This window comes from Pongo abelii, chromosome 10 (genome assembly GCF_028885655.2).
Source record: "Pongo abelii isolate AG06213 chromosome 10, NHGRI_mPonAbe1-v2.0_pri, whole genome shotgun sequence".
NCBI lineage: Eukaryota > Metazoa > Chordata > Mammalia > Primates > Hominidae > Pongo > Pongo abelii.
This window is the reverse complement of record NC_071995.2, coordinates 45,532,828-45,655,586: the sequence shown is the minus strand read 5'-3', so window position 1 is coordinate 45,655,586 and position 122,759 is coordinate 45,532,828. Positions and strand designations below refer to the sequence as shown.

Sequence of the window (122,759 nt, the reverse complement as noted above, 5' to 3'; positions counted from 1 at the left end):
CCATGAATCTGTCCACTGCTGCCCAAGACATACCTACCTAGAGGCTCAGCCAGCAGGGCCTTTGCCTGAACTCCAGGCATCCTGTGCCTGAGCCAGACAAACTGCAAATCGACAAGCCTTGAACAAGTATATGTACACCTAATACAAAGCAGGCAGTGAAAAAATGCAGGAAGGTGATGAGGAATTCAGGAGTCACGGATTTAGTGCCTGAGGACAAAAGGCTGAGATGAACTCTGGGATGTTTTTAGAAAGACAAGATCCATATCCAACCCATTCCCAAAGGGCAACTGTCTGAAACAGCTCTTGACATCCCCTTCTTCTCACCTTCCACAATGGTTGAATTCAGGTTGTCTGCGTCCCTTGCCTAGGCAATTGCAATAGCCTTCTTGGTAGGCTCTCTGATGTTTTATATATATATATGTATATGCATATGTATATAATTTACTATGTGTCTATTATGTGTCAGGTACCACAGTAGGCACTTCTGTATATTATCTCATTTACTCCTCTTAACAAGTCTATAGGCTGAGTTTCATCACCCCCATTTGACAGATGCACCCCCATTTAATAGATGAGGCCTCTGTGGCTCAGAGAAGTGATGTGGTTTGCCTGATGTCACACAGCTGGGGTACAAGCACCATACCATCTCCGACCACTTGCCTTCCCAGCCCCCCTCCACATTCCACTGGTCTAGCGATCTTTTTCTGAAAGCAGAAGCATTCGTATCATTCTGTCTCTTGAAGCCTTCAGTGGCTCCTCACAGGCTCCAGGATCAGACCCAAGCCCCTTATACAACTTGTGAGGCCTCTTCCGCCCTCCTGCTGCCTCCTTGCCACTGACCACACACTTGTAACACAGCAAACTATTTGTAGCTTCCTAAACATGCCGGGACTTTGTGCCCTTGCTCCCTCTGTCCTCTTGGTGTGGGATGTTCTTTCCGCCCTGCCCCACCCCATACCCCGTTTCCTGCGCCTGGAGGGATCCTACACAGCTGCTCGAGCCCAGCCCTGACGTGGCTCTGCCATTTCTGCAAATCCATCTCCCACCAACCCCCAGCATGCACACACACGTACACGCATGCGCACCCACACCCTCCTCTGCCCCTCCAGCCCCCTGCTCCGCGTGAGGGCTGCTGTTGGCGCATCTGGCGTGTCTCCTCTCGGCCTCTCCTCTGGCACCTGTGGCTCATCTACTGTATGATGATTGTCTGTTTACCAGGCCATAGGTCCTGTTAGATGAAACTCTGTGAGGGCAGGATGGTGTCCTTGGGGCCTTGAGAAGAGCCTGGCAGAGAGTAGAAGCTCCGTAAATATTTATTGAATGAATTGAACAGAGTTGAGTGAACAGAGAGCACCCTGGGACAGGGACAATTTCAGTCACTTCCACGCCCCATCTCGTGGCATGTGCCTGGCACCCAGTGCATGTGCAGTTAAGAGTGAATGAATAAGGTCAGAGGAAAAGACAGGACAGGTGGGAGGAGAGTGGTGGGAAGGTTGGCCACAGATTCCAGTACAGGTCTGGACACAGCTCTGTTCCTTCCGCCAGGGGGCGTGGGAGGCCTGGGCCGGGCCTCCAGACTCCAGAAATTCCTTCCTTTCTTAAAACCCACAAGAGGATCCAGGCGCGCCTGTCGTCCCAGCTACTTGGCAGGCTGAGGCAGGAGGATGGCTTGAGCCCAGGAGTTCGAGGCTGCAGTGCACTGTGATCGTACCCACGCATAGCCACTGCGTTTCCTGGCCTGGGCAACACAGCAAAACCCCATCTCTGAAAAACAAAACAAAACAAAAAACAAATCCACAAGAGGTTGGAGGTTGCTTCCCTCCACTGAAGGGATCAGGAGGCAGCCAGGATCAAAGGGAAGGAGCCCACCCAAGGCTGGATTACCCAAAACAGTGGGCTGGGGTTTGGCCTGACCTGCTCTTGCCTGGTGGGACAGGAAGGGATCGGGATGCACCTTGGAACAGGTAGATGCTTGCAGTTGGAGGCTATGACTGGAGCTGTCGGTCTAGAGCCGGGAAAGGGCTCATATTTCTTCATCGTCACATCTGAGAGAACTGAGGCCCAGAGATGTCAAACAACCTGGCATCTCAGCCAAGTACAGGCCTGACAGGGAGAGGCGGGGTCTGCCCACACACCCACCAGCCTATCTCCTGAGGCTTCAGGCCACATAGCTCTGTGGCCACTCTACTGGGCCCAACTGTCCAAACAAGACAGCTGGGTGATTTTTGTCTAAATTAGATGCCACCAAATATTTGTATTATAAAGAGTTTTTCAAGTGTTGTAGTTTTGTCTTTCACTCCCCCCATGAACTGATTTGCAAGGGGACCTGGATTAGCGGTGAGAGTGAGAGAATGGAGCAGGTAGGAGGTGCAGGGAGACGATACAGGCCGAGGGTGCTGGAAAGCTGGAGCATGAGTCTGAATTGCTGTTCCACTGTGGCTGAGCCTGGCCTGCCTGGACATCTTCCTCTGGCCAGTGTCCCTTCTGGGCACTGGGCTGCCATGAGGATCGGCTTTTGGGTGGTGCTGTACACCAGCAGCTGACCTCTTGGGTGCTGTCTCTGCTCCTGCTTTAGCGATCTCTGCTGTAGAGCTTCTGTCTCTGCCCCTGAGTATAGGCTCAGAAGCCCCACTATCCTTCCAGAGCCTGCTCTATGTTACTTCCTCCAGGGAGCACTCCTTGATTCTGACCCTCTGCCGGGGACAATCTCTCCTTTCTTTGAGTTCTCATGTTAAATTTTTTATGCTTCTTTCATGGGGCTTTACCTCTCCACTTGCATGACTGTACAAAAGTGGCATAGCATAGCTGCTAAGATGGATTCAGGACAGACTCCCTGGGCCCAGATCCTGACTCCACTGCTTACTAGTTGTACTGTGGTGTGAGAGTCTCTTGGCTGGGTGCAGTGGCTCACGCCTGTAATCCCAGCACTTTGGGAGGCTGATGTGGGCAGGTCATTTGAACCCAGTGTTCAAGACCAGCCTGAACAACATGGTTAAACTCTGCCTGTACAAAAATAAAACATAAGTAAAAATTAGCCAGGCGTGGTGATGTTCGCCTGTAGTCCCAGCTACTTGGGAGGCTGAGGTGGGAGGATTACCTGAACCCAGGAGGTTGAGGCTGCAATGAGCCATGATTATGCCACTGCACTTCAACCTGGGCAACAGAGTGCAACTCTGTCTTTTTTTCTTTTTTTTTTTTAAAGAGCTTCTTACCTTCTGTGTGCCTCAGTTTCCTCCTCTATAAGATGGGAATAATAAGAGTACCTTTCTTACAGGGCTGATGAGGGTTTTTAATGAATTACTACATATAAAGTGCTTAGGTCAGGACCTTGTACATGGCAAACACCCTTTAAGTGCATGCTATGATTGCCACTGGAGTGTTTGTGTCTGTGCCTAACCTCCTTATTAAGCCTGTAACTTCTTGAGAATGGGGTCAGCCCCTTTTACTTAAGGCAATTTGTGTCCCTTACGGTCCTGGCGCAGGGCCTGTTCATAGCCGGTTCTCGCTGATGGTTTGTGGAATGATGATGAGGCCCAGTGCCCTCTCCCTGCATCTGTGTCCCTGCTGCAAACCCCTGCAGAGCAAGCCTGTCTCCGCGGCTCAGGCCCTTCCTCCCACAGCCTGAGCCCCAGCAATTTTCCCTGGCAGCTCCCACGTTCTGGACTAACTTTAGGGTTGGTTTCCAGCTGTGGTTGGATTTTTCTGTTTGAAAAATATTTTAAGCAGCTGGTGGGGAAGGGGTGGAGAGGTGGGAAAAGAATAATAAATAAACTTGTGAAAGGAAGATTGTCTAAACAGCTAGGAGCTGCCACTGCCAACAGCTTGGTCTCTGGGCCATGCCAAGGACTGGGGAGCTATCAGGTGGTTGGCGGTGGGGACGAGACACTGTGCTGGCTTTGCAGGCCAAGGAGAAAGACTCTCTGCCCCTCACAAGCACTTCTCACGCTTCCTTTCACATTATGCCCTGCGTGAGTTTCCAGGATGCAAGAACTACACGTGGAGAAAGCTAGTTCTGCCGCAGGCGGGATTGAAGTTAGACACTGAAAAGAACTTCTTAGTGTCAGAGCCCATCCCTATAATCCACCTTTATTTCCCCTAAGACCTTGTTTTTCTCCAGAACTCAACTCCTTTTCAGCTCTGGTTATGTAACGCCTCGGCCACTCCCACCTGCCTCCAATGCGCCCCATTCACCTAACAGCACACTTCCCTTTTGCCCTTCCACGGCCCCGTCCTCCAGCGCCCTGGTTTCATCAGCTTCTTCTTTCCTTTCAGCCCGGCTCTACCACCGAGGCCCTCGGGCTTCTTTCTTCACCTCAGCCACCTCCCTCGGTGGGGGCGGGGAGACCTCCTGGACAGAGCGGGCCGTGGCGCAGGTGGACAGCCAGGCCTAGAGGCCCAGGGTCACCCCACACGCAGTCGGAGGAAAGGCTCATGCTGCCCTTGTGCAGTCTGGGGACTGTGAAGACAGAGACCCACAGAAAATCAGTGATGGGAGAGAAACTAAATCAGAGTCAAACAGAAGCTGAGTCAGAGGGACAGGGAGCGAGTCAGATGTGGAGGGAGGGCACTGATGACCACTGGGCAACTCCCTGGCCAAGCCCTCATGGACATTCCTGTGGCCTCCGATGGCAGGGTGGGCTCAGCCCTGAGGGCTGCCCGATGCCCGGGGTCCAGGGCTTGGGTGGGCAGGAGGCCCCGCCTCTGTCCTGGCTTCTGAGAGCTCCCTCCACCTTCACCTTGGGAGATTGCCAAGTCAGTGCGCTGATGAAAGGGCGTGATGGCTGTGCTCAGTGTCAGAGTGTTCCTCAAAGTCTAGGGGAACCCATAGCAGGGGAGGAAGGGCTGGGGATGTTGGGGGTTTGGGGGACTGGGGAAGGCAGGGGTCCTTGTCTGGGGCCAGCAAGGTGGGGTGCCCAGGCCCAAGGAAGGGGCTGTGTTGAAGAGTAGGGGCAGTGGGTAGGTGTGGAAAGGGGCCTGTCTGGGGTCAAGGGAGCTTTGCAGGGGTCAGGACCACCCCGGGCAGGAATTCAAGAGTGGGGAGATGTGCCCGCTGTCCTCAGCAGTCTGCAGGGGAGAGAGACCACGGGAGGGAGGGCTGTTTGGAGTGGACTGACAGCCTCCCAGAAAGTCGTCTGCTCTCCTGGGCACCCCCCAGCAAGGAAAACGACATTGGTCTGAATTTATAACCGGAATCTCTACTCATGAGCTGATCCTTGCCATCCAGCAAACTCAGCCACAGCCCTACCACTCTCTACCTGCTTTCAATTCCCTGGGAAACCAGGCGAAATTTAGAGTCCCAGAGGTTCCTCTGAGGGTATGAAGATGGGAATTTGCACTTCCTAGTACTACTTTTACATTTATACTGAGCAGGAAAATGTCCAAAGTATTTAATTTTTCTTTTCTCATTGTGAAACATAACATACGTATATTAAATATATATGTACGGATTAATAAATAATTATAAATCAAACACCTAGGTTTCCACTGCCTAGGTCAAGACATAGAGTACTGCTAGCACTCTAGAAGCCCTGTGTTCTTCCCTGATCACAAACCCTGCCCCACCCTGAGGGAACTGGGATCCTGATGTTTGTGTCATCATTTCCTTGTTTGTCTTCCAAAGACTATAGAATTTCTCAGATATTATCATCTTTGAGTTTCACAATCACCTTATTATTCCCATTTTACTGATGAGGAAACTGAGGCTCAGGAAGGTTAAATAACTAGTCCAACACTAGAGAAGAAATAAGTGGCAGAACCAGGATCATGTTTTGGATTGGCTGGGTGTTTCCCGGGGTGTTCCTTGGTCAAACTAGAATCCACAGGAAACTCTGGGACAGCCCAGCATTGTAGATAGCACCCCAGTGCCCTAGAGAAGAGGGAGGGCATCTTCACAGCCAGGAGGGGTGCTGCTCACCAGGAATTGTTGACTCTCCTGGCTTTATCAATAGGATCCTGGTTTCTGAGTACCTGGCAAGAAATGGCAAGGCTCCCAGGGAGATGAGTTGGAGGCTGGGGAAGCAAGAGGAGCTGAGCTGACCTGAGATAGGATCAGTGACTTGAGAGAGCCTTGGGCCCTTCCTGACACATGCCAAGGGAACCCAGGATTGTGGGTATGTGCCTGAGCCAAGCGCTACCCAAGTTTTGCCAGATTCACCAGGTGTGCCCTCCTTGGTGGGCCAGGTGTGCTCGGTGTGTGTGTGTGTGCCTGTGTGGGTGTGCATGTGTGTGTGGATGTGGGAGGTGTGCCTGTGTGTGCGCATGTGTGTGTGTGTGTGTATGTGTGTGCATGTGTGCGCATATGTGCGTGTGTGTGCATGTGGGTGTGAATGTGTGTGTGCGTGTGTGTTCATGTGTGTGTGTGCATGTGTACCTGGCATGTCCACATCTATCCACAGACTTGGATTGTTCTGAACCCTTTTCTCTGCCCTCACCTTTTTTCTTTATTATAAGATTGTACATGCTTATTATAAAAATTCATATACAAATGTCTAAATTATCTTAGATATAATTTCTTTTAACTATTCCATATTTATCTTTTTATACTTCTTTCAAGTACATTCAAATATATAGTTATTTACATGATTTAGATACACATATCCAAATGTAGTAGTATTAGGTTTATTTTTAACAAAATGGTATCAGAATCTATATATCATTTTTCACCTTTTTTTCCCACTTAATAAACCTTGGTCATTTTCTCTGCCAGTATCAATGGGTTTATGTCACTTTCAACAGCTGAAGAGTACTCCATTAAACAGATGTATCATCATCTGTTTAGCAGGGTGAACTCATCACTCTGTGCCTAGCTCCCCTAGAGGCTGCGAGAGTAGGGTGCCAGAGGGATGGGGTGAGGACAAGGAGACTAGTCAATGTCAGCCATACCCTGGGAAGCAGCCCAGTCTCAGCTGCCCTTTGACATCTTGCAAATGGATTCCAGAACTCTGCTCCTTCACCACCTCTACAACCCCACCCACCCCCAAGTCCATACCTCCTTCTCCAGTCCTCTGTCTGCTGTCCCCCTGCCCTTCTCCCTCTGACCCTTGACCTCTGTATAGTGCTGCGGGTTTGGGGGTCTCCCGGGTGGGCTCCCTGCTTCCCAGCTCCTGGCCTCTGAGGCTGGCTGATCTCCCAGAACTGGGAGGAACTGGGGCTTGAGGGACCCTGAGTTCAGGAGGCTCTGCCGAGACAGCCTGGCCTGGCCAAGACAGCCACCCAGGCCGACCCAGGGGAGGCGCCATGCTAATGGAGAGGCTGGCACACACTGCCCATGCCCAGATGGCAGTTTCCTGCTTCCCAGAGGGCATGGGGAATGGGGACTGTGCCAGGTAGGCATGGTGCCCCCGCCCCTGCACCAATGTCATGGAAAATGCGAAGCCTTGATCTTTGTTCTTGATTGTTCCTCCGACTTTTACAACTGGAAACTGGCGGTGTCTTTGTTCCCATCGGCTTAGGAAGGAGATGTTGAGGGCTGGGGACAGGAAGCAGCTGAGTCAGCAGCTGGAGGTGTTGAACCGGTTGCTTCCTCAGATCAACCATGACCCCTTCTCTCTCACTCACATGCACTCAGTTTACCCATCAACGGACCGTACTTTAACAGCACCAGTGGGAGTGGGGATGGGAACAGCCTTCACCATCATCCCTGGGCAAGCCATCTCCCCTTGCCCAGGATGGACGGCCGGGCTGTCCACAGCCATGACCCCCCTGCTCCAGATACCTCTGGTTCCTCTAATACCCATGGTGGCAAGCAGTTCGCAGCCCGCCTCCTTCCTCAGGGCAGGTCCGGTGTGTCTGTTTACCTCAGGATCCAATTAGAAATTGATGGTAGGGAAACCACTTTGCCAGGTGGCTCCCTCCTGCTGTGTGGGGCCCAGCCTTCTGGTGCCCCCCTGCTCCCTCATGGCCAGAGTTCATGGAAACTTCTCAGGTCACTGACTCTCACCTTCCTTTCCTCCTCAGGAGGGCGGGCCCAGCCCCGCTCCCTGCAGCCTGGCCCCTCCGTTCCCTGAAGGCCCTGCTGTCCTGGCGCAGTGGGGAGGAGGGTAGGCCTGGGGGCTGGACAGCAGCAGGGCCGGGGTGGTCTAAGCAAGGGGAGACACGCCTCTGCTTCCTGCGACCTTGGCGGTGAGCCTGGGGACAGGGGTGAGGCCAGAGACGGACGGACGCAGGGGCCCGGCCCAAGGCGAGGGAGAACAGCGGCTCTGAGGCAGAAAGGAAGAGGGCGGTGTGTTCACCCGCAGCCCAATCCATCACTCAGCAACTCCTAGAGGCTGGTAGAAAGTTCCTCCGAGGAGCCTGCCATCCAGTCGTGCGTGCAGGTGTGTGGAGGTGAGCAAGTGTGGGGGGTGCGCAGGTGTGAGGGGGTGAGCAGGTGTGCGGGGTGCGCAGGTGTGTGTGGGTGAGCAGGTGTATGGGGGTGCGCAGGTGTGTAGGGGTGCGCAGGTGTGTGTGGGTGCGAAAGTGTGTGGGGGTGCGCAGGTGTGAGGGGGTGCGTAGGTGTGTGTGGGTGCACAGGTGTATGGGGGTGCGCAGGTGTGTAGGGGCGAACAGGTGTATGGGGTGCGCGGGTGTGAGGGGGTGCGCAAGTGTGTGGGGGTGCGCAGGTGTGTGGGGTGCACAGATGTGTGGGGTGCTCAGGTACGCAGTTGTGTGGGGTACGCAGGTGTGTAGCCCGCGCTTTGGGGCCGCAGGAGAGGGAGGTCTGAGAGAGGCTGGCAGTCAAGGCTGCCCCCTCCAGGCGGGAGGGGTGTGGGAGGGGAGCTGGGACCCGCAGCTGGCGCGGTCAGAGAAGGGTGGACGGTGGGCGGAGGGAGGCAGGGCAGCGGCCTTGCTGGATCCCGTGCGCAGGACTTCTCTGCTCGCCGGGGCTGCGAGGCTCGCTTCTGTCTGTGTGTCTGTCTGTCTGTCTGTCCGTCCGGGTGGTGCGCCAGGCTGCAGTCGGAGCAGGCAGTGGCGGTGGGTAGAGGAAATGGGACTTTGCCGGTCTGAGGCTGAGCGCCTGACCTTTTCTTGGCGATGCTCTGCCTCCCAGGAACCATCGCTCCTGGCTGTGGCCAAGCAGGACTGGGAAGAGCCCCCGTGACCCTGCAGGTCAGGCCGCTGCACCCCCTACATCCGATCCACCTCGCTGCCCAAGCGGAACAGGTTATTTTTGTTCCTTCAGATTTTGCCAGTGCCTTTGCACCCCCCTCCGGGAGTTACTCAGTTACCAGTGTTGGTTTTCTATTTCCAGAGCAAAGGCAGGTCCTCCCCTCCGCGGCTTTCTCCACCCGAGCGGGGGCTGGGCCTCTGCCTTCCATCCAAGCCTGGGTCCAGGTCCCACGGCCGCATCTCCCTCGCCTTTGTGGAGGAAGACGGGGGCACCTGAGGGAGAGGGTGCCTCAGCTGTCTTTCATATCTTCCCCTGACCCCTAACCCTACCCTGCTTTCTCCTGGACCATTCCCATCAGCATGCTCTACCTCTCTTCTCCAAAAGTATCCCTCTCCAGGATCCGTCTTTGCCAGTCCATCGCGCTGACCCTTCCACAGCCGCCTCCTCACAAGAGCAGGGCCACTTGCTGCCTCCACTTCCTCCCCCAGCCCCAGCCACTGCTTCACTGCAGCTGTTCATATGAAACTCGGCCTGAGGAGAGCTTCTGTGCCTCCCACGTCCTCTCCCAGCAGCCCGGACTCAGCTGACTCCCCTCCGGAGGCCCTCTCTTCTCCCTTCTGCTTCCCCATGCGGCGTTGTCCTTCTGGTTCCTTCTTGCCTTGTCCGTGATTCCTTCTTGCCTTGTCTGTGATTCCTTCTCAGGCCTCTTGGCAGGTTTCTCTTCAAAGTGACTGGAAAGCTAGTGCCGCGTGGACTTGGTCCTGCCATCCCCTCTGCTGTGTTTCTGTGGTTTAGACACCATCTGTATGGTGGCAAACCCCATTCTTCCTCTGAGTTCTGACCCCCAGAAGCAGTTCCCTTGGACACTTCTGTTGGAGGCCTCGCGGACATTTCAACTTAATGCATCCAGATGACAACCTTGATTTCCCCCTGTCACCCCCAATCTAGCCTGCCTCACCTTTATCTTTCTAGTTGCTGAAGACTGCGGTCTTCGGCGCTGCCTTACCTTTCACATCCAATATACCGTCCAGTCCACCAGATCCCACACAAAATGCACTTGCTTTTCCATCATTCTTCTCAATGGCCACCATGGCCCTGGTTTTTCTAAGCCACCGTCCTCTCTTACCTGGACTCCACAGTGGCCTCATGACTGGCCTGCCTGCTGCCAACCCTCACCTCCTCCATTTCCATCTCCAGGAAGTATGAAGAATTGTCTTTTTGAGAGGATCACGTGAGGCCAGGACTTTGAGACCAGCCTGGGCAACATAGCTTGACCTCACCTATTAAAAAAAAAAAAAATCAGCCAGGTGTGGTGGCATGCACCTGTCATCTCAGCTACTCAGGAGGCTGAGGTGGGTGGATCACTTAAGCCTGGGAGGTCCAGGCTGCAGTGAGCTGAGATTGCACCACTGCAATCCAGCCTGGGTGACAGAGTAAGACCCTCTGTCTCAAACAAACAAACAAACAAACAACCAGAACTGTCTTTTAATAGCATTCAGTTCATGATATCTTTTCTCCTGAAGCTTTCAGTGTGCCCATGCATGTGTGCTGTGTGTGTGCATATGCGCACATGCATGTGTGTGTGTGTTTGGAATGTTACCATAGCCTGTGAGGCCCTGAGTAATTCCGCACTTTTCCCATTTTCCCAGCCTTATCTCATACCCCTTATCCTTGGCCAGGTGCTTAAGTCTTTCAGCTCCCACTAGTCAAACTTCTTTTCCTACCATAGGGCCTAGAAACCCATCCTCCCCCAGCGTGTGCGTGCATGCATACACACACACACACACACACACACACACACACACTGAGCTGGCCCCATTTTCATTCTTCACATCCACCTGAGTGTTGTCTCTGCAGAGTTTTCCTTACTGCCCTGTCCAAACCAGCCCTCCTCTTCTAATTTCTATTTCAGTCCTCTATTTAATTTCTTTTCATAATAGCATGGATTGTACTTTGTAATAATTTTATTTATTTGTTTCTTCACCTTCACCTTTGCTGTTCACTCCAGAATGTAAACTCCACAGGACAGGGGCTACGTCTGATGTTTCCATCATTGTAACCCCAATGCTTAGCAGACGGCTTGGCACTTGGTAGATGTGCAATAAAAATGTGTTGGATGAGTGAATGAATAAATGAATGAATGATCCCAGTTGCTAAGGTCATTTAGGTTCCGGTGGGACTGGAAGACAGGTATGGAGGAATGGAAGACCATGGTTGGTAGAAAGGCACTACCTAGGTAGGCTTTCCAGACTTCGCAAATAAAACTACAAGATGCCCAGTTAAATTTGAATATCAGATAAACAATAGTTTCTTTTAGTATAGGCACATCTGACATTCAAATTTAATTGGGTATCCTATATTTTATCTGGACTAGGTGAGTGAGGACGGTGTGGCGGGAGGGGGTCCAGGCCTGATGGAGTAATGGGACCCAGGGAGTGTGCAGAGCCTTGGGTTCAGGTGGAGCAGTTATGGAACCTAATCTTAGGCAAGAGCAGGGCACGTCATCACAGCGCACCCGTATGGGACACTCCCAGGGTGATCCTTGGCCCAAGAAAGAAACGAGGCAAAGAGGAAGTGCTGAGAGACACTGAGAGCTGGGTGGGGCTTGGGGGAGGTGGGTCCTGGGGTGGGGATGGGGACTGAGATCCTTGCCCTTTGAAGGTGACAGACAGAACCTGTCAGATGCGTCCTTCTCCATGACCTTCTGACTTGCCAAATTTAGCTCAACACATGCTTATTGGATACCATAGAATGAACTGCGCACTGTGCCAGGTACTGAGGGCACAGAGATAAGTGAGACTTATCCCTGCCCTCAAGTGCTCAGTGCTTGAGCACTGGACAACATGATGTGGCCCTGGAGGAAGCCAGACCAGTTCCACTGTCCCCCAGACCAAAGTCGGGTACCCTCCATTACATCCTAAAACAACCCCACAAAGTAGTCATTATTACTGCCATTCCCTAAACAAGGAAATGGGTGCTCAGGTGATTCTGCAACTTAGCAAAGGTTACACAGGAAGTCAGGGATAGAGCTGGGATGCAGTCTCCATTTCTCGTTCCTTGAAGAACTCATCCCAGTTGGAGGGGCACGGTTGTTCAAGCCAGGTCAGGATCTAGTGGGGCTGGAGAAGGTAAGTAGAGAGAGGATTCTCTTGGGCTTGGCAGTGCTGCCCTGCAACAAGGGCAGAGCACAGGCTTCAAGGGCCTCTTTATGCCGGGGCCCAGTGGGGCTGCCTGGACACGCAATAGGGAAGGCCATTAGCACACGTCCACTGGCGTCCTGGTCTTGCCTGCATCTCCCTGTGACATGTGTGACATTGAACATATTGTCTACAGCCCTCACTCCTCTGGAGGCTCTAAACCCTGAGGAACATAAGCAGTGTGAGAGAAGGAGCTGGTGAAATGCTAACCCCAGCAGGTACAGTGGCTTGCACTTGTAATCCCAGCATTTTGAGAGGTCGAGGCAGGAGAATCATTTAATCCCAGGAGTTTGAGACCAGCCTGGGCAATGGAAGGAGACCCTGTCTCAACAAAACATAAAAAAAAAAAAATAGCCAAGCATGTTGGGGAGTGCTGCCTGTAGTCCCAGTTATTTGGGAGGGTAAGGCAGGAGGATTTCTTGAGCCCAGCTGGTTGAGACTGCAGTGAGTCGTTATTGTGCCACTCCACTCCTACCTGGGTGACAGAGCAAGAATCTGTCTCTAAATAAATAAATAAATAAATAAGAAATCCTAACCACATCCTGTTTCCCCAACCCTCAAGAAGCCATTCCTTCTAACTCTGGGGATGTAGCTGGGCTCATGTTCCTTTGCTTGGAAATCTCTTAAACTAGGTTTCGCTTTTAGAGCTCATCCTTGCCCTCCTTCTCCCTCCAGGAAGGCCAGGACCTGGCTCCATTTTTACAGGTGGGCTATCTTGGGCCTCAGAGATCTCTGGGGATGGGGAGGCTATATAGCTCATCTTGCTCCCCCTCCCCACGGTCTTTCATGCCCAAGAAGTAGAAGCTCCTACCTAACTTTGTCCCTCCCAGTGGCATGTGTGGCAAATCACTGTAGCCCAGGTCTCTGAGAATCAAGATGACCTTGGAACTTGCTGTTCAATGGATTCTTTTTCTGTCTTTCCAGTTCCCCATGGCTCTATCTCTTTATTTTCCTTTGCATCATCTCTATGTCATTTCACAATTCATTAATTAATTTTCAAGCAGATGGAGTCTGGGTATAGGGAATCCCCTCCTTGGGGCCCTCATAAGACTGACATGTGGGATTTGCTAGCTCTGGATCCAACACCTAACGAGTGAGTCTAAACATCTACTTTGTGCCTTTTCCCAATAACATTTGATCTAATTCTTAGGGCTGTCCCTGCATGTGCACACACACAGTCACACATACACATACTTGTACATACATATGCTCTCACCCATGCTTGCACACGCATTCACATGTACACACTAGCACAAGGACTGCTGTCTATAACACAAGGTGTTGGTGTGTTGGTGTGTTGGGAAAGGGGCCTCTGTCACTGACAGGGAAAATTCTTCCTCAAGAACTTTGTTGAACAAACACCATGATGGGCCACTTGGGTTGTGGAAGGCAGTCCACGCATGGAGTGGGCTTTGACTGAGACAGAGATAACCAACATAGGAATTTGTGGGTGAGGGTTGGTTAGTTTAGAAGGAGACTGGATGAGGAAGGAGCCGCAACATGGTAGGAGGCTTGAGTCCAAGTAGAAGACAATTCCCCACGGTGGGAATATGTGGAAAGGAAAGAACTGAAAGACTTTTAAGGACAAAGATTCTAATGATCAACATTACTACTGATTCTGTTATGCAGCAAAGAACTGCCCCTCAGTTACTTTCAGCTCTACAGTAGTCCACACACAGTAGACACTGCCTGGCCTTTGTGGTAACATCTTAGAGAAATTAAGAAATATGGGCTGAATTACATGTTTGAATCAATGGAAGTGGAGGTGGAAATGTCCACAAGAGGCAAGACGTTAAAAAAAGAGATAAAATTCCATAGAAGCAGGAACTTAGAGCCAGAAGTGACTGCTGAAAGAAACATAAGCCCAACTCCATTCCCACCTCAAACCTTCCTAGAGATACTAGGATTAGATATCTGGATTTCCCACCAGTTGTGGGATGAATGTCTGAGTACATATCATCTCATTTCAACAAAGCTGAGTTACATGTAAATACACATATTAAATCACATGTGTGTTCACACTCACATGAGCATTACTTTTCTCTTCATAGAGCATGAATGAAGCAGTGATTTGGCAAGTATCAGGTTAATTTTACAAAGGAAAACAGCCAAACCAGAATATTTAGGTTCAAAAATCGCCACTGGCCTGAATGATCTGGTTTGGCCATCTATATTTAGCATGTTAACCAGAAAAGTGCCAAAGTCCTGCACTTGTGCTTGCCAGGTGCACTTTTAATAGGGTGGCCTAAATCCTTGCAGATACATAGATACCTCTCTACACATTATTATTAAGTAGATCTCTCCACATATTATTACATCTAATGTATATTTGTAAGCAACTCCATGATTGTCCTAGATTATCTAGGACTGATCTTTCATACTAGGCTGGTTTTCTGCAGCTACCTATCATGTGACTGACCCTAAAAAGGAGGTCATGCTAGAAAAGGCCATTATTGCTTCTCTTCTTGTTGTTGTTTCATTCTTTATTAATGTGTGCTCAGAAAATGCAATGAAATTTACTATTAGCCTAAATTGTATGTAACTGGCCTGCCAGTTACAGAAAAAAAAAAACACAATCCCAAATAGAAAGCACCAAATATGAAAATAAAGACACAAAGAAATAGGAAGAGGACAGTTACAATGGAAGCTTTTTGAGTCAAAAGAGAGATTTTGGATTTTACCTTCGTGCTGCTAGGGACTTGCTTTGCAAATGTGTCAGTGTCATTATTTGTCCTACGACAGGGTGGGCCTAAGAGCTTTTGAGAATTGCCTTCCAGCTCTAAATAATGCTAAGATGCCCTAAGAGTGTATGACTCAGGCAGATCATCCGGTGCTTATGAGGAGTGGTCTGATATGGTAGAAATAATGCTTCTCAAGCTTTAGTGTGTATGTAAAATGTGAATCGCCAGGGGATCTTGTTGAAATGTAGACTCTGATTCACGAGGTCCAGGTTTGCGATTCCATATTTCAAACAAGCTCCTAGGGTGAGCCAATGCTGCTGGTCTGTGGACTACACATTGAAAAGCAAAGGCATGAAACATATTAGGTCTGGAGTTAGAAGTCCCAGGCCTGTCCCTAGTTTCTTATCTTTGTTGAGCCTCAGTTTCCTCTTTTGCAAAATAAAAAAAAAAAAACCAGTCTTATATACATACTTTCTGGAGGATGTTGTGAGACTCATGGGAGATAACACATTTGAAAGACCTCTACATTGTAAAATGCCTTACAAATGTTTGTTAGGATTGTTCTGAGGTTGCTGGGCTTTGCCTTCAAAGCCTTCTGGTAGCTGGGTGCTGCTGACATGGCGAGTGGGGCTGATGGAGTGATAGCAGCTCACAACCTTGCATCCGTTCCATGGTGCACTCACGTGAAGCTATTTTCCTGGAAGCTGTTATTTACTGAGCCAGATGCTATGTGTCTCTCCCTCCACCCTCTGATTGCTAGTCTGCTTGTGCTCCTGGCCCTGACCCAGAAAGGCCACATGGCTTCCAGCTGTGCTGGGGCATCCAGAATGCATTCCTGTCTCTCCCGGCTTGTGGGCTCTCCCTTCAGCTGACCACACACTCAGGGCTGGCCCTGGGTGGGACTCTGCATTAGGCAGTTTTCCCTGCCAGTTTTTCCCCTCAGGCAGCCAGTGCCCTCATGCCCTCCTGCCCCTGTGCCCTCAGCTCACTCCACCCAACCTGCCCCCATCAAATGCTCATGTCAGGAAATCATCTGATATATGAATTCACATCGAGTTAGCAATGCCTGATAAGGCTTGGGGTGACCTCTCCATAGGCGATGAAGTCAAGATGGCAGTCAGAATCACAAGGGAATGGCTCAGGGATAGGTGCCTGGAAAGGGTCACATTTTTGGAAATTCTAGTCTTCAGTGTCCTGGATCTGTATGCCTTACCATTTTCCATTCCCAGCCAGAAATGCTCAAACTTTGCTGTGTTCCTGATCTTGCTCCTGACTCGTATGAGTGTGTCTGTGAAAGCCAAGATTAACTCCTTTGATTTTGTAGACTGATGTGAGAATCTGGCAGGTCTGACTTTCTTAGCCATAAAGATGCTTGGGCACAGCTACCAAGATTGATCTGCTTCCTGCGTGTGACAGTCATGGCAGCTGAAGCTCATGTGTGGGACGTGTGTGTCCTGGTAATGAACACCCTCCCTGGCAGCTATAACACTACCCCTTCCTTTCTTGTTCAAGTGAATTTCATCTAAGTAAATGAGAATATTATTATAAGGATAAAATTGATTTGCTCTGATTATTATTTTTTAAGTTTTCTTAAACTTTGGTCCTTTTCTTTTTTTTGAGACAGAGTCTCAATCTGTCACCCAAGCTGGAGTTCAGTGGTGAGACCTCAGCTTACTGCAACCTCTGCCTCCTGGGTTCAAGCCTCCTGGGTTCAAGCGATTCTCATGCCTCAGCCTCTCCAGTAGTTGGGATTACAGTCATGTGCCACCATGCCCAGCTAATTCTTTTCTTTGTATTGTTGGTAGAGATGGGGTTTTGCCATGTTGGCCAGGCTGGTCTGGAACTCCTGACCTCAGGTGATCCGCCCACCTCAGCCTCTCAAAGTCCTGGGATTACAGGTGTGAGCCACCACACCCAGCCAACTTTTGTTCTTTTCTTAACGTCAGTAACAAATAGCAGCATTTAATTCTTGACTCTGTTCACTCCAATATCGGAGCCATAGACAACCTACTCAAGAAGGGGATTTGATTCTATACATCAAACCCATTGAATACCTATTATGTACCAGGCTGCCAACCTTTGAAGATACAAAGATAATTAAGACATGGACACCACATCGCCAACAGAAAAGGGAGAGGGGGACTTGTCTCCTATGGACATAATATCCTCTAGGCTTTCATCCTATCAACAGTACCTCTAGGCCAGGCACAGTGGCTCATGCCTATAATCCCAGCACTTTGGGAGGCCAAGGCAGGAGGATTGCTTGAGCACAGGAATTTGAGACCAGCCTAGGCAGCATAGTGAGACCCTGTCTCTACAAAAAATTTAAAAATTAGCCAGATATGGTGGCCTGTGCCTGTGGTCTCAGCTACTCTGGAGGCTGAGGCAGGATCATTGATTGAGCCCAGGAGGTTGAGGCTACAGCAAGCCATGATTACACCACTGCACTCCAGCCTGGGTGACAAAGCAAGATCCTGTCTCAAAAAACAGAACAGAAAAATAGTACCTCTACTTGCCTTTAAAGCTCTTTCTGCCCCTCTTTCATTCTTTTTCCTTCCTAGATAAATCTTGCTTTTTGTTTTTTTTAAAGTTTGTCAGGTTTATTAATTCTCTCAGCTTTCGAGTTTGTCATTATTGTTTCCTGATTCATTAATTTTTGCTTTTTTGTTTCTTTCTACTTTCTTTGAACGTTCTTAGTTTTTGAATTGAATATGTAGCTCACTAACATTCAATCTTATTTTCTAATCATATTTAAAACCATACATTTTCCTATAAAAACTGTTTTCAGCCAGGTGTGGTGGCTCATGCCTGTAATCCTAGCACCTTGGGAGGCCGAGACGGGCGGATCATGTGGTCAGGAGATCCAGATCATCCTGGCTAACACAGTGAAACCCCGTCTCTACTAAAAAATTAGCCGGGCGTGGTGATGCACGCCTGTAGTCCCAGCTACTTGGGAGGCTGAGGCAGGAGAATCACTTGAACCTGGGAGGCAGAGGTTGCAGTGAGCCGAGATCGCACCACCGCACTCCAGCCTGGGTGACAGAGTGAGAGTCCATCTCAAAAAAAAAAAAAAAAAACTATTTTCACTGCCTCCACAAATTTTGATATGTATTGTTTTCATTATTATTTGGTTGTAACAATTTCATAACCATAATTATATTTCTTTGGTTTAAATCATTTAGGGGAGCACTAGAAGTTTTCCAAATAAATATTTTATTTATCTTCTTGAAATTGAATTTTTATTTCACTTTATTATGGTCACAGAACATATAAACTTTTTTGGGCATTTTTTGAGAGGTGCTTTAGGATTTACTTTTATAAATATTTTCTCATGTGTTCTTAAAAAAGTGCGTCTTGTCGATTTTGGGAAGTAAGATTTTATATACGTCTATCAACTCAGGACTTAATAAGTTTTGTTCAAATGATTTCTATTTTTATTCGATTTTTGGTTTCTTAAGCTTCATGTTTCTAAAAATGATGAATAGAAATCTCCTACTCTGTGTATTTGTTAATTTCTCCTTGTAATTGTCTCAATTTTTGCTTAATGTATTTCAAGCCTATATTGCTAAATGCGTGCAGATTTAGTCTTATTATATCTTCCTGATATAATATCTTTAAGTAATGACCTTCTTTATCCCTATAATGCTTGTGAGGTTTTTTTGTTTTGCTTTAGACTCTGTTTGTTCTGATATTAATATTGCTACAGCAAACTTTTTTTAATATCATTTCCCCTAAAAACATTTTTGTGTTGTTACGGATTATGAACAAAATAGATGAACTTCTGAAATCCAGTCTGAGAATCTCCATCCTTTAGCAGATACGTTATATCCAGTAACATTATACACAGTGACTCTCTTAGTTTGCCCAGGTTTTAAGCCAGAAGTATCCAGAGGAACTGAAGATGTCATTGCCATTCCCAGGAAAATGAACATGAATTGTTCTCTCATAGTTCTCCTGAGAGAATTGCCTGGGAATTGTCAAATTCCCTGGCCCTGGAAATGACCTCATCTTGTGCTTATTTTACCTTTCTCTTCTACTTCAAGTGCAGTCATCCAGTCTGCCACCAGCATCTATTAGCCCTAGATGTGTCTCGTGTACCTCTATCCCCCACTGTTTGGCTCACACAATCCAAAGAAGGATTTTTTTTTTTTTTTGAGACAGAGTCTTGCTCCATTGCCCAGGCCGAAGTATAGTGGCACGATCTCGGCTCACTGCAACCTCTGCCTCCTAGGTTCAAGCGATTCTCGTACCTTAGCCTCCCGAGTTGCTGGGATTACAGGCATGCACTGCCATGCCCGGCTAATTTTTGTAATTTTAGTAGAGATGGGGTTTCACTGTGTTGACCAGGCTGGTCTTGAACTCCTGGCCTCAAGTAATCTGCCCACCTTGGCCTCCCAAAGTGTTGGGATTATAGGTGTGAGCCACTGCACACAGCTATAGGAGGATGATTTACTTGGGGTGCCCATGTCCTTCAGCATGTGGGAGGGATGGATAAAGGAGTTGACTCAGTTCAGTAGTCAACACCCCACTGGTTACTGAACCCCACTTAGTTCAGTAAGCAAAAGTGAGCCCTCTTGGCATCTACAAGTCTGAGCCAACCCTTTGCTCTCCAGGCTTTGTCCACCTGAATCTTCCTCCGTCCTCTTCTCCCTGAGTTGCTGTGGTTTCTCCCATCCCATAGTTCCCTCCACAACCCTCCCTCCTTGCACGCACAGGCAAGCATACACACACATATGCAGATTCCTATGCTGGCTTCGGTATAACTGGCTAGGAAGGAATTTGCTTTGAAGAGTCTCATTGGCAGGAATGTCTTTGCTTTTCTTTGAAGTCAGAAAAGCAGACATTTTTGTTTGGGGAGTAGAAGTGGGGAAAGGTGAAGTGTAGGTAGATACCCTGATCAGGTGAGCAAATGGCATGAGTGGGGGAGATTTAAGCAGCACCATAGTTACTCCGTAGTGAGCCCTATGTTTCCTGCCCATAGCAGGGTTGGGTTTAGAGTCTCCAGCTCTCTTCCCATCCAGCCTGAGCTTAGACCTCAGAAGGGTAAGCTTGGGCTTGACTGGGGAGGTGGTATCATTTCTCACATTCCTATCTTAGTGGCTTAGGAGCTTGAAACTGTGGAGGAGGCGTAAGAGTCTGTGGTCTGGGGAAGGTTGAGGCTGAAAGCCCTGAATGATTAGGAGGCAAGGCCCCTGGCGTTTGTGCAGCACCTGAGGAGTCTGCAGGGAGTACAATACAGACACATCAACGGAGGCCCGAGAGACCTTGGGAACACAAGAGCACACACCTGTTGTCAATGCTGTACTACCTGTTGACCCAGCAAGAGCTCTCTTAGGGCCTAATCAGATGCCAGGTGAAGTGCAGGGACCCAGGGAAACAGGAGTGACAGAGCCTGGGTGTGGGAGTGATTTGAAGGGTATGATGAAGGGGACTTTTTAGTATCATTAGGGCCATTGCCATCACCCAATCTCCATTGAACTGGTAGACTCCAAAGACCAGCTCATCAGAGACTCTCCTTGGGACCATGGTTGGTTTCCATTCTTTGAAAGCCTTTCTGTTGGTGAGAAATGATAGAAAGGATCAGATTTACTTGATAACGAGAGGGTTCTCAGAAACTATAACCTGTGCTTAGGAACCAGACAACCCCATTAAAAATATATGTTCACAAATCATTGACTGAAAATGATACCCTGCCACAATTTCTAAACAATGCTCTGTGGCCAATAATCCTAGTTTTCAGTACTCAAGGATAGGGTAAAAGGCAGTACCGGTGTGGGTGGGTGCATCTGTACAGCACATTCCACTGCTTAAGCTAAGAGAGCAAAGCTTCCACATGTGCTGTTACCTGGAGCAGGAGCTCTTTAGCCTTCTCACCTAAAACGGGAACTGAGGCATCTTTTCACTTGGTAACGTCTTCCTTCACTTTGATTCATCCCCAAGCATGCTGTGATATAACCAAGCCACCTAGTACTACCTGGCTAAGGCTGGCCAGGTTGGACAGAACCAGATAAGGATAGCATTCTTGGCCCTGGGAGCAGGGCAACAAGAACTCCAGGCCGGGGGCAGCAGCCCACAGCACAGAGTGGCATGTGTCTTAATTCCAGGATCCTTTTATCCCCCTGGATCTCAGGTTTCCCCCAGGCACCTAGAACACAAACCCAGATCTCCTGATGGACTCTGTGCAGACATCACTCTTGTGTCACCCACTTGCTCGGCTGAGAACCGACTCGAGGTTTGTCTGCAGCATCTTGGAGATGTGGAAGTGCTTTCTGTCCCCCTTGACTTGCCTCGGGCCCTATCTCCTCTGGTGGGGGTGGAAAGGCAAGTTGTCGGGAGCAGAAGGTACATTGAGTTCTCGGAGAGCACCTAGATATCAGTCCCACTCGGAGTAGGCAAACAGAGCTCCGGAAGAAAGCATCTCAGCAGCAGTGTGCGGGTGGGTCCTTTCATCCTCAGCACCCGGCGGTTAGAGTAATTGGCACAATTACTGATTACCACCATGGCAGGTGAGATTGTAATTGGACTTGGGGTGGGGGGGGTGGGGGGGCGGGGGGGCGGGTGGTGGGTGGGCACACCTGAACCTAATGAAGTGGGTTTAGGAAATTGAAAGCTGGCTTGTTGATAGGGAAAGCTCCTGCACCTGGCGCCTCCAGGAGGCGGAATCTGCTCCAGGGAACACCTTGGGGCTTGCAGTTGGGAGTTAGGGCAAGGATGGAGGGGCTGATGGTGGGCAGAGATCCTCAGCTTTCGGTCGCCTGTACACAGTGCTTTGTCTTGCTGACAATGATGCTAATAAACTCTAAGTCACATCTGGCCCTTGGTTTGTCTTTGGACATCAAACCTAGGAGGCTCTGATGATGGCTGCCCATCGTCATTCAGGCCCCAGGCCCCTACCCACCTCTCCTGCCTTTACTAACCGGTCCAGAGGTCTCGCTGCAGGCTTTATGCCAAGCTCAGAGGTCTGAGAGCCCTTGGGAGCCATGGAGAAAGTGGATGGCCTGGGCAATGATGCCTGTGTGTGCGTCTCACCTGTGGTCTCAGGCAGGCTGCAGAGGCCACAGGGCAGCATGGTCTTGGGCTGAGCTCCCCCCTCCCTGCTGGCCACGCTGACCTGGGCCTCCCAATCCCATCTTGGTTCTAGTGTCCCTGTGTTTGGAGACCCAATGAAGATGGTCTGATTGTGAAAGTTTGGGGCCAGACTTCTATTGCGGGGGTTTCTTTGGGCTCAAGAGGGAATTTGGGCCACAGGGTAAACAAGCTGAGTTCCTGGGAAGAAGTGCCCTGAACCAGCTGTTTGAGGTTGAAGGAAAGCTCCCATTGTCCTGGGCCAGGCCACATAGAATCATCTGCAGGAAGCAGAGACTGCACTTTCGCCATAGGATATGTCCCCCTTTTGTGGCTAACACATCCTCTGGCTCTTTATTGAGGACTTCAGTCTGCTTCATCTCTGCCCCCAGTCATAGACCTGGTCCTTAATGTCCCACAGGGCTGGAGAAACTTCACCTCAGTGAGCCCAGTGGCTGGGTCTAGCTCTGGGGTTGAGCAAGAGATGAGAGATAATACGCAACCTTTTAGAGCCAAAAGGTTAAGAGGAGGCAGGGGGTTGTCCAAGTTGGACGAGGAAGCCTCATGGTGTCTGTAGCAGGATTTGGGTCACTGAAGGGCTCCATCTGCCCTAATAGCACTAACTGAAGCTCTTCACCAAAATTAATTTTTAAGTGTCCATGTATGGACTCAACCAAGACCACTTTTGACCTGGTGCCAGGGTCAAAGGTGGTCTTGGTTGAGTCCATATGTGGTCCAGGTCGTGGCAAAGTCAACATCATGGCAAGGCCACTGAGCCTCTTGGTTCCCTTACCTCAGGTTATTCTCTGTTCCTCACTCCCATCTCCCACTCGGATCCATTCTCACCTTTCTCTGTCCTGTTCTGTGTCCCAGGAGGCTGGCTCTCTGGACTACGTCTGGGTTGGTCAGAAACTTTCCTAGGATTCTTCTAAGCCTAAGGAAGATATTTTGAGAAAAGAATGTCCTTATTTAAAGCTGGAAAAAACCCAGTGTGATTCTTGCTGTTCTAGTAAATTTATCAATCCCCTATAATTTTCTTGACCCCAAAGATAACAAGCTGTGCTCGTAAAGAAGGGCTTAACCACATCCTTCCCTTTTGTGATCTCTTTGCTGCCCTTCTCTTTCCAAAACACAGCCTTACAGACTGGGCAGAAATGGTCAGTCCAGCCCACAATTCCAAGCATGGTTTCCCACCACTCTGAACATATACATCCTGAATAGTTCAGACTCCAATCTCTGGGAAGCCCCTAATGTCCCTTAGCCAGAAGCTCCCACAATGACATATGATACCCTTGTTTATTCCTCCAAACCTTCTCCTGTCATGGGAGGTGGCTGTACTCATAGAGCATCCCTGAACTAAAGGGCCAAGATATGAGCTTCGCTGTCACGGGAGCCTTTCCTCTTTCAGATCATTCCTTTTTTGGGTGCCACTGGCAAGGGTATAGCCATAGCAACAGTGCCAGGGTCAAAAGTAGTCTTGATTGAGTTCATACATGGCCCAGGTCATGGCAAAGTCAACATCGTGGCAAAGCCAATGAGCCTCTTGGTTCCCTTACCTCGGGTTATTCTCTGTTCCTCACTCCCACCTCCCACTCGGATCCATTCTCACCTTTCCCTATCCTGTTCTGTGTCCCAGAAGGCTGGCTCTCTGGACTACGCCCCCATGGACTCCCTCACCAAAGGGCTTCAGACAGGGTCCAGCAGGGGAGGCACTTTCAGGGGGTCCGAGGGCCAGAGGAGAGGGAGGCCAAGTATTTCTCCCTCCTTCTCCTTGCTCCAGGGCCAAGTCTCTGTGCAGTGACTGCAGTTCCTGCCAGGCATCCCATTCTCCATGTTTTCAGCTCTCTGTGGGCTCTGGTTGCTATTTCTTTCCTTATCCCTTGGGCCATTGAGATCGAGGTGGTAATGATTTCCTAATATTCCTACAGTCTATTTTCATTCCCTTAACCTTGCCTACACCTCTGTCAATTGACTTTTCTTCAAGGTCTCTTCATTTGACCCCTCTGGGGTGAATTGTGTTTTCTGCTAGGGTCCTGATGGATATGTCTCACCTCCTTCACTTTCCAAACAGCACTTGCTGGGATCCTTGTGTCAGTGCTCAGAGCTTCACTACCATTACTGTCTAAATGAGACATCCAGGCTCTGGTCCACTCCATTCCTCCCATTTGTAGACATTGATTCCACTCTCTCTCCTCATCAGCCAGTCCCTCTGTGGAGAGGAGAGCTGGTGGTGGATGCTGGTGGACTTGGGCAGGAGGACATTTGCCGTGACTGCACAACTGTCTTCCCACCATAGCTATGTCTTGCCACATCAGCACGTAGGGCTCCTGGGGATTCTCTTACCTCAAGAGGAACAGTGCAAAGAGTGAAAGGCAAGATGATACAGGTAGATATAAACAGAAAGGAAAAAAAGAGAAAAGAAAGACAGATGATATTTCCATGCCAGGTAGGAGGTGATGTAGCTTCCAAGGGGAAGGGGAGGTAGAACATGGTGCTCAAGGATAAAGCCCAAACTCCCTGACACACATGAAAATAAATGACTTCCCATTCAGGCTCAAACAGCTTTGCAGACTCTCCATGCCACTCCTTTCCCACTGATATACCTGAAGATACTGAGCCCCTTGTTCTCCCCTAAAGTCTCTGAGTGCTCCATATCATCATGCTCATGCTCTTCCCTCTGAATAGAAAACCGTTTGCATTAGTTTTCTAGTGCCATATAATAAGTACCACAGCCTAATGATAAATAACATCCATGTATTAGTCACTGCTCTGTAGGCCAGAAGTCCAGATGGCCCCTGCTAGGTTATCTGTTTGGAGTCTCATAAGGCCAAAATTCATGTGTCGCCTGGGTAGCCTCTTTCTGGAGGCTCTGGGGAAGAATCTGCTTCCAAGTTCATTCAGGCTGTTGGCAGAATTCAGTTCCAGTGGCTGCAGGACTGAGGTTCCTGTTTCTTGGCTAGCTGTCACTGGGGTCTCTCTCGAGTCTATAAAGCCATCTGCATTGCTTCTCCTGTGGTCCCTCCATCTTCGAGTCAGCAATGGCATATCAAGCCCTTCTCATGCCTCAAGTCTCTCACTTATTCTTCTATCACCAGCCAGATACAATGCCCTGGTTACAGGGCTCATGTGATTAGATCAGACCCACCTGGATAATCTCCATTTACCATATAATCATGGGAGTAAGACCAGGGAGTGAAGGTCATGGGGCCATCCTAAAATCCACTTATCTCACTTTCTCTCCTTAGTTCAAATGTTAACCCCTCCATGACGCCATCTTGGTCTCTTCACTCCAAATCAACAGCTGTCCTAGAGCTTTACTAACTCTTGACTAGACCTCTTATGATGTATTAATGAGGTATTTGAGAGTAGGAACTGTATGTTACTCATCTTTGTATCTTCTATTGCACCAATGCCCATCACTTAGTAGGTATTCAATAAACATCTATTGAAAGAAAGGAAGGAAAGAGGGAAGGAAGGAAGGAAGGAGTCAAGGAAGGAGTCAAGAAAGGAACGGAAGAGGAAGAGGCTACCAAGACATAATGATAAGGACCTGAAAGGTCATCTGGTTTGAAGGGTCACATTTCTGTAAAGATATTGAGGGTACTTGGGGTCAATCCATTTTCTTTCTCTTTCTTTCTTTCTTTCTTTCTTTTTTTTTTTTTTTTGAGACAGAGTCTCTCTTTGTCACTCAGGCTGGAGTGCAATGGTACAGTCTCAGCTCGCTGCAACCTCCACCTCCCGAGTTCAAGCAATTCTCCTGCCTCAGCCTCCCAAGCTGGGATTACAGGCACCCACCACCATGCCTGGCTAATTTTTTGTATTTAGTGGAGACAGGGTTTCACCATGTTGGCCAGGCTGGTCTCGAACTCCTCACCTCAGGTGATTACCCGCCTTGGCCTCCCAAAGTGTTGGGATTACAGGTGTGAGCCACTGTGCCCGGCCTCAGTCCATTTTCTTAAGCTCCTTCCTCCTCCTCCTCCTCCTCCTCCTCTTTCTTCCTCTTCAAACTTGATTTGAAAAAGTTTCAGACTCTGCACTTATTACTCACCACTCCCAGAGGTAGTACTACTCCCAAGAACCAATGTTTTATACCTTTGTTTCCCAGCAAAGTGCATGATCGATTCAAAAGAGCCAATTCAAGAGGTTTGTCCTCAATAGGTAAGCCCAGTGGTCATTCCTTCTCTCGCAGGGCAGATGACAATAGGACAGGCCACAAACGACAAATTCTGGAGGTGTGGGAGTGTTTTCAGTTTCAGACAGATATGAACCAGGCAAGATCCCTGAGTTTAGCACCAAGGTTTTGAGGGGGATGAGAAAAGTCCAACCCTTTTCTATTTGGAAAAATCATACATTTTGATAATAGGTTATTAGATTTCTTGCCTTTATGCCATCAACTGAGGAGTAGGGGCATTGATCCCATTAATACAATCCTTCTCTTTCTTTAGTAATAAGGCATGGCTAGACACATTCCTTCAGATAAGGCAAGTAGCACCAACCCAGTGGCCCAACTGGGCCCCATGTATAGCCCCTCTTGGAGGAGTTCCGAGCTGACCCTTGCTGGTTCTTTTCTCATGTTTCCAGTTTCTGCTTCTTCCTACCCCAGACCCAGGTGCGAAAATGGAGATGGGTGACCTACATAGGGAAGTACCTTCTTTTCATGCATTAACATTTTTTAAAAAGTAATATGTGTATATGGTAAAAAGCCAAATGAAACAGAAAGATAAGATGAAAAGTGAAAATCTCCCTCAACACATCTCTCACCTGACCCAAGTTTCTCTCTCTAAAGCCTGTCAGTGTTGATAGTTTCTTACATCTTTCTCTAAAAAAAAAAAAAATATGGTGCCTGCATTTTAAACTCAATCATAATACCTCCGCAGCTAGTACATGGTTTAATTGGAGCCTTATTTCCGCAAAGATCATGTTCTCTCCTCTGAACTATTAAGCCAATTTAGAAGCATTTAGAAAAACTATTTTTCAAGCAAATTAAAGTATTGAACCTGTTTACAGTTCATCCAAGACAAAGATGAAATGTTATTTTAACTTCCCCAAGATAGCAGCTTCCTCTCCCTCCAGCCCACGAGCCTTTCTCAATTCCCAGTTCACCTTTCTCCTGCCCAGGTAAAAGCAGTTAAGACATTTAAAAAGACATATTTGCAAAGACATATCAGTAACTCCCCCACAGAAGGTAAAGTGGACAAAACAACCTCCTTAGCACGTTCTCAGTCTGTCCTGATTTAAGCCCTTGTTGAGGGTGGTAACTTTTCTGTTTATAAATAAAACTTCAGCAGAAGCAAGTGGGTCTAATGCTAGGTACAACTGGACTGAGAGAGACCTTAATTCAAAGACATATCCTTTTTGAGACAGGGTCTTGCTCTGTTGCCCAGGCTGGTGTACAGTGGTGTGAATACAGCTCACTGCAACCTCTACCCCTTGGGCTCAAGCGATCCTCCCACCTCAGCCTCCTGGGTAGCTGGGACTTCAGGTATGCACCACCATGCCCGGCTAATTTCTGTATTTTTCATAGAGTTAGGGTCCCACTATATTGTCCAGGCTGGTCTCGAACTCCTGAGTTCAAGCAACCCACCTGCCTTGGCCTCCCAAAATCCTGGGGCTACAGGTGTGAGCTACTGTGTCCAGCCTCAGAGACACATCCTAAGAGAGATCTACTCATCTGGATATTGGGGAAATCTTGGGTAAAAGTCTCCATCTACTTATTACTACTTACTTATAGGATCTTTTCCATTCCCACTCTCATTATCTATACATCTTTGCTCTGTTTATAGCCTCATGGGTCCTCCCAACTCTCTAATTCTCTAAACTAGCTCTCAGACAGAATCTAAAATTCATTTAGGTACAAAGTCATGTATAAAACCTAAAGCAGAGTCTCCAAAAGTATGAGCAATGGAAAAATTTCCCACTTGATGCTTCAAGGAATAATTCCAATAGGTTTGGAAAACCCCACATACTATGTCTCTTACTTGAAGAGTTCCAATACAGATTTGCTCATGGAAGACCCTGAGAAGTCCTGTATTGAAGAAATCTACTTGATATTGGTTCATCCATTCATTCAAATATTTATGGAGTTCCTACAGTGTGCTGGGGTTATTCTAGACACTAGACCGATGGCAATAAATGAGATCGACCTAGTTTTTAATTTTAATTGGAAGAGCAGATAATGCACAATTAAAACTCACAGTTTCAAATAGCGATAAAGACTGCCATAAAGAGTGATGTGGTAGCAGTGTTTACCTTAGATGGAGTGGGGAGGAAAGACCCTCTCTGGGATGCGACATTTGAGCAGAAACCTGAACGACGAGGAGGCCATTTATGTGAAGATCTGGGAAGAGCATCCCGGACGACGGGACTGGCATATGCAAAGGTGCTGAAGCTCAAGAAAACTTTTGCATGTTCGGTGAGATCTGAGAGGTAGGAAGGGGCGGAATCAAACAGGACCTCATGGGCTACCGCAAGGTATTTACTTTCTCTATAATAACATTTCCCAATCTTTTTGATCATATAACTTTTTTTTCTGTTATAAAAATATTTATTAACATCCCATAGAGCTAGTATGCTATGGAACACAGTTTGCCAAACCAGGGTCAGCAGTATTATCCCTCTCCAAATGCTCATATCCTCTTGAAGGAATTTGTGTTCTAACAGAGTAAAGCTCTGAAGCCAAATTGCAGACTTCATCTAGCAGACAGGAGAGTATTGTCTTTTTTTTTCTTTTTTGATTTTTTTTAAATTTTGAATCACAAAACATGCCTGGGTGGTCAAAGGTTATTTTAAAACTTTATAAAAGGCTATTTATGTAGATAACTGTTTTTGTAAGTTTTAAATATTTTAATTTCAATCTGCTTCTTGACTATTGGCTTTTTTTATTACATAAGTTCCCTAGTCAGTATGACTGAATGACAGAAAAAGAGGAAGGAGGACAAACAAATTAAGAGTCCTCTGTGTGGGTAAGAGAAGAGCAAGGGAGACTGAGAGTTTTCAGCCATTATCACGGAGTTAAAGATAAAGGCCAGTCATTCCTTATGCTCACTGAAGGACCTAAGTGAATGGGCGTGGGCCTCCTAAAAGGAATTGAAATAAGCAATTGGGAAGACCCTCAGGACTAGCAGAAGAATGTGGGACTGTGAGGAATCACTGAAAAGGGGTATCGAATATTCTGACTCTTCAGCAGCCTTTCAGCACCTGGACGGGCTTCTCATCTGCCTCAGTAGATTTTAGGTTAACTTCCTGGACTCTCATTTTTTATTCAAACCAGTGGAAGTGACAGTATGAGGGTAAGAAATCTGGGTAAAGGACCATTTCAGGCTAGGAAAGTTAACAAGAAATCATTTCACTATGAGGGAGAACTCAGCTCCTGAAGCAAATTCGTAATAATTAAGATTTTAAAAAGTAATAAGTAACGTATTGAGTGCTTTCTATGCTTCAGGCAAACTTCTAAGTGCTTTTTGTGCATTATTTAATGTAATCTTTATGACACCTCTATGAGGTAGAAAAAAATTATCTCTATTATACAGAGGTAAAGTTGGAGATTCAAGTGGCTTAATAACTAGCTCAAGTTCTATAGTTGTTAAATGGCAGGCCTGAGATTTAAACCTAGGTCAGTTTGAGTCCAGAATCATAGATCTTCATTATTACCTTATACTGCCAAAAATGTGGAGGCAAAACATTGATACTTAACTTGTTGAATTTGAAGGTAATGTAGGGAAAAGAAATCTTTTTATCCTAGGTCTGGAAGTAGACTTCTGAACTGAATTTTTTTCTTGTCTTGAGATGAAAAGAACACAAACAGCAGAGCAATAAGAAGACTCGGGTGCTTGTGAGTGGGCAAGATTCCCACGAGAGGAGGCGACCAGGAGTTCACATGAAACACGGAGAGCTTCAGCCTTGGATGACAGGACAGATTTGAAAAGTAGAGCCCGAGGCCTGGGAACCCAGAGAGAGGTCCAGGCATCAGCAAATGCAGTCCGGGTGGGAACACAGCAGAGCAGATCTGATTGTGCAGCCTCTGGAGGAAGCACGAATCTAGGAATGGCCGGGAAGGCCAGAGCACGACAACACAGAGGCCCATGTGGACAATTACCTGGAATAACCAGATAAAAAGTGAAAAGACCTTTAAATAAAAATTTAAAACAATAAATTGAGTGGACTGGATAATCAAGTCAACCTTAGTGAGAAGAAATGGGAAAGGGATACTGCATATTAATTGTTCCCAGTTCACACCTGCCATCAGCTGTCTATATGGCTGGCTCCTCAATATAACATTTATTTAGCAAGTTTGTTATCATTGAATATTGAGTCACACACATGATACACAAACAGGTATACTATGATTGCACACACAGTTAAATATGAGTACGAATACTACAATGAAAACCCATGTACCTAGATTAAGATGCACACCATTACATCAGAAGCGCCCTGCATTTTCTCCTCCAACAGCTCACCATTATCCTAAGCTTTGTGTTAATCATCCTTTTTATACTTTTGCCATCTGTGTGATTGAGTTTTAGACTAGTAAATTTCCTCGGTGTCTTTGAACTTGTACTTATCCAGCCCTAAAACTGTCTATGGTCTCTGGGGATGCATGTGAAGAATAGCAAAATCATGTTTAAGAATATTTGGAAATCATTACTTTCTTATAGCACTGAACACTATTTTGGCTCAGGAGATAATGATATATTTGTATCCCTAAATGCTAGACTCTCTAATCTGGCCTGTTTTAAACATTAAATAAATGAAACCATTCTGTATATAGTCCATCACTTACCTCTTTTCTCAGTTTTATGTTTGTGAGACTCACACATGTGGATATGAGTTGTAGTTATTTCATTTTCTACTGCCATATAGTATTCCATTTTGGAACATGCCACAATTTATCTATTCTTTATTCCATTGATGAATATATTTTTAAGTTTTTTGGCTATTATAAACAATTTTTAAGTGAATGTTTTGCACCTGTCTCTTGGTGCATGTGAACAACAGTTTCTCTGGAGTACATAACTCAGAGTGAAATTGCTGGATTATAAGGTCTGAGCACATTAAACTTCACTAGGTAGAGAGCAGCTGTTCTTTATCGTGGGTCCAACTGACCCACCAGATGAGAGTTACAACTGCCCCACGTCTCTGCTAAAACTTGAGTTGACTGACCTTTCAACTTGGGAGATGTGAAATGATATCTTATTGTGGTTTTAATTTGCATTTCCCTGATTACTAATGAGGACTTTTTCCCCTCATATGTTTACGGACCATTTGTGTTTCCTTTACTGTGAAATGCCTACTCAAATCTTCTGCTCATCTTTTTATGTAATAGTTTACATTTTTATGATTGACTCATAGCCATCCTTTATATATCTTGATATTGATCTGTTGTTGGCTAACCATGCGGCAATTATTTTGTTCCACTCTTTGGCTTGTCTTTTCACTATGTTGTTGTCTTTTTTTTTGAGACGAAGTCTCACTCACTCTGTCACCCAGGCTGGAGTGCAGTGTTGTGGTCACGATCTCAGCTCACTGAAACCTCTGCCTCCCGGTTCAAACGATTCTCCTGCCTCAGCCTTGTGAATAGCTGGGATTTACAGGTGCCTGCTACCATGCCAGGCTTATTTTTGTATTTTTAATAAAGATAGGATTTCACCGTGTTGGCAAGGCTGGTCTCAAACTCCTGACCTCGAGTGATCAGGTCGCCTGCCCAGACCTCCCAAACTCTTGGGATTATAGGTGTGAGCCACTGCACCTGGCCATTGTCTTTTTATAGCAGAGATTCTCCACTGTGACATAGTCAAATTGGTTAGTCTTTTAGTTTACCCCTTTTCTTTCTTGCTTAAGAAATCCCCCTTTTAAAACATACAATAAATTTTCATTTTAGAATAGTTTAAGATTTATAGAAAAGTTGAGGCCATGCCTCAACTGCTGGCTCATGCCTGGAATCCCAGCACTTTGGGAGGCCGAAGTGGGTGGACTGTGTGAGCCCAGGAGTTTGAGATCAGCCTGGGCAACATAGAAAGACACTGTTTCTAAAAAAAAAGAAATGTTGCAAGAGTATGAAAGAGAGTTCTTATATACACTTCACACCTAATTTCCCCTATTGTTAACATCTTACATTATAATGGTGCATTTGTGACAACTAATGACCAAATATTGCTATATGATTATTATCTGAAGTCCCTGCTTTATTTGCATTTATTTAGCTTTCCTGTTTTAGGATCCCATCCAGGACACCACATTACATCAGCCATCATGTCTCCTTTGGCTCCTCTAGACTATGATGGTTTCTCAAACTTCCCAAGTTTTTGATGATCTTGACAGTTTTGAGGAGGACTGGTCAGGTATTTTTTTAGAATGTCCTTCCACTTGGGTTTGTCTGATCTCTTTTTTTCACAGTTACACAGGAAGTATGTGTTTTAGGGAAGAAGACCACAGAGGTAAGCTGTCATTTTCATCATACCCTATCAAAGATATATGCTATTAATATTAACTTATCACCAATAATGTCCACCTTGACCACCTGGCTGAGGTAGTGTTTGCTAGTTCTCCTCACTGTAAAGTTACATTTCTCACCCTTTTCCATACTGTGCTTGTAAAAGGAAATAATAACATGCACACCACACTGAATGAGTAGGGAATAATGCTTCACCTCCTTGAGTGGGTGGTATCTATGTAAGCTATTTGGAATTCTTCTATAGAGGGGATTTATCTAATCTCCCCTACTCATTTACTCATTCAGTCACTAACTGATATTTATTTGTTTATCATGAATATTGATTTATGAAACATGGGTGGTAGAAGCAAGTTTTCACTATTGGAGAGGGAGGTTACAGAAAAGCAAGAAAACAAGGCTAGAATGAACCTTGGAGTTCTGGATGACAGTTAAAAACATTAATATGAACTCATGAACTATGTTGCCCAGGTTGGTCTCAAAATCCTGAGTTCAAACGATCCTTCCACTTTTGCCTCCCAAAGTGCTGGGATTACAGGTATGAGGCACGAAGCACAACCCTTTAACTTTTTCTTTTTTTCTGAGACAGAGTCTCACGCTGTTGTGCAAGCTGTAGTGCAGTGGCATGATTTTGGCTCACTGCAGCCTCAACCTCCCAAGCTCAAGTTATCCTCCCACCTCAGCCTCCCAAGTAGCTGGGACCACAGGCATGCACCACCACACCTGGCTAATTTTTGTATGTTTTATAAAGATGGAGTTTCACCATGTTGCCCAGGCTGGTCTCAAAATCCTGGGCTCAAGTGATCCACCTGCCTCAGCCTCCCAAAGTGCTAGGTTTATAGGCATGGGCCACTGCACCTGGCCCTAACTTTTTAAATAGGATGCTTAACACATTAATTTTGAGCTTTAAAAAAAAATTAATGTAAACATTCGCAACTATAGCACATGGACTCTAAAGCCTGATTTCCTGAGTCCAATTCCTAGCTCTGCTACTTCTAGCTGTGTGACTTCAGTTAGTTTTTTTTTTTTTTTTTTGTGCTTCAGTTTCCTCATTTGTACCTGCCTCAAGGGTTGTTATGAAAATTAAGGCTGGGTGCGGTGGCTCATGCCAGTGGTCCCAGCGCTTTTGGAGGCTTAGGTGGGTGGATCACTTGAGCTCAGAAGCTCAAGACCAGCCTGGGCAACATGGAGAAACTCTGTCCCTACAAAAATACAAAAATTAGCCAGGCATGGTGGCATATGACTGTAGAGGCTGAGGTGGGAAGATCATTTGAGCCCGGGAGATTGAGTTTGCTATGAGCTATGATCACTGCACTCCAGCCCAGGTAACAGAGCGAGACCCCATTTCAAAACAGAAAACTTAAATGAGTAAAACATGTAGAGTACATAAAACAATGTCCGCCACATAGTAAATGCTAAGCAAGTATTAGTATTATACACATCCCTCTAAGTACCATTTTAGTTGCATCCATAAATTTCAATATACAGCATTGTTATTATTATGTTCTGAGTATTTTCTCTTTTACTCTATGGTTTATTCTTCAGAAATACATTTAAAATTTCTGGTTGGAAAAGGTTTTTCCTGAACTCTTTATTATTGACTATTGTGGTGTTCAGTATTTCCAGTTCTCCTCCCTTCCTGGACCTATGAAAGGGTTACTCACTGACCCCTGAAGTTAGTTATGGCTAAGTGACTTACTCTGATCAATTAAATACATACAATTAAATGCTTTTACTGCAGCATGCGATCTTCCATGCTCTTTCCCTTTCCACAGGGATTGGGGAAATACATGTTGACATGCAAGTGCCAGCAGTTCAGACTAGGCTACAACACTGAGACCCAGGTGGAGAGCAGCTGCCCTGGAGGGCTGTCTGCATGTTGAGCAACGTATAAACCTCTGTTGTGTCAATCAAGCTACTCAAGTTTTGATTTTATTACCACAGCATCACCTAGCCTATCCTGTTTGACATTATTTCTTTTTAGGTAAATTGGGGTCTAAGGATACAATCAGGATGAAAGCAATCCTTTAAATTTGTTGAAACTAGCTTTATGGCCGAACCTGTGGCCAATTTTCATAAACATTTACAAACATTCCATTTAGGGTTTGAAAAGAGTATTCTCTAATTGTCGTATGTTATGTTCCTTACATGAATATTAAATCAAGCTTGTTAATTGTCTTTTCTATCCTCATTCATTTTTCGTTCCCTTAATCTGTCACTTCTCTAGAGTTGTGTGTTAAAATCGCTCACTATAATATTGAATTTCTCCTCTTATCACACTGTCACTTTGCCCCATACTTTTAAGACTGTGTTATTAAATGTATACAAATTTAGAATTATTTTAGCTTCCTGGTTAATTGAGTTAATAACATGTATCTGAAATTTTAAAAACCCTATCTTCATTCTTTAATAGAACATTTACTTAATTACAATTTGTTGACATATTTTGATATATTGCTACCACCATCTTAAGTGCTGTGTCCTATTTTTCTATTTTTCTTTAAATATACCTTTATTGACCTCTTTTGTTCTCCTTTACTTGGTTTGAAATTATATAGTCTACATGTGGTTTTTTTTTTTTTTTTTTTGAGACTGAGTCTTGCTTTGTCCCGCAGGCTGGAGTGCAGTGGCATGATCTTGGCTCATTGCAACCTCCACCTCAGTCTCCCAAGTAGTTGGGATTACAGGTGCGCACCACCAAACCTGGCTAATTTTTGTATTTTTTAGTAGAGATGGGGTTTTGCCATATTGGCCAGGCTGGTCTCAAACTCCTGGCCTCAAGTAATCCACCTGCCTCGGCCTCCCAAACTGCTGGGATTATAGGCGTTAGCCATCATGTCTGGCATCTATATCTATTTGTGATTATTTTCCTAGCTATTTTTATATTCATTCTTACCCTAATAAAGTCTGTAATTAATCTATACCTGCACCTGCCTCCTAAACAATACAAAAATTTTAGAATACTTTAACACCAATCTGTACAACCCAGATGATTTTAATATCTATTCTTTTAGTTCTAGCCTTTCCTTACCACACATAAATATTGGTTTGGTAAATGCTAACCAATATTAACTGTTTAAAACAGTAATTATTATTTTTAAGCAGAAGGAAGATGATCTTAGAATAAAGATATTCATCATTGCTTCTTGCATGTCAGATGGCCAATCTAAGATCATTTTCCTTCTGCTTAAATTATTTAAAATTTTCTTTAATAAAAATTCCAAAAATTCTTGAGAATTTTCTTTAATATCTGTTAGTTGTAAATGCTCTCAATTTTTATTAGAACATATTTTTGTTATGCTCTTATTATTGAAATATAGTTGCACTAGATACAAAATTCTAGGTTCACAGTCATTTTCTTTTAGCACCTTGAAGATACTGCTATATCCTTCTCTCATGTGGCCCCATTATTGCTGTCGAGAAGTCAACCATAGTCTATTCACCATTCCTTTGTAGGTGATCTTTCTCCTTAGTAGCTTTGTTTTTTTGAGACGGAGTCTCACTCTCCCACCAGGCTGGAGTGCAGTGGCGTTATCTCGGCTCACTGCAACCTCCGCTTCCCAGGTTCAAGCGATTCTCCTGCCTCAGTCTCCCGAGTAGCTGGGACTACAGGCGCACACCACCATGCCCAGCTAATTTTTGTATTTTTAGTAGAAACGGGGTTTCACCATTTTGGCCAGGATGGCCTCGATCCCTTGACCTTGTGATCCACCCACCTCAGTCTCCCAAAGTGCTGGGATTACAGGCGTGAGCCACCGCGCCTGGCTCTCCTTAGTAGCTTTCAGTCTTCTCTTTTTTCTTTGGTGTTTTGTTTCTCATGATGTTCCTAGATTTGAATTTCTCTTTATTCATTTTGTTGGATTCACTGTGCTTCCTGCAGCTCAAGATTCGTGTTTTCCACAGTTTTGGAAATATCTGAGTTATTGTTTTTTTGAATATTACCTCTTCCCTATTTTTCTATTTCCTTCTAGAACTCTATTTATGAACAATTCAATTTTCTTACTTTCTCCTCTGTACTCCTTAACCTTTCATATTTCCATGGCTTTGTCTTTTTGGTCTACATTCTAGACAATTTTTTTTGCTCTAGCTTCCAGCTTACTATTTTTTTCCTCAGCTATGTCTAATCTGCTGTTTAATCTACCCACTGAGTTTTCAGATTCAACCCTGGCCGGGCACAGTGGCTCACACCTGTAATCCTAGCACTTTGGGAGGCTGAGACAGGCAGATCACAAGATCAGGAGATCGAGACCATCCTGGCTAAATGGTGAAACCCAGTCTCTACTAAAAATACAAAAAAATTAGCCAGGCGTGGTGGTGGGAGCCTGTAGTCCCAGCTACTCGGGAGGCTGAGGCAGGAGAATGGCGTGAACCCAGGAGGTGGAGGTTGCAGTGAGCTGAGATCCCGCCACTGCACTCCAGCCTGGGCGACAGAGCGACCCTCCATCTCAAAAAAATAAAATAAAATAAAAAAAGATTCAACCCTTATTACTTTTTATTTCTAGAAATCCCTTCTGGTTCTTTTCTGAATCTTCTTGGTGATCTATATAGTCTCTTGCTACCTGCCCATTTTTGGAACTTCTCTTTTATTTCCTTAAACCTATTAAAATTAGTTACTTTATATTATATCTGAGAATTTAAATATCTGAATCCTTTGTGGGCTTGTTTCTGCTGACTCTTACTCATTATGCTTTATTTTCATGTGTTTTGTGACTTTGACTGTGAGCTGTAATTATATGTGAAATTTCTTCTGTGTCAAATCTTTGAATACTGGGGTGATGTCCTGCAGAGATTTATTTTTGTATTTATTTTGTAGAGACGGAGTCTCACGTTATTTCCCAGGCTGGTCTTGAACTCCTAGGCTCAAGCAATCCTCCCACCTCAGCCTCCTAAAGTGCTGGAACTACAGGCATGAGCTACTGTGCCTGGCCAGAGAAGATTTATATTTGATTCCACTAGTTATCTGAGTAGTAATAGCCTGGGATCATTTTAAATTACATTTTATGTTTGAGAATTTTTTTTCTTTAATCACATAGCATATAAATTTGGACTGCAAATCCAGATAGACACTAGCTTGTCGTTGTGAATTTTAAGGGGACATTTATTAGTTCTCCAACCATCCAGAATTGCCCAGGCCAGTTTCCCTGCTGTCCTCTTCTTTGTGCGGGTTTATTTCTCATTCTCTTTACACAGAGAGTCCTGGAACCCAGCTTATGCAGATTGATCCCTTGGCTTTATCTCCCATCCCCATGCCCTGCGAAGCCATTAAAGTGAAAGAAAGCTCAAGGTTCCCAGGGTTCTGCAGGAACTCTCCAAGTTAAGGTGAGCTTTTGTCCTGGCTTACCAACCTGTGTTCCTATTTTCGCTTCATTTTGAGTTCTGCAGATTTCTTTCTTTGGTGCCAGCCTGGTGATAAATTTAAGATTTTAGAAAATTATTGCTTCAATTGGGAGGCTCATTCAGGGTGCCTAATCCACTCTATTAGAAATGAAACGTCTTTCTCAAGGCTGAGTTTAAGATGAAGGTAATGCTATCTTGACACATCTTTGTCAGTTGTTCTGGTTCCAACACCACTTGACTCTAAATGCCCTCTACTTAAAGGGCGTATACTGTTTGGGAGAAAGAAACATAGCAATAAATCCTTAATTACTACAGATTAAATGTCAACGGATCATCTAATGCAGTAAGATAATAAGAGATTAGAGGGAGACTACTATTAACCACAAAGCAAGAATTGTATCTCCCCACATTCAGAGCTTTGATAAGGAAGTAAACCAGCTGTAGGCACCAAATCAGCCTCTCTATTGGCCCAGATTGCACTGCTACAATCGAAAGAGTAGAACATATCAGTCCAAAGTTTAAGACTCCTGGAATAGGGGGAAAGATTGGTAAGGGAAAGGTGATGTCAAGACTCTTGATTCTCTAGGGCTTCAGCCCTCAGTATGGCAGAAATGATTGAATTTCTTCAATTGTCTCCAAGAAGCAACAGTGGGAATTTTGACATTGCCTCTGGGATTCACTTGTAATTCCTATCAAGATTAAGCATAAGATTCCTGGGAAGAGGAAAAGAGGACAGGGAACTGGGATATTGTTGAGATTACTTCAAGGATATAGAGAAGAGATTCAGAGGCCAGGCGCGGTGGCTTATGCCTGTAATCCCAGCACTTTGGATGACCAAGGCAAGAGGATCGCTTGAGCTCAGGAGTTTGAGACCAACCTGGGCAACATGGTGAAACTCTGTCTCTACAATTAAATACAAAAAGTTAGCTGAGTGTGGTGATGCACACCTGTAGTCCCAGCTACTCGGGAGGATGAGGTGGGAGGATTGCTTGAGTCTGGGAGGTCGAGGCTGCAGTGAGCCGAGATCACACCACTGTGCTCAGCCTGGCAGACAGAGTGGGACCCTGTCTCGAAAAGAAAGAGAAAAGATTCAGTTATTGTGATGCATTGTTCTAGGTCCAGCATGCTACCCAGAACCTTCATCCTAGCCCTGCCAGGAACCGACAGTGGGTGTTTTCATGGCTGGGCACCGGAACTACTTGTTTAAATGTTCCCTCTCACCCCTCTTCACCTAGGTTTTAGGTTTCACTGCAGGGAAAGGAAGGAAGAATGTCAGGGAAAGTACTGGAAACTGGGATGTTGACCTCTTACCTGAGCAGGTCCAAGTCATAGATTCACTGACCATCAGCTCTCCATGGCCTTTAAGCTCCACCACTCAACAGACGAGGATCCTGGTGGTGAATAAGGAGCACAGGTACAGGAGGTGAACTGGGGAGCAGAGAGAAGATGGAGGAAGGCTCTAAGAGGGAGAACTTGGCTTGTCTGCATAGAGCAGAAGGGTGGGGAGAGGGAGTTAAAAGGGTAAAATGGTCAACTGAGGTGAGGCCCGTGAAGAAGGAATGGAAACCCTCTTCACCACATTCTTTGGCCTCATCACCACATTCTTTCTGGACCTGGTAGTGGCCACTCAGAGTTCTGCCTGCTGAGGTTCCAGGAACCACAACTGAGGGGCAGCTCTCCTGGAGAATAGGGGTTGACGGGAGGTCCATGGTGGTGGCCAAGTGAAGAAGTGAAAGGCTACTCTCCTAATGACCCAAAAGTGGCTACCACACCGTCTCCTGCAGATAGCCATTGCCGGGAGAGCCTGTCCTGTTTATATGTCCGGTTTAATCTGGTCAAAGACCCATGGCATCAGACCCTTGGCAATCCCAGACCCAGAACACCATTTGAATTCTACTGGGAGCCTGTCTTAGATTCTGCTTAAATAAGCCAGGCAGGTCAAAGAATTTATCTTCTCAGGCTTCAGTTTCTTCAGCTGTCCTGAAGAGGATCTTGACCACCAAATAGCGTATGGAGCCCTTGTTACACATACAGCAGTGACTTAGGCACTGGCGGATACAAAGACATGGTGCTCACCCTAAAGGAGCTTCTGATCCAGCTGTCGCTGTGCCATCCATCACCCAGGGGTCATCTTTGCAGGGGGCAGCCCAGCTCCTCATGCTGCCCCTGTGGGGAGGGTCACTCTGAACATCTCTTTCCCCATTCTGTAAAATGAGAGAAATAAAAGTCCTCTCCACATTGTGGAGTCAGTCTCTCGAGAATGCTTCATAGACTAGATTATTTTAAGTGAGCTTTTAGTGGAACTCTCACACACATAGAGAAAAGTGCACAAATGCTAAGTGCAGAACACGGTGGTGAATTATCATAAAGTGAACACACATAGGTGTCCACTACAGGTCAACAAATGGAACATGGTAGAACGTGACCACTGCCATGGAACTCCCCTCCTACTCTCTCCTAGTCATTATCTCCGGCCTCCTTCCCAGAAGTAAGCGCTGTTCTGGCTTCTAACCCCAGAGATTCAGAGACTAGATTTTAAACTGAATAACCTACAAAATAATATGAGTTGGTAGATGCCAAGCAGGGCACCGTCACAGGGCATTGTGATTCTAATTTCCTGAGATCCTCTTTATTCTGGGGCTGCAGATCCACAGCAGATGCTTCTGGGAGCACTTTGGGAAGTTGTGAGGCATTCTCCCAAATAATTTGAGCATCTATCTCAAGAGCCAGAAGGCCAGACTGCAGCTTGGAGAGGTAATCCAGGTCTACGGCATTGTGGATATCAGCATCCTGCCTTCCACGATAATCCACAAATGCCACCTGGGTCTGTTCACACCACCAGGGCATCATCAGGCCCTCCTCATGTCCCTGGTGTGCTCATTAGCTTGCTGCATGGAGCTGCTTAAAGATTTGATGTACCTTTCAGTGGAAGTGGACAATAGAAGTATAGAAGTCTTCACTTGATAGGTGTAGGCTACAGCAAACTGGCCGGCAAACTGGCCAGCAAACTGGCCCTGGTACCAAATAGAAGGACTCCTGCTGCCTGAGAGGGGCCTTCTTAAGAAGGAAGCAGCCTGGACCTTTGCTAACTGCACTGATCCTAGCAGCCTCCCTACATGGCTTTTAAAGTACCAACTGATACTTATAAATAGCTTTCAAAAAGCAATCTGAACACAATCTTTAGCTGAAATAAGACACAATTTTTCTGCAGTACAAACCACATTTCACATATCCTAGAGCCTTCAGTTAACCTTCGTCTTCACCTACAAAAAGGGAATATAAATCCCATGCATAGCCAGGCATGGTGGTCATGCCGGTAATCCCAGGACTTTGGGAGGCTGAGGCAGATGGATTGCTTGAGCCCAGGAGTTCGAAACCAGCCTGTGCAACATAGTGAGACTCTATCTCTCTAAACAACAACAAAAAAAACAACAAGAAAAATGCCATTCACCTCTTGTAATCAAGAGATAAGGCCCACAAAGGACAGAGTTCTTCCTGGATGTGGAATACAGTTGGCATAAAGCACAAAACATTATCTTAAATGCTTTACTCTAAAAATTTCAAATGCCCTGGTGCAAACAGCTCCCGTTGTTGGGTCTGACTCTGTGCCCCCACACAGCAATGGGCAGCCCAGATCTCAGAGGGTTTGCAGACCTCCTGAGATACACAGTAGCTACACCCTTGGCAATTTTTTCCAGTTAATTCTCTTCTAGGTCTTGTGAGATGGATTTGCCTCCCTTCTCCTACTTATCACAAAGAGGAAGTGGCCTATTGGAGGCAATCAGTAAAGGCTTCATGATGCCAATATCTCATAAGACCCCAGGGTCTGGAGGCCACCAGTTCTCTCAGCTGATCAGAGCCGCCCACCTCAAGTCAAGGACCTCCAAGAAATTAGGCTACGTCTAAAATATTTTAGGCAAAGGGCAAAAATAAATTGACTTTGTGTATCAGAGGCAAAGCCATTTTAAGAATAGGTGACAGTATAGCTGATAGACCTACAGATATTTAAAAACATCACAGTCAGGCCAAGCACTCCCTTTCCTTTTACCTCTCATATCCCCTTCTTTTGCTCCCTCCTTCCACCCTAATCAGAGAGATGTGAAGTAATATCTTGTTGAAACTCCAGGGGCCGTGAGAGTTTTAAGGGGCTTTGCTAATTACTACAATGAATAAATATTAACTATTAAGTTAATAAATATTAACTATTAAGTTAATAAATATTAACTATTAAGTTAATATTTATTGAATACTTACTATGCACCAGGGACAGTGCTAAAGGCTTTATATAGGTTATTTTACTTAATCTCAACAACCCCATGAAGTCAACAACTCTATGACTATTTTTATCCCCATTTTGCTGATGGCAAAACTGATGTTCAGAGAGATCAAATAATTTGCCCAAAGTCATTTGACCAATCAGAAGCAGTCCAAGCCCAGCCTCTTTACCACTACACTATAAACTTGACTTGCTGCCCCCACTCTCCCTGTAGTTTAAATCCCTGGAGCCTTGTAGAAATGCGATAGGGAAGGCTGGATGTGGTGGCTCACACCTGTAATCCCAGCACTTTGGGAGGCTGAGGCAGGTGGATCATTTGAGGTCAGAAGTTTGAGACCAGCCTGGCCAACATGGTGAAGCCCATCTCTACTAAAAATACAAAAAAAAAAAATTACCTGGGTGTGGTGGTGCATGCCTGTAATCCCAGCTACTAGGGGAGGCTGAGGCAGGAGAATTGCTTGAACCTGGAGACAGAAGTTGTCGTGAGCCGAGATCATGCCACTGCACTCCAGCCTGGTAAACAGAGTGAGACTCTGTCTCAAAAAAAAAAAAAAAAAAATGTGGACAGGGACATTGTCAGGTACATGGCGATTACGAATCCTATTCATTTATATTTCAAAGGTAGGGGTTATTTCAAACCCAAGTGTAGATAGGCCCAGCTAAAGACCAGGCCCCCAGCCAGACTATACTAAACACAGAAGCTACAACTCCTAGAGGGAGACTTTCCAGAGAGGAAGAGAATGGAATGTGGTGTCTCTGAGCCAGTCTGTCTAGTTCCTGTTCCTAAGATGAATGTTTCCATGAAATGGAAGCCACTCATTACTGTTGATGATGAATCTCACCCTGTGTAGTGTGACTTCAAATGTTAACTCATGATAGTACTTTGAAAATAATATTCATATATGGGATCACAATTTTTTTTTTGCAATAGGGTTTTTAAATTAAAAACATTTAGAGACAACTTCTTGGCTGTTGGACACATGGATGATAACAAAGCAACACACCACCACTATCACACAGTCCAGAGCAAATCCAGCTGGAAGTGGAGGTGGACACCAGAAACAACAGTTTTAACAATGGCAAGATTTTTAATGACATAGGACAATGAGGCAAACACAACCAAAAGGGCAGCCATGCTTGGTAGTAAGTTTGTCCCAGGCCAGAGGCCAAAAGCAAAGGAGAAGGGCTGTCAACAGCCACATCTTTCTGGAGTTGGGGCCCCAGGGGAGAGTTGTTTAACACATTCCTGGGCTGCTTACGGAATGTCCTTCCTGTTCTTCTGGAGAAAAAAGCAGGCATGCCCAAGATTAGGCTTGTGGGGCTTCTGCTCATTGCTATGAAGGAGGTCATTGCCCAATCATCTTCCGTGAAACTTTCCTCTGGGGACGGGGAGCTTCTTTCAAAATAATCAGCTTTTCTCTACTGACCTCTTCAGCTGCAATGTGACACTAACTCCATTTTCACCTGCTCCCAAGATACTGACTCCCATGCCATGGAGCCCCTCCACTTATCTCCAACCCTGGGCTCCTCCACAAGACACTCTTCCCTAGAGAAGCAGAATAAGAATTCCCTAAAGGCATTGGGAATGAGGCTTGCTTCATCTCCCTACAAGAGTACTCATGGTGGTTGCAAAACCCACAGCCATAGTTAATCACAGATGGGAAAGGACCCTGAACCTCTAGTCTATTTTGCTGGTCTCAATGGTTGGGGTTGGGGCTTGGAGAAGAGTCATCATTGTTTGCTTGGATTTGGACAGGAGCCCAGCAAATACCTAGGAGCCTGGGAGACAGTTCTGAGCTGCGTTTTCTTGGAGATGCAGGTGGGAGTTTAAACCTTTCTCTGTTTGGCCTCTAGGCTCTACTTTACCATGCCAGCAGACGCTGTGTGTGGGCCAGCAGGCTGGCAGCCTGGGGCTTGAGGATGTGGGAGCAGGTAGGAAAGACAAATGCCAAAAGCCCCGAGGAAGAAGACATGAGCTGGGCTACTGGGAATGGAGCCCCTGGAGCCAGATGGATTTGGAGTGAATAACTGGTGGTGCCCTACTCTTTCTAGGACAGGCTGAGTCTGTGTGCATTCACTTCTCATGACATTGCACAGGACTCCTTGGAGCTGTTCTGTTCTGTTCTGGAGCAGTCAAGATTTCTGAGACGCCATAGGCATCTTGAGGCTAAAAGAACCCCACAAACCTGGAAAATACTTGTGAGTGGTAATATATCAGTTGAGTAAAGGCCACAAAAGCAAACTTTGGGTGGATACATTCTGCCTCAGTGACCTAACCCTGACCATGCACCCTTGGAGGTAGAATCACCAGAACCATCATGTATCTCCTGCAGGGTTCTGAGGGGGCTATGTGTAAGCCATTGATGGTCTCTCAAATGTATTTCTGTGAATCTCGTGTTCCAGGTTCTAAATGAGGGGGTCCTATGGTGAGAGGGACTTGTTCTGTCATTCAGAAAGGCAAGATTCCATCAACTCCCTGGATGGAGTCTTCTGTCAGTTGGCTACTCAAACAATAAAGTCAGCCTAGCCCATGATCTAGGGCAGGATTTTTTTTTTTTTTTTTTTTTTTTTTTTTTTTTTTTTTGAGACGGGGTCTCACTCTGCCTCCCAGGCCTCAAGCATAGTGGCATGATCATAGTTAACTGCAGCCTTGACCGCCCAGGCTCAAGCGATCCTCCCACTTCAGCCTCTCAAGCAGCTTGGACTACAAGCACACACTACAATGCCTGGATAATTTTAAAATTTTTTGTAGAGATAGGGTCTCACTATGTTGCCCAGGCTGGTCTCAAACTCCTGGCCTCAAAGTAATCCTTCCACCTCAACCTCCTAAAGTACTGGGATTACAGGCCTGAGCCACTGTGTAGGGTAGGATTTTTAATACTGTATTTTGGGTCACAACCCATTAATGGGCTGTGAAATAAATTTGGTGGATCCCGAAAGGAAAGAAAGGAAGGAAGGAAGGTAGGAAAAGAAAGGAAAGGAAGGAAGGAAGGAAAAGAAAAGAAAAGAAGGAAGGAAGGAAGGGAAAAGCAAGGAAAGAAACGAAGGAAGGCAGGAAGGAAGGAAGGAAGAAAGAAAAGGAAGGAAGGAAGAAAGAAAAGAAAGAAAGAAAGAGAAAGAAAGAAAAAGAAAGAAAGGAAGAAAGGAAGGAAGAAAAAGGAATGAAAGAGGGAAGGAGGGAGGGACGAAGGAAGGAAAAGAGGATAGAGAAAATAATAGAAAACATTGTAGAACATCTTTTGTATCAGGAAACATATATATTCCTGAGTAAACTAGGTCACAATAAAAACTTATTTCTTATTATCGGTTGCAGTTAAACATTTGAAAAACACAGTCCTGGGAAGACCCCTTGGTTTGCTTTCATTGCTACAGCTTCTTACATTTATTCATTCTATTTTGACCATCTGGAACATAAATAAGGAGAGTCATCCCTGATCCTTTTTGTCTTAACATGGGTTAGGAGATATAAATGAATTAATCTTTCTGAACTTAATGTGTGTTTTTAAAAAAATCTCTAAAGCAAGGGAACAAACTGAAAAGATGGCCTGATCCCTTCTGTCTTTCTAACTCCACACTCATGTCTCTCAGAATGTTCTCTGGGTGTTTACTGAAGAGAGGCTTCTCTTCAGTCCTACCGTGCTCATAACCATAAAATATTTAAGGGGGAAAAATGGTCCTAAAAAGGGAAAAACAAACAGTTAGATGGGAGTGTTCCAGAGAGAGCTCAAAGGGCACATTTTTACCTGCAGAGCAGCCTTTAGACAGCTCAAAAAACCTCTGTCTATGGGGACAGGGTCTCTGGGAGACTCACAGGGACAAAGTGACCCACTCTAGCTCTGACACCACAGCAAGAAGTTCAGAGAGCATCAGCCAGCCTCGAGGACAGCGGCCAGGCTGCAGAAAAGGAAGCCCAGAGATGAGGACAGGCTGCAGTCCTGTGACCTGACTGTAGCCACAACTGCCCAGGCCATCCCCAGGTACCTGGAGCCTGGCAGAGAGGTCAAGAGATCAGGCCCTGCCTTTCTTTGGAGTCTGTGGAATGAAATGCACAGGAATGAAATGAATGAAATGAAATCCTCAGCCTAGTAACTCTGGAATCTTTCCATCAAAGTCAGATGCACCGGGAAGGGCTCTTTTGTTTCTATATAGATTTTTGAGTCTATAGCACTATAGCAGAGTATCTAGCACACCACCAGACTTGGCTAATATTAACCAAGCAAGTGCTTACTAGATATATCCTGATGTAATTTGGCAGAGACGAGTACTGACAAAAAACAATCTGTACATCCCAATAAAGACCACTACCCATCCCAGGGATGAGTGAGAATATGAGAAATGTTAACTTCAGGGAAAAGAAAAATTAATGTCTTCTGCAGAGGTTCTGGTACATGGTTTATAGAGAAGTCAAGATAGGGGAATTTAAAATTATTAACTCTGTAGTGCAGGAATGGTGCTTGTCATCAAGGCATCAAGAGAACACGGTGTGGGACAGCAACCTCCCTTTCCAGTTGTATACCTGGCTAGGGAGAAGTAGGGTCCAGAGACAATTAGGGATTACAACAGAACACAGGAGAAGTGAATCTCCTATGAACTTGCTTTTATACTTTCACAAAATAACCTTCCTTCTAAGAATAAAACAGGCAAAAAAAATCTATCTTTGTTCAACGTAAATACAAGATGGTTCATTAGCAGGTGCCAAACCATGCAATATAGACAATGCATGCGCTACAAAGCCCAGAGAATTGACAGTTCCTTTCCTGGAGATGTTGGAAAATCCTGATGGAATAGGCAGGACCTGACAGAGGAGAGGGTCTGGAGAGGTGGATGAGAGAGAACAGTTCAGGTATTGGGGGAATATGAGAACATGGTTACAGACAAGGTGATGGGGCTGATGACGGCATGTGCTGGGGACCGTGATGACATCTATAATCTTGCCCATCTGCCAAATGCAGAACCTCTGAGTTCTCCAACTCTGTGAAAAGTGCATGCATGGAAATTTTCTTTTTGTTTTTTAGAGGCAGCATGAAACAGTGGGATGTGCAGAGAGAAGACCTGGGTCCAGTAGCTCTGACACTCCTCAGCTGTAGAAACCTTGACAACTCTGCACATCAGTTATACAATGGAACAGTATTTTTTATTCTTCATGTCTGAAAAGGCTATGATAAAGATCAAGTAAGATATTCCAAAGAAATTTTATACTATAGTGCAGTTTACACACGTGAATTACAAGTACCTTTCCTCCAACAAAAAGCTGTGAAAAAAGACTAACTATCAATTACTACGGAATACTTAGTATGCATCTTCCACCATCTTTTGATAAGGTTTATTTGCAAGATGTCAGGCCAATCAAGCACCACAAAAGTGACTTCTGAGTGCTCAACCTCTTTCAGAGGCACATGAGACTTCCAGAGAATGTCCCAAGATATTGGCGGTTGGAAATTTCCTCTTATGCTTTTCTTCCCACAAGAATCACCGCTAGCTTTCCCACGATGCTTTGGGCAAGGGGATTCTTCCTATTACTTTCATTACAGGTAGAGAATCCATCCATCAAACTGGCAGGACCTCTAAAGGGGCACTTCATCTGCTTCTCAGAATAAATGGTCCATTCCCAAGTTCAGTCAAACGCTGTGCCTCTCTTCTGTCTTTTGTTTAAGTCTTCCCAGAAAGTTTCCATGATACCTCCATAATGAACTGTTTCAGTGCTTAACAAACTTCACTGTTGGAAGGTTCTTCCTTCTGTTTAATCTCAGTCTATTTCTTTTAACCCTATTATTGAGTTGTGAGGGGCTGGTTATGATGTAGTCCAGCATAGCTGTCTCAGAAATGGTTCAGAGACCATTGCACCAGCAGATTTGCTGGGCTCTAGCACTAGTCCTTCATTGATTAGCTGAGTCATGTTGGGCATATCACCTAAATTTTCTATGCCTCAATTTCCCACCCTTTCACCTTGTCCCTCTGAGCCATGGTTTCCTCCTCTGTAGGAGGCGAATAGCAATATCTTCCCTGGCTAAAGGAGGTCATCGACTGCTGGATGATTTTGTGGGCATTTCTATTCCAGAAGATTATGTTGTAACTACTATTTATTTATACTTTCTCCCACTGCACAGTGAGTTCTAAGAAGAGGGAACCCCATCTTTTTCACCTGTCCTCTAGCAGATAGAGCTGTGGCTATCACATAGTCAAGGAAAGCAGAGAATAACTTTAAGCCAAAATTTTCTGTGGTGAATTTTCCGCAGCCATCCACAATTCCAGGTCTCAGGAGGTACTCTTTATCTTTTCCCTTCACGCCGATGCCACAGGGGGGAAGGGGGAACTGGGGACCAGGGACCAGGGAAGCTGAGACTCAGCTCCCTTGGGTGAGATTCGCGACAGGCCGGGAACGTGGTCAGCCGCGGTCGCTGCCAAGGTGATATCGGGTGGGAGCGATGATGTAACTCCGGTTTCCACTTCGGCCCCCCGGGATCTTTTACCCTAATCTGTGGGATCAGGCTGAGCTTCCTGGCGTTCTGCAGCAGTAACAGGATGGCGAACGGAGCCCGGGATTTCCCATTCGTGCGGAGCTAGCCGCCGGTGCCAGTCGGCAGGCGCCCCCCAGCGTCCCGCGGACGACGAAGTCCTGGCCTGGTCAGCCCAGGTGGGGGTGGCGCACCTGGCTCAGGCGTCCGCAGCAGGCTGGGTAGAACCACGGCAGGAAGGGTGGGGGGCTGCATCCCCGATTAACGCAGGCCGAAGCGGGGATCCGCACCTATAATCATTGACAACTCTGTCCCACAGAGGGCAGAAGCGTGCCTTGCCCTATGTGCGACGGTCGATGAAAGTTTCACGAGGTAGTCTCTAAGGCTACAGCGTGGCCTATAGGGTGGTTGATTCCAAGTCAAGATGGTTGCAGCGCCAACGGAGCTGCTGGCAAGAGAGGACTGGACCTGTGGGAGGGGCGGAGGGGCGGGGCGGGGCCTGATCGAGAGGCGGGGCCAGGTGCTGGGCTGTCTCTGCTTGTCAAAAGGCGGCAGCCGAGCCGTGTGCGCCGGGAGCGCGGAACAGCTTGTCCACTCGCCGGCCGGACCAGGTGCGGACCCGGGAGCAGCGGGGAAGGGGGTCTCAGGATAGGGACTCGGGGTCGGGGCGTCGGGGATACCGGGGCCTGAGCGCCCGGGTGCTAGCATTAGAGTCTAAGTCGCAGCGGTAAACTTGGCTACTGAGGTCCGGGCTGTCGTGCCATGAGGCTGGGACACTAAGGGGCACTGAAGTTTGAGAAAGCTGAAGTTCGTGCCAGGCTGGCGAGGGGATCGGCGACATCCTCGGTGCTTAAGCGGCTTAAAGGAGAAATGCTCCGCTAACACAGTGCTCAGCACTTGGGCAACAAGAAGCATTTGTTTCCTTCCTCTGTCGGGGCGCCTTGGCATGGAGTGGAGGAATAAGAAAAGGAGCGATTGGCTGTCGATGGTGCTCAGAACTGCTGGAGTGGAGGGTGTGTAGCCTTATTCATTATCTTACAGGACCCAGGTATGCTCACCTGTGGTGGTGGAGTTGGGTCTTTTAAGTAATTTTTTTTTTTTTTACTTTTCTTTGAACTACCAATGAGTTTAGACCTGATTGGCCCTATTTTTTTCAGGAGAGCCTGTCAATACATGTTCAGAGGAACTCAGGGGCAAGCATTTAAATGAGGAAGGGGCTCAAGGAGTAGTTTCTGTTTGAAAAGTGAGGTGCCCTGGATCTGTGGGTGGTGGTGAGGAAGATTCAGAAGTATCTAGGAGGGAACAGCCTGTGGTCTCCAGGGCCAGTGTACAACTGCCCCTCCTTCTCTTCGCCCAGGGACCAGAGTCTGAGACCTAGCCTGGGCTGGGGGAGCCTTGGGTCTCCAAGCCCAGGCCCTTCTCACAGTTTCTCCTCCTCCTCCTCCTCCTCCTCCTCCTCCTCCTCCTCTTGTTCCTCCTACTCCTCTATGCATGCGGTGAGTGAGTCAGCCTCCTGTCTGGGCTCAGTTGCAGCCAAAGGGGCCAGAGCCCAGGCAAGCAGTTGGGCAGGCATTTTCTGAGCATTGCAGAAGCTCTCCTGGGCAGAGTTCAGCTCTGCTCCAGCTCCCTGCTGGAAGGTGGTCTTCCTCATGGGCAGGGGCTCAGATACCCAACACAGCAGTGCTTATGGAATGGCTATGGGATGATTCTAGCAGGAGGTGACTGTGAAGGGATAGTGGCTTTATGATAAATCTACATTTCATCTTTCTCCTAGGATAAGGAGGTGCATCCCAGCACTGCAGGCTTTTCCAGCGCTTCCTTCCATTTCTGCCTAGTGGTCTCATTAGCGGCCCATCTCTGCTAGTGAAGGGGGTGAGCAAAAGAAATTGAGAAAGTCTGGGGCCAGAGAAGTCATGGTGTTGGCAAAGAAGGCTTTAACCCAGGCTAGGGAGTGAGGGTGATTTGCTGGGGTAGAGATGGATTATCTGAACATTGGAGCCTCAATTCTATGGGCTGAGAGTGCTGTGTGTTGAGAGACCTGCCGTCCCTTCCCTGTCCAAGTGCTGGAGGGAACTGTGAGTCTTTCTGAAACAGTCTCAGGGCTGTCATGCAGCCAGACCAGAAGGTAGTAAAACTGCACATTTCTCCCTGGCTTTTGTTTTGGGTGCTAGAGATCGTTGAACAGAAGTAGCCCTCCCTACAGAGTCCGTGGCCCCCACTCAGTAGCCTCTCTGGACCTATTTGAGAAGAGTCCTGGGAGGCCAATCCAGCTGCGGGGCTGACTCAAACTGCAAAAAGCTGGGGAATTCACAGTCTATGCTCTGGCTGGGTCCCATGGCTTTGGGTTTGGCTGGTCCTGATCAGCTGTATCTTGGACCCTTACCAAGCTAAAGGAGAAACTAGAAAATGGGGTAAGAAAGGAGGGAAAAAAATGACAGTTAGAAAGCCTTCCCAACCCTTTGCTCCTCTTTCGGCAGAGGCCATCAGACTTTGTTTGTATAAACATTATGGAAGGTCGGGTGCTGTTTGGGGTGCCCTGATAATTTGTGTTTATGGTTTCTCAGTATTCTTCCCCTATTTGACCTCAGAACTGATCTCTTTTGTAACTAAGCCCCAGAGGAAGCTCCAAAAGGACCTCCTGGACCCCTACACTCTACCCCCAGAACAGATGGCAGGTGTCCAAAGCCCAGGCTGTGAATGGAGAAAGGCCTGGGGCCGTGTGGGCTACATCAGGTGGCTACTACATCAGGTGGTTATCTAAGACAGGAAATGGAGTTCCCATTGTTTCATTCCTTACCCCACATCCTAAAGAGGCACCGCTGTCCTGGCTGGGATAGGCATCTGGAACCTCTGCTAGAAACTTGCTGTTGCCTATGCAGCAGTCAGGTCCTAGGGGCCAGAGAGCTAGAGACAGGAGGACCACCTAGATGATATTTGGTGTGTTGTTGAATAAAGAATGACAGGGCTCCAGCTTCCATTTGTCCAATTCTGTTTTGGATGCAGGTAGAGGGAAGTGAGGAATTGACCAGATTTGATTAAGAGCCTCTTGTGTGCCCAGCATGACTCCAGGCCCTCTGAGGGATAGCAGGAAGCAGAACCCACCAGACCAGGCCCCTGACTCCAAAACAGTTTGAGCCCCAGGGTGGGCAGCAGTTCTCAGGCTCTCCCTCCACTATTGTCCAGTTCTGAGAGGATCCAGCTGGGCTGAAGCCAACCTGGCTGCCACTCTGGGCCTCCAAGGCCTTGCTTGTTGTTTTGCTTCCCTCTGATTTGTCCCTAACCTTTTCCTGTGTCAGTGCCCTCCTGGATATGCTAGAAAGAGTGCCTGTGTAATGTATCTTGCAAACTGGGATACTTCTGAGAGTGAAACGGGATTCCATGCATGGTTATACCAGGACAATGGTCATAAACCCAAACTCTCCAGGGAAAAATGGAATATTAATCACCCTAGTGATCATCACTCCAAACTCAGCAGAGGTCACAGCAGTGATGAGGGGATGATGAGGTTGGGGGAGGCTTAATGCTTAAGGGAAAACAGGGATAGCTTAATTCTGAGGACAGCCCCCAACACCCTAGCCTGCTCCCTGGTGTTATCAGCCAATTCTCGTCTTTTCCCTGAGGGCAGCACTGCTCCCGGCCACCCTGTCCTGCGACCCATCCCACCACTCGTGTGACTTCCCTTCACCCTTGACTTGTGACTGGCCTCACCTTTGGTTTTCCTGCCCCACCCCAACCTCAGACAGGGACAGGAAGGTCTGCCAACTCCTCTTCAGCTTCCCCTGGGGAAATTGGGGTTCATAGTGGAGCCAAGACTGGGCCTCACGTTTCCTCTTCCCTCTTCCTCTGTATCTGCAGCCTCCTCATTTTGCTCATCCAGCTTCCCAGACCTCTGGGGACCACACTATCCCACAGAAAGTCTGGCTGTAAAGCAGGTAAGCAGCCAGGAAGGCAAGGGTAGGCAAACCTTGCCCACTCTGATAAAGGACATAGGTCACTTGTAATCGGGTTCTGGGGAAATGATAAGCAAAGTGGAGGCCAAAGCCAGGGAGAAGCTGCGTCGCAGGAGACAGAGTCAGTTCCGAAAGACGCTAGAGTTTGCCTCTTTGGTCTGGTCTGATTATTGGGGAAATGGTCCAGGGTGGGGACAGGCTGTTCTTGCTCAATCCAAGTGACAGGCACTGATGGCAGTGCCTGCATCCTGCTGTGGCAACATGTGGAAGAGAAACTGTCCTGCCTTCTGGGTCCTGGATCCTCATGGTCCAGATGCAAAGGGTGGGCTCCCCAGAGGTCCAGCCTGTGGGTGATCGGGCATAGGCATGGAGGGAGCAGAGCTGCCACGATGACCATGTAGTGACTCTCAGTTACTCTTCCAGGAAGGAAGTCATTCTCATTGCCAACAAATGAAAAGGGCAAGTGAAGATCTCTTGGGAAGTCATGTCTTTTAAGTGACTTGTGGGGAAGGGAGGTGGTGAGACCTCCCACCCCAAAGATGGCTGGAGGAGGATGGGGGTGTCTGGTCGGTAAATAGCAGGAGTGGAAGGCAAAAGCAGTCAGTACTCTGTGAGTCGGAATGTGTGTCATGCTTTTGCAAACCTGCCCTGCAGGTCCTGTGCCAAGGAATAGACTAAGCAGTGTTCCCAGAACCAGATGCCATACAAAGTCCTCATTCTGCACAGGGGAGAGTCCTGGTCCTGAGCAGGGTGTGGGCAGCTGCACCCACGGGAAAGTGGAGTCTGGGCAGACTCGATAGTTGGTTCCTGAGAAGCTGCTGGCTCTCACTGGCCTTCTGATGACAACCTGAAGCTTGGAGGTGTTATGCAAGGTGGGACATTCCAGGCACTGTGGAATACCCATGAGGCCCAAGGCTTTGCTGGTGACACATCCAGTGTGTGCCACCTGCTGGTACTGGAGTTGTAGCTTCAGCTATTTACTGAGCACTCACTTGTTAACAGGTGCTGTGCTACGTGCCTCCCAGACCTATCACTAGGTCTTGTGAGGTAGGAACCAGTTATATTCCCTTTACAAATGAGGAAATGGAGTCTCCGTGAGATTAATCAACATGCCAAGCTGTCATAGCCTGTGAGGAGGAAACCCACAACTCCCTCTCAGGTTTTGAGAAGCCCATGCTCTTAACCTGCATGGAACTCTCCCACCTCTGCATTCATGGGATGGCCACAGGGCACTTAGTCCCCTGTCTTGCACATTACAGACCTGCAGTAAATGTTTGTGAGCTGCGGGGTTAGATGTACTAACTAGTTTGAACAAGTTGACCTGAGAACAGGCTTGGACTGCCCAAAGGTTACTCTGGGGACAGTGGCCTCTCAGAAGGAGGCTCCCTCTGCCAGCACTTTTAGATCTTCATGACTCTCTGGCAGTCTCGGGCACCTTACTCAGGTTAAGAACAAGAACCCAAGAGAGGTAGGATTGTGCAGAGAAATTGCATGGAATCAAATATGACTCTAACAGTCTGGAAGGCAAATAGGAAACAATCTTTCAAACAGGCCTCTTTATTGAAAGCCTACTATGTGCTGATTGTCCCATTGGCCAATGGGGAGCTATTCTCACTTTGCCTACCTTTTCCCTCTCCTGGCTATCCCTTAAGGAACTCCTGAACCTGGCCCAGCTGGAAGGAGAAAGGGACTCTAGCTTCCTCTGATAGCCTCATGCCAGGCCCTGTGCAGATTGCTTTGCTTGTCTCCCTCAATCCTCATAGCTTCTCTTTGGGGTAAGTACGGTTATTCTCTCTAGCAGGCATAGTGGGGAAACCAAGGTCTAAAGAGATGCAGTCACCTGCCCAGGGCTGCAGAGTCAGCCTGTAACCACTGCTTCACACGGCTTGCCAGCCCTGGGCCTGGCCATACAAACCACTCTGTCAGAGCCTGGAGACAGAGGTTGCAGGAAGAGAAAATGCTCAGCCTGCCCCACCCCCTGTGGGTCCCAGGGTTCCTTGATAGATGACTAAAATTTTAGGTAGTGCTGTTAGAAGCTAGTGGCTTGGCAGAACAGGAGAAACACAGGGTCTGAGTTAGACTCTTGGGTTCAAATCTTGGCAAGGTCACTTTGTAGCTTGTGACCTTGGGCAAGTTTCTAATCTGTCCAAATCTCAGTGTCCTTACCTGTAAATTGGGTATAGTAATAGCTCCCTTGTAGGACTGTGTGTGGATTAGATGATGTAAGTCAAGTGCCTGGCACACAGTAGGCCCTTGAAAGGCATGTGTATTCAGTAGATATGGGCCAAGAACCTACTGTGTGCCAGGTACTAGTCAAGACACTGGGAATTTAACAGTGGGGAAAAAAGAGACTCTTGCACTTCTTTTCAAAATTTCTAGCCCAGAAGCCTGTCCTTGTGAGAGGCCTGTTTAGAACTCAGGAATGGCTGTCCTGGCACCTGACTAAACTCCGATTTGGCAAATTGGTTTCTCTGTCATTTGTTAGCTGAGGAGCTTGTGAAGGTTACTTAGCTTCTCCACAACTTGGGTTCTTCAATTCCTTTTTGTTCATTTTTAAAAACTGTGATATATCACATACACAAGATTATATGTTTATGTATAGATTAAAGAATCCTATACCCTGTACCTACCACCTAAGTTAAGAGTGGAGCATTCACAGCACCTTAAAAGCCCCCTCTGCCTCTCCCCATTTGCATTCCCCTTCCTTACTCCCCACCCCAAAGTGAATTTCAGTTGTTTCCTTGCTTTTCTTTGTAAGTTATCATCTATGTAGATTTTACAAAACACTATGTTGTTTCATTTTACATGGCTTTGAAGTTCACATACCTGTGTGTTCTCTTTGATGTACTCTTCTTTGAGTCAATGAGTTTTCTGAGGTTCATCCATGTCAATGCACACCACTGCAGTTCATGGGTTTGCACTACTGTGTAGTATTCCATTGGAAAAATACACCACGATTTGTATATCCTCCTCTCACTGATGGACATTTGGGTTGTTTCCAGTTGAGCTATTACAATAGGACAGTACTGCTAGGGGTGTACACATTATACTTGTCTTCTGGTTCATGAGAAACTCACAAGAATTTCTGTAGGGCACATACCTAGGGTTGGAATTGCTGCCTCCCATGGAATTCTATGTTCAGCATTGCTATAGGGTGCCAAACAACTTTCCACAGTGGTTGTCCCAAAAAACACTTCCAGCAGTGGATGAAAGTTTCCATTGTTCTCCATCCTTTTCAACACTTGATATAGGCTTCATTTCTTAAATGAAAAAGTTGTATTAGATGAGTTTCTACAGTTATAATGATTAGCTATAATAGTTGTATTGTTCATGACCTAGGGACCCAATTTCTGGCTCATGTGTGTGCCTGTCTGCTGCACTGTGTACAGGTAAGCACATACATGCCAAAGCCTGACTCTGAGAGCTCTGTGCTGGGCCTCTAAGTACAGTTGCAGCCCTTCCTCTCTGGGCTTCCACCAGCAGTGCTTGAGGGATCCCATGGTTCTACATCCTCCCAAACACTTGGTGGTCTCCTCAGTTCAACCAAAAGCCTGGTGTCAGCAGTGAGCCCATACTATGTGCTCAATTAATACCTGGGGAGGAATATATATTTTCCTTGGGCATCAGTTTTGAGAAAAGGACATGGAAGTATGAGAACCACGAGTTTGCTGGCTAATCAAAGCACACAGGGCTGGGGCAGTGAGGGATTCACGTCTGTCCTGGGCTTCTTGATCATTTAAGGGCTCCAGTGAGATGCGGTGAAGTTTATTAGTCTCTACTGGCCATCTCTTCAGAGTCTGGCCTTGTTCTTTGGCCTTTTGACTTGTTTAACCTGAGAAGCAAGGGGTAGCTGGAGGGTTGGGGTGGAGGGAACAGAGGCGATGCCACAGGGAAAGGAGGCAAATGCCTGTAGAGAATCCCTTTCCCTTTGAAGGTCGAATAGCCTGCTGGGACTACTGGGGAAAAGAGGTGTTAACTACACTCACCATCCTGGTAGCCACATAAACAGCCAGATACTCACCACCCAGCCACCCATGGGACAAAGGAATGTGGCTGGCTGGACAGTTGCATGGGCCACCTCAGCCCTCAACTTTGTAATTACCTATCCAGTCTGTGCCTGTCAGCTCCGGGCAGGCAGGTGCTTCTGCCCTGGGCCTCACCTTGGCTCCCAGGCCTGTGCTGGGATCACAGACAGGGCTCTACCTTCTCCAGCCATCCCTCCACCCCAGCTCCACCCAGTGTCTCTTTCTATACCAACCTTTGACCCTTGTGAGGTTACCATATTATGTAATAGCTGACAATCATAATATCCAATGGTTATTATAACTCACTACGTTCCAGGTACTATGTTCAGTGCTTTTCATGCATTTTCTCATTTATGCCTCTCAATAATCCTGTGAGGCTGGTAAAATTATACCCATTTTATAGAAGAGGAAACCAAGGTTCATAGAGATTAAGAGGCTAAATTCCTTGCCCAAAGACATTAAGCTACTAAATCAGAACCAGAATTTAAATTCAGGCTTAAGTCCAGAATGCATGTTCTCTTCCTTACTTGTGCACTGCCTTTCCTGCAGTGTCCTGGTCATTCCCTCCTCCCCTTCCTGTCTAGGAGGGATGGAAAAAACACAGCAGGTGGTACGAAGGTGAATGGGGCAGTTCCAATCTGGCCAGGGAGAAGCTGGAAAACACCTTCGGGGCAGAGTTCTTTGTTCCAAATGGCTCTGAATTTCCGGACTTCTGCCAGGGGCAGGAAGTGACTTCGGCCCAGCGTCTTTGGCAAGCACACCCATATCTTGGGTGCCATGATGTTAAGAAGTGGGGGAGGGGCTGCCTCAGGTAAAATTCCATTATAATGAACTCCATTTGACGTCTGACCGGCTTTGTTGAAACCAAGTGCACAGCCTGGGAAACTGGAAATGGACTGGAACTAATTCGAGGTTGGGTGTCTTTTAGCAAAGCCCCCCGAAAGGTTTGGAGCCTAGAAGGAGAAGGAGAAAAGAGTCAGACTCACCCCCAGGTCCTCCTGAATGTCAAGCTCCTGCGTGGTCCTGGGCAGGGCTTGTGGGGAGAGCTCTGTGCGTAACTCCACCTGTCAGTGCTGTCATCGTCCATTCCCCCTACTCTACTCCGAGCCCCGAGAACAGATCTGAATCCTGTCTCTGAAGTGCCCCTGCTCCACACAATAACTAACATGTCACAGATATACTCACTAGATGGTTTTGTCTGTAGACCGGGTGCCTGAGCAAGAAAGGAGGGTTGAAGGGCAATTGCTTTGTGTCGTTAAATCATCTTCAAAAACTGGGCTGCAACTCAGATGAATTCTCCTTAGTCATTGCAGTAATTGTGCACAATAATAAGCACTAACATTTACTGAGCAGGTACTACATGCCAGGCACTATGCTGAGCACTTGATGCGATTTTCTCATGGACTCCTCACAGACTATGCAGTAGGTGGTATTATTTTTCTCATTTCACAGGCGAGGAAGCAGAAGCTTAGAGAGTGCATTTCATTAGTTCTTGTTGCACAGCTAGTGGTAGGGAGAATTCAGGGTTGGGCACACCCAGGCCAGCTGCCTCCAGAGCCTGCACTTCTAACCGTGAGCTCTTCTGTCAGTGTGCGCTGGTCAGGGGGCCAGGGCCAGGTGGGTCATGAGTGAGGCTGGAGGGATGCAGACCCCGTGAGATGGACTGGAGAGCACACGCTTGTTGATGGGAGCAGCCCCTCTCGGCCCAGCAGGCTTCCAGCAGGAACTTCAGCCTGGTATGGCCAGATTATCCGACTTTTTCATAGAAAGCTGGACATTCAGATTTTTTTTCAAAAATGTAACCTCTTGATTTCTAAAACATTGACAGCCAATTTAAAAAAAATGAAATGTGTAATCACTGTTGGTGATGGGGGAGGACGGGTGGCAAACAGCACACATCACAGTCAGGTCTGCCCTGCGGGCTCCACTGCGTCCTGTGGTAGTTTTTTTTAACAGGTAAATGTTATAGAGTGGGATGGGAAAAACCCTGTTCTTGTAGAATTCCTTACTAAAGTACTAGAAGGTACCCCTCCCAGCATGTGATAATAGCTTTATAATACAGAGTGTTTCTTCCTTGTGAGTTAGAAAGAAAGCTTTCAGAATAAGATATTCCAAGAATACATTCCCCTCCTTTCCTTTCTCTCCTCCTCCTTCTCTCCCTCCCATACTCTGTCTTCTCAGGAAGGTATTTCCCCATAGGTATTAGAAGAAAAGTTGTGTGAGAAAAATCAAAAGGAAACTAACAGAGGATAGGGTCTTAAGGCAAAAAAAAAAAAAAAAAAAAAAAGGAGAAAGTTTGGGGATGGGCTTGGTAGACAACAAATGAATGGATCATGCTCCATGCAATTGTTCTAGGTGTTTTTTCACAGCCTTCCCCTTTTTACCTGAATTTATTCCTCCTCCTCTCCTATTCTTAAATACCTGGAAAAATAATAGTAATGCAATAGCTAGTATTTTTATAGAGTGTAATTTTAGAGTGTAACAATTTTTATAACACATTTGAAATATTTATCTCAGCTGACACAACAGTCTTATAGAATCTCCTTTTGGAGGCTTGGTAAAGTAGCAGTGTTTTCTCCTTCTTCCTTGCATTCTGTAAGAGTTGTAGCCATGGAGGATGGAAACTCCTGGCTCCCACAGGCCTTCTCTGTCCTGCCGCCCTCATGCCCCATGTGGATCCACAGGTGGAGGCAGGTGTGGCAGGCAGTTAGTCTGAGCCCTTGACTAGGGTCCCACCTCTACAAAATCTGGTGCCAGCAAGAGTGAGGGAGTGGACATGGGAAGGGCCCTAAATGGATAGTGGCTCCAGTTAGTGGCCCAAGGCCAGCCTCCCCCACCCCACCCTGCCTGTCACTCTGAGCTATTGTTCCAAAAGCTGGGCAGAAACTAACTCACTGAGGGAATTATTTTCATCTCTGTTAAACTTCAATCCTGGGCTACTGACCAGCCTAGCTGCAGAATTATTTTTCAGGTCAGGGGGAGTTCTGGAAAAAGTAAGGGCGGGGGAGTGAAGGGAAGCAGTAGCCATCTCACCCAGGGGCGGAGATGGACCACGACCACTGACATCCTCCCTAGGATGCTACCTGTCTGCAGCCCACCTGGAAGCAACTCCAGCTGACCTAGTGGGGCCCAGCCCAGTCAGAGGAAATGGGGTTTCACCCACAAGTCTTTTAATTGAACCTAGTTTCTGAGCTAGTCCATCAGATTCCTTCCTGAGAGATGTTTGCCTCTGCCAGAAAGAGTATTGAGTGCAGGGAGTGGAACTTCTGCCAGCTGGTTCAGAGGTCCGGTGGGCAGCAGGCCTGGCTCAGGGCAGCTTGGGGGCTGCAGACAGCTGACCACCAGGAGGGAAAGAAGTTGCTCCTCTAGGGAAAGAGGTTGTTCCTCTAGGGACCCTGAGTTTAGTTCTTCCTCTGTCCTTGGGCAGCATTTTTGGAAAGTACCCTGTGGTTTAAATCTGTTCTGTCTTTGCCCCCTGGCTACCAAAGAAAAACAAAGAAGAGGGAGATGACCAATGGGTGGGGCTGGGGAAGGGGAATCATAGCTTGGTGAGGATTCAAGGGTTAGAACAGAGACAGCTGTTTCCTATCACTTTGTGGCCCTGGGGAAGAAAACTCCAGACAGATTCTGATATTTGGCCTGAAACGTTGAACCAAGGGGGTTATCTTCCATTATAGCTCTGAGGGTAAGGCAAGGCTTGTGTCATGTTGGCCAGCAGTGAGTTTGGACAGCCAGACTCAGGATATGGACTGGCATGTGCCTATCTGCATATGAGATGCTCCACACACGTCTGTGGTGCGTGTTGTTTGTGAGCATCGTGTATTTTGCCTGATGCCCTTCCTTAGACAAATTCCTGGCAATGAGCAAGTGACTTTGTTGACCAGAGCAGAGTGGGCTGAGTGGGCTGAGTAGACTGGTGGAGGCAGGTTTGGGGATCCTGCGGCTGTGGGCAACTCACCTCTCTCTGTGCCCATCAACCATATCTGACCACCCTGCACAGACTGAGGAATTAAGTAAGGATTGCACTAGTGATATGGCAGCTGAGTCATTCACTAACCTCCCTTCCATCTGCCCTTATTGAATCATTTGTTCTTTCTTTTGATTTTCTCCCACAAAACCTTTTTTTTTTTCTATTCAGCTAGACTGAATTTTTTAGGTCTCTCCTTTACCTCTCCCTTCTAGCTCGACTGCGGATGGTCCTATTCTTCTCAGGGTTAAGGATCTCCCCGAAGGACTGTGGGGGACAGTGGCGTTGTGTGTACCCAGGCTGGGACTTCAGCTGTGCTGCAGAAGAGGCCTGTGCATAGCTAACCTCTCAATGAAACAATGAGAGAGGCTCTGTTGTCACAACCCTCAAGGTGGATTCAGGTTGGAATGGGGATCTGAATGGGGTCTGAAAGTCTTCAGTTTCAATAAATCATGGCAATAATTAAAAATTCCTGATATTCAAGACTCACTGGGTTTAACTTGAAGAAACAGAAAAAAGAGTGGAATGTACTTCCTACAGGCCTTTGACATGAGTGTGGCCAGTTATTATGTCTCTTCCTGGCGCCTTCTCCCTCTCTCCAGCCATATTGAATGAGTTTCTCTGTCCCAAACATGTTCTTTCCCTTTCGTTCTCAGCTTTTGCATGTGCAGTATCCTCTGCCTAGAGTGCTCCTTACTCCTCTTACCACTACCACATTAAACTCCTCTGCTCCTTCCTGTCTCCTTGGAGAGGTTGAGAGGGGACTGCCTCCAAAGAGCCTTCTTTTCTCTTTTCTCACTAAGATGAGGCAGAGGCTCTTGCATGTGCTCCCTCTAGACCTGGCACTTACCTGGATCGTAGGATGTGTCGTACTGAATTGGAGGTTCCTGTTTGTCCCCCATCCCCACCCCCCAACCCACAGTAGACTGTAAGCTCCTAGAGGACAGGGTCTACATCTTGCTCACCACTGTGTCTCTCATTTCCAGTACAGGCCTTTCCATGCGGCTGGCACTTAAACATAGGCAGGGACCCTATCAGAGGTAAGGCAGCAGAGGCAGAATCCATGTCCACCACAGTGTGAGGCCAAGAAGAAATGCTGCCACATCCTATCCCTGGCCCTCCAGGGGTGTCCCCAAGAGGGACCCTACCCAGAAGGATGGCCAGAAGCCTGACCAAACAGCTCTGGAAAAGCTCGTTAGGGGGAAGTCATTCTAATCAGAAACAGAGGAGCGGCCCATGTCACCTTGGGGTGACTGCTGCTGCCCTTGAAAGTGAGTGGGAACCTCCTATGTGGCCCAGGTCCCGAGAAGCTGCGTGAACACGGTACAGGGGAAGTGTCCACCCTCACTAATAACCCAGAAGATGGAGAGGATACGTTTGGACAAATCAGCCGTGTACGGGACCGGAGCTGCCTGGTGGAGAGCTAGACCAGCCCTGCCCATCTCAGAGGACCCTGGGGATCCTTCCCTGATTCTGACACAGGCTTCAGAATCTATCCCAGGATAAGTGAATGGCCTTCCCAGGCCTTCAAGAGCTGGGGCAGCCAGGAGTCCAGGCCCACTGAGCCAGAGCCCACCCCATGTCTAGGTGAAGGGGCATGGCGGGGCCATTCTTCTGCCAGGGCTTCCACAGTTCTCGCTGCCACCTCCTGACTCCAGCCCCTCGGCACCCACCTCAGCCTTCTCCTGAGTTCTGCTTTCTGCTTCAGGTGGTGGTGGGTGGGAGTGGGTGGTGGTGGTGCCGCTGTCCTGGTAACAGACAGAGGGGCATCCTGGAGGTAGTCAAGCTTCAGGTCCCACTAGAGTGAGAACAGATGCAGGTACAGGATCAGCACTTAATGATGGGGAGGTGGGGGACGGAGGTGACACTGGGTGAGAAGGGACAGGAAGGACGATGGCTGTAAGGGTTGGTAATCAGTGACAACTTGGGAGCCACAGGCTTTATGTTTTACATGGAGGAAAAGTCCAGATTTGTAGCTCAGCTTCTCTGATTGTTAGGGGAGAGATTAGAACAACTCATTTCTCCTCACCCCAAGAAGTTTTGAAAGAGTTTTAGAAGCCACAGACAGTGGGTGGGGTGGTCAGTTTTTTTTCCCAGCTCAGGAAAATTGTGGCTTTCTGGGCAATGTTTGTTTGGGGTGGAGCTTTTGGGACTGAGAAGCAGGCATCCTGCCCTTCACAGCACCTCTCTCGGGCCTGAAGCTCTTCTCATTTTCCTGGATTCTCCAGTGATTATACTAAAGCCAGGTACAGTTCCAATAATAATAGTTAACATATAAGGCTTGTGGTGTGCCAGGCACCCTTCTGAGGGCTACTCAGAGATCAGCTTGTTTGATCCCCACACAAGACCTGAGACTCAGGTATTATCATGTCCCTATTTGTAGATGAGGAGACAGGAATGGGCTCTGGGGGCATCTGAACAGTGGCCAGGTGGCCAGGGGCATCAGGCTGGCCCAGGTGGCTGGACAAAGGCAAGGGGTCTGATCCCAAGGATCCCAAATATCTCAGAGCTGGTAGGACCTGGGGTTTGGATACTGACCTTTGACACAATGCGGAAGAGTCTACGTGATTCAGAGATCACATTGGTCCCAGAAGGAACATAAGGAAAATAAGCCTGGCCACCCTGGATAGGGGTAGGTGGTTGGGCCTCAAAGAGGTTTGCCTGAGCAAGAGTGGCTCAGGCCTGGGCAGGCCACTGTCCCCAGGAGCACCCTCCCTGCCCATCACGTCCCTCTGCCCCTCCCTCCTGCACATGTCACACTGACCACATCTGTAGACATCTTGAGTTGTAGCTGTAGATGGGGACCAGTGGCTCCCATTTTCATTTTAGCCATTTTGTCTCCTGCACCCACTCCCTTCATACAATCTAGTCAGAATAGCACTTCTAGGGCACACGTTCTCAGTCCAAGCCGTGGGAAAGCTCCCCTTATCCAAGAGAGTTTAAAGATAGTGACTTGGGTTTTTGTGAGTGTTTTGTTTAGTAAGGACTTGTGGGGAGGAACCGTGCTAAGCCATAACCAGTGAGGAGAAGCAAGACAGCCTGTCTGACCCCAGGAGCCAGTCCTCTGCTCTTCTGCAGTCAGGCCACTGCCTGGGGGCTCTAGTCATTCCAGTGGAAGATGAATGTAACCCGCATGGTGACGTGACAACTGTTTCCTCCCTGACCCCGGAGGAGCTGGCTCTAGAAGGTTGGGATCAATCCTGAATTTAGTTTATGTGTTAGATTTTTATATATATATATATATGTATTATATATTATTATATATTATATATTATATATATTATATATTATATAAATATAATAATATATGCATTATATATATGTATTTTATATATTATATATATATATAAAATACAAAACAATAACTTTTCTGGGGTTTCTCGTGGCAGTTGAAATAGTCCCACATGTGGTCGTCAGAAAATAAGCCATTCCTCATACCAGTATGGGATAAGCTCCTTGACCTCTGAGGAGCAGGAGTGCTTCCTGCTGTGTGTTTTAGAATCCCTCCCCGCCTTGTTTCGTGGCAGTGAATTGCCTCTTGGTCCTGTCCAAGTGTGTCTTTCACTGATTTTTTGAATCATGTTCTAGTTGCTTGGTCCTGCCACATGGGTCCAGTGTTCATTTGAGCATAACTGTAGTAAACCCTTTTTCCAGATCAGTATAATAAAGGAGTGATGTGCAATTAAAAAAAAAAACAAAAACAGTGGCTCAGTCCTATGTGGACTCGGGCTGAGGGTCCCAGCATTAAGACAGATGCTTAGCCTGGAGGAAGGCACGCAGGCACACTGGAAGCTGGGCTTGGGAATGGCTTGGAAGCAGCTCTCTCCTGCTGTCCTGAGCTGCTTTTTTGTTTTTGTTTTTGTTTTTAGAGAAAATCCCATTTAGCCATCAGCTGCACTAACACTAGCAGTAGTTTGGGTCTCCCCAAAGAAGGGCTGGACCTACTCTCTCCCTTTGGGGATGCCCTAGTTTCTATTTCTTGGTCTCCAAGTCACTGAACAAATAGCCTCCTTGTCTCATCAACTTTTCCCTGTAGCAGATATCCTTGGGAAGTACTCCCATGCTAGTGTCCCAGGAAGACCCACCCGGAGTAGAGAAAGCTCAGGCCAGGCATATCCCACTTTCCTCTAAAGTACTCCCTGTCTTGAGTCCTTGTTCATGTCTTTGGCCACGGGAGCTGAAGCCAGGAGCTGGAGTTGGTAGGGCAGGAGCATGTGGGTGATCCTAGCGACATTTTTGTTTCTCTGTGTTGATTGTAAGGATGTAGTCAATGCTGGGAGGACCTGCTGCAGTCTGCATCAGGCCTCCTACAGGGAACTCTCAGCCCCAAAGGGAGAGTACACACCAGCTTCCATGGCCCATTCCTACCCCACACCACATCCTCGCCCTGAAGCTGCTCAGGCAGGCGGTTGGGGGTACGGACTTGGCCAGGCTGGAGGTGAGAAAGTACACTTCCTTACTGTGTGGCCCTGGATATGTCACTTCCTCTCTGATTACCTCAGAGGAGACTGAGAAGAGACTGAGGCCATCAAAGAGGAAGTGACATGTCCAAGGCCACACAGTAAGGGAGTATACTTCTCTTCTCTTGTTTTTATTGACTTTCTTAGAATTTTTTCTTTTTATTTGTAGTTGACACATAATAATTGTACATATGGAATACAGAGTGATATTTCAATATGGGTACACAATGTGCAGTGATCAAATCAGGGCAATTCGCTTATGTATTGCCCCAAACATTTATCATTTCTTTGTGTTGTGAACATTCAAAATCTTCTTTCCTAGCTTTTGGGGAATACAAGGTAAATTATAGTTAACCACAGTCACCCTGCAGTGTTGCAGAAAACCAGAATCCATTCTTCCTGTCCAGCTTTAATTTGGTATTTGTTAACCAGCTTCTCCCCATCTTCCCCTCCCTGCTACACATCTCAGCCTCTAAATACCCATGGTTCTACTTTCACGGCCTCCGTTTCTTCAGTTGTAAAACCAGAGAGATTGAACTGCAGCTTCCAAATGGGCCAGTCCCCTATGCGTCACTGGCCACTCTCCAGCAGTGACGGGCATAGCCTGCCTGTTACCTGGAGAGCAGTAATCAGCCCAGAAATCTTGTTGACAAAGCTAAGGGCAGAGTTTCCATTGGAAAAAAGCAGCTTGCAGGAAAAATTGTTGATAAGAAGTGGAAATCTATCTAAGTAAGCCATGTATCTACTGCCCCACTGCCTGAGGCCTCATGGGCTCCCCACTCTGAGTCCTGCACGCTCCAAGAAGCTGCTAGAGCTCCCCAGAGTGGCCTTAGTGAATGAGAGTATGTAGCCTGGTTACCATGGAGTGACCCACTAGCCCTGTGATATGGTTTGGCTGAGTCCCCACCAAATCTCAACTTGAATTGTATCCCTCGGAATTCCCACGTGTTGTGGGAGGGACCCAGGGGGAGGTAGTTGAATCATAGGAGCCAGTTTTTCCCACGCTATTCTCATGATAGTGAATAAGCCTTATGAGATCTGATGGGTTTAGCAGGGGTTTCCACTTTTGCTTCTTCCTCATTTTTCCCTTGCCACTGCCATGTAAGAAGTACCTTTCACCTTCCGCCATGATACTGAGGCCTGCCCAGCCATGTGGAATTGTAATTCCAATTAAACCTCTTTCTCTTCCCAGTCTCAGGTATGTCTTTATCAGCATTGTGAAAACAGACTAATACACCTTGATACTGCAGGGGGTGTCAGTCCATGGCTTTTAGCAGGTTCTCAAAGGTGATGCATAGTCCCAAAAGTGTTAATGAAGAACAAGCTTCAGAGGTAAACTCCTTCCTACAACTACTGTGTCATCAGCCACTGAATTTCCCATCGTTCAGTCAGTCATAACTGGTGAGCCTCTTAAATGTTCTTAGAGGTTCTTAGAGCTGCATTGCTGGGGCCCAGCCTCCTCTGGAAAGAGCCAAGTGGCAGACAGAGGAGGCGGCAGCCCTGCTGGGAGCACACCCAGCACTCACACTGCTCCATGGGCCCTTTCCGTAGAACAGGCGCTGTTCTCTCCAGGTGCAGGCCACAAACGCGGACACTGTCTGTGCTACCACCTTACTCACTCTTCTTGTGGGGATCATGATCAAACCTGGGAATTTGATTTGAGTCTAAATCAAAATTAAGTGTAACCCAGGCTATCTTCTGCTGCTTCTCCCCTGCAACTTCACTCACAACATAAGCATTATTGAGTGTTCTGTTTTTATGATAATTTTCTGACTGATGGAAGTGAAGTGTCTTAGGGCTTAGTGTCTTAGAAAAGTCTAAGAGTCTTAGAAAAAGGGATCCTTTTTAATTTTTCTTTTCTTCTCCTTTTTTTTTTTTTTTTCTTTTTTTTGAGACGGAGTTTTACTGTTGTCGCCCAGGCTGGAGTGCAATGGTGCGTTCTCTGCTCACTGCAACCTCTGCCTCCCTGGTTCAAGAGATTCTCCCGCCTCAGCCTCCTGAGTAGCTGGGATCACAGGCACCCACCACCAAAGCCGGCTAAATTTTGTATTTTTTTTTTTTTTTTTTTCAGTAGAGACGGGGTTTCGCCATGTTAGCCAGGCTGGTCTCGAACTCCTGACCTCAAGTGATCCACCCACTTTGGCCTCCCGAAGTGCTGGGATTACAGGCATGAGCCACCGCGCCCAGCCAGGGCTCCTTTTTCTAATGTGCATATGGTACCATATGGTGGCCCCCTATAAGCCCTCCTCTAGAGCTCCTGTGTGAATGGCCTAGTAGCTTTGTCTAACATGGCTACAAAGAGCTATCTAGGAGCAGCCATTGAAAGCTATGGGGGGCTATTCCATCTGTGCATGATACAGAGCTTTCTAAGCATAGAGCCATACAAAGAGAGTGGATTGCCGTGGGAGGTGGTTCTCCACTAGGAAAACTATTCAAGCATGGGCTAGAAAACTGTTTGGCTAGAATATTACAGAAGAAATTTAAGATGATTGGACTAGGTGGTGCTGTTGCCTTCCAATCTTGAGATTTTCTGAGCTGGATGTTATCTATTGGGTTTTACTGTGGATATTGTGGTCTGTAGAAAATAATTTCCAACCATTCTTACCCATATTTAAAAGATGCGTGTATGAAGGAGCTGGGGAGACAGTTGGGGCAGGAAGTAGTTTGGATATGTTCTATTTATACAGTAAACCCTCTCCACTCCCCATTATTATCACTCTGTTCCCTCTCAGCTTCTTCTGGGAGGTACTGAGACTGTTCTGACAAAGAAAATGGATACATGTTGGGGATGGTGGAGAAGGAAGAGAGGGTATCACCTTAGCTGGCCATGATATTGTTATGCCTGAGTTATGCACCAGAATAAATAGATGACAAAAAGTCAGGTAGGTCACGCAGTGCTCAGCACTCGATGGGACAGAGTTTAATGGATGATGAAATGAAAAATAGCAAGACAAGGGTGTGTACGCACAAGTACATGTGCGGTTGTGGCTGACGGACACACAGGCATATCTTCTCCTGGAAAAGCCCAACACGTTGTTGCCTCTGTGTGTGGCAATTTTAGGAAGAAGAAGAATTGTCTCCCACTCTGTGGGGAAATAGCTTAGCCTTCCATTTCTTTCTAGAAGGAGTGGGAACTTTAGAACAATGTCAACAATTAGAAAGCCCAGTTTAGATCACCCCAGTCCCAACCTGGTGGAGAGAGGACCCCTCTCCTGGGGTCGATTAGGGGCCACATCTTTTGTGCCCTTCCTGCTCATTGGCATCTGAGGATGAGTGAGTCTCACTCACTGAGGCATGAATGTTGTGGTTCATCTAGCTAATGAGGGATCAGGGAGAAAGCTTCGTCTCATTTAAGGTCTTCTTGCCTGGCGTGGCTCACACCTGTAACCCCAGCTACTTGAGAAGCTGAGGTGGAAGATTGCTTGAGCCCAGGAATTAGAGGCTGCAGTGAGCTGTGATTGTGCAACTGCACTGTAGCCTGGGTAACAGAGGAGACCTTGTCTCTTCAAAAGAAAAAAAAATAGTGCTTCTCATGACGGGAATTCCAGTCTTGGAGTTGCATGCTCTCAGAGCTACAAAAGACATTAGTGGTCAGACTTCTTGTCCACTCCATGGTCCTTCTCAGAGACACAGCTTTACCACCCTTAGGAGGGTCCAGTCAATGTGGAGTTAAACTGAGCCATGAGGGACTTTGATTTTTGTCTTCCCAGGGCTCTGCCCAGGACACCTGGCAGTTGCCACCCTGTAAGACTGCCGTAAGCGAGACGGCCCCGGGGATGCCCATTTAACAGAAGCTGCCGCAAGATGGGGCCGCCTGTGGTGTGGGCTGACAGGCAGACGTGTAGGAAAGGCAATGGTTGTGGCTTCAGTGACTGGAAGGAAACATGTTATCTTCTCATTTCTTGCTAAGGCAAGGTCAGGACTGGGGTCAGGGTCAGGCAGAGTTTTTGATGTGGGATGCAGGCCCTGGAGGGATGGAAGCCAGGGGCTTTCTACAGAGTTGAGCTCCTCCCCCTCTGCTTCTCTGAGGCTCAGTGCTGGGGGTTTGGTATTTCTAAAGCAGGGTCAGGAGAGGGTTGCTCTGGGGACGGTCCCAGCAAAAGCAGTGGGATGTTCTGTGTACTCAGAACATGAGTTGCTGGTGGGGTGGGCGTGTGACGTGGCAGAGGGCAGGTATTAAGCAGTTTTTCCACCTGTCCTCTTTTCCACCTTGTGTCTTTGCCCCACTTTCCTATAGGCTTGCATTTGGACTTAGAGGCTGAATCTAGGATATCTCCCCTAAAAGGACCCTCCAGTATTGGAAAGTTGAGTGAGGAGGAGAGGCCCATCTATTGAATGGGATTTTCCCAGATGAGAGGGGCTAGGTGATAGAAAGTGGATAGAACCTGGCTGAGGCCTGCCATCCCTTGGCCTGGGGATCCTTGCAAGGAAAAGAACAATCCCCAGGTTCTTCACTCATGACCTGGGGATTGTTCTCTGCATTGCTCCTGACTTGGTGGAAGTGAAAGGTGTCCAGGGCTTAGGGTTGCAGAAATGACTCAGAACTAAGCTACCTAGATTCAAATCCAGCTCCAAAGACAATCACCCTCCCTGCGCCTCAGTTTCCACCCCTAAGATAGGAACAATAAAGTACCCACTGGAGGAGGCTCTTGTGAGAGTGAAGTGAGTGAGGACACAGGAAAACCATGGAGCAGGGCCCAGTGCGGAGCAGTAGGCATCTGCTCTGATGATTATCATTGGAAAAGGACCCAGTTGGGCACTGCAATCAGCCTGTCCTCGTTTGGCCCCAGGAACCACCACTTGCCTAGCTGTGGGTGCTCAGAGTGCTCTGAAATTTGGCTTTGCTACAAGTAGGACTGCTCCCTGCCTCACAGAACTGTTGTGAGGGCTAAATGAAATAATGTATGCAGAGCTTAGCAGGCCTGGCGTGTAGTAGATACTCCAGAAACATTTTTTTTAAGTTCCAGGGTGGTGGTCTACCTGAATGTCACCTCTGACCTCTGAAAACCACAGGGATTGAGGATAGGAAAGCAGTGTTCCTTTCTGCATCCACCTGGTCCCCACCTCACCTTCCTGAGCACCAGGAAAGGAGCCTGAGGAATCAATAAGGCCAAAGGAGGAACCCTGCAGAGCGTGGTCAGCTGGGAAGGACTTGGGAAGTAGGAGCAGAGGGGGCAAAGGAGGGCCTGGGTTGGGGGTAAGTGGCAGCATGCCTGTCCTCAGCAGACACCTCCCACTGCCCATGCTTCTTGGGGGGATGGGCCAGCCCAGCTTAGGTTATCTTGGCTCATTGTTCACTAGTGTTTTCCTCAGATGCTCCCTGGGAGCTGGCAGTGCTGGAGGGGGTGGCAAGTGGCCTCAGCCGGCTCACAGTTCTAGGACTGGGCCCAGGTCTTGGAAGCCCCTTGAGCTCTCCCCTTTCCCTGCTTAGGCCACTGGAAGACAGAGTTCTCCAAAGAAAGACAAAAGCTGGGGTCTAGACGTACCCCATCTGGGGTCTGACTTAAAGGCCTTTGCCAGGGTCACCTCCTGTTGGCATCAGAGAAGGAAAGAAGTGTGTGTTTGTGTGTGTGTGTATGTGTGTCTGTTTGTCTACATCTGCAGGTGGACAAGCAGGGCTGGGTGTGAGTGGAAGTGGAAAGGATACTATTCTGCCCATCCCTCCTTGCTGGCCCTCGCAGCCAGCTGCTAAGATCCAGAGTCTGGGCAGCAGAGTCAACCCTACTGCAGCTGGGGGTGTTGAGCGTGTCTGGGGAAGAGCTAAAAGTGGCAGAAAACATCCTGTTTGAAAGCAATGCTTTTCTGTATTTAACCCCTGCAGCACCTGCTCCGCCTACACCCGGTCTCCACAGACAGATCTCAGACACCTGCCTTTGAAGCTGTCCCAAGAGACCAAGGCTGTGGGCTGCCATCCAAGCCCGCCCCATTCCCAGCTCCTGTGTGGCTCCTCCTCTGCCCTGCCTGGGGCAGCCATCTTCCCGCAGGGCAGCCGTCTTCCTGCTCTTAGCAACGGGCCACGTGGCCCAGTTGCTCTGCTTCCTGAGCTGCCTACAATCTGGAGATGGAGGGGTAGTGAGAGTGTGGGTCTCCCTAAGGAAAAGGCCCTTCCTCCCTCCTGACACCCTGGGCTGTGAGAGGAGAAGGAGTGTCTAGGCGGGAAGCTGTTCCCTTCTGCCTGGGGCTGGTTGCCGCCACCCCTTCCCACTGCTCCTGCTACTCCCTGCCTCAAGGGAGGGCCATCCTGGCTGCTGCCCAGCCTCCACCCCCACACCCCTGCCAGCGATGACATGGCATGCCTGCCCCCAACAAGCCACTTCTGTTTGCAGTTACTGATCTGGGGACTAAAGTCCCTGGAAAGAGCTTCTTGTGCCCACTTCCTTAGAGACTGGGGAGGCGGTCAGTGCTCCGCCTTAGATAAAAGGTTTCCCCTTCTTCATTTCAGAAGCCTTTGGGTCTGAAGTGTCTGTGAGACCTCACAGGAGAGCACCCCTGGGCTCCACTTACCTGCCCCCTGCTCCTTCAGGTAGGTGTTTCCTCATCAGCCACAACTTCCCTGGCTTTCTGTCTTCAAGGGTTGGGTTGGGGAGGCATAAAAAGGTGGTGGGCAGGGGAAGGAAGGGATACCACCAGGATTCTGCAAGGTGGGTCCTGGGCCAGCAGAGTCTGCAACTGAGATGCATGAGTGTGTGGGGTGCGGGTGGGAGTTCAGAGAAGGGCTCAGGAGCTGGGGCTTGCTGGCTCCGGCCACGAACCTGGCTGGGCTCTCCTGTGCGTCTGATGTTTCCTGTCCAGCCTCCATCTCCTCTTTCTCTTTCCTGCCTTTTTTAGTCTCTGCCTGTCATTCCTGGGACTTTCAGCTCTCAAGCTGCAGAGGCTTGGACGTCTTCTCCACATGTGGACTTTGGTCCTGGGCGCTGGCTTCTTGATAACAGCAAATAACGTCAAGCAGGGTTGGGTCTTCTGTCAGCTCCCCTGAAATGGTCTCATTCACTGTGGGCCTCTGGCTGCTCGATCCAGCCTTTCCAGCCTTCACCCCCAGCACGGAGACTTCCTGATGTCAGGGCAGCACCCCACCCCATTGCAGGACTGCTCTGTTGCTGTGCTGTGGTAGTATGTTGTTCCAACTCGCTTGCATCATAGCATCTCCAAATGAGCCCATGTGATGCTGAACATGTGTTGACTGATTTAACAGATATTCCTTTCTACCCCCCATTTTATTTCTCTGTTTTCCACGAAATCCACCAGATACTTGGGAGCCTGGATGACCCAGACTCTGTAGCAACACCACGATGACTCGGAGCTGCAGCATCTCAGCTGACCCAGGGTTAAGCCACAAGCATCCTGGACGGTTTCCCCTATTACCCCACAATGATATTGGGCCTCCGGGATGCTGGCCACATCTTGAATGTGTGCTATGTTCTAAAACCTGCAGGCATCAGCTCGGACTTGGGATGGTCTTTGGGGACAATGTTGATAGACCCACAACCACTTTTTCTATTTTTAATTGTTTTTAAATTTTGAAACGTTTTATGTATTCAGAAGGGCATGCAAACACAGATGTACAAAACATAGATGTAGTGTTTTGATAATAATAATAAGAAGAATAAGATACCATATGCTCGCTACTCAAAAAAATAGAATACTGCCACTATATAATGCACACCCCTCCCCGATCTAATCTCTCCAAAGGTTTCTGTTAATCATTCTTTTGTTCTTTTTTTCTAAACTTGTCTTATAAGTTCAAGGGGTACCTGTGCAGGTTTGTTACAAAGGTATATTGCATGATACTGAGGTTTTGAGTATGAATTAATTGTCTCCCAGGTAGCGAGCATAGTACCCAATAGGTTGTTTTTCAGCCCCTGCCCCTGTCCGCTTGTATTCCAAGTGTCCACTGTTCTCATCTTTATGTCCATATGTACATGATGTTTAGTTCCCACTTATAAGTGAGAACATGTGCTATTTTGTTTTCTGTTTCTGGGTTTGTTTCCTTAGGATAATGGTCTCCAGCTGTATCCATGTTGCTGCAAAGGAAAAAGGACAGTGTATGTGTGTAAAAAGGACAGTATATGTGTGTAAAAAGGACAGTATATGTGTGTATATATACACACACACACACACACACACATATACTGTATTTTCTTTATCTAGTCCAGAGTTGATGGGCACCTGGGTTGATTCCGTGTCTTTGCTATCGCTGCAATGATCTTTGTTCTTTTTCTGAAAGCGCTTCTCTCTTTACATATAGGTATATATTTATACTTGCTAAACTTTAATGTGTATATAGTTGCTAAACTTTAATATACACATTAAATATGTATTTATATATTTAATGTATATATTATATATACATTAGAGTTTAGCAAGTATAAATCTAGCTGTGAAAGAAATTAGCAATAGTGTCACTATTACTATTAGGATAGTTCAAAAGTAATTGTGATCTTTGCCATTATTTTTGATGGCCAAAACCACAATTACTTTTGCACCAACCTAATACATTAAGGTTTCCAGGAAAAGAAAAGCTAAATGAGGTTAGGGAATCTCCGAGGTCTGTGACCGGGATTCCCTCTGTCCCATTGGGACTGATGATAACATATTCTTGCTTATCTGCACCACTTCTTTCCCTTGGTGTGAAGCTGTTTGGGGAATTTTTAGAAAGTATTTGTTTTATTCATTTGGCAGTAGTAGTTTCTAGACATATCTTAAGGTTTGGGCCTCTCTGGGCCTCATTTGTAAAGGGCGTGATGATAATAGCATCTACACCATGGAGTGGTATGAAGGTGAAATAAGACTTAATGAGCTTTGATATTCCACACCCTAGATCAGAGATCATGGGCCTAGTCATTGAAAAGTAGCTCAGAGCCTCCCAAGGGCCCCCAGAATCTGCCTCTGTCACCCAGGGGCAGGAGGAAATGGTACCCTGGGGTGGAGTGGGTTCTTGTCTCTTCTTTCCCGGCTTTCTCTCTTATTTTTCTTCTGACATGAAGGACCCTTTGCCTAGGGTCAAAGGGGTCACTGAAACCTGTAATGACCCTTTCGAGGATTCAGATAAAATTGGGAGAACTGGGATGCAGTAAGGTCTGAAAGCATTTTAGGGCAGTCTGAAGTATCCCAGAATCATCTCTGAGCCTGAAAGTAGACGGGATCAGATGGAGCAGGCAAAGCTGAGGGCCCAGTTTTGGCTAACGAAAGAGTCAAGCCAACTGCTTCCTGAGAAGGCCTTCCCAAAGCTGTGGCCTTTCCTTCCCTCTGTCTCTTCTCCTTTTCCTCAAGTATGAAATCCATCTCTAGATGATAACGCCTGTTTATAAAAACCATCTCTGAAAATGCAATTAATTGTATAGGACTCACATGACTCAGAAGGACATTCAAAATAATGTTTTAAGTATTATTGACAAAAAAAGGGGGGGAAGTATCTTGAAACGTTGATTGTTTTGGTGCCGGAACACCAGGGGCATAAGCCTATTAGCCCTGAGCTTTATGGTTGCGAGGAGCTGGGGCTGGAATGACCAGAGCACCTAAATCCTCAATTCCCCTCACCCTCAAGAGGAGGAGACCTGAGGGTTTCTCTCTACATGTAGGTGCTGAGGCTGAGGGAGGACTCTCATTTTCCCTTGGAGGGGGCATTGGGCAGGATAGAAGCCCCTGACCTGGTTCAGGTCTGTGCCTGAGGCAGAGCTAGTGCCAGTAGTATGCATGGGTTCATGCATATGATCCTTACACCCTGGAAGTAAAACACCTCTTCCAATGCAGACAGCCAGGGCATGCAGAGGTGAACCACTAAACCCAAATTAACCTGACAGATGCAACATCTGAAACCAGGTGGCTGATTCCAAGACATGCTCTGAGCCAGCTGTGTAGGGAGAATCATGTATGAGGGCTCCGAAGGCACTGTGCTCAGGCCTGGGCCCTGGGGAGATGCCCACACTTGCTGAGCTCCCTGGTGGTGAGGGGTGGGGGTGGTGGGATGAGGCTGGGGGTGGGTGACACCAAGGATGCCAGCTGGCCCTGTCACTGACTCTGGCTCTGACCGTGGCCTGCTTGCTGTTCTTACAGGGATGGAGGCAATGGCAGCCAGCACTTCCCTGCCTGACCCTGGAGACTTTGACCGGAATGTGCCCCGGATCTGTGGGGTGTGTGGAGACCGAGCCACCGGCTTTCACTTCAATGCTATGACCTGTGAAGGCTGCAAAGGCTTCTTCAGGTGAGCCTTCCTCCCAGGCTCTCCCCAAGGGAAAGGGAGGGAGAAGAAGCAAGGTGTTTCCATGAAGGAAGCCCTTGCATTTTTCACATCTCCTTCCTTACAATGTCCATGGAACATGCGGCGCTCACAGCCACAGGAGCAGGACGGTCTCAGTGAGTGGTATCTTCTTTTCCGTCCTCTCAGCTCCAGATGTTCCTCTGACTCACTTGGAAATCGTTTTCCTGAGGTTGCTGTGTGGGTCTCTATCTTTCCATTACACTTGTGACCCACAGCCTCCTGCACCAACCCATGTGTCCATCCTTCCAGAGTGAACCTCCTCCCTGTTGATGATCACAGCTTCCTCACCCAAGAGATAGGCATGTCTTTGGGGAAAGCCCAAGAACTTGGCTTCAGAGCTTGCCTTCCCATTCAATCCAAACTGTTTCTTGGAACAAGGGAAATGGCACCTCTTGTCGGGTCATCACGATCTGTACCCATATCTTCACCCAAGGACTGTTTGTCCTGGTCTGAAAGCCAACCTTGGAACACCCAGGCAGTGTCAGGAATGTACCTGCATTCCTGTTTGATCAGGGCCAGTTTCTTTACCAACACACTCCCCTTACATGAGCCCAGGATTACAGATGTGAAAGGTGTGGGAAAAGCACTGGAGGTTCCCATTCAAAGCCGGGGTGGGAGGGTGGGAAAGGGGTGAATTGGGGCAGGAACTGGGAATCATGAGAAATTAGCATTTGGCATGTATTGGAGACAGAGAGAGACTAGCCTGAAAGAAGGCAGCCAAAACAGATCTTCTGTCTAGCGGTCTAGACTGGAGGTGGGTATGGCAGGGCTCTAACTATCAAATGAGGAAAGCACAAATCAAGTCCAGAGGAGGATGCTGAGGTCGGCTTGGTTGTTGTCTAAACCGGAGTGCTCTCCTCGCCTTGGGGGCACAGTGAATTCAAGTCCAGGCGCTTGTGTGGGACTCTTACTCAAGGACTTGGGGGCTCTCTGTCAACACAAGCACCTGATTCACCTGCCCTCTGCCTCAGGAATCAGCAGGCCCAGAGTTTCATGGCCTTGAGCAATTGCTGGGCAGCGGGGTTTCTGTGGGTGCTAATTGCCTGTTTGGCCTGGCACTGGCTGTCCGCTTGGCTTCCCGGCAGCCTACTCCCCAGCTCGGGGAACCAGACAAGCAGCATCGCTGGCTCTAAGTCGTGTTGCTGCATTTGCTAATCCTCGGGCCTGAGGTCCACACATCCTGCAGGGTGGGCCTTCTAGAGCCCCAGTTGTGTGTCCCCTGGGACTTGGGGGGCTGCCTTGAGTGCTAATGAGAGGGGAATCTAACACACACCTCAGATCCTGCTTACTACCATGAAACCCATCAGAAAGGCGTGGTCTGGGATGCTGGCCATGGCAATAATTTATGGGATGTCTTTGCTCGAATGGATGTCCTTGACATCTCTAGGTTTTAGTTAACTCAACTAATGGCATGCATGTATTGATATCCACCCCTTCTGCTACATAGTGTTAATCTAAGGATTAATGAGATGACATGTAAAAAAGTGCTTTGAAAAACAGTTTTTCAGTCTGATGAAAAAAAGCTGAGATTTTTGACCCTGATGGGCCACTACTGCTGCCCTTCATGGAACCATGCTCTCATAAAATAAACAAAAGCCTTGCAGCCAGCCAGCCAGCTACTTTCCTCGTGCGTGTGTGCGTGTGTGTGTGTTTGTGTGATTTTTTTGTAGTGATGGGGCCTCCTTATGTTGCCCAGGCTAGTCTCAAACTCCTGGGCTCAAGCGATCCTTCCATCTTGGCCTCCCAAATTTCTAGGATTATAGGCATGAGCCATCATGTCTGGCCTTGTGTTTCTTTCACTCATTCCGTCACCAGACTTGAATCCACATTTATAATCTGGCATTGGGCTAGGAGCTGTCAATATGGAGATTCTCACCAAAGGTCATATCTTGTCAGTCTGCAACCAAAACATTTGGTTATGGAGTCTCTACCCCCAAATCCACTCTCTCCTCCTAGGCCTTCTCCCCCCTGAGATCCAGCTCTGGGAAATGAGAATCTTAGGTGGCAGCTGGTTGGGTGGTGACATATTGGAGGCCAGTTCCTCACTGGAGTGGCTCTGACTGCTATGCATCTGTGGTTGCTGCCCTTGGACACACCACTAGGCTGGGAATCCTCAGGACAGGAGCATGTGAGGCATCTGGGTGGAGGGAGGACAGGTCCTGTCACGCCCCAGGCTGAGTGTGGAAGATGGCAGAATGAACAAGGATGATATGTTTGTAATCTGTGTCACTGCAGACTGACAGAGTGGCTGTGTTGCTTGTGGGCACATGATGCCACCTTAACCCACTCTTAGTCCACCTTGACAAGAGCCCTTAGAGTCTGTTGCTGGCTGTTGGTCACAACCACTGCCTGCAATGCCTGGCACTATTGGCTGCAGGCTGGTTTTGTCTTGTTACCCTGTCCTCAGTCTACCTTACTTAGATCTTTACTGTCCCTGTCTTGATGACTAAGCCAGGCTGCTACATTCTAAAGAGCCAACATGTCTGTCATTTGCTTGAGGATGTGGATGAAAGAGAATGAGTGGGGTTATCTATGGATTGTTCAAGAGTAATGTTCAGAAACTTGAGGGAAGGTCACTGAAGCTGTCAAGAAAGACAGCTGCAAGGTTCTGAATTTTGTTTGATATGTACATAAACAAACACACATGTGCATACACACACACACACACACACACAGACAGTCAATCTTCATTATTCATGGATTCTGTATTTGCAAATCTGCCCACTTGCTAAAATTTACCAAAATCAATACTTGCAGCCCCTTTGTGGTCATTTGTGAACATGTGCAGAGCAGTGAAAAATTCGCATGGCTTGGCACCTATCTTCCCAGCCAGGGTCTTCACAATCTATTTAGTGCTATGTTTTTTGCCTTTTTTTGATTTTTGTTGGTGACTTTGCTGTTTAAAACAGTTCCCAAGCATAGTGCAGCACTGCTGTCTGGTGTTCCTAAGTGCAATGCCATGATGTGCCTCACAGGGAAACTATGTGTGTTAGACAAGCTTCCTGCAGACAACAGTGCTGCTGGCTGTTTGTTCAATGTTAATAACTCAACAATATCTATTGAATAAGATATCTTTAAACAGAAAACTCACAAAAGACAAGGTTATGTGTTCATCAGTTGATGAAAATTTTGTGACCAGAAACCTTACCCTGTATTTCCCCCGGGAACAATGTTTCAATATTCACTAATCCAGTGTCCACAGTGACTATAGATCATAACTACTGTGAATAATGAGAATCAGCTATACATACATCATTTCTCCTCTTCTTCCACCCCTGATGCCTGCTTCTCCTTCTTTGCTTCATCCAAATTTTATCTGGAAGTTTTCCATTTTGGTCTGGTCCAAATAGTTGCTTGAGAACCCTGTGGTCACTTATATCTGTTTGTGAAACTCTGATCCTAGGAAGCAAGGACAATGTCAGTGGTCTGTACTTTCTCTGTGGTGGGCGCTGCATCCTTGCATCCTCGGGAACACAGAGATGACAGGAACCAAGTCCTTGCTCTCAAGGACCTTGCTTGACCATTTCCTGATAGTTATTGATAAACAGCATTGCTTGAATATTGGGTCACTAGCTGTTTTCCAAGCCCTGGAAACCAGTAATCCAATCCCATTTGACCATTTAGTATTTGGTTTGGCTTCTACGATAGTTAACTAAACTGCTCTAGGAGCTACTTGTTATCATCAAAATGAGTCTAAGACTCATAATCTAGCTGAAGTGTGATGATGGTTAGAAGGTTAGGGAGGGATCACAGTTCTATTGATCTATGATTGGGCATTAGAGGCCATTGCTGGTCAATTCCTCCTGCAAGCTATTTCATGTTGCTTGTGCTTCCTGTTATTCTGGAATACAGGGACATCCTCATAGAAAGATGATATCTCCAGTGTGAATATAAGGTTGGCACAGGCAGGCTTGTAGATGGCCAGACACCTCTTGGCTATATGTTAACAACTAAAGCATAAGTAAGAGCCAGAGAAGGAAAAACATTTGGAATAGGTCTACTCCAAATGATATATATAGTGGATGATCCATATATGTATATGCATGTGGATGAATATGGTCATGGATGGCTTCGTCCAGGGTCTGATATAAAGGGAAAGGTGTAATGGACAGAGAAGAAAATCAGAGGAACCCCTTTGATGAAGAGAATGAAGGTGGATGGTGAGGTTTAAGAGCTGATCCTGGAAGGCAAGATGAGAAACAGGTCATCATTTGCCTGCTTATCTTGTCTTCTTCCTCCCTGTTGGGATGCTTTAATAAGGACGCTGTGCAGCTGTGTGCTACAAGCTACGAGCTAAAAAAGACAGCGCAGAGAAGTGTGTTTTCGCTTCCTAGCTCCAAGGTTCTTGAGGACTTTGTTAATTATGGGTCATGCGGAGTGCAGGGGGCAAAAGGTAGGCTGGCGAGGATCCAGGAAGATGAGGAATGTTCTGGCATTCAGGAAGGTCACCCCACTGATATCTGTAGCTTTTCTAGCAACCTGATGTGAAAGGAAGCAGAGAAATAGGGCAGATGTCCAGGAATTTAAAACCTAAACTGCTTAAAGGAGAGAAAATAGAGAAAAAAGGGAGGAACAGTCACACGGGGTATTCTATGGGCACAAGTAAATGAGTGACCAAGAAGTCAGTGCTGCTGGAGAGACTTTGTCCAGGTCCACTTTGGCAGCTGACCTCCATTCACAGATATTCAAGGATGTGAATGAAAGAGAATGAGTGGGGTTATCTGTGGATGGTCCAAGAGTAATGTCCAGAAGCTTGGGTAGAGGAGGCCAAAATATTTGGAGAGGGAAGGTCACTGAAGCTATCAAGAAAGACAGCTGCAAGGACAGGATTTTACATTACCTTTTTGTCATTCTTTTATTTCTTTTGAAATTCAGCACTCTAATCAGGGCTCATTTGCATGACTTTGCACTCAGCACACACTTGAGATCTTCCCTGTGCTTGGGTTATACAGGGCCAGTGGAGAGCATGGTCGGATGTGACCCCACACTTCCAAAGCATCCTTCTAGAGACTGCCTGAATCCCTAGAGGGATTTGTCCTAGAGGAGTCCTTCAAACAGCCTCTGCTTCACGCTCCTGGACTTTGGGAAAGCATGTTTTTGACTGCTGCTCTAGCTTGGATTGAGAGATGGTACATTCCTGATGAGGACCATAGTATATATGAAGATCAGTGGATTAGTGCATATTCACACTGCTATAAAGAACTACCCAAGACGGAGTAATTTATAAAGAAAACAGGTTTAATTGACTCCTGGTTCTGCATGGATGGGGAGGCCTCAAAAACTTACAATCATGGCGGAAGGTAAAGGGGAAGCAAGGCCTGTCTTACATGGCAGCAAGAGAGACAGAGAGCAAGTGAAGGGAGAAGGGCCACACTTTAAAAACATCAGATCTTGTGAGAACTCACTCAGTATCACAAGAACAGCAAGGGGGAAATCTGTCCCCATGATCCAATCATGTCCCACCAGGCCCCTCCTTCGACACATGGGGATTACAGTTCGAGATGGGATTTGGGTGGGGACACAGAGCCAAACCATATCAATCAGATTCCTTGGAGTCAAACAGTTCTTGATTCTAATTCCAGCTTTCACACTTGCTAGCTGTGACTTAAAGCAGGTTATTTAACTTTCCCATGCCTTTTTGTGTCACTTGTAAAACAGGGATAATACCTACCCAAAGGTTGTCGAGAGCATTGGAGATAGTATGTAAAATACTGACCTAGAAAGCTTCCAATGGTGATAGCTAGTATCATTATCCCTTTTAGTGTCTTAGTTTTGAGGACAGATGATCCTTTCTTCCTTTTCTCTACCATGGAACTTGGAAAGTATAACTATGTGATGTGTTGGCAGTGGTCTCTGAAAAGAGGTTCCTAAACGGAAGGAGCTAAATGTCAGGTATGAAGAGGGAAGGGCTGGGCCAGGGGCTCTGAGAGAGCTTCATGTCAGTCAAAGGCTGGGTAGAACTGGCTGGTGCTCAACAGAACTGGACAGTGGTTGCTGTAACTAGCACAGGGGCTGTGGCTCTAGACATCAGGAGCTACAGCTTATAAAACAGCAATATGGTTTCAAACTCTGCTGCCTGCAGGCTCCCATGCTAGGCACCCAGAGAGCAGGCCTAAGACATGGTGTCTGCTTCCAGGGTCTCAAATTCTTAATGAGATGGTTAAAATCTACTTTAAAATCTACTTTTACCCACTCTCAGCACTCCCTCCCACTGCCTCTTCCTGCTAGTTTCTCTTCTTTCCCTTTATTTAGGGTTTCCTTTGTCCAGGTCCTGTTCCCTTTTCCTTTATTTAGTCCTTACAACCCTCTCTGAAATGTTGCTCCCATTTTACAGATGTGGAAACTAAAGCATGGGAGGGTTAAGTAACTTGCCCAAGGTTGTGCTTTAAGATTTAAACTCAAACATATCGATCTAACCAAAGACTGCATTTCATTTTTAATGTTTAGGCAGTTGTAGTGGGTAGTGGATTTTTTAAATGTAACATCATAATATGGCTTTTTAAAAAGCCAGCAGTTTAAGAGGATATGTAAATGAAAAGTAAATCACCTATTCAACCCAATTCTTAGTTCCCTAACTCCTCCTGGAAGCTGTCACTGTTGCCAGCTCATCGTGTTCGCTTCCAGATTCTTTATGTAAAAGTGCATATGTGTGTGTGTGTATGTGTGTGCACACACATCACCATTCTGCATCTTGGTTTTATCTGCTAAAGAACACTTCTTCAAGCTCATTCCCATTTCAGCATTCTTCCTCGTTCTTTTTCATAGTCACGGAGTACCATATGGAGGTTCTATGAGATAAGAAACCAGTGCCTGGCTGGGCGCGGTGGCTCATGGCTGTAATCCCAGCACTTTGGGAGGCCGAGGTGGGTGGATCACTTGAGGTCAGGAGTTCGAGACCAGTCTGGCCAACATGGTGAAACCCCATCTCTATTAAAAATACAAAAAATTGGCCAGGCGTGGTGGCACATGCCTGTAATTCCAGCTACTCAGGAGGCGGAAGCAAGAGAATTGATTGAACCTGGGAGGCAGAGGTTGCAGTGAGCCCAGATGGTGCTGCTGCACTCCAGCGTAGGTGACAGAGTGAAATTCCGTCAAAAAAAAAAAAAAAAAGAAGAGAGAAAAGAAGGAAAGAAAGACAGAAGGAAAGAAAGAAAGAAAGAGAAACCAGTCCTCTGTCATGGGCATTTAGGTTCAGTCTTTGGCTTCTCCAGACAGATCTGCAGTAACCACCATTGGGCCCATGGACAGATCTACCCACAGGATAAATACCTGGAAGTGGCTTTACTGCGTTAAAATGTCTGTGTGTTTAACATGCTTCACATTGCCAATTGCCCTCCAAAAAAAAAAAGTCTGTGCTCTTTTCTACAGTGCTAACCATCCTTTAATGTTTTTTTAAACCCACCTGAGGAGAACCCCCTGATGCTGCCTCTCACATACATGTAGGCCCCTACATCATTTGATGTAGGTCTTTTTATTCCTTTAGATTTACTGGGGTATAATTGACAGACATGGTCTGTATTTCAGGTGCACAACTCGATGTTCTGCTATACATATACGTTGTGAAATGATCGCCATAATCAAACTAGTAAGCATTCCCAGCATCTCACATAGCTCTTTCAGATCAGGAGCTCTCGCTAGTTCCTGTATCCTGAGCAGGCGCTGGAATCTCTGTGACACTCAGTGCAGTGGAGATGGAGCCCAGAGGGGATGGTTGACCCTACGCCTGAGTTATGCAACGTGCGTCTCTGCTGGCAGAGGCCACCCACTGGAGAAAGGCCCAACTGTCCCAGGCCTGAGGCCCTGGCCCCAGGCTCTTGATGCTTTTGTGAGGTTTTTGTCTCTTTCTGTTTTGATAAACTGGTCTCTGGCATGAGAATCGGTCAATGTCCTCTCTCACCCCTGGCTTTCTAGAAACTGCATCTATATTTAGCTTGGTTGCCCCACCCCTACCCCCCTTCCTGAGCTGGGGTATAAATGCCAACCAACCAGAGGATGATAGGGTCCAAGCTCAGAGAGCAGCTGAGGCAATGGGCTCTCATGGAAACCTGAAGCCCTTGTTTCTCAAATCCAAACCAGCTCACAGGCAATTAGTATTGGGAGGAAGGCAGCGTAGGGTGTGGACCTTCAGGACAAAGCACAGAGCCCGGGCTGCGCAGTCTGGCTGCCCTGACTCCTCGTGGGCAGAGAGTAAATGACAGCCACACATGTGGAAGTGCCCTTGGAAGGCAGGAGAACAGGGAAGAACAGGACCTCTGAGCCAAGAGGATCTGTGGCCCAGCAAACAGATATGTTGGGCCAGACACACCTGAAAGGCCAGCTCTGGGATCTGAGTTCCAGGGAGCCTCTGGGTCTGGCAGTTGGAGCTGGCGAGCAAGCTTTCTGTACCCTGAACACTGACCCCACGCTCCAGAGCGTAATGGTGTTCTCTTCCTTTTCAGTGTTCTCGGGCTTCACATGACAACTCTTAAGCAGAAGCAAGGGCACCAAACTTTTTTTTTTATCCCCAGTACTTTCTCTTTTATTTTTTATTTCTAGAGACAGGATCTCACTTTGTCACCCACACTGAAGTGCAGTGGCGCAATCTTGGTTCACTGCAGCCTTGACCTCACCAGCTCAAGCGATCCTTCCACCTTAGCCTCCCAGGTAGCTGAGACCACAGGCTCATGCCACCATGCCTGGCTAATTTTTTTTTATCTTTTGTAGATACAGGGTTTCACCATGTTGGCCAGGTTGGTCTCGAACTCCTGAGCCTCAGCTATCTGCCCACCTCAGCCTCCCAAAGTGCTGGGCTTACAGGCATGCTCAGGCCACTGCATCCAGTCCCAGTACTTTCTCTTAATTCAGCTCTGCACTATTTTCTCTTCCTATTCCTTTTTTTTTTTTTTTGAGACGGAGTCTCGCTCTGTCCCCCAGGCTGAAGTGCAGTGGCACGATCTCAGCTCACTGCAAGCTCCGCCTCCCAGGTTCACGCCATTCTCCTGCCTCAGCCTCCCGAGTAGCTGGGACTACAGGCGCCCGCCAACACCCCTGGCTAATTTTTTGTATTTTTAGTAGAGACGGGGTTTCACCTTGTTAGCCACAATGGTCTCGATCTTCTGACCTCGCGATCTGCCTATCTCGGCCTCCCAAAGTGTTGGGATTACAGGCGTGAGCCACCGCGCCTGGCCTTCTCTTCCTATTCCTAGCCTCATTCCTGTTGTCAGGCAAAGTGGGGCTGAGTGGCAATCTCCAACCCTCCTGTGTATAGACATCTGAGATGGAGCTTCATATTTAAAGTGACATGAGAAAGATGAGAGAAAGATGGCGAAGCAGTGGAATCTCTTTTCAGGCAACCCTGCAGCTGGGGGGGCTGCCCCCAAGTGAGGGTCAAAGGCAGGCTCCCTGGAGCCTGGGGAAGGACAGACGGGGCCTCAAGAAGCTCTCAGCCCTGGGCCCGGTCTGGTGAGAGGCTTTGACTCACATCACTGTAGGTGGTGGCTGGGCTAGGCTGATGATGTGCTGTCTTCTTGGTGCCCATGGCCTTGCAGGCTTAACAGGAAGAGCTCTGAGCCAGACAAGACAGCCAGTGGGAGGACAGAGCAGCCCCTCAGCAACCAGAGCGAAATGCCCGGTTGTTGAAAAAAAAAAAAAAAAAAGGAAATGAGAGTTTCTTCTGAAATAGAAACTTCTGGTCCTTGAGTAAGTTTAGAGAATTACGGGCATTCTGAGGCCTGAGCATTTGTGGTGACGGATGAAGCCTCAAGAACCACAAGGTTGGTGGGAGGGACACCAATCTCATGTCCTGGAATATACAGATGTGCCCTGTGGGGATGATTGTGTCTTGTTTCTGGGGAACCCTAACAGTTCCCAAGGTGCTTCCATATTCTCTTGTCCCTCCAGAAAATGACAGTAAACAAATAGAGGTGAAAGGCAAAAGGCTTTTTGTTTCCACGAAGATGGAAAAAAGCCTGGCATATAACTTCTCTCTTGTTAGCTACTGCAGGGTTAGGACTGGGCCTGAGGCATGCCAGACTTGGAGCTAAGGAGCCCCTGATAGCCTGGTGCTGCTCCACCTCCTGACAACCCTGGCTCTGCGGTAGGCCCCTTGGGTGATGAGGGTTGTCACAGCAGGGTACCAGAGCTAAGGCCCAAAACCAACAGCAGCTGCTTCCTTGACTGTTGGGTCATTCTTGGCATTGAGCCACCTGGGGCTGTTTGGGGCGTCAACTTCACTGAGCACTTTAAGTTTCTGTGGTTGAAAACAATCCAGGAAGCTAAAGGCTAAGCCTTAGATCCCTAAGACTTCCAGACCTAGGAGCCTGCACTTCTTGCTGAATATCCTCACCCGTAAGTTTCTTAACCTCAGTGGTCCCACGTATAAAGAGAGGGAGTTACACTGACGGTCTCTTGGGCCCTCTGTGGATCTAAGAGTCTGGGCCTGCCTGGGACTGCCAGCAGAGCCCTACTCTGGTCTCTTCTCTATCCCAGGGTCCGAGTCAGTGTGGTCCCCAGCTGTCCATTTGCTAGAGCAAGCTTGTCAATTGATGAGTGCGAGTGCCCTCAACCCTGTGTATGTTCTAGTGAATGTGAACAGTGAGTCATGTTTTACCAAGAATCCTAACTAATGCCTGGCCCCTGAGCAGATGATGTCAGTAGCTCATCTCCAGGAAGGAAATGGTTGGGGCTGGGCTTCGGCTTGGAAGGCTTGGGCATCTTCACACTCAGCATTTCCTTGGAAGATGCTGCTGCTCATGCAGATGGTGATTCCACCACCATCTTTCCCCATCTAACTATGTCAGAAAAGTGGAGCCTACTCCTGCTGGGGCTGGGAGGAGGACAGGACTCTCAGGACATGGATGATGAAAAGCCTCTAGGGAGGTGCCTCAGGGAGATGTCCTTTATGCAGCCTCCCAAAGTCCACGTGGTGTGGCTGGCAGTGGGAGAGAATGTTCGAATTAGGAAAATGAGCCCTTAAACGTGCACACTTGTGCACACACACACACAACTTACATAGGCTACAAGGGTGCCACTTTTCCTTTTCTGTTTTTTTTTTCTTTTTTTCTTTTTTTTTTTTTTTGAGACAGAGTCTCGTTCTGTTGCCTAGGCTGGAATGCAGTGGCACAATCTCGGCTCAGTGAAACCGCCGTCTCCCAAGTTCAAGCGATTCTCCTGCCTCAGCCTCCTGAGTAGCGGGGACTATAGGCATGTGCCACCGTGCCCGGCTAATTTTTGTATTTTTAGAAGACATGGGGTTTCATTATGTTGGTCAGGCTGGTCTCGAACTCCTGACCTCGTGATCCATCCACCTCAGCCTCCCAAAGTGCTGGGATTACAGGCCTGAGCCACCATGCCTAGCCTCAAGGGTGCCACCTTTCTAGCTAAGAACACTTCAGTAGTTTTCTGGGGTTTTTTTGTTTTGTTTTGTTTTGTTTTTTGAGACAGGGTCTTGCTCTGTTGCCCAGGCTGGAGTGCAGTGGCATGATCTTGGCCTACTGCAACCTCCACCTCCTGGGTTCAAGTGACTCTCCTGCCTCAGGCCCCAGCCCCCGAGTAGCTGGGACTACAGGCATGCACCATCATGGCCAACTAACTTTTGTATTTTTAGTAGAGATGGAGTTTTGGCGTGTTGGCCAGGCTGGTCTCAAACTCCTTACCTCAGATGATCCGCCCACCTCAGCCTCTCAAAGTGCTAGGATTACAGGCATGAGCCACCGTGCCCAGCTCTAGTTTTCTGTTCCTACAGAGCTCCTGCTTCCTCTTCCTTTCAAAAAACCCAAGGCCAGGCTCAGGATTTCCACCTGCTTGTCTGGCCCCTTCTCTTTCTGGGCAGGTTCTGGGATGTCTAGAGCTATGGTTTGGGCCTTTTCTCCGTTCCATGTACACATCTATCCCCGGAACAGGAGCTATTCCAGTCACAGGTGTCTAGACTCTAGAAGACTTCATGCTGAGACTAGCATCCTTATTTCTCATAGTGGCTCATTAAATGTTATTATGCTGGCTACTCTGTAGATTTCAATATTTAAAAAGGTTTTTTTTGGCCGGGCGCAGTGGCTCACACCTGTAATCCCAGCACTTTGGGAGGCCGAGGCAGGCGGATCACGAGGTCAGGAGATCGAGACCACAGTGAAACCCCGTCTCTACTGAAAATACAAAAAATTAGCCGGGCGCGGTGGTGGGCGCCTGTAGTCCCAGCTACTCGGGAGGCTGAGGCAGGAGAATGGCGTGAACCCAGGAGGTGGAGCTTGCAGTGAGCTGAGATCGCACCACTGCACTCCAGCCTGGGCGACAGAGTGAGACTCCATCTCAAAAAAAAAAAAGGGGGGGTTTTTTCTAGGGAAATGTACTTGTGTTATTTCCTGTGTAATTTTTTTAAATGGGAAGGGGAACAGAGTACTGTAAAAGTAAGTATAAGGGCCGGGTGTGGTGGCTCACGCCTGTAATCCCAGCACTTTGGGAGGCCGAGGCAGGCGGATCATGAGGTCAGGAGATCGAGACCATCCTGGCTAACACGGTGAAACCCCATCTCTACAAAAAATACAAAAAAAAATTGGCCGGGCATGGTGGCGGCCGCCTGTAATCCTAGCTACCGGAGGCTGAGACAGGAGAATGGTGTGAACCTGGTAGGCGGAGCTTGCAGTGAGCCGAGATCACGCCACTGTACTCCAGCCTGGGCGACAGAGCCAGACTCCATCTCAAAAAAAAAAAAAAAAAAATTTGAGTATAAGAGTCGGGGCGTGGCTGGGCGCGATGGCTCACGCCTGTAATCCCAGCACTTTGGGAGGCCAAGGCAGGCGGATCATGAGGTCAGGAGATCAAGACCATCCTGGCTAACACGGTGAAACCCCATTTCTACTAAAAATACAAAAAAAATTAGCCAGGCGTGGTGGCGGGCGCCTGTAGTCCCAGCTACTCTGGAGGCTGAGGCAGGAGAATGGTGTGAACCCGGGAGGCGGTGCTTGCAGTGAGCTGAGTGAGCCACTGCACTCCAGCCTGGGTGACAAAGCGAAACTCCGTCTCAAAAAAAAAAAAAAAAAGAGTCGGGGTGCAGTGGCTCACACCTGTAATCCCAGCACTGTGGGAGGCCTAGGAGAGAGGATTGCTTCAGCCCAGGAGTTCCAGACTAGCCTGGGCAACATAGTGAGACCCCATCTTTACAAAAAATCAAAAAATTAGCCGGGGTGGTGGTATGCACCTGTAGTCCCAGCTACACCGGAGGCTGAAGCAGGAGGATTACTTGAACCCAGGAGGTCCAGCCTGCAGTGAGCTGAGATCATGCCACTGCATTCCAGCCTGGGCTACAAAGCAACACCCCGTCCCCCGCAAAAAAACAAAAATTAAAAGAAAAGAGGTAAGTACAAGCCATGATTGGAGCTGGGCAGGCAATGAAAGGAGAAGTAGGAATCGTTTGGTGCCCAGCCTAGAGGTGAGAGTGACTGGCAGCTGGGGTGGGCCCCATGTCCTCTGTTGGAGAAATAGAGACCAGGGGGCCCAGAAGACAGGTCTCCGTGGTCACAGGGCGAGGAACCAGAAGTTCAGTGACCCAGGGCAGGGTGTGTGCTCTCTTGGCAGGCGAAGCATGAAGCGGAAGGCACTATTCACCTGCCCCTTCAACGGGGACTGCCGCATCACCAAGGACAACCGGCGCCACTGCCAGGCCTGCCGGCTCAAACGCTGTGTGGACATCGGCATGATGAAGGAGTGTGAGTGTCCAGGGGCTGGGCAGGGTTTGGGCCTGAAGTGGAGTCAGGGAAAGGCCTTGGCCACTCTCCTGCAAGTTTGGGCAGAGGGTCTGCCTGCCCTTCCTCTGTAGTTGCCAGCATCTGGGGCCAGGGCCTCAGTGGGACCAGCAGCTGGTTACAGGGCAGCTGGAAGTCCAGGGTCAGATGCACTCAGCGGCCCTGTGCACCTCTCGAGGATCTGTGTGTTGGTGTCAGAGGCCCTGGAAGGGTCCCTCTAGAGTGGGGCCTGAGAGGAAGGAGAGGCAGGACACTGCCTTCAAGGGTCCCTTCTACTCCTGGGTCAGGGTCTTCCTCCAGGACATCATTCTTTTTTCACAGCTCCCTGTTACCTGGATCTAGAGGGAAGAATGAGGTTCAAGGACCCCCAGGTTCTATGGACTTGGGAAGAGAGGGCTGCTGTGGGTTGGAAAGGGCAGGAGTGATGGGGAGAATTAGTATTCAGAGCATAGTTGGCATCCACGTTCTGTCCCACCCCAGCCTCCCAGCCTCTCTGGCACCTTGAGCAGATCTGAGGGCTTGTGCCAGGGAAAGACCAGGAGGAAAGAGCCTGCCAGGGGAAGCGCTGGGTTCTAGGACGACCCTCTGAATCCAGATGGAGAAAGAGGAGTGATTCTATAGGACTTCCTGTCCCTCTCTGGGGTTGGAGAAGACCAACATGGCATATTTACAAGGATATTTTGACCCACCACTGAAAACAACACTTGAACTTTGCATTGGAGCTCTAGGACAGTTATTTGGTAACTAGAGTAGCCACTGAATTCAGCAGATGCTGGGAGGGGCCAGCCTGGCCCTCTCTGGGTTGGAGCAAGGCCAGCTGGGCATGGGTGCTCTCTGCACACTCATTCCTTTTTCTCCTTCTCTTGCTCACTCCTGTCTGCCATCTGCATCCAGACCCCCACCCGGCCCTAGGACAGAACCCAGGCCCTTCTAGCTGTGGGTCTGAGGAGTCGGAGTCGGAGTCGGGGTGGGGATGTTCCTCAGATGCGGACCCTCCTGGCTATGGGACCGTTTGGAGTGGTGGGGGATGGGGAGAGGTCAGGTAACAGGAAGATGTGTCAGGGACAGAGAAAAAGTCACAGAACAGGGCTTAGAGGATAGCAAATTTCTCCGTTAATGGGAAAAAAAAATTCTCTGTAGTTGGGACACAGAGGCAGAGCTGAGGCCCTGACCCTGGGCCTCCTCTTTGGGCCTTGACCTAGGCTTCTCTTCTGTGGGTCACAACTCCTCCCTCCTCATCTGACGGCTCCCCAGCCAACACTGGCAGCCCTGAAAGGTGTTTCCAGGGCTGTGGTTTCTCCGCACCACCACAGAGTGCAGGCCTGGGCACGCTGATTGCTCCTACCCTAGTCCCTGCCACGCCCTGGCTCCTGTGTTTATCCTGGAGAGAATAAGAAGTGGAGGCTGGAGGCCCGGGTGCCTTAAGGGGCTTCACACACATTCTCAGTGGGCCCTGCTCAGGGTGAGGCGTTAGGGTGGGCACCAACAAGGTGTGCTCAGCATAGTCCCATCTCCGCAGAGAAGACAGTCTCTGCAAAGCAGGGAACCCGGTTTCTAAAGCTGCAGCTAACCAAGACTGGCATGAGGTTCCACTGCTGTGGTTTGTAAGGCACTGCCACAGGAGTTCCCCTCAGGGCCAAGCTCACTGATGCCCAAGAGGCCCCTCTTCTACCTCAGGAGGAAGAGGATGTCCTACAAAGAACTTCTGAGACTCAGAGAGGTAAAGACCTCAGGACTGGGGTCAGAAAGCAAGTTGGTGGCCAAGCTGGGACTAGAATCAGACTTCATGTCCCCTCCTACCTGCCTCCTGGTCCCCATAAACAATGCTGCATCCATGGTGAAGAGCAGCACCAGCCTGGGGTAAATCAGGGGGCCCTGCCCAGGAGCACTCTACCACATGGTGGGAACCCAGCAGCCCAGAAGCGATGTCCACCCCATCCCTAAATCAGCACTATGCCTCAGCCACCCCCACCCCAGCCTAATTCTCTCCTGTGGAGTCCTGTGTCCCCATCCTGCTGTATGCCCAAGGCAGCTTCTCGCCACACCACCTCCTCATCCCATTGCAGGGAGCAGTACTCAGTTCTAGATGGGTTGGTGGAGTGGGGATCCAGTTAAAATAGAAACGTCCTGATGCTATTTACTTTCCCTAAGGGAAGATCGTCCAGGAAGAGACATTCCCAGCCTCAGGTTAGTCCAGCTTCAGGAGGCCTCACCAGTGTGAAGTTCCCCGGCCTCAGAACCCTGGGAGAGCTGCACATTTCTTATCTGAGCTGGGTTTTGTCCCCAAGGCATAGCATCCCAGAGACAATTGAGTGTCTCAATATTTGTAAAACCACAGGAAGAAAGCTAAAAGCCCAGGCTCCTGCTGTCCGAGCAGGGAGGTGGGCCTTCCATAGAAGAGGCACAGGAAGGGAAAGGATGAGGACAGAAACCCTGTGTATTGACCAACTACTGTGTGTCAGATAGCACGTCAAGCACAAGCGTTTTCTTCTGAAATTCTCACAACACTCCCTAAATATGTAAATACTTTTATTTTTTCAATAGCTGAGGAAGCTCAAAGGAATAAAATATCATGGCTCTGAGCTAATAAGATGATGGTATCAGCATTCATTCTAATCTAGGTCTGCCTGCTTCCAAAGGTCAGGCTTGTGGGCCACACCCGAGGCAGCCTCTCGTGGCCCCAGTGGGCCGGAGCTCACTCCATTGTGCATTTCCAGGCACTTTCACATGCTCTAAGAGATGGACTGAAGAGAGCTTGGTCCCACCAAAGACTCATATTCTCTCTTTTCCATTCTTAGTTGACTTTATACCCTGGGAACCCAAGAAATTTTATAACTGAGTTCTTGCTTTTTGCTTATACTATACCTGTCCTGCACAGAACCACACATTGTGGTAACTTGCTTGATGTTTTTACAGATGTATGTCTTTTCTCCCTGGTGTTAGCAAAGTACCTGGCACATAGTAGGTGCTCAATAAATGTGTGGAATCAATGAATATTAGCTCCTCATTATGCTTCTTTCTCTCTGTATATCTTCCACAGGTCTATAGATCAGTAAGATTCTCCCAAACCTGGTTATGTCTATGCCGTTCATTTGGAAACATTTTATGTCCTCTTCCTGTGGTTGTTCTTAGCCCATCCTTGGCATCTTGAAATGTTTTCAAATTGTTTATGTTGCAGATCTTGGCTTCGTTAGGGAGAGAACATGTCTTGCATGGGAATAACTTGCGCAAAATTATTTCACACTCAGCAAGGAGCTTAAAAGGAAGTCAAAAAAAGCTTCTGAGCAGCCATATAGGTTTTATAAAGTCCACATGCCAAAACTCATGCACTTTAGATGCCTAATCACCAGACAGCCCAACACTCTTTCAGAACCTGTTTACTCTTATTCTAGGTCAATGGCTTCATATATCATATAGTGTCTTCCTATATGATAGTAATGACTTTTTAGGTTCAATCCATTGAAAAAATGATAAGAAATTTCCCATGAAATTAACAAGCTCTTTAAACAAATTATTTCATAAATCACAGTGCATTTGCTTATGTGAAAGACTTTAGACTTATTCAGTCCTCAAGCAATCTTGCCTTGCAGAAGGCTCATTGATTGGGCCTGTTTGAAACTGGTAGATCTCAGCATTTCTTCCTCTATTACCTCCATAGAAGATGGTGGTTGCTATTTGATGCAAGTGACTGGGAGGAATCATGTTATAGGGTTAAACTTGAACTTTCTTTGTCTCTTTAAAGTGGGTAATTTACAAGCTTTGTGACTTAATTTTATTTTCACACTCTTCAGATGGATTGGAACACAATGTGTGTCAAAACTCCATGGCTGAAAGCCAAGGTCCACTTACAACCAGATGTAATCAGACACAGTAGAGGGTAGTGGTTATGACCTTCCACTCCAGAACCAGACTGCCCAGGACTAAATACCGGTTTCACCACTGTTAGCTGTGTGACTTTCAGAAAGGTAGAAAGCCTCTCTGGGCCTCAGCTCCCTCATCTGCTAAATGGGAATAACAATAGCACCTGCCTTAAAGGGTTGTCATGAGGGCTAAATATATGAGTTAATATACAAAAGGCTCTTAGAATAGTGCCTCATAGATAGAAAAACTCTTTATGTGCTATTCAGCATTAAGAATATTTTCTTTTTATTACATCAAACTTGATCACCAGAACGTCTAGCTCCCAAGAGATCAGAAGTAAGTCTTAAGGTGGAGAAAGGCACACTTCCAGAGGCAGACACCAATAAGAAGACAACGCATAGCTTAACAGAGAGGTGGACACCAGAAGCAAGAAAAGCAGCCCAAGAACTCCAAAGCCCAGCACGCCGAGCCATGCAACATGGGGCAGACAGCCTCCGACAACTCTGAGGCCATAACCTTGTCCTGCAATGTTCAGTAATTATTCAGAACGATACCTCTGAATCATCAAGGAAAGGTTATATGACGTTAAAAGTGTTCCGTTACAAGGTTTTCTGTCTTGAAAATCTTTCCATAACAATTGTTTCAATAAAAGAGGTCAGCTTTCTCAGCTCTCTGGTGCGCCAGGTGCCATTCGCTACATTGCAGGAGACAAGCAGCACTAGAGTACTCACTAGCCTTTGCTGAACCAGGAAAATGATTTGCACACAGTTGGTGTAATGTGTGTGGATGCATTTGATGTTTGGTGTCAGACTACTGAGCAAGCACCACAGCCAGGTAGCCCCTCCGGTCTAGCCTTTATGGGGGAAATATAAGAATTGTAAGACAAAGGCCGGGCATGGTAGCTCACACCTGTAATCCCAGCACTTTGGGAGGCCGAGGCGGGCGGATCACCTGAGTTCAGGAGTTTGAGACCAGCCTGGCCAACATGGTGAAACCCCGTCTCTACTAAAAATACAAAAAAATTGGCCAGGAGTGGTGGCGTGTGCCTATAAGCCCAGGTACTCTGTAGCCTGAGGCAGGAGAATCGCTTAGAACCCGGGAGGTGGAGGTTGCAGTGAGCCGAGATGGTGCCACTGCACTCCAGCCTGGGTAATAGAGTGGTAGTCTGTGAAAGAAAGAAAGAAATAAAGAAAGAAAGAAAGGAAGGAAGGAAGGAAGGAAGGAAGGAAGGAAGGAAGGAAGGGAGGAAAAGGAAGGGAGAGAAAAGAAAGAATTGTAAGACATGGACCCTGCCCTTAAGTAACTTGTAATCTAGAGAAAGAGACCTTGAACTTCTTGGGCTCCCTCCATAGGTAATGAATTGAAACCTGTGCTAACCATGAGTCTTACAGAGCAGAAGATAATTGGGTATCAGTGTGTGTGGGAAAGATTAAATATGTAGTAGGCATAGGAAATGAGGCTCAGCAGAAAAAAACAAGGCTTGGTGCAGATCAGGGCAATCAAGAAATGCTTCATGGAAAAAGATGGCTATGATGTAGGCACTGAAGAACTGATAGAACTCATACAGGTTTGGGGGAGAGGAGACCCAGCTGGACAGGCACCCAGCACAACTGGAAATGCCGGGGCAAGCATGAGCAGGTCATGTTCCCAGGTCAGCAGCAACGCCAGCGTGCCCAGAACAGAGGCTGTGTCCAGAAGCACTAAGACATGAAGTCTGAAAGTTAGGAACAAGCCAACTTTAGTTTGGACGTGGTCAGCAGTAGAGGCCGGGAAAAGTATCTGGGCAGGAGAATGGCATCACAGAATCACTGGAAAGTTAGCAAAGTCCAGTCAGGCTGAGCTACGTGCCTGTAGACACCATGGTGTGGCTGGCAGAAACAGGCCTCCCTAACTCCGGTCCCCAGGTGAGCAGGAAAGACAAGACACCTAATCTTGGGCTCCCCAAGCGAGGGCTTACCCCCATTGCCTTCCCTGGATGCTCCCTGCCCCTTCCTCTCCCACCCTGCCTGACCTGGTAGGGTCTGTGCAGACACCCACTGTGGGAGGAGAGTTGGCAGCTGTTTGGGCAGGTGAGTCAGTCACCTAGGTGTGGTCTACTCCCCCGCTCCCTGTGGAGGGAAGTGCCATCTCTTGCAGCAGCGCTCGCTTTCCTGCCATGCCTGTGGCATTGGCTGTCCACTCCCTCCCAGCATAGGCTCTTCCTCACCCCACAGCTACTTCTCTCGTCCTCCCCCTACCTGAGGGCCTGGGCCAATGGACCTTTCTCGAAGCCTGGAACTCACTCACCCTGGGCTTCTGGTTCCTTTCTCTGCTCTTGTGAAACTCCCCAGTTCTGTGGGCAGATGCCCTGGCAGCAGCAGCACCGAGCAAGTAGCTACAGGCCGAGGGCCCCGGTGCCCACTCCTGCCGTCAGTGCTCAGCAAGCCACAGCCAGGAGGTCTGTTTGCCCAGCCGCCGTGCCAGGTACCTTTGCTCCCAGCATCCCCTCCACCCCCACAGCTGCCCCAGCACAGGGAGGCAGGCAGAAGCCTGCAGGTGGTGGTGGGGCTCTGTATGGCCCCACACCCTGATTAGTGGCTGGAGAGAACTTCTAAGATTAGAGCTGCAAGGCCTCACCGTTTGGGGCCTTCAAGAGGACTTGAAAACTTCCATGGACAGAAATGTCAAGGCTGTACAGGCTGGAGGAGGGGTGGTTTTGCAGAGAACCAAAGAGGTCTAGTCTTTCTATATTCCACAGTCCCATGTCTGGAAACCTGAATGTGGAGACAGCCACGTAGAGGAGTCCTCTCCACATCTCACTTCCAGTGCTATGAGAGCTCTGGCATCCTCTCTCCACCCTGATGTCTTCTTCAGGATCATGGAACATCAGGGTAGGGGAGAGAAGGGAACTAACATTTAGTGAGCATCTGCTCTGGGCCAGGCATGCATCCAGTTCTCAAATCAGTTCATCCTTTGAGGCAGGTGTTATTACTTCCGCCACCTGCATATCAACACAGACACACACACACACTTTATGGAAGAAGGTACAAGAAAGGAACCTTGGAAGAACTTATATGGTCCAAATCTCTCATTTTATAAACAAAAGAACAAAAGCCCAGAGAGTTTGCCCAAGGTCCCACAACTTGCTCTTGAGAACCCCGACTCCCTAAAGCCCAGACCATCCCCCCTCTCAAATCCTCTTTTTCTTGTTCTTGCATGTGCCTTCCTTTTCACCATACCAAACCCAATTTTTCTTCACACAGTGGAGTGGGAGTTTCCGTGGCAGGAGGACCCCCAAGGGAGCCCCGAGTGTTAAAGCCCCTCCTATCTTGGACCTTTACCCCCAACCGCAGGAGGAAGGTTTCCTGGAGGAGCTGCTGGCCGGCCCTCCTGACTCCCCTTCCCACCCCACAGTCATCCTGACAGATGAGGAAGTGCAGAGGAAGCGGGAGATGATCCTGAAGCGGAAGGAGGAGGAGGCCTTGAAGGACAGTCTGCGGCCCAAGCTGTCTGAGGAGCAGCAGCGCATCATTGCCATACTGCTGGACGCCCACCATAAGACCTATGACCCCACCTACTCCGACTTCTGCCAGTTCCGGGTATGTCTGCCTGCTGGGAGGATGAGCCAGTCCAGAGGAGAAGCACTAGTGGAGCCAGGGCCCAGTGAGTAGGGACAGAGGGCAGGAGACATCCTGAACAGAACTGGGGTAGGGACGGAGGCTGCTCTGCCCCCTGGCACTGGGAGGCTTCGCCTTCCCACAGACCTTCCTCAAAGCCATTCCTATCAGAGATCAGGGCCAAGGTAGGAAGGCAACCCCGAAATGTGGGTCTGAGACCCCATCTTTCCCTTCCAGCCTCCAGTTCGTGTGAATGATGGTGGAGGGAGCCATCCTTCCAGGCCCAACTCCAGACACACTCCCAGCTTCTCTGGGGACTCCTCCTCCTCCTGCTCAGATAACTGTATCACCTCTCCAGGTAAGCAGGACTTCAGTCCTCCATAGAGTAAGAGAGCGGGGGTGAGGAGTCCACCGGACCTGCCCTGGGGCTGCTGGATGGAAGGAGGTGGAAGGCTCCCTAATGGAAACTTACATAAATACTGTGCGCTATGCAGTGTCCTCACAACAACCCCTCTGTTACAGAAGAAGGTGACTTGCCCAAGGGCCCACACTGAGGAAGAGGCCAAGCTGGGATTCCAGCTGTGTAGCATCGGCCTCCCGGGCCCATGCTGTTTCCTCTAAGCCAGGCTTCAGCCCATGGCCCCCTCCCTGGAGGTGACCTGCTTCCTTTAAGTGATATTTTAATCCTGGGCCTTTCAGAAGGTGAAATTTGGAGTGGGAAGATGAATGTGTTGGTCCCATTGAGGTCCACCTTCCACCTGAGCTCTGGGGACCACTCTGGCCCTGGAGGACCTGTCCCCTCCAGCTCAGCTGAGAGTCTGGGAGGCATCATGCTTTCCTTCCTTTTTTTTAAAAAAAAAACACATATGTATATTCAGAAAAGAAATTGTGCTGTATACAATCTGATGACTTGCTTTTTTTTATATTGCATTGTTTTTCCATACCAGTTAGTACGCATCCAGAACATAATTTTTAAAGGCTGCATAGTATTCTGGAATACAATAATGTACCTAATCCCCTACCATTGGATATCTGGATTATTTCTCAGTGTTTTAATAAGATAACAGTATACTTGTAGCTAAATATTTACACTTATCAGAAATTTTCCCTTACAATGAATTCCAGGAAGTGTGATTACTGGTCAAAGAGTACACACAATTATTTGACTAATGTAAAATAGCTTTCTAGAGTACCTTCAGTAATGTGCATCTCCTTTAGCACCCCAGCCCTCATAGGCATTGCCTAATTTCCTGCATCTTTATAAATACTGGCATCAATATTTAAACATTTTTGTTTCTGGTTTGTAGGTGAAAAGTATAGATGTTCTACACTGCAGTTCTTTGATCATTAGCAAGGTTGAACATTTTTTTCCATGGCTTGATGGGTCCCAAATTCTTTTTTGATTGAGATCTGTAGGAACAGCACACAGTCTGCTTGAGGAAGTCTCATTGCTCTGAGTGTCTCTGGCTCTTTGATTTTACTGCCTTATGCTGCTGAAAGAGGCAGAGAAAGTCCCAGAGGGAAGCCTGGGGCTGAAGGGTGACCTGTGGAGTCACTGTGGGATTACCAACTGGCTCTGCTGCCAGGGCACACCAAGTCTTTGCAGGGTCTGGCAGGAGGGGGCCTTGTCCAGGTATCCTTAAATAGCTCCTTCTCTTCCGTCATCTCCCCCAGACATGATGGACTCATCCAGCTTCTCCAATCTGGATCTGAGTGAAGAAGATTCAGATGACCCTTCTGTGACCCTAGAGCTGTCCCAGCTCTCCATGCTGCCCCACCTGGCTGACCTGGTCAGTTACAGCATCCAAAAGGTCATTGGCTTTGCTAAGATGATCCCAGGATTCAGGTAAGAAACTTCTGCAATCTCTGGGGAACAGAGTCAGAGTCCTAGACTGAGCTACAAGAAGGGTTGGAGATCACTCATCCACCACTTCTTTTTTTTATTTTTTATTTTTTTAAACGGAGTCTCGCTCTGTCACGCAGGCTGGAGTGCAGCGGCGCGATCTCGGCTCACTGCAACCTCCGCCTCTTAGGTTCAAGCGATTCTCCTGCCTCAGCCTCCCAAGTAACTGGGACTACAGGCACCAGACACCATGCCCGGCTAATTTATTTATTTATTTATTTATTTATTTATTTATTTATTTATTCCAGACAGAGTCTTGCTCTTACGCCCAGGCTGGAGTGCAGTGGCACTATCTCGGCTCACTGTAACCTCCGCCTCCCAGGTTCAAGTGATTCTCCTGCCTCAACCTCCTAAGTAGCTGGGATTACAGGTGTGCGCCACCAAGCCCAGCTAATTTTTGTATTTTTAGTAGAGACAGGGTTTTACCACGTCGGCCAGGCTGCTCTCGATCACCTGACCTCAAGTGATCCACCCACCTCAGCCTCCCAAAGTGCTGAGATTACAGGCATGAGCCATCGTGCCCTGCCCTAATTTTTTTATTTTTAGTAGAGATGGAGTTTTGCCATGTTGGCCAGGCTGCTCTCAATCACCTGACCTCAAGTGATCCACCCACCTCAGCCTCCCAAAGTGCTGGGATTACGGGCATGAGCCACGGCAGCCAGCCTCCGTTGCTTCTTTAAAATAGAGATTCAGGCCCTGCCCTAGACCTGCGAAATCAGAATCTCTGGCGTAGGCCCAGAAATCTGTATTTAGAAAGTGCAGCCTGTCGTGCGTTACTCTGCAGGCCAGCACTGGAGAGCTAGTCCATCTCTGCACTTTCTGGATGATGGTGTGGAAACCCAGAGAGGTCCAATGGCCAGCCAGGATCCCTTCCAGGTGTTGGAGCCAGCATGTCAGAGCCGGGCCTAGAACTCCCAGCTCACTGCTGTGTTCACTCCAGCTGGCTTGACTGGAATCCTCATATTATCTCTTTAAATTCAACAATATGATTCCTCCACACCCCAACTCGGAGAGCAGAATGAAGTAATAGAGAGGAGAAGGGCTTGGCCATGTAGACTTGTGAAACAGTCTAGGAATCCTGGAGAGAGATAGGTTTACTGGCATATATGACCCTGGCATCCTTCACCAAAATGTACATTTAAAGACCATTTCCTGGCTGGGCACGGTGGCACATGCCTATAATCCCAATACTTTGAGAGACTGAGGTAGGAGGATTGCTTCAGCCCAGGAGTTCCAGACCAGCCTGAGCAACACAGTGAGACCTCTTCTCTACAAAAAAAAACAATTTATAAATTAGCCAGGTGTGGTTGCGCATGCCTATAGTCCCACCTACTAGGGAGGCTGAGGCAGGAGGATCACTTGAGCCCAGGAGGTCAAGGCTGCAGTGATCCATGATTGCACCACTGCACTCCAGCCTGGGCAACAGAGCAAGACCCTGTCTCAAAAAAGAAAAAAATAAAGACCATTTCCTAACCATACTGATACATTTTTGCCAAAATATATAAGTATAAGGAGTTCTACGGGAGAAGGGATCCTCCTTTATCAATTCATTAATATAAATTTCATTCATTTATTCCTATGTTTTATTGTTTTAACAACAATACTGTATATAATACTTATATTTAAATACTCATGCAGTGTTAATATTCTTTTTTTTTTTTTTTCTTTTTTGAGACGGAGTTTCGCTCTTTTCACCCAGGCTGGAGTGCAATGGCGCGATCTCAGCTCACTGCAACCTCTGCCTTCCAGGTTCAAGCAATTCTCCTGCCTCAGCCTCCCAAGTAGCTGGAACTACAGGAGCATGCCACCATGCCTGGTTAATTTTTTGTTTTTTTTTTTTTTGAAACAGAGTCTCTCTCTTGTTGCCCAGGCCAGAGTACAATGACGCGATCTCAACTTACTGCAACCTCTGCTTCCTGGGTTCAAGCAATTCTCCTGCCTCAGCCTCCTGAGTAGCTGAAATTACAGGCACGCACCACCACGCCTGGCTAGTTTTGTATTTTTAGTAGTAGAGATGGGGTTTCACCATCTTGGCCAGGCTGGTCTTGAACTTCTGACCTCAGGTGATCTGCCGGCCTCAGCTTCCCAAAGTGCTGGGATTACAGGCGTGAACCACCATGCCCAGCCAATATTCCTTTTTTTTTTTTTTTTTTTGAGACAGAGTCTCGCACTGTCGCCTAGGCTGGAGTGCAGTGGCACGATCTCGGCTCACTGCAAGCTCCGCCTCCTGGGTTCACGCCATTCTCCTGCCTCAGCCTCCCGAGTAGCTGGGACAACAGGCGCCCGCCACTATGCCCGGCTAATTTTTTTGTATTTTTAGTAGAGACAGGGTTTCACCGTGTTAGCCAAGATGGTCTTGGTCTCCTGACCTCGTGATCTGCCCGTCTCGGCCTCTCAAAGTGCTGGGATTACAGGCATGAGCCACTGCCGGCCAATATTCTTAAAACAATAGAGTATTGACACATTTAATAGATGTGTTGGGAAATGGCTATATTTATGTATATTTGTATCTTCATTCTTCCCCAAAGTTCATTTGGTATATTGCCATAAAATACATAAACAATATGGTTGAGAAAGAGAAGTAAATCAATCTCAAGCAATGTTATTGTCTTTCAAGTAGCAGCAATAGCTGTATTTCCGGCAGAAGGGGCAAAATGCTTCCTAGATACTAATGCTCAGATTCAGTGCTGGAATACGGGGAGCTGGAAAATGAGTTAACATTGCTGGCTCTGGATGGAAACAGATTATGAGGTGCCATATATTGGTGTATGGCCCTCTTAGCTGTGTAGAAAAGCCATGAGTTATTGCCTAAATTAATGCCTTGCCAGTGAGATGATGGTCATTCACAGAACTAAACCCAGAACTTTCCAGTTTGTTTCTGCCCTGAGAAAACCGGCTCTGTGTTATTTTATGCCTCTCACCAACCCAAATATCAGAATTTTTTTGATGCTCTTCCCCTGCAACTAATGTGAAAATGGTGAAGAAGAGAAAACTGGCAGACAGTGCTGAGACACTCCTACTGCATTGCACATTTTGGTTGTAGTGATAGGAGCGAGGGCCCCTCTGGCAGGCAGGCAGGCAGGAGCAAGCGACAGATCTTGTGTGAGCCCGGCATTGCTCTGAGCCCGGGGTTTACCCTCAGAGGCTTTCCTTGGAACTGACAACACATTCCGTAGAGCACAAGTTCCAACTCCCTCCTCCACGCTTCACGTTACTGTTTGCAAACTCCACATATTCCAAAGTCTTGTTTTGTGTAAACGGCTAGGGAAAAAACACAGAAGCACTTGATTTCCATCCTCATGTCAGACAGCAGTCCTCGTCTACACAGGCTTCATCTTTCCCTGCTCTAGTGGGGAGTAGGACAGAGGGCCCCCGCGGCCCTTTCCAGATACAGTGATTCCAGGTTCAGTGATTCCAATGGTGGCTGAGATTGCACACACGGGAAAGCTGTCCTAAAAAGAAAGTTACTCATTAAATCAGATTACTCCAATGCTGCCCCCTTCACTAAGGAACCCCAGCCTCCAATTTCTCCCATGCTCAAGGCCCCTATCCATTGCCCTCCCACATGTACCCTGACACAAATAGCACTACTCTCAGTTTCTCTTCCTGAGGTTAAGTTGAAGTTTGCCCTCTTCCTTTCATCATGTTCCCCTCTGTCCGCTAGTCTGTCCTTGCAACTCATGGCTAAAGTGAGGTACATATGGGCAGGTACAGGAGCTGCCCAGCCATTGATGCAAAATGGGTTAAACTGATCCTGAACATGCTAGGGTTGGCTTCTCTGTCTTCAGTATGACTTGAGAAGTCCCAGAGCAGAAGGTATGCCAACGAAAATGGAGCAGGCCTTGCTAAGAGAGCTTGCAAGGACACTGGTATGGACATTCTCTGTGACTGGACAGAGGTAATGCTGAGCCTGGACTGGAGCCCAAACCTAGGCTCCAACTGGGCCCAGGGTGGGCCAGCCCAGTAGCTCTCTGGTTCTGCTGCTTTCCACACCTAGGGGTTCTATTGTTCCAAGACATAGAAGAACAGTGGCTGCATCCCTGGTGGCTTTGATCTTGCTGCCTGCAGGCAAGGGTGGAGGGTGTGGGGAAGGCAGGATGAGACTTCTGTGTGGGTGTGTGGGGGCACAGGATGAGTCTCCATTGTGGGCATGAGACCAACGTGGGGCGGGGCTGGATGGGCTGTTCTGGGTGTGAACTGCGCTACAGTGTGGCCTTGGCCTGCTCTCTCCTCCCATCTCTCCTCCCTTAGCCTCTCAGTCTCACCCCACAAATCTGCCTCCCTGCTGGCACTGCAAATGAAATGCATGGAGGAGGCGGCATCAGCAGCAGCATCTAAATGGCCAAGAGCAGCCTTAGATCCGAGGACTTAGGACCCCCAGGCTTCACTGACAAGTAAAGTACACAAGAGACCAGGCCTCATAAGCTGCAGCCCTGCCCTCTTCTGCTAAATGCCTTCACCTTCATTGCCATTTCCATACCTAGGGAAGAGCCCTGGGGGTTATCATGCTTCCTTCGTGCTGTGCCTTTTCTCCACATTCATTTCTTCATCCATCCAACAAATAGCTTTCTTACATAAACTGTGAGGGACAAAAGTTGTTGAGAAGACAGTCCCTGGCATCCAGGGATTTGGTGTCTGATGAAAGAGATAGACATGTAAACAATTGCTGCAAGGAGATAAGAGCCCTGCTACAAGCCTGCTGGAGGTACCGTGGGAATGCGGGAGGGGAGGGGCCGGGCTCTGCCTCTGAGGGTGGGAAAGATGAAACAGCAACACAATTCCAGGCACATCTCGGGTGCCCAGAAGGGGCTGCAGGCGTGAAGACAGAGGAGGGTGCAAATGTCACACAGGTGAGGGAGGGGGAATGGAGCTGTGCTGATGCCTATCATCATGGAACAAGCTCTCTTATGGCTTCCCCTGTAACTCCACCTCTACTCACACCCCGCCACCATCCCTGGTCCCGGCTGTGAGCTGTATTTAGAAAGGCCCTGTATTTCCAGGCTGTGGGCAGTCATTTGGGGTCGTTTTGGGTTTGTGTTCCTAGCAGCAGGATGTCTGGATCACAAAAGCAGTGATCCCACTGAAGTCTCTCTGACCCGCATCCATGGAAGGTGTGTTCACTGCTGGTCATCTGTTTGAGTGGGGCACTCAACAAAAGGCTATGTATAAAGATATTCCTCCCAGAATTACCTATGATAGCAAAAATTGGAAGCAATCAAAATGTTCAAAAATAGATAAATGGAAGACTGGCTCAATAACTTAGAGTATACTGTTATGATGTAACATCATGCAACCCTCTAAGAACTGGGCTAAATAATTTTGAGTGATATAGGAAGTAGGATAAAGAATTAGTATAAGCTCCAGTATGTTAAACATATACTCCTTCTCTCTATGTATATTTGTGGGTATATATATATTTGCACAGAAAAAAGACAGGAAGGTGCCAGGCACAGTGGCTCACACCTATAATCCCAGAACTTTGGGAGGCCAAGGCTGGCAGGACTCACTTGAGGTCAGGAGTTCAAGAGCAGCCTGGCCAACATGGTGAAACCCCATATCTACTAAAAGTACAAAAATTAGCCGGATGTGGTGGCACATGCCTGTAGTCCCAGCTTCTCCACAGGCTGAGACAGGAGAATTGCCTGAACCCGGGAAGCAGAGATTGCAGTGAGCCGAGATTGCACCACTGCACTCCAGCCTGGGTGACAGAGCAAGACTGTCTCAAAAATAAATAAATAAATAAATAAATAAGAAAAAAAGACAGGAAGAAAATACACCAAAATGTGAAGTGTGGTTATGAGCAAATTTAATGTTTTTACATTTTTATGTATTTTCCAAAGATTTGATAATGAGTATGTTTTACTTGTATAATGAGTCAAAACAAAAATGGGAATGGTGTTCATTTTTGTTTTTTAAATGTGGATTGAGCATCTAGAGAAAAGTGACAAGGATGGTGAGATGTTTAGACATTGTGTCATTAGACTATCTGAAGGAGGACACGGTAGTTTTCCTTTTTAAAAAACTCCATTAGCTATGGTTCAAAGGAAGTCCCATGGCTAGTGGAGAAATCTGGTTCTGGGTTTATTGAGCACAAACTATAAACCACAAATGAGTGTACCATCACGTGGGTTGTAGCTCAATAGAAGACGTCATTAATCTCGGCGCTAACAACCCCATGGCTGTGTCCAGAGGCCCTGAGCTCCCTGACCCTAGGAGAGTCCTGCAGAGGTTATGTAGGAGCCATCTCTAAGAGTTCCTAAGAGGGGCCCTCCAACTCTGGCACGTTGTGATTTTTTTCAATACAGATCCTTTGCTGGCCATCCTGATCATGCAAGCCTTCTCATTCCCCACCATCTGTCACCCACTGATACAACACTCTCATCAGTTAATATCAGCTTCCTGTCTTTCTATATAAACATGCAGCCTTTGAGGGGATGACAGCCTATCTACAGGATATCCAGGAGGAAGCAGACAGTCAGGAAGAGAAAGGGAGTAAAAGCCAGAAGCAAGCTGATTTGTGAGCCCTGCCTTTTCCTCGCCATTGTTCAGACAAGCCCATTCGTGACTCAGAATAGTGGAACTAGTCATTGGCCTCTCAAATCATCAACGCATCTCTATTGATCATCTTGTGCTGACGGCTCAATGGTCAGTGTGTGGGCAACAGTAAGGCGATTAAGAGGAGGTGCTGGCCCCCAAGTAACTTACAAACAAGAGTAGAAAACAAGTGGCCGGGCGCAGTGGCTCACGCTATAATCCCAGCTCCTTGGGAGGCTGAGGCAGGCAGATCATCTGAGGTCAGGAGTTTGAGACCAGCCTGGCCAACATGGCAAAACCCTGTCTCTACTAAAAATACAAAAATTAGCTGAGTGTGGTGGCGGGTGCCTGTAATCCCAGCTACTCAGGAGGCTGAGGTAGGAGAATTGCTTGAACCTGGGAGGTGGAGGTTGCAGTGAGCCAAGATCTCACCACTGCACTCCAGTCTGGGCAACAGAGCAAGACTCTGTCTCAAAAAAAAAAAAAAAAAAAAGGAGTAGAAAACAAGCACGTAAAGAGCAGAACTGGAGGAGAAGGGCAAAATAAGAGCACCAGCAATGTTCAAGGCGTCACAACGACATGGCCCTAACTGTGCTGAAGAGTCAAAAGGTGCGGGGCTCCAACGGAAAACACAGTGGATTCAGGACCAGAAAAACAAAATGGAGAATTAGAAGGGTATTCCTGGCTGGAGCTGTAGTATGCTCAAAGGCGTGGTGATGGCTGGGTGCAGTGGCTCACACCTGTAACCCTGGTCCTTTGAGAGGCCAAGATGAGAGGATCACTTGAGGCCAGGAATTTGAGACCAGCCTGGGCCACATAGCGAGACACCATCTCTACAAAAAAATTTAAGAGTTAGCTAGGCATACACCTGCAATCCCAGCACTTTGGGAGGCCTAGGCAGGCGGATCACAAGGTCAGGAGATTGAGACCATCCTGGCTAACACTGTGAAACCTCGTCTCTACTAAAAATACAAAAAAAATTAGCCGGGCATGGTGGCAGGCACCTGTAGTCCCAGCTACTCGGGAGGCTGAGGCAGGAGAATGGCGTGAACCCGGGAGGCGGAGCTTGCAGTGAGCCGAGATCGCGCCACTGCACTCCAGCCTGGGCGACAAAGTGAGACTCCGTCTCCAAAAAAATTAGCTAGGCATGGTGGTGTGCACCTGTAGTCCCAGCTACTTAGGAGGCTGAGGCAGGAGGATTGCTCAAGCCCAGGAGTTTGAGGCTGCAGTAAGCCATAATCATTCTGTTGCACTCCAGCTTGTGTGACAGAACAGGACACTGTCTCTAAAAATACTAATAAAAGAAAATTAGCTGAGCATGGTGGCGCATGCTTGTAGTCTTAGCTATTCGGAAGGCTGAGGTGGGAGACTCACTTGAGCCCAGGAGTTTGAGGCTATAGCATGCTATGATCATAACACTGCACTCCAGCCTCAGCAACAGAGTGAGATCCTGTCACAAGAAAAAAAAAAAGGCACAGTGAGAACACACAGCATCTGAATGTGGAGTGGCATGATGCTGCTAGAATGGAAGGTTGGTGGAGTCTACCATGGGAAAGGGAGTTGGAATGAGAGATTGGAGCCAAGTTAGGGAGTGTGGGCCTGATCCTAGGATGTTTGAGAGTCAGTGAAGATTTCTGAGTGAAAGAGGACATTAACCTGCAGCAGTGGTAAGAAAGATGAATGAGAGACTGGAGAGACACAAGTCTGGGATTCCTGTAAGAGGCTATTGGAAAAGACCCTGGAGCTCTGAACCAGAGCACTCCTGGTAGGAGTGGGAATAAGATCACGGGCTCGAGAGACATCCTGGAGACAGAGTTGGCTGAATTTACTACTGAGAAGGACTGGAGGACAGGAGAAGGGAGAGGAGGAGAAAACTTGGGTGTTGTTGAAGATACCATGGCCCTACCTTTTGCAGACCACCATATTCATGCCTCAACGCTGGGAGCTTCCCTGTGCTGCATTTCCTGTGCCCCATACCTCTGGCTGCTTGGTCTCCGAGTTTTTCTTGTCTTAGTAACTGAGCTACTTCACTTCTGGCCTTGGCACATGATCACAGTGTTGAACTGTTCTCTCTCAAGGAACACTCTTGTCCCTTCCAGCCAGGCTGCGAGCTCCTCGATGAAAGACCCAGGGTGCATGTTGGTGCCCAGCAGGTGTATACCTGTCAAAACACTAAACTGATTTGTGTGGCTTGAAGGCGTTGACTGGTAACCTGACCTCCCTCCCTCCCTCCCCTGCAGAGACCTCACCTCTGAGGACCAGATCGTACTGCTGAAGTCAAGTGCCATTGAGGTCATCATGTTGCGCTCCAATGAGTCCTTCACCATGGATGACATGTCCTGGACCTGTGGCAACCAAGACTACAAGTACCGCATCAGTGACGTGACCAAAGGTATTCCTAGACTCCACCTCCAACTTTTCCAGCTCCCAGACTCTGGCTCCACCCGTCCTGGGGTTTGGGCTTCAATCAGATACGTGGGAGGGAGTTAGGCACCAACAGGGAGAGAAGGGCGAGGGTCAGACCCATGGAGTTGGAGGTGGGTGGGCGGCTCCTCAGCTCTGCCCACAGTGCCTGGCCATTGTCTCTCACAGCCGGACACAGCCTGGAGCTGATTGAGCCCCTCATCAAGTTCCAGGTGGGACTGAAGAAGCTGAACTTGCATGAGGAGGAGCATGTCCTGCTCATGGCCATCTGCATCGTCTCCCCAGGTATGGGGCCAGGCAGGGAGGAGCTCAGGGACCTGGGGAGCGGGGAGTATGAAGGACAAAGACCTGCTGAGGGCCAGCTGGGCAACCTGAAGGAAGATGTAGCAAAAGGAGAGGCAGAGAAGGAAATACCTACCTTGCTGGTTTGCAGAGCCCCAGTGGTGTGTGGACGCTGAGGTGCCCCTCACTGCCCTTGGCTCTGCCTTGCAGAGTTTGCAGGTGATTCGTAGGGGGGATTCTGAGGAACTAGATAAGCAGGGTTCCTCGGGCCACACACAGGCCTGCGCGTTCCCAATACTCAGGCTCTGCTCTTGTGTGAACTGGGCTCAACATTCCTGTTATTTGAGGTTTCTTGCGGGCAGGGTACAAAACCTTGGAGTCTGAGAGATGGTTCTGCCTATATAGTTTACCTGATTGATTTTGGAGGCAGCGTGCTGTGACCCTTGACCTCTTCTGCTGGGTAGAGGTGAGAAGAGGGAGAAAAGGCCGAAGAGGAAGTTATTGTGACCTTGGGGACATGATGTCGGTGATGAGGTCCAAAGAGGGGCGGCCCTCCCTCAGCCTGTGCTGTGTTTAGGGAACAAGCTAGTGGCCTCTGCCCAGGGATGCTTTCCTGGACTGGAGGCTCAAGGAATGGAGGTGGGCTCCTCTACCCCTGCCCAGCCAGCCTTCCCTCGTTCATTCATCCACTTAGCAACAATTTATTGAGCACCTATTAGGTACCAGGCACTATGCTAGGTACTGGGGTTCAGCAGCAAACGGGACACAGGCTCCTCTCCCATGAAGCTTAGGAGGAAACATGAAACAAATGTTATTTAATGACTAATTCCTAACAAGGCAAGAGTTTTAAAAATAAAGTAAGTGATACTACAGAAGGGTAGAATAGAAGGAGGGAAGCTGACGTGGTCTGGGCCACGGAGGTAGAGTGTTGCCAGGAATGGCCTTTTGGAGGAAGACCTTTTAAACTGTTATCTAAAGGATCAGTAAGAGTCTGGCAAAGATAGCAGAGCAGAGTTCCAAGCAGAGGGAGCACAGATGTGAAGGCTGGTGGCCAGAGAACACGGCGCATCGGGACGCTGAGGGATGGACAGAGCATGGACCGGGAGCAAAGCCAGGCAGGGACAGGGCCAGGTGGGCCCATGGAAGGACCTGGGACTGGATCCTAAATGCATGGAGAAGTCACTGGAGGGCTTTGGGGCCGGGCAGTGGTATCACCGGTCAGCAGTCATAGAGGGGTGGCCTAGGGGGTGCTGCCGTTGAGTGTCTGTGTGGGTGGGGGGTGGTGGGATTGAGCAGTGAGGGGCCCAGCTCAGAGCTCCTGTGCCTTCTCCTCTGTCCCCGTGCCCACAGATCGTCCTGGGGTGCAGGACGCCGCACTGATTGAGGCCATCCAGGACCGCCTGTCCAACACACTGCAGACCTACATCCGCTGCCGCCACCCGCCCCCGGGCAGCCACCTGCTCTATGCCAAGATGATCCAGAAGCTAGCCGACCTGCGCAGCCTCAATGAGGAGCACTCCAAGCAGTACCGCTGCCTCTCCTTCCAGCCTGAGTGCAGCATGAAGCTCACGCCCCTTGTGCTCGAAGTGTTTGGCAATGAGATCTCCTGACTAGGACAGCCTGTGGCGGTGCCTGGGTGGGGCTGCTCCTCCAGGGCCACGTGCCAGGCCCAGGGCTGGCGGCTACTCAGCAGCCCTCCTCACCCCATCTGGGGTTCAGCCCCTCCTCTGCCACCTCCCCTGTCCACCCAGCCCATTCTCTCTCCTGTCCAACCTAACCCCTTTCCTGCAGGCCTTTCCCCAGTCCCTTGAGACTTCAGCCATGAGGAGTTGCTGTTTGTTTGACAAAGAAACCCAAGTGGGGGCAGAGGGCAGAGGCTGGAGGCAGGGTCTTGCCCAGAGACGCCCCCACCACTGCATAAGTGGCTGCTGACTGATGTTGAGGGAACAGGCAGAAGAAATGCATCCATTCCTCAGGGACAGAGACACCTGCACCTGCACCTGCAGGCCCCCCGTGTCCAGAGCCTAGTGGGGTCTCCCTCTCCTGCCTACTCACGATAAATAATCGGCCCACAGCTCCCACCCCACCCCCTTCAGTGCCCACCAATATCCCATTGCCCTGGTTATATTCTCACGGGCAGTAGCTGTGGTGAGGTGAGTTTTCTTCCCATCACTGGAGCACCAGGCATGAACCCACCTGCTGAGAGACCCAAGGAGGAAAAACAGACAAAAACAGCTTCACAGAAGAATATGGATGGTGGCCACAGCTGTCCCTGTCACCAAGCCCACAGTTCCTCGCCCTGGATCTAAGGGGTTGGTTGAGGTGGAAGCCCTCCTTCCACGGATCCATGTAGCAGGACTGAATTGTCCCCAGTTTGCAGAAAAGCACCTGCCGACCTCGTCCTCCCCCTGCCAGTGCCTTACCTCCCGCCCAGGAGAGCCAGCCCTCTCTGTCCTCCTCGGATCACCGAGAGTAACCGAGAGTCTGCTCCCCCCACCCCCTCCCCACTTCCAGTCTGGAGAAGCAGTGAGCCGCATCTTCTCCACCTGGCAGGGTGGGATGGAGGAGAAGAATTTTCAGACCCCAGCGGCTGAGTAATGATCTCCCTGCCGCCTCAATGTGGTTTCAAGGCCGCTGTTCACCCACAGGGCTAAGAGCTAGCGCTGCCGCACCCCAGAGTGTGGGAAGGGAGAGCGGGGCAGTCTCGGGTGGCTAGTCAGAGAGAGCGTTTGGGGGTTCCATGATGGTAGGGTAGGGTGCCTTCTTATTCTCACTCCACCATCCAAAAGTCAAAAGGGGCCTGTGAGGCAGGGGCGGAATGATACAATTTCAAGTGCATGCTCTCCTCCGCAGCCAGCCCAGCCCAGCTGGTGGGAAGCGTCTGTCTGTTTACTCCAAGGTGAGGTCCTTGTGAGAGTGAGCTGTAGGTGTGCGGGACCGGTACAGAAGGGCGTTCTTCGACGTGGATCACAGAGGCTTCTTCAGATCAGTGCTTTGAGTTTGCGGAATGCGGCCGCATTCCCTGCGTCACTAGGAATGTTAAAGTCAGTGGGAACGTGACCGCCCCAACTCCTGGAAGCTGTGTCCTTCCACCTGCAACCGCAGTTCCCTGAAAACCCAGGGAGGAATCAGACTTCACACTGCAAGAGCCTTGGTGTCCACTGGCCCCATGTCTCTCAGAATGCTTCAGGTGGAAAAACATCTGAAAGCCACCTTCCTTACTGCAGAATAGCATATATATCGTTTAATCTTAAATTTATTAGATATGAGTTGTTTTCAGACTCAGACTCCATTTGTATTATATTTTAATATACAGGGTAGCAGGTACCACTGATTTGGAGATATTTATGGGGGGAGAACTTACATTGTGAAACTTCTGTACATTAATTATTATTGCTGTTGTTGTTATTTTACAAGGGTCCAGGGAGAGACCCTTGTTTGATTTTAGCTGCAGAACTTATTGGTCCAGCTTGCTCTTCAGTGGGAGAAACACTTGTAAGTTGCTAAACGAGTCAATCCCCTCATTAAGGAAAACTGACAGAGGAGGGCCTGACTCACCCAAGCATATATAACTAGTTAGAAGTGGGCCAGGACAGGCCGGGCGCGGTGGCTCACGCCTGTAATCCCAGCAGTTTGGGAGGTCGAGGCGGGTGGATCACCTGAGGTCGGGAGTTCGAGACCAGCCTGACCAACATGGAGAAACCCTGTCTCTATTAAAAATACAAAAAAACAAAACAAAAAAAAAATAGCCGGGCATGGTGGCGCTTGCCTGTAATCCCAGCTACTCAGGAGGCTGAAGCAGAAGAATTGAACCCAGGAGGTGGAGGTTGCAGTGAGCTGAGATCATGCCATTAGTCTCCAGCCTGGGCAACAAGAGCGAAACTCCGTCTTAGAAGTGGACCAGGACAGGACCAGACTTTGGAGTCATGGTCCGGTGTCCTTTTCACTACACCATGTTTGAGCTCAGACCGCCATTCTCATTCCCCAGGTGGCTGACCCAGTCCCTGGGGGAAGCCTTGGATTTCAGACAGAGCAAGTCTGGATCTGGGACCCTTTCCTTCCTTCCCTGGCTTGTAACTCCACCAACCCATCAGAAGGAGAAGGAAGGAGACTCACCTCTGCCTCAATGCGAATCAGACCTTGCCCCACCACGACGTGGCCCTGGCCTGCTGGGCTCTCCGCCTCAGCCTTGTATAATGCTGTTGCCTCATCTATAACATGCATTTGTCTTTGTAATGTCGCCACCTTCCCAGCTCTCCCTCTGGCCCTGCCTTCTTCAGGGAACTCCTGGGAATATCAGTTACTCAGCCCTGGGCCCCACCACCTAGGCTACTCCTCCAAAGGAAGTCTAGGAGCTGGGAGGAAAAGAAAAGAAGGGAAAATGAGTTTTTATGGGGCTGAACTGGGAGAAAAGGTCATCATCGATTCTACTTTAGAATGAGAGTGTGGAAATAGACATTTGTAAATGTAAAACTTCTAAGGTATATCATTATAACTGAAGGAGAAGGTGCCCCAAAATGCAAGATTTTCCACAAGATTCCCAGAGACAGGAAAATCCTCTGGCTGGCTAACTGGAAGCATGTAGGAGAATCCAAGTGAGGCCAACAGAGAAGGCAGGAATGTGTGGCAGATTTGATGAAAGCTAGAGATATGGCAGTGAAAGGATGTAAACAGTGCCTGCTGAATGATTTACAAAGAGAAAAAAAGTTTGCCAGAAGTTTGTCAAGTCAACCAATGTAGAAAGCTTTGCTTATGGTAATAAAAATGACTCATACTTATATAGTACTTACTTTGTTGCAAGTACTGCTGTAAATAAATGCTTTATGCAAACCAATTTGCCTTATCCTTATAAGGACCTTATGGGAGATGAATCATTATTACCCCCATTTGACAGAAGGGATAGCTTGAGTAATGCCACACTAGCAAGGGATGGGATTTGAATCTTCGGCAGCTAGCTTCAGAAGCCACAAATTAACTGCTGCATTGTCCTGCTTCCCACTGAGTTGGGGGACCTGACAGATGACTGATGGTCTTGCTAGCTCTCTCACAGACAGAAGATAAAAGAGGTTCCCATTCCTAAAGCAGGCCCTGAGCTGGGAAAGTTAGAGGTGCTGGACCAAACTGTGCTCTACTCCCAGGAAGTGTGCAGTCAATATGACACCTACGTGAGACCCTCAAAAATGAAAACCAAACAGCTATTGGCAAAACTGTGTCTGCCATTACAGATGGCGGCTGTGCCAGTGACCTGGAGGATTACAAATCACTGCTGTGCAGAAACAGGACTCCTAAGGGGCCCAACTTACGCCGATGCACTCCACTCTGCTTCCCAAGGAAGTGGGGTTTATGATGAAGGATAGCGTTGCTAGGCACAGTAAACAAGAATAACCAACAGCATTGTGATCTGAAAATAAGGAAATCATGCCAGCTAATGTATTGATTTAGGACAAGTTGGCCTGGGGATGTGATTCACTCTAATTTTTCAGAAACATCTGAAAATATTTCAAACCAAAGGCTAAAATGTGTTTCAGTGGGATGAGATGGACTTAGGGGAATTGGGCTTAGAACTTGAGGGTTATTTTGTGAAACATGAAGGGACTTAGAGAAAGGAAATCAACAGCTGCATAAATGGGCATGTCTCTGGGTGTTCTCCATGTGGAGAACGGAGTTCTGATACACTGTTAGAAGGATCTTATGTAGCATTTTTATAGCTGACCTAGAAGAACACAAAATTTCCAAGGCTGTGTTATAATGAACTTTTCCAGGTAAACCAAGAGGAATATACCCCAGGAAGATTGCATAATTAGGATCAAGTGTTTTCAAGTTTTCATATTCCAAGCTTTGGTTCTATGCCTACACTGTTCAATCAAGTAGCCGCTAGCTACATGTGAGAATTTAAATGAAATAAAGGTAAACATCTAGTTTGTCAACCGCACAAGCCGCAGTTCCAGTATTTGATAACCTCAGGGCTACCATAACAGACAGTGCAAATACACAACATTTTCTTTCTTTCTTTCTTTTTCTTCTTCTTTTTTTTTTTTTTTTTTTTTTTTTTTTTGAGATAGAGTCTTGCTCTGTCACCCAGGCTGGAGTGCAGTGACACGATCTCCGCTCACTGCAACCTCTGCCTCTCAGGTTCAAACTATTCTCCTGCCTCAGCCTCCTGAGTAGCTGGGATTACAGGCACCTGCCACCATGCCTGGCTAAGTTTTGTATTTTTAGTAGAGACAGGGTTTTACCGTGTTGTCCAGGCTGGTCTTGAACTCCTAACCTCAAGTTATCTGCCCGCTTCAGCCTCCCGAAGTGCTGGGATTACAAGCATGACATTTTCATCATCGCAGAATAGTCTATGGGGCAGCACTGGTCTATACAATGCATTCTTATCTGGTACTAATTGTGAATGACTCCACGAGGATGCTGGCGTCATGTGCTTCTGTTGATCTGTCGGGCAGAATGGCCACTAACCTGACATCATATGGAAGCGCTATAGGGAACATCCTCCCCTTACAATGGGCTGTGCCACACCTGGGGTAGTGTGAATGAGTCTGCTCCTTAAAAGAGACATAAAGCAAAAACACTGCACAGACCATGGGGTTGATAGGCTCAAAGCAACATGTGGTATAAATAGCTCGCTGGTGTGCTAGGAAGTATTGATTCCTTTAGTCCTGGAGCAAGCAAACAGGGCCTGCCAGGAGTGACCAGAGCCCATCAATTTCCCCAGCTTCTACCAGGCTCCTTGCAGGCTGCCTGTGCAGTGCGGGTCGGTCTGCCTGTCCCATGGTGCCTGCAGATGACAAGAAGGATGGATGCTGTCTGACACCTCCAGCGTGGCCAAGGAGATGGCTCATCATGCTGACATCCTATAGGCAACTAGTCCTCATTGTGGGCAGGGAGCCCATGAGGCTGATGGGGAGTCTGTGCTCCTCGAGACCCAGAAGCACAGCAGGGTGTGGAGCCTGTGGCTGGCGGGTGGAATCTGAGAGCTCGCTGCTCCAGACAGCTGCTCCGAATCTCTGTATGCACGCATGTGATATATGATATACGGGATGGTGTTGCAAGTTGGGTTCCAGGGACGTAGACTCTGAAATGCAGGTTGAAGTGCAGGGAGCTTTTTAGGGAACGGTCTCAGGATGATCAGCCCTGGTGGAAGGGAAAGAAGTAGACTTAGCAGTGGGAGAAGCTGGGCTGCAAAGCAGTCTCAGTGAAGGTCTCAATCAACCCGTGTGGGGATCTCTGAAGCTGGGATGGCCCTTTGGATTGCCCCAAGGTGAAGTGAGGGAGACACTTCTGTATTCCTGCATCAGGTAGTCATTGGATGCAGGCTGTTCCCTGAAGAGCGTGTGATTTCATTGACATGACCTCAGCCAGGCGGCTCTTTTCAGCCTGTGGCCCATAGGACATGTCCGTAGGGGGTGTTTTCTTCACATTCTATACAACCTGGTGAGCACTTCTGGAGTGAGCTGCTCTGGCTTGGGGAGACGCTGGAAGAGTTCCAGGCCCTCTCCTGTGGCTCTATCCAAGGAGAGTGCTGTCTCCAAAGGAGGGGGTTCCCAGCCTCCCCTCAGCTATGTATTAGCTGGGTTATTTTTCCTAAATCATCTTGAGTTTCACCACTAGGTGGTGCTACTGCCCTACGGGGATAGCTTTGAGCCACTTGCCTGGCCCCCGCCCCCAAAGCCCCAATCACATCCCCCTTCCACCCTTTCTCTATCTCCATGATGTGAGTGAGATTCAGCAAGGCTCTGAGTCTCTGCTACTGAGGGCACCTGGTGGTGCTTACCTCTCCTCATGCCAGCGACATGGGGTTAGGGATCTGCTCTCCGGCTTCTCCTCCCAGGCAACAGGGAGTATCTGACCCTCTCACACCTCAGCCAAGGGTCTCCCAGGGTCTTGTGCCCCCGGCCTCTGAGCATAGTCCGTGCTGACAGTGAGCGAGGCTGCAGGTTCCCTCTGAGGTGCAGCCAAGTTATGTAGTCCTTCCAATGTTTCTAACCAGACACACCACCGAGCTCAGTGCTGGGGATATGGCAATGAACAAGACAGTCGCCGCCCCCAAGAAAAACACTGTGCAGTGGGAGAAGACAGCCCTACAGACAGATGAGTACTAGGCATGCCAAGTGGAAGCTGCAAAATGTTAACAAGTTAAAAGTAACAGTTAACAAGTAAACTGCTGTCTTCCAGGCCTGGCTCTGCCATTTGTTATTTGTATGACCCTGGGCAAGTTACTTAATGTTTTTGAGCCTCAGTTTCTTCATCCACAAAATGGTAACAATAATAGTACCTACCTCATAGATTTGCTGTTGTTGTGATATAATCTGTGTAAAGCATTTATAACAGTACCTGGCACGTAGTTATCAATCATAAGTGCTGGCCAACATCACTATTGGGTTGCTGAGATGGTCAAATAAGTTTTTATCAAGGAGGTGACATTGCTCCCACATTCCGACCTCCGATCCCTGATGGGCCCTCTAGACTCACTCCAGGCTGATTTTTTGGGGCCACTCTTCCAGATCTCAGCTTCTTGGTGCTAGGGACTCCTGCTCCATGATATCTACCAGAACTGAGAGAAGGTGTCATTGTACCACCTGGCCACCAGGGGACAGGTGTGCCACTTAGTAAACCAAATTGGCCCCAACCGAAAGCTGCCTGGGGAGAAAAGTGTGGGAAAGAGATGGGAAGGTAGGAATATAAATCTGAAATGGAACTGTAGTGACTACTGTCCCCAACTTCTTTCAGTCATGTTCTTTATTTGTCAATGGCAATCCTTCAACAATCACCAACACCTGGACTTCACTACATGCGTATTTACTGACCTATAATTCATGTCAATATTCTCTGTCAAGGGGTGGCTTATGCCCAGAGAAAAGAGAATCAAGACAAGTTTCAAGAGTCGGGTTTGATGGATTAATTTATCCCCATGTTTGTTGGAACCCTGCTTCTCTGATGAGGTATAAACCCCACCATGATCTCTTCGGTGTCATTTGTCTTTGTTCCAGACATTGAAACTCAGCCGACCACCGTGTCTGGGTACGTGCAGTTCTCTGAACGTGCACCTCTGTGGCTGGCCTCTAAACCAGAGTTTCTCAAGCATTTTGGTCCTGGCATCCTTTTATTCTCTTAAAAATAAGGACCCCAAAGAACTTCTGTGTATGTGGGTTAGATTCATCAATATGTACCATTAGAAATTAAAACAGACATTTTTAAAGTGTATTCTTTAAATGTGGCAATAATGAATCTATTAAAAGTTAGAATAAATAACACATTTTTTCTTTAAAATAACCAGTTTCCAAAGTAAAACTAATTTAATGACAAGACAGTATTGTTTCAGTTTTGCAAATCTCTTTAATGTCTGGTTTAGTAGAAGGCAGCCAGATTCTCATATTGGCTTCTGCATTCAACCTGTTATGATATCATGCGTCAAGAAGCCTCCGGAAAACTCCACTGTACACTTGTGAGAAAATGAGAGTCAAAAAGGCTAATAATGTCCCTGCTAGAAAATGAAATGCAAACAGACTTATGCAAATTTAAACACCTTCCTTTCAACTTCAGAACCTGTGAAGTTAATTCCATGTGGCTTCAGAAACTTCATACTAACTCCTCTCCCTAAAGTGTCTGCCACATCCCCCTCATTCTGTACTTGGCTAATTCGTGTGTGTGTGTATGTGTGTGTGTGTGTGTGTGTGTGTGTGTGTGAAAGAGAAAGAGAGAAAGAGAGAGAGATGGTCTCTGTGTGGCCTAGGCCAGAGTGCATGATCATAGCTCACTGCAGCCTCAAATCCTGGGCTCAAGCAATCCTCTCATCTCAGCCTCCTAAGCAGCTGGGACCACCGGCACACTCAGCTAATTTTTTTGTGTTTTGTAAAGATGGGGTCTCTCTATGTTGCCTAGGCTAGTCCTGAACTCCTGACTTGAAGCAAACCCCCTCCCTTCCTCCCAAGCCTTGGCCTCTCAAAGAGCTGGGGTTACAGGTGTGAGCCACGGTGCCTGGCCACCAATTTGTTTTTGACTAAATGCAGAATGTAGCATTTGTCCCTCTTTATATTTATCTGATTTGATTATCCCATACTGGCCTGCTCGAATGTTTTGAATCCTCATTTTGTCATCCAGTATTCTGACCATCCCTCCTGCTCTTGCGTCTTCCAAAACCTAGGTCTGCAGACCATATTCAGAGTTGACCGAGAGAGAGCCAAAGACTGTGTCCTCTTGCAGGTTAACATTAGCACATGAACCAGAAGCTCTTTGGTTCAGTTGTTCAAGAACTCAGTGATAAGGAAGGGAAGCGGGTGGGTAATGAGAGGTTGAGCCTCAGGTGAGGGGAGTCATTGGAAAGACTCAGGTACCACAGGAATGTGGGGAACTTGTCAATGCTGCCACAGCCCCTCCCTCCTCAGGACTCAACAGCCTCACTCCAAGTCTGAACAGACTCTTTAAGAATTAGACAGATCTGAGCCAAGGGTCACAGATCCAGGGTTATATGATCTAGGGGATGCACGAGGGGTGGATCAAGTATCAAATTTCAAGCTGGGTTGTTCTGCAAATTGTCTGAGCTGGACTCTGGGAAGGAAGACATGGCCTCCCAGTTACTGGTTGCTGAGAGGAGGAAGGCAGGAAGAAGCTCCCGTGAGCTCCTGGGGGTAGTGGGCAGAGCTCCCCTTAGACCTCCAGACCTTGGTGGTGAAAGGAGAAGTCACACATAGCCTGGTTGACAGCCCTTATTTAGCTCCGTAGGGCCTCCCCGCTGCACTCTTCACTTGCACTCAGAAGCCTACTGAAAAGGCCCATGCCACCCTGACCCAATCCCAAATCCTGGCTGGACATGGTGGCTCATGCCTGTAATCCCAACACTTTGGGAGGCCAGGGCAGGAGGATTACTTGAGGCCAGGAGTTCAAGACCAGCCTGGGCAACATAGAGAGGTGGCATCTCTATAAACAAATTTTAAAAATAAATTAGCTGGGCCTGGTGGCATGTGCCTGTAGTCCTAGCTACCTGGGGTGCCAAGGTGGGAGGACCGCCTGAGCTCAGGAGGTTGAGGCTGCAATGAGCCATGATCGCACCACTGCACTCTAGCCTGGGCAATAGAGCGAGAGCCTATGTCAAAAAACAACAAAAACAAAACAATCCTGCAGACACCTGTGAACATCTGTGAACATCTGTGGCAGCCGGCATGGGGCTAGGGCCGAAGTGAGGGCAGGTGCCCCAACTTTGTCAACTCCTGACTACCATTTCGCCATTTGCCTACTAGGCCGGCCAGATAGATCAAGCGGCCTATCAGAAAGGGCTTGGTCCCCTAAGCCACTGGCCCAGCCTGGCAAGGACTGTGAGCCCCAGGTTAAGCGTGTCGGGGAAATGCTCCTGGTATCCTTTCTGCTTCCTCCGCTTCCCCTAGCCCCACTGATGTACATGTCTTTCCCTCTCCTACCCAGGATCCCCTGGAGAGGGACAGGGAGAGGATTGTGGAGGCCCTGGGTGATAAAGTAGGGATGGGGGAGAAGTGATAAAGGGGGTGGGGGAGAAGCCAGCTGCACTTCCTCCCTGATAGGGACCCCACCCCAAGAGGCTCCTGCCTCTGCTGTGTTCACAGGAAGGACTGGAGGTGGTAGAGGAGTGGATGGGGAGGGCGGTGGGCAGGATATCCGTGGCTTCTGCAATCCTTTGCCTTGGAAGACGACAGTTCATTATTTTGTCCTTCAGTTGTTCATTCATCAGCAAATACTTACCACACTCCTCCTACCACTGCTGGCAGAGCTCTGGGCTGGGAGGGCCAAGGAGGCAGATTGAGCTCAGTAGCTCTGCTGGTCTCCCCTCCAGCCCACTCCTCAGCCTTGAGGGAGGCAATGAGTGAATAAGAGATGAACTTTAAGAGCAGGTCATTGGAATCCTAATAGTATCTCTTACTGACTGTGTAACCTTGGGGGAAATGTGTGAGCTCTCTGATCCTCAGCTTTCTCATCTGTGAATGACAGTGTAGAGCTGGTAAAGGTAACAGAAGGAAGACTTGCAGCTTGCCGCAGGGCCTGGCCTTGTCTAGGGCAGCAATGAAGAGCAGCAGAAGTGGCATCTAGCAGGAGCAGGATTTGAACCCTGGCACTCCCCTGAGTCGCTGTGGGACTGCTGGCTATTTGTCTCTCTTCTGTAAAGCAAAGAGAATAATGGTACTTATTTCCTAGGTGTTGTGAGGACCACACGAGCTACTATGTAGTATTTAGAATTGCGCTTGGCATGGAGTTCGGTGCTCGGTAAATGTCAGCCTTTATTACTGTAATTTTCATCATCCTCTGGGGACCTTCTCCTCTAAAGAGATAACCTCTAACCTGATATCGTCTTCCTTACAAGCAGCTCCTCCAACACATTCCAAGTCAGGAATAGACGGGGTAGAAGCGGGGATTCACAGGTGGACCCCTCTTGTGAAAGGCCAAGCTGGCCCTCAACCCAGCTCCTAGGATGGCAGACACACCCCTGGCCCGGCCCATGGTGCCAACAACTCCGCTTACTCCCCCAGCTCCACGGTGTTGTGCTGGTGGGTAGTGCGGAAGACCTGAGGTCCGCCCCATTATCTCCTCCTGCAAAGCCTCCTCCACCCGTTAACCCCCAACCGAGATTACAGAGCCTCAACTGTCTCCAACTGCTCTGATTCAGGGATAAGGCTGGACCTTCGAGCCCATCAGCCCCGCAGTGTTGAGGGGAGGCTGCCTGGTTCCCTGGGAGCTGGCGAGCTGGGGAAGTTGGGCCACGGCAGAGGCTGGGGACAACCCCCTGCCCACCTTCCTGCCTGCTCTGGTGTTGCCTCCAGAACTTGAGAAGAAAAGTGCTCCTCCTCTGGGGAGAGGCCTTCCTGGGTTCACTAAGGCTCTTTTCTCCCACCTCTGTCTTTCCTGTCTACCTCGCTGGCTCCAGGCTGCTTCTGCCGTTTCTACTTCTCTCTCAGGCTGCTCTTCCCCCACCCCCAGAGCCTCGAAGCTGCACACCTGTCTCCTCACATCAGATAACCCGACCACAGCAGCTCCCGTCACCCCAGCCAGGCTCCCAGCAGCCCCCAGCTCCCTTGCCCCTCGCCCTCTTCCTCTCCTGCCACCCCCACCTTCTAGCTCCCTGACACACCTACACAGCCCTGGGGAGGGACTGGGAGGGGAACCCCAAAGCCTTACTGGGTAATGAGGGTGTGAGAAGACAGCTCTTCCTACTCCCCAACACACACACACACACACACACACACACACACACACACACACACACACACACAGTGGAAACTCTATACCCCTGTGCCTAGTCAGAAACAGTGACGGGGAGGGACCCAGGGACCAGGCCTCGAGGTATGAGGAAAATCCAGCCTGCCCAAGTGAGGGGGTTGGGGAGTCACAGAAAGGGGCAGCTTCTGGGGCTGAAGGTTCCACCGCCTCCTGTTTTTAGGTAGAGTTTTCTTCCCTTTCCAGGGCTTCATCTCCAAGTCCTAAGGCTAGAGGCCCCCAGCAGGGCCTTCCTCTGGTGGAGCTGGGCTGGGGAGGTGGGTAGGTGCCATGTGGACCTGCCCCAGCCCCTTCCTCAAGAGGCCAAGTGGGGAGGAGAGGGGTGGGGGTGGTTGTGGGGGCGGCGGCGCTGCGTTTGGGATGCTGGGGCTCAGGAAGACTGGGTAAGAGCTGGGCAGGACACCGTGGGAAGGGGAGTGGTGGGACCTAGGAGGGAGGGGAACAAAGACCAGGGTGCCTGGGAGCTGGAGGTTTTAATACCCCTTGACAACAAATGAATCATAGGCAAATTCTGTGGAAATGATGGCGTAAAGAAAGATGTGTTATTTCAAGGCCCCAGTGTGTTGTTGTGGGAAGAGAGTGGAAGGGGGAGGAGCAGGAGGCCCAGTGGCGCCTGTAGGTGGGGGCCCAGGTAGAGTTCCTGGGGGCGCCGTGAAGGTGATGGCCCCTGCATCTCATGTCACCTTCGGGGGGTGATGTGAAACAGCAGGTGGCCAACCACAGCCCGCCAACCCCCACCCCAGAGCAGAGAGGCCCTCATACCCGCTGAGCAACTCACCTCACTATGGCCACTACTGCAGATGCTCTGTTCCTCCTGTAGTCAGCCCTGTCCTCTGGGAGCTGTCCCCACAGGCGCCTGCCACAGCCTGCTCCTGAGCAGTAGTAGAGGAGACTACGGAGCTCCAGGAGCCTCCCATATATGGGAGGGAATCTGCAGTGAGCACCTGGCCATCACCCCTCACGGTGGGCTTTTTCCTATCAGGAGAATGCTGAGCTGATACCCACAGTGACCGCACCTGCCTTGCGGTCAGAGCTCAGTCCATTAAGTTGCCAGATAAATGCATTTGTGGCCTCTGGAAGGTTGTCAGGGCCCTCCCTATAGCTGAGACCCAAATCTCAGCTTCTGGTCAACCCTCATTCCCGCTCTCCGCAATGTTAAGACTCATTAAATGAGACCAAAACCATATATACCCATTCCACCCTACATAATCATTACCTATGACACATATTTCCTCTTCACCCTCTCCTCCATGCCTATATGTTTTTTAATACAGTTGCAATCATAGGGTATGTACCAATCTCTATTCTCTTGTGATGCTGTGGTGCATATAAACATCTTCTTAACAGCTTCATAGTTTTCTATTAAGTGGAAATATAATATCATAATTTACCTCCACAATTTTCCAATCATAAGTGTGCAAATTGTCTCTAATTTCCTATATTATAGGCAGTGTGATGGGGGACTTCATTAGGCACATACTCCACTCCTCCTCCCCGACTTTTGGCTATAGAAATCTAGTTTAGGATACACTGGGTGGGGTTATTGAGCCAAAGGGTAACAGCACGTTATAGCTCTTACTATATATTGCCAAACTGATTTCAAAAGAGGTTACGCCATTACCGACAGCACACACACTTCATCGAGCTCTCGCTAATGTTTCAAAAAGGCACCTACCTTTGTCTCATTTTAATTGGCATTACTTTGAGGATGATCAGGTGGAACATACCCCTACCTCTGCTTGTGAGTTGTGTTTCCTCTGTCCCAGGAGAGTCTGTTTCTGGGCTTTGAACTTTAGTCTCCACTGTTCTAGTGCTTCTTAACAGTTTGTGTGAGCTCTCTTTATAAGAATGATTTTAGGGCCGGGCGCGGTGGCTCACACCTGTAATCCCAGCACTTTGGGAGGCCGAGGCAGGCAGATTGCCTGAGGTCAGACCAGCCTGGCCAACATGGTGAAACCCTGTCTCTACTAAAAATATAAAAATTAGCCAGGCT

General features: G+C 48.1%; 1 protein-coding gene across 6 annotated transcripts; it reads left to right on the top strand.

The window, feature by feature from the left end:
- The first annotated feature begins 8,129 nt into the window (after positions 1-8,129).
- Positions 8,130-112,358, top strand: VDR (vitamin D receptor). Of its 6 annotated transcripts, none has more exon segments than NM_001133993.1 (10): positions 8,130-8,315; positions 71,394-71,474; positions 75,005-75,152; positions 88,758-88,888; positions 96,179-96,363; positions 96,619-96,739; positions 98,056-98,227; positions 107,059-107,210; positions 107,411-107,527; positions 108,875-112,356. In NM_001133993.1, coding segments are annotated over 8 exon segments (1,146 nt in total). In that variant the 5' UTR covers positions 8,130-8,315; positions 71,394-71,474; positions 75,005-75,006; the 3' UTR covers positions 108,997-112,356.
- The last annotated feature ends 10,401 nt before the right edge of the window (positions 112,359-122,759 follow it).

Bases quoted from the DNA above. Each gene is read 5' to 3' on its own strand.
- VDR (XM_024256328.3), top strand. From the start codon at position 48,974: ATGGTTGCAGCGCCAACGGAGCTGCTGGCAAGAGAGGACTGGACCTGT. The intron at 71,475-75,004 runs GTAGGTGTTTCC...CTGTTCTTACAG, and splicing joins CCTGCCCCCTGCTCCTTCAG to GGATGGAGGCAATGGCAGCC. The intron at 107,211-107,410 runs GTATTCCTAGAC...TGTCTCTCACAG, and splicing joins CATCAGTGACGTGACCAAAG to CCGGACACAGCCTGGAGCTG.